The 129,075-nt window shown below is 28.3% G+C and overlaps 10 protein-coding genes and 3 long non-coding RNA genes across 13 annotated transcripts in view; 6 read left to right on the top strand and 7 right to left on the bottom strand.

The window, feature by feature from the left end:
- Window positions 1–5,748: 5,748 nt before the first annotated feature.
- Window positions 5,749–9,411, bottom strand: LOC101501392 (probable polygalacturonase At3g15720). Its single transcript, XM_004502305.1, has 7 exons — window positions 9,274–9,411; window positions 9,041–9,175; window positions 7,820–8,005; window positions 7,512–7,719; window positions 7,056–7,137; window positions 6,167–6,275; window positions 5,749–6,078 (listed from the first exon to the last, which is right to left on the bottom strand). The coding sequence occupies exons 1-7, from the start codon at window positions 9,409–9,411 to the stop codon at window positions 5,749–5,751; spliced, it is 1,188 nt and encodes a 395-aa protein (XP_004502362.1).
- Window positions 9,412–14,685: 5,274 nt separating this feature from the next.
- Window positions 14,686–15,357, top strand: LOC101492560 (protein RALF-like 24). The gene has a single exon (XM_004502188.4). The coding sequence runs from the start codon at window positions 14,743–14,745 to the stop codon at window positions 15,139–15,141; it is 399 nt and encodes a 132-aa protein (XP_004502245.1). The 5' UTR covers window positions 14,686–14,742; the 3' UTR covers window positions 15,142–15,357.
- An 8,568-nt stretch (window positions 15,358–23,925) lies between these two features.
- Window positions 23,926–26,452, bottom strand: LOC101492222 (adenosylhomocysteinase). The gene is made up of 2 exons (XM_004502187.4): window positions 25,623–26,452; window positions 23,926–24,969 (listed from the first exon to the last, which is right to left on the bottom strand). The coding sequence occupies exons 1-2, from the start codon at window positions 26,331–26,333 to the stop codon at window positions 24,223–24,225; spliced, it is 1,458 nt and encodes a 485-aa protein (XP_004502244.1). The 5' UTR covers window positions 26,334–26,452; the 3' UTR covers window positions 23,926–24,222.
- Window positions 26,453–31,116: 4,664 nt separating this feature from the next.
- Window positions 31,117–33,866, top strand: LOC101491885 (serine hydroxymethyltransferase 4). The gene is made up of 4 exons (XM_004502186.4): window positions 31,117–31,949; window positions 32,610–33,000; window positions 33,096–33,197; window positions 33,325–33,866. The coding sequence occupies exons 1-4, from the start codon at window positions 31,272–31,274 to the stop codon at window positions 33,567–33,569; spliced, it is 1,416 nt and encodes a 471-aa protein (XP_004502243.1). The 5' UTR covers window positions 31,117–31,271; the 3' UTR covers window positions 33,570–33,866.
- A 1,491-nt stretch (window positions 33,867–35,357) lies between these two features.
- Window positions 35,358–36,111, bottom strand: LOC113786591 (uncharacterized). The gene is made up of 3 exons (XR_003472852.2): window positions 36,053–36,111; window positions 35,824–35,952; window positions 35,358–35,691 (listed from the first exon to the last, which is right to left on the bottom strand). It is a non-coding gene; the product is annotated as an uncharacterized lncRNA (long non-coding RNA).
- A 788-nt stretch (window positions 36,112–36,899) lies between these two features.
- LOC101491365 (DNA repair protein RAD50) lies at window positions 36,900–57,261 on the bottom strand. The gene is given in 28 exon segments (XM_073368556.1): window positions 36,900–37,233; window positions 37,366–37,494; window positions 37,595–37,728; window positions 37,825–37,887; window positions 37,985–38,135; window positions 38,761–38,813; window positions 38,896–39,021; window positions 39,910–40,234; window positions 40,308–40,477; window positions 40,957–41,158; window positions 41,341–41,549; window positions 41,890–42,099; window positions 42,184–42,313; window positions 42,434–42,548; window positions 46,504–46,631; window positions 47,221–47,313; window positions 47,386–47,597; window positions 47,695–47,802; window positions 47,884–47,988; window positions 48,522–48,692; window positions 48,775–48,953; window positions 49,081–49,309; window positions 55,313–55,427; window positions 56,023–56,198; window positions 56,585–56,752; window positions 56,869–56,966; window positions 56,969–57,014; window positions 57,017–57,261. Coding segments are annotated over 28 exon segments (4,035 nt in total). The 5' UTR covers window positions 57,167–57,261; the 3' UTR covers window positions 36,900–37,193.
- Window positions 57,262–61,698: 4,437 nt separating this feature from the next.
- LOC101490726 (3'-5' exonuclease-like) lies at window positions 61,699–64,705 on the top strand. The gene is made up of 6 exons (XM_004502183.4): window positions 61,699–62,106; window positions 62,197–62,376; window positions 63,021–63,151; window positions 63,285–63,446; window positions 63,523–63,633; window positions 64,348–64,705. Exons 1-6 carry the CDS (start codon window positions 61,866–61,868, stop codon window positions 64,426–64,428), a joined length of 906 nt encoding a protein of 301 aa, XP_004502240.1. The 5' UTR covers window positions 61,699–61,865; the 3' UTR covers window positions 64,429–64,705.
- A 2,256-nt stretch (window positions 64,706–66,961) lies between these two features.
- On the bottom strand, window positions 66,962–68,365 carry LOC101490403 (ubiquitin-like protein 5). Its single transcript, XM_004502182.4, has 2 exons — window positions 68,057–68,365; window positions 66,962–67,237 (listed from the first exon to the last, which is right to left on the bottom strand). Exon 1 carries the CDS (start codon window positions 68,284–68,286, stop codon window positions 68,065–68,067), a length of 222 nt encoding a protein of 73 aa, XP_004502239.1. The 5' UTR covers window positions 68,287–68,365; the 3' UTR covers window positions 66,962–67,237; window positions 68,057–68,064.
- Window positions 68,366–72,914: 4,549 nt separating this feature from the next.
- LOC101490073 (inositol transporter 1-like) lies at window positions 72,915–78,120 on the top strand. Its single transcript, XM_004502181.4, has 6 exons — window positions 72,915–73,209; window positions 73,361–73,431; window positions 73,866–74,201; window positions 75,614–75,721; window positions 75,826–76,011; window positions 76,977–78,120. The coding sequence occupies exons 1-6, from the start codon at window positions 73,074–73,076 to the stop codon at window positions 77,625–77,627; spliced, it is 1,488 nt and encodes a 495-aa protein (XP_004502238.1). The 5' UTR covers window positions 72,915–73,073; the 3' UTR covers window positions 77,628–78,120.
- A 15,771-nt stretch (window positions 78,121–93,891) lies between these two features.
- LOC101489756 (UDP-glucuronate 4-epimerase 6) lies at window positions 93,892–96,145 on the top strand. The gene has a single exon (XM_004502180.4). The coding sequence runs from the start codon at window positions 94,252–94,254 to the stop codon at window positions 95,605–95,607; it is 1,356 nt and encodes a 451-aa protein (XP_004502237.1). The 5' UTR covers window positions 93,892–94,251; the 3' UTR covers window positions 95,608–96,145.
- Window positions 96,146–97,320: 1,175 nt separating this feature from the next.
- Window positions 97,321–98,622, bottom strand: LOC113786632 (uncharacterized). Its single transcript, XR_003472912.2, has 2 exons — window positions 98,474–98,622; window positions 97,321–98,311 (listed from the first exon to the last, which is right to left on the bottom strand). It is a non-coding gene; the product is annotated as an uncharacterized lncRNA (long non-coding RNA).
- A 20,766-nt stretch (window positions 98,623–119,388) lies between these two features.
- On the bottom strand, window positions 119,389–121,237 carry LOC101489434 (glycine-rich RNA-binding protein). The gene is made up of 5 exons (NM_001364840.1): window positions 121,174–121,237; window positions 120,458–120,616; window positions 120,294–120,362; window positions 119,845–119,951; window positions 119,389–119,763 (listed from the first exon to the last, which is right to left on the bottom strand). Exons 2-5 carry the CDS (start codon window positions 120,579–120,581, stop codon window positions 119,623–119,625), a joined length of 441 nt encoding a protein of 146 aa, NP_001351769.1. The 5' UTR covers window positions 120,582–120,616; window positions 121,174–121,237; the 3' UTR covers window positions 119,389–119,622.
- A 5,775-nt stretch (window positions 121,238–127,012) lies between these two features.
- Window positions 127,013–129,075, top strand: part of LOC113786759 (uncharacterized) — a 7,439-nt gene continuing 5,376 nt past the window's right edge. Inside the window, exon 1 of the long non-coding RNA XR_012162949.1 lies at window positions 127,013–127,172. This is a non-coding gene — a long non-coding RNA (uncharacterized lncRNA). The remainder of the gene's footprint in view (window positions 127,173–129,075) is intronic.

Genomic DNA, 129,075 nt, shown 5'->3' with positions numbered 1-129,075 from the left:
ATCACAAGAACTCTATAAATTGCAGCAAGTTGATCTTCATCAACACACAACACATTGCATTAAAAAAGATCATTGATCTTAAAGCTTTCAAGAAGCAACACATTATATCTTCATACTTTCTACAAATCCTACATTAGATCTTTGTTAATCTTTTGAGAAAGTATTTAGAATCAATCACTCTCTTATCACACTGTAATTTCCACGTGAGGTACACTTGGAAATATTTGAAATCTGATTGTAAGCTTGGTGAAGCTTGAGAATACACAAGTTGTAATCATCATCGGTCAGAGGTTGATCTGTTTGAACATTAGTGAAATCTCACAAGGGTGTGAGGACTGGAAGTATCCATCTTTGGGTGAACCAGTATAAAAACAGTGTGTGTTAATCTTATATTGCTTCTTCACTCTTTAACTCGTTTTAAAGTTGAAGGTTTTGAAAACCCATCCTCGGGCTTGCCATCCTCAGCAAGAGGATAGTTTTTGAAACACTTGAAAACTATTTTTAAAACAGCAAAATCCTTATTCAACCCCCCTTCTAGTGATATTTAACTACATCAAGTGAAAATATATTTTGTTGACAGAAAAAAAAAAATATAATATTTATTATACTGAATGTATATGATTAGAAAATAAAATAACCAATTTGGTCATAAATTTAAATGATAAAATGTACGTTTTTGGTTTATATTAAAATTAAATATATGATTTTATTTTTCTATATTTGAAAAATGTCAATAATGTGAAATCAACAACAAAGAAAATTATTGACACGATGGCATATGTAAGATTAAATTTATAAACTCTCATGTAATGTTTACATATATTTTTAAATGGTTTTTTTTTAAAACATGTTTAGAGTATTATAAAAAAATTCTCCACAAAATTTTAATTTTTTTTACATATGATGGATATGAATTTTTAAAAAACTATAAATTCAAGATAAAAATAATAAAAATATTTTTTTTACATTATAATATATAAAATATTTACAAAAATAATAAAACATTATAATTACTCAATAATTAAATCATAAAGAAAAAATATCAGCCTAACACAAATAATATAGCATTATCAAGAACCTATCTCTATTCAAAGAGAAAAACATAAATTTTCTATAATCAATACCAATGTCATCTTCTTATACTTTAAACTTCCATTGTCGGCATTTTATTTGAAAATGGGGAGTAATTCCAAACATTAATAACTTTCATGATTATAGTTGGTGCTTGTATATACCACAATCGATGAATTGCCATTAAGTTCTCCAACATTTCTATTAAATAATAACTTTCAAGATTTTGTTTGAAGAAAAATAAAAAATTAAAACTGCAATAGAAAAAAGGGCTATAAAATGATAAATATCAACAATAAAATAACAATATATAACAAAATGAAACATGAAAATGTTGTTTGGGAAACAAGACTTGTTTGGTTGTTGTTGTAGTACAAAGTTATTTTGATCAACCATTTAAATATTGCAGAATGAATTTGAAAAATTAGTGTTTAATGCAAAGTCATATTTTTAGTCATCATAAATCACTTAAATGCATATGTTTAATGTAGGAAGTATTTCCATTTAAAGAAACCAGATTGAAGACTATGTAATAGGTGTGTTGAATATTTTTAGCCAACACTTTCGTATATCAGGGGAACATAACGAAGGATTTTTTATATTAATATTCTACTTTTAAAATTTTTACATCAAATTACTCTATATTAAAAATAAAATATTAAATTATCCTATTTTTTAAACGTCAAGAAGTCGTTTATTGAGCTTGCGACCTTTTTTTTTTAATCAGATAACAATCTCGGCATGTACTTTAATCATTTCACTTAGGCAACTACTTTTTTGTATTTCTAAATGTGTACTATTTCAAATTTGAAACATCTATAAATGATATCTATATATGAATTCAAATAAACACATTTAATAGTTTAAATAAATGATATTTTATTAAAAATTAATACTAAATGATAAAATCATGCTATTGTAGAAAAATTTAGAGAAATTAATTGCTCGTAGAGTGACATATGGACACAAATGTTGAGTTTAGTATAAATGATAAAGTTTTACATACTATTCCAAAATAATGTAATTTATAGCGTTTACTTTAGTCTTTCATAATGCTTAGTCTTTCATAATGCTTATTTTGGTTTTTCATAGCGTTTTTATAGCACTTAAGTGTTATTATAGATGAATGTGTTTTATAACGCTTATTTTAACATAAGCGCTATAAAAAAAAGACTTATAAGCATTATTAGTGCCATAAAATGTGTCCACTTATGATAGCGTTAAATAAATATTATTACTTTTTTGTTTAACCAAATCAGCTTATGTAGCCTTTTATAGTCCTCCTATTATAATAGTATATGATATAATACAAGAAATTTAATCAAATTACATGGTGGAAACATCACAAACTAAAACCGTTGTTTTTTAAAGGTCAAATGCATTAATATTAACCTATTCAAAACGAAAAAAATAAAAATAAAAAGACAAAGACAAAGACAAAGTTGTGGAAGTATACAAATCTTTTCTCGACATCCAATCTTCTATTAATTTTAAAACAAATCAATTGATATATACCAATAGAATGACCCACAACCTAAGCACAATGTAAATCTCTCTTAAGGTCTTGTACCCAACTAAACATATATATGCACACTAAAATTACATTAATATTTTATCAATTTTTTTTTCTTCATCAACTTCGATCATGGTTCTCTTTACTTAATTTTTTTCATGTTTTTTTGCATAAAAGACAAAAAAAAAACTTAATAAATCATAAATAACTCAACAAAATTTAAATCAAAATATAAGAACTCAAACATTTAAGAAAAAGATAAAAATATCATCCAAAACGTTATAGACCATATAATTAAACCAATCCTCCTTCACTTTAGTTAACTTGTTTTTAGAGTTGGTAACACATTTGTAGTCATGAAAGTACTTCAAATAAAAATAAAAATAAAAAAACTTAAAATTGAGTTAGAATTTAAGTATATTGCATGTCTATGATTAGAAATAATTATTAAATTAATTTTATGTACATTAACTACAATCGTGTTTTATTTTCAATGATGATATTTTTCGTAAATCGCATGACATAATTATTTGAAGACTAAACATGCACATCAATAACATTTACACTACCTAATTATTTTAAGATAACATTAAAAATACATTTATATTATTCCATATCATGTTATTATATTTCGACTTGGTAATCGTAGCTCTTCTACAAGCGCGATAAATTTGTAAAGCTCTATCAAAATGAAATTAACTTCTAATGAGTATGAATTATAAATTATTGTATAAATAAACACTAATAAAATTTAAATAAAAACATAAATACTTAGGTGTTGAACATACAAACCATGTTTGGGTCATTTTGAGGTTCACCATTCAACGAATTCAAGTAGTATATTATCTCAGATATGGGATTAATGATGATAATCAATATCCAATGTTTTAACATCCACTCAATGTTTAAATTTTGAAGATTTATCTACATTTTATTTTCAATACATTGTGATTGTAAACTACATTTTTTAAAAGAAACTTCACCATATATTGTAAGGTGCAAGTACCATCTTATCATTCTCCTTAATTTTTATGAATATGAGATATTTCTTGTTCTATATCTTCTTCATAGCTTGCAGACGTTAAATATGGAGATGAAAAGTATAGCTTAATGATCATTCAACTCACTCGCACTAACATATTTTCTATAGCAACAACCTAAGTAGGGGCAAATGATTTTACTAGGGTCTTCTGCATGAGCAACAGCAAACTTAACAAACTATTTCACTACATCTTCATATTCTTTTCACAGTCAATTAGCAAACATTGATATTTGATCCATAGTTTTGTGATCTTATTATAGTTATATATTAAAAATAGTTCCTTGTAATATTATTATAATCAAAAGAATCCTAGCCGTGAAACATTCAAATAAAAAATATATTTGCATCCGATTCAAGTTGTGAAACTTCAACAACGACAAAATCAAAAGAATCATAGCCGTGAAATTTAAATAAAAAATCATAAAATTATATAAACTTAAAAAATAAAAATAAAAAGGCAAATCAAAATAATCTAGCCACAAAAAACAAATATAAATTTTTCATACAAAAATTATATATAGATTTTTCTTATATTTTTCTATTATAAAGTGTTCTTCATCCTAAAAATATTAGGACAACATATTATCTAACATAATTCTCTGTCAAAGTACCTTACAGATCTACAATCAGTCTCATTCGTCAATAACATATGACTGTTGTTTTTACCCTATACCATACATGAATGTGAAAGAAACTTGAGATTGTCTAGCAACATAAATAAACATAGGAGTAAACATATGAAAAGAAAAAAAAGAAACAAAACTTGGCATTTTCATAGTAGTGAGTTATATACCCTAAAACACGAACGATTGATTACAGTGGAGACGAATAGGTTGATGACAGTGGATGACGATTGATGACTTTGAATGTGAGAACGATGGAGTCAATCAATTTTGAATATGGTGGATGCGATTGAGTTTGAAAAGGTGGAGGCAATCAAGTTTGAAACGGTGGAGACAATCGAGTTTGGATTGAAACAAAAATTGAGTATGAGTTCGAGTTCATTGAATTTTTGATTGAGACTGTTGGTATCTTCATTTTGAGGGAAAAAAACAAGGGTTTAATTGATATAGTAGGGCTTCAGTTAGCACAAAGAGAGAAAGAAAAATTGAAGCACATTAATTTTAATAGTGTTTACATAAAAGAACAATATGAAAAATATAAGTTGTCACATTTAAATGCGTTTGTAATATAAGCGCTATAAATATTGAAAAATACCTTTAACTGCTAACACATGTTATAATATATTAAAAAATATGTGTCACCTTTAATAGCGTTTATATTATAAGCATTATGTTATTTTGTCCGTGTAATATTTAATAACGCTTATAATTAAAACGATGTGTTATGTGCGCTATGAGAAGTTAATTTTGGCGTAGTGACATCAGCTACAAACGTGATAAATGTTGCATATATAAGAGTGGTGACCCATATATCTATAGTATTAAGATTTTGGTTGAGATGTGATGACAAAGTCTCATATGAATCTTTGAGCATTTAGTTTGTCGTTGCTTATCGCGCTTTCCCAGATATCCCAACAAGTGGTATCAGAGTCATGGTTCAATTTGGTGGTGGAACGGGAGTAGATCATAGTATTGAATCCTTGTATTGAAAGTCTTTATGCCAGTGTAGTCAAGAGGCAAGATGCATTGGTAATAACGACAATGCAAGTAGGATGTGGGAGACTTACGTTTAATGGGAGATTGTTGGGTTCAAGTATGAGTTATAAAGTCTTAGATCAACTACGAATATAGTAAATGTTCGATATATAAAACCGATGACCCATATACCTATAGTCTTAAGATTTTTGGGGGAAATGTGGTGTTAAATTATCTTGTATATCCTAGAACATTTCGTTTGTTGTTGCTTCAAACGCTCTCATAAAATCTCCGATAAGAATTAGATTTGAATTCAGTTGTAAATAATCTTAGTATAGAGACAAACACGACTTCAAAAAGAAAATCTATCAAAATACTAAAAAAAAAATTAAAAGAAACTAAATTATGTGTAAAGAAAATATTATTATATAATATAAATAAAAACTAGAACAAAAGAAACACAGTCTAACGTTATAAAAAGGGGTCACTTTTTTGTTAGAAAAAGAAGCACAAAATTTGAAATTTCAATTAAGACACGAGACTGTTGGGTTACAGGAATTGCAAGTCCCTTGTACGTTGATACATGATGCAGATGATTCACCATTAACACTGTTTATGTTGATATCTTCAAGTACAATATTAGTGCAACCAACACTTGCACAATTCAGCGTAATTGATTCTTTATCATTTGTTGTTCCCCGAATGTTGCGTAAAGTAACATCACTAACTTTTAAGGATTCACGTTTTAAATCATCAATTGAACCCTCGTATGCCTGATCAATAATCACAGGGTTGTACCCTCCAACAATATTGATATCTTCATATGTTATCTTTTTTGCATACCCCGTTCCTCCCTAAATCATAATATGCAAATAAGACTATATTTATTGCATTTTATTTTTTTATCATTAAATCTTTCAATTAACTAGAATCGATTCTTACCGGACATGTTTTGATTCTAACTCCATTTGTTGTTCCTTGGAAAGTGCATCGTTTTACATATATTTCTTCTACCGAACCAAATTCTCCATGTTTTCCAAGGCTTCCGATACTGAATCATATATATTCACCAACACATCACGAGGTTAGAGTTTCACATATGTTCATAAAACAATAACTTAATGTGCAATTGCAAATGTTAGATTGTATAAATGTGGCTCATTAATTAATGTGATGTAATTAATATGTTGATTTTAAATTAGAGATTGTGATGGTTATTTGATATAATGGTAATTAAAATCAAGAAGAGTTTTATTTTAATTTCAAAATAAAACACTTTTAATTACTATTAGATCATACGACCATCATCTATATTAAATTATTTTTTATTTAAAGTCCATTCTTTAATTTTACGATCATATTAATGGGCTCGTCTGTTACGATTATTTTAAAACTACTTTTTATAGTATTATTTATTTTTGTTACAATTTTTTAAAAATAAAAATAAAATTTTAAATAAAAAATTAATTTAAATAGTTTATCTGAAAATATCATTTTATCTATTTGTTAAAAAAAATTGGATAATAAAATTTTTAAAATTAAATAAATAAAAAGTTATTTTGATAAACTCTTCATAAAAATCATTTTTTAGAAATACCTTATTTTTATCTAAGAATATTTAATAATGAATATCGAAGTTATGGAATATTAATTTTTTTTTTTTAATCAGTAACAAATGAATTCAAAATAACTTTTATTATTTTTAAGGAAATTTTTTATAAATATTATTTTTTTAAATATAAAGTTAAAACAATTTTTTTAAAAATCTAAAATAAGGCTCATATTATTAAAATAATCTAAGGAAATTCATAAAAGTATTTGAACAACTAACCTGATGCCATGACCAGGTCCACAAGAAATATCGCTTATGTTGATGAATTTAGAACCACTGTTGATGGCTATGCAATCATCGCCTATGATAAATATAAGAAATTAACACATGCAAATGAATCATTACATTAAGTGTTTGTTTGGTAAATATATTTTTTTCACAAACTTATAGCATTTCTTCTTAAGTTTATAGTATTTTTAGATAAGCTACTTGAAGTATATTTGAGTTTATAACGTTTTATTTTTTCTTTCATTTTTATATTATTTTATACTTTTCAGCTAATTCAACCATTACTTTTACCAAACACTTCAAATTAAATCAGTTAGTTATCCATTACTAATTAGTTTATTCGCTATAAGTTTATCTGCTATTTTTGTCAAAGAAAGTCTAATTCATCTTTTAATTTTACGATCAACATAATTACATTTATATAAAGAGAGTGATGTAGAATTGTACCAGTTGCAATCTTTAAACGATCAATGAAGACGTTGGATGATGATGCAATATCAATCCCATCAGTGTTGGGACTACTTTCTGGTGCAGTTATATAAAGATCGGATACAGCAACACCGTTGCATGAATCTATGCTTATATGATTTTTTGGACTATTTACGTGAGTCAACCCGGCAAGTTGTAAATTATCACAACCAGAAAATTGAAGAGCCTGAACATACGTACATGTCAGCAAATTAAATTGTAAATTATACACTTTAAAAAAAAAAATGTGATTTGGATGTCTACAACAGTTCAAGTGTGCAACTTACCCTTGGCCTGTCTTGGTCATTTTTGCCATACTTTATCCACCAGGGAGCACCTTGGCCATCAATTGTTCCTCCTCCATAAACAACAAGACCATTTATGTGTCTGAATTGGATCCATGCTTCAGTGTTACGACTAGTTGTCCAATCCCAATTCTCAACACTTCCTGGGGCTAAGAGAGTTCCTTCAAGCTGTATCAAGCCAAATATTATTATGATACTTTTTTTAAGAGACTACGAAAGCTAGGATTCTAACATTAAGAAAGACAAACTAGCTAATAAAATAAAATAAACATCATTTCTTCATTGATTTTATAATTTCAAATGTCTCAGTATGAGATTAATTATATATATAGTAATAAGTGGGTACTAAAATAAAAAACCTATAGGCTAAAAAGTTTAACTAAATAACAATTAAAATAAAAGTTCAACTAATATAAAATTTTCAATTAACTTAAATATTTCAATTTGCTTAAGTCTAATTACATGCTCTATTATATTAATATGAATTTAATTTATATAAATTGTTTGTAGTGTCAGTCAATCTCGATCATTGAATCATTAAAAAATTAATACATTATAATAAATGTATAGTAATTAAACTCTACTAATATTTATTAATGTACACTCACGCATAATAACTTTACTTACAAAAAGGAATAATGAATAAATTAAGTACATATAAATGAGAATAAATTAAGTACACGTAAATGAGAATTAATTATGAATAAATTAAGTACACATAAATGATAATTAATTGAATAATATTAGCACGCATACATGAGATAAAAAAGTTCAATGATCGACAAAAATACAAAATACATTTGGTAAAACAAACAAATATAAAGGACTAGTTTGTAATAGATTTAAAATAAAATGATATTCCATAATTTAGAGATTTAAAAAAAAATGAAACGTTGTTTTGTGTTTATTTATAGTAATAAAAATCTACTTTTTAAAAAAAAATTCTTTGAAAAATTACTAAAAATAGCTTCTTATTTTAAGTAATTTTTAGATTATTTTTTAAATTTTTTATTTTTTTAAAAAATAAACTATAACATACAGATGCAAAATAGTTTTGTTTTTACAAAATTACAAAATATAGTTAGGCATAAAGCTTTTTTTTTTGGAACGAAAAAAGCATAAAGGTTTATGTAAGTAAATATATAGAAAGTGAGAAATATTTCCCTGTAGTGATTTTGCATAATGAATTAAATTATAACTTACCACAACGTTAACGGTTGCAGATTTGCAAGGACCTGAAAACGACACAGGTTGCAACATGAATGTGCTGCCATCGGGTATGAATAGTGTTGGTGTATCCTCTGCAGCACAAACATCTTGCCATGCTTTCAGAAAAGCCTTTTTTTACCAAATTTAAAATTGTATTAGAATTCACAATTTTTTTATCTCATTAAAAATATATATTATATATAAAATTATAACCAAAATATATATACATTTGAATCATCGGCAACACCATCACCCTTGGCACCATACTGAAAAACATTGAAGCAAAGATCATTAGCTGCATTAATTTTTACCAAGCTAGGTGAAGCAATGAAAAACAATAGAAGAATAGCAAAAAGAACTTTCATATTTGAATTAAGAAAATTAACAAAATGATATAATCTAACTACTAGACTAGCCTAGGATGTGGTGAAAAATTGGGGAAATGACAATTACTTATATATTGTATAGGAGCACCACGGATGGACAAAAATAGTAATTAGCAACATTAATTATTTCTATGTATATGATTCTATAAAGAAACAAAGAACACGACATTATTGTCGCCTGACAGAATTTATAATTAGAAGTAATAAATGATATTTCAATCATCTTTGTGTCATATGTTTATATTTCATCTCTCTTTTAATTAATATAATAGTCTTTTAGAACTTTATTTATTTTTAATTTAAGTTCATATAAACACGTGAAATCGAATAGTGTTCTATGTAACAGTATATTAAAAAAAATTCAAATTTTATATTGAAAATAGATAAGATTCTAAAATACTTTATAAAAAAATATTCATCTTTTTTATTATAAATTAGTTTTTTTATAATGAATTAGATCCTCGTATGAAAATCTGAGACATATCTCTTATATTAAAAGTATTTATGTTTGGCCTTATAGAATCGTATACATAAGCTTTTGCATAGTAATTACACGATCATCTTCAGAGTATAGTTCAATCCTAAGTTTTTTTCTTTTCAAATTATTTTTTTCTTTATTTTATATAAATAAATGATTTTCACACAAATTTTATTTTTCTTTCATATTTTTGTTATGATTTAGTGGTTTGAATGTGATGTTTTTTTATTTTTACGTGTTGGTGCGATGCTTTCCATTTTAGTGCGATATTTATTTTATTTTATATTGACATAATAGTTTTCATTGATTACATTTTTTAATCAATGACTTTGATATCTTACAAAATCTAAAAGAATAATTATTTCATACACTTGAATTTTATTATATTTACACATGTTGTCGTGTTGTTATGCTATTAATTAACTTGGATGTTGAATTTGTTCGTAAAATCATATTTTTAATAAATTTATATTATATTATATCGATGTATTTTATAATTTAAATTAATAAATATTTTTTAAAAAATTAACAAAAGAAAAAAACTTTTCCATGGTTTTTGCCGAGCATTTTGACTGTGTCCCTCTTCAAATGTCGGTAGTTAAATTTTTCGTATTTCCTTCCCTATTTCTAAAGTCTATTAATGGGCTGGCTATTGATAAACAAAAAAGTCTATTATCTTATATCATTTACACTATGAAAAATATCAGAAAACTTTATATCTACCCCACATTCATACTACTATAATATATTTTATACAAAAATATCTGTTTTACTTTTTTTTTTGTCAAAAAAATAATTATTTTTATTCTTTTAAATTCGACTTGAATTCTGAAAAAATTTGATCTTTAAAAATTTTACGATATACAAAATGGTTTTCTGTATATCAAAAATAAAAATTAAATTTTTCAATACAGAGGTGTATTTCAGGCCGGTTTAGGGTTTAAATCCTGACTTTTATGTACCGAATTTTTTTTAAATTATCTAATACAAAGTTCAAATTATTTTTAAAAAAATATATTTTGAAAAAACTTTTTTAAAACTTTTTTCGAACTTAGTATGATATAAAAAAATTATTATTATTATTTAAAAATAAAATAAATAATTCCTAAAAAATATGGAATAAAAATATGAGTGTAAGAATACTGGACAAAACTTTCAAAATTTTATACCCGTAAAAAATGTGCTAATCCATATGCACCTGTTAGAAAAGTACAATAACAACATAAAATTTAGGTCTGAATTATATCATGCACCGCATGTCTAAACCTGTCACCCATCGATCACCGTTAAAATACAATTTTACCTTTTCTATAAAACCTTCAATTCTTTTTTACTATTCATTTTTGCACCTCCTCTTTCGAAACTTTTAAAAATTCACCAAAACTTTTGAATAATTCCAAAAAAAGTAAGTGTCGCTTGAATTTTTCATACCTTCAAAATAAAAAATTTCAAAAGTTTCAAACAATTTGAAAGTTTCAAAATAGAAAATTTTCAGATTTGTCTGAAACTTTCGAAATTGAGAAAATTGTGAAACTTTCTATATTTAAATTTTTTTTCTAGTTTTATAGAAGGGCAAAATTGTATTTTCACATGGATTGAGAGGGTGACAATTTAGGTTTGGGGTACAGAATAGAATACTCGAATTTTAATAAGGTTTTTTTAGTGTCACCCTAAAATACCCTTATTGATATTGGCAGGACTGCCCAGTACGTAACGAGACCTAAAGCGAAACGATTAGATGAAATCTTTTTAAAAGTTAATAAATAAATTATTAATATTTTATTTAATAACTATATAAAATTTCTTTAGTAGAATTAATAGCATTTTCAAATCTATTTTCTTTATATTTTTCAAAAAATAAAATAAGACATTTAAACTATTCTACAACAGCGTCAAGAACTTATGTAAAAAATTTCATCTTTTAATTGATGAAGAAAATAGTGTGTATATTATCACTCCAATAACTCATGTTTGCAATATATTCACGACTTGTCTCATAATTTCTCAATTTATAACTAATATTTTTCTCATATCTGCTCCCTTCATTAGCCATTTTATTTGTACTAAAAAGACTATTAAATAATTTATAATAAAAACAAAATATTTAATTTATATAAGATTTTATCAATTTTAATTTTAAGAATACTAGAATGTGAGAGCATTTTATTACATAAAAGAAAATTCAAGATTTTTTTATTAAGTAAAAAATCTTGTTTTCTATAACTTGTTTTAGTGGCCTTACCATTAGTTTTGTTTTCTAGAACTCTTTGCATTAGTTTGATTGAGCTTAGAGCTACCCGTACCCATATATCTTTGTAAAGTAAGCAAAATATTAATACAACAAAAATTAAAGCATTTAAAATATTAACAACTTTTGAATTATATTTAAAAAAATGTCAATAATATTTTAAAGAATATTATAATATATAAAAAAAATTACATAAAAAATTACAAAGCATAATATTAAAAAAAATATATAAAAATAACTACATAGTACGTTGCTTGGAAGCGTGTAATGCATATAAAAATCAGATTCAAGTAGTATTTTCAGTTCATTTTTAGAATGATCTTTTTAGCCTAATTCGATAAAATCAATGGTTATTTTGGGTATGATCTAAATATTCTCATTCTATTGTATATTATGTTTTGATCTTGCTTCATTTTTACTCAGTATAAATCATTACTCCCTCTATCTCATGTGATGGTCACATTTGAAAAAACACTACTTTAAAATTGTATTAGAATTGACAACTTTTTTATCTCATTATATATATATACCAAAATATATATACATTTGAATAATCGGTAACACCATCACCCTTGGCACCATAATTAACAACATTGAAGCAAAGACCATTAGCTGCATTACGTTTTACTAATCTACTACACAAAAATATTATTCACTTTAAAACAAATATTATTCACCATCAAATTTATTACTTCTCTTTATAACACTTTCAAAATAAAATAAAAATATTATTCACAAGTATTTCCACCTATTTCCTTTAAATTCTCTAGAAAATGATGAATTCATATACGTTTTTTAGTGTAAAATTTTTTTAAAACTATCAATCAATTACAATTGTTAAATCATTAAAGATATTTGACTTTTATTATAATTATCTCTAAAATCGTGTTGTTACGATATGTTGACAATGTAAAAATATTTGTACATTACATGACAATTAAACTAAAAATCAAGATATTTCTATGATTCTATTCCTCTCATACCTTCCAAAACTTTCCCCTCCCATTTTCTTTAACACTTAAACAAATCCTAACACTTTTAAATTAAATGTTGTACAAAATAAGATTTATACTTACACAAAAATAATCATTGGGTAGCAAAAATCAATTGAAGAAAGCTTTGATCGTAGTAAACTTCAATAGTTTAATTTAGTAGTAAAAATACATGTATTAGATTTAATAAGTTGCGAGTTCAATACGTGGAATTATCATTGGAGGAAGACAAATATAAATATGTTTTTATGTGTTTAAAGAACTCTAAAATCCTCCTTACTTTAAATTAGGGTACTATCTTCTCACCTTTATAAAAAAGATTAATCGATGTAGGAATCGATCGATAACAAATTGAGTGATAAGAAAACTTTGAAAAGTGGACAAGGGCTTGGATTAGCCACACTTTATTGAACTTCAAAAGCGCCTAAAGGGCCAAGAGTACTTAAAAGTTTGAAAATTTTTACTTCTTACTCTAAATTTATATCTCTATTCATATAATTTAATGGAAATCTCAACATATCCCTTTTATTTTTTTTAAGAAAAAAACAAAAACTGAAGTTTGTAACAAACTTAACCATAACATTTCGGAAAAGTAATTTTCATTTCTAAAGAAAAAGTTTTATAAGAAAAAAAATTAATCATCTATAATATTTTTAAAATTTCAAATTTTAAAAATTAAAATATATTAGTGTTATTGAAAATTTAAAATTATATTTTTTGAAGTTTACATGTGATTTAAGAAACGTGAAAATGATTTTTCTTTTTTAAATATAAATTTTTTTTGAAAATTTTAAACTTTAAATTTAAAATATTTCTCATTTTAATAAATTTTTTTTAATACAAATGTATTCTGAAAAATATGAATTTTAAATCTCTCGAAATACAAATTGAATATAGTGAAGTATGACAACTTTTGTTTTCTGTTTTTTTAAAATAAGTGTAAAATGGAATAATGGATATTTGAATAGAATGTAAGGTATGAAAGGAGTATAAGTATAATTTTCTAAAGTCCATACATATAATTTATTTTTAACTTTAGTTCAAACTTATTATCAAGACCATGTTCAAAGGATTATTCATCAACAATGTTTGACTAATCCATCAACTAAAATAAATAAATTAGTGATAAAAATCGTAAATGTCAATTAAATTAGTTTTTGAATTTGAATTTTACACGTTGATAAGTACATTTATGAAATTTTAAAGTGTTTATCAAAATAGTTTATCTATAAATTTTTTTTTGTTAGATATTATAATATGATCATTAATTGAATATGTGATTTAACCACTAAGACTTTCTTCAATATCATCTCACATATAATTAATTTGTTTATGAAATTTGATCATCTCAATTACACTACTGTAAGTAATAGAAATTGAGCATGAACTAATTATTCATAAATTAATATATAAAATACTTAAATACTATAGATAAATTAGTCCAAATTAACATTGATGTAAATAATTAGGAAGGAATTTCATATTCAATTAATATGTTATTTTCAACAATTTCATGAATATTTATAACCCTCCAACAACCAAAGCATCTCTTTCACTCAAACTGAAAGCAACAAACCACCAAACACACAACAATGTCCCAACTCAGAATCACTTCCACCCTCTTTCTCTTTCTCTCTCTCACATTCTTCCTATTTCATACCCATCTCCCAATTTGCACTTCCCTGTTATCAACAGTAGACCTCAATTTGTTGAAACACAGTGAAATTGATACAGTAATCACAAAGAGGGTTTGCACAAAGAGCATTGGTGAATGTTTAACAGAGCCTGAGATGGATTCAGAGACAAATAGAAGAGTTTTAGCAATGCAGAAAAAGTACATTAGTTATGATACATTGAAGAGAGACATGGTTCCTTGTGATAGAGCTGGTGCTTCTTATTACAATTGTCATCCAAGACAAGCAAATCCTTATAGTAGAGGTTGTGAGGTTATTACTGCATGTGCAAGAGGTGTTCAACAAATCAAGACTTGACATTTTCATGGATCAAGGAAAGTTTATTTTCATTTCTCTTTTTTCCTTTTTTTTCATTATCTAATTATTTTTTGTTGTTTCTTTTATGAGTTTTATTCTGTAGCTAATAAGATTATTATTTTAATTTTTAAATGCTTTCTATTATTGACTTTATTTTTTAACATTATGTTATGTTATATCATTAGTGTATCTATGAAAATATCTTATTTTGTTTTATATGACTGTGGAAGTGCCTTTTTTCTTGGCATTAGTAATTGATGCCTATTTGTTTAGGAAAATATGTTTGATTGAAATTTGGTGTTACAGTTTCATTTTGCCTACATTGTTTTATCAGAGGAAGAGCTAAGTTTAGAAATATTAAAAGGTGTGTCCCTTTTGGAAACAAAAATGTACAATCAAATAATAATTGGACTTGGTTGTAGTGTTGAACTTTTTCTTGAATTTGTGTTGATAACCTTCTGTTATTAGGATAAATTGTGATTGTGGTTGGAGTAGCAGTTATACTGCAATTGTTGATATTAGAGAAAAATGCAGATAGTTGCAGTTGATGTAGCCGCAATTGTGGTTGTAGAGGCTTAAAAAATCCTGTATTTTGCGGCTGTTCCAAATTGCAATATAAAATCATGGTAATGATGAATATTTTCCCGAAGCTAAATGCTTTCATGATATTGTGTTTTCATGGAAAAAATCAAGCTATAAGGGGCATTCGATCTGCACGAGACAATAGAAAATCTAGGTTATATTTGATTTACTACAAGAGGCTCTTCATAATGAAGCAAACAGTATTATGCAGAAAGAGAGTTCCTAATATCAGATTTAGTTGCAAGAGAAAATCAGTTGATTTATTCATATTAGTATAGTGAAGACAATATGTGAAAATGTGAACTGCATAACCACCTTATTTAGAAGTAGTTAGAAGAATCTCTTATTGGCTGTTTCCAAACATTAAATTTCATTGCTCTTTGCCGCTATCTAATTTGAGCTTATTTGAGTTCTGTGTGGAAATGTTGTCTTTATTTCCTTTATTTTTTCCATCACAAGATGAACGCCATTCACATATGTAGAAACTCAATCACTTACTTTCCTCTGCAGTTTCAACCAATTAGGTGACTACATTTTCTGAATCAAAAGTGAAGATCACAATTAATCAATGGTGAAAGTTTTAAGATATGTGATAAGAAAGTATAGTAACATGATTTTTTGTGACTCATCAACTTATCAGCATAAAATAAGTTCAAATGATATATTGAGGATTAAGAAATGTGTTGTAGCTTGCATCTAGCATCTGTTAGGCAGAGTGGCATTTTAGAATTTAGACTAACATCTGTAGTAAGATTTGACATAATCAAATCAATTAATTAAAAGTTAGGTGTCTTCCAATATCAAAAGGATACAATCTCATTTGAAGTCAATGTTTTTGAAAAGAGGTCATTTGTGTTGAAAAGTTAATTAGTTTACCTGTCTTTTTCCCAACTTAGTGATTTTAGAACTATATTGGATAGCCTGTTGAAAACTTAGCATCTATGACTGCTTTTTGGGCTTTCTGGTAAGATAAATATCCAATCAATAAAATTATTGTTGTAGGTTAAATGTTTAGAAAAGGAAGCATCATTTTAAATGGATATACATGGAAATGAATTCTCTGCTGTAACCGTGACAAAGTTGCAAATCTTGGCCATTTGATCTAAATCAACGGCCAATATCGTTTAAAAGTAATATACTAAGTGTGTAGTTTGAGCCGTCCTATCTAAAATCAATGATCGAGATTCATTACTATGTGTAATTACGTAAAACTTCTACTGCACGGAATCCGGGTCAGTATACACACACATTGGGCAATGAATATCCCTATTTTTTTAATTGATAAATGTTACAATCTTGGTTGGAAACTTTCACCATTTAAGATATGTTCAACAGCATATGTGATTCCATTACTCTTTTTAATGTTTTTCTATTTCTGTACTACTTGAAAAAAATCTTGTGGGACAACAGTACTTCTCTTTCATTCCCTTTTTTGGCTTATTTAACTGCATCACTGGCACCCCTTCCGAAATTTGAAGAGTCAATTATTTCATTCATCTTGAAGATGATAGCAATTCCATCACTTGGCTGATACAATATATTTTTCCATATGTCATAAGGGAGGATGAAACTGCTAATGAAGATAGACAGAAAAAGTCATTAGAACAGTGCTAAAACTGAGTTTGTTACCTATTAAGCTGATAGCCTGTGACTAAATGTGATCAAAGATGTATTGTTGTTAATAAATTTGACAAATATTCACATACTTGAAGGTTAGAACTGTTTAGAATATGTTATGCATTGTTGGTTCTTTTTAAAGGTAACATCTTAATTAGTAACAAAAGTGGACCATAGTTTCCACTTGATATGTGTATTATTGGTAATCTTTAAGGCAGAGAGTCTAAATTATCACATTTACATAACAATATCTTCTCCGTGTTATGGTTGGTCAACTTTGGGATCTTCATGGACCAGGACATCACAACAAATTTGAGGGTTCTTATCCACCACATGGTCATAGCAATAACTATTGGTAGAGATATAAGAATGCATTAGCTTCCAATGGCAATTGTCATGACCAGTTATTTTTGCTATGATGAGTAAGAATATAACTCGATTTTCCTGTATTTAAAATACTTACATGCATATCAATTATTTGTGTTAGGGGCCGATGCTAAACAGGGTTGACCCAAGGAACAAGCAACTCAAGTTACGATTTTATGTCTCAAGAAAAAAATTATTTTACCAAAGCAAAAAGGCCTCGCAAGAGTTCAATATAGTTCATGGCCTCATATTTACTACATAAAAAAATAAAAAATAATTAATCATCTCTATCTTTGTATTATATTTGAATAAATGTTAAATGAAATTGATTATAACAATTTAATAAATAGTTTCACATTTTGAAAAGTTCAAAAATAAATTTTAAATAATTTTGTTTTTAGAGTTTACTTTAGGTCCGATTTAATCTGGACCCTAATGCTAATAATCACATGATATATCAAAGCATATAACATTGTTTATTAATAATGGTAGGTGCCACTTATCCAAGCCAGCAATAATTGAGGACCATATATATATATATTATATATATTTTGTTTTAAATTATCGGATGTAATCCACTTGTACAATTGCTTTTAGTTTAATATAATAATTATTATCCAAAGTGTTTTTAATAGTTTTTAGTTTAATATAATGATTATGTATACTCTCTCATGATTCAATTAGAGTTGTTAAAATGAGTTAGTTCAATAGAGGTTGAGTCTAACAATTTCAGTCCGAATTTTTTCAAAGTCTTTTAATCCGATCCGAATAAATCCATAGTTCGTATGGGTATTGGGTAGTCTGCAACTCACATAATCAATTTTAAAAATAAAAGTAGTAAAATTGACATATATAAAAAAATGTCCAAAAGATATTCAATCCACTTATATGGTTATATATATATATATATATATATATATATATATATATATATATATATATATATTATTTTTTTATTTGGGTTGTATATTTTTAACAATTAATTTCTTTATTTTCTTAAGTGTACAATCATCCAACACATTGAAAAATATGAACATTGCTCAAGGAGTCTAAAAATACTTACTTTAGAGTCATATTAGAACTATTTAGCGCTCTATTTGATTTTAGGTTATGTTAGACAAATATAAATTCATTTGCATTATGCTAGATAATATTTTCATCTTTTGGACAATTTGAACTTATTTTAATTTGTGTGTTGTTTTGAAAAATTTGAATTGAGTCTGTGTTAATTGAAAAATTCAAACTTAGTTTATGAATAAAGAGTAAACCATATTTTTTTTTAAATAGACATGAAAGAAAATTGACATTCAAATTAATTCATATTTAAGGCATAAGTAGTACACCATTTAAAAGAGTCGCAAAGAAATTAAAAATATAATGAGACAAAAAAATATTATTAAAAATATGCGGATTACCCGCTCAGCCCGCAACCCGTCTACGATCAGATTCGAATAGTATTTGATTGGCTCATATTAAAATAGAGTTTTTTAGTCCGATTTTAGAGTCAACCCTGTATAGGTCACGTAACCCGTTTTAACAGCTCTAAACCCAATCCGATGACAGCTTTTTTTTATCATTCTAATGCAATTTTCTTTTAAAATTATTAAACTAGTTTAATTTATAAAGATTTATGTAGATTTTCATATGTGAAATACTAAAATAAAATCATGATCAAGATCTATATTAAATTTTTTAGATTTATTTTTGAAAGTTCGACGAAAGAAAGTTAAAACAAGTATGATTCAATTATACTTTTGACCCTCTCTTTTTGTACCATAACAAATTATATTTTTTAGCTCTTAATTTTATTTTATTATTTTACTAAAATAAAATGGTGATTGAGATCTATATTAATTTTTTTAGATTCATTCTGGAATGTTTGACAAAATGTAAATAAATAAATTACATTAAATTATCTTTAATCTCTTCAATTATTTTTATATTTTACTTTAGTCTCTTAAATTTAATATAACTAACAATCAGGATTTTATTTTAGTAAAAAACATTAAAAATAATTTTTTTTAAACTAAATTCAACTAACAAATGCCGATATTATTAGGTAAAAGATTTCACGTCTTGTGTGAATTTAAATTTAAAATTTTATAATTATATGATTAATTATGATAAAATTATATGTAAAAAACAAAAACAAAATAAAATTAAAAAATAATGCAATTTTCTTTTAAAATTATTAAACTAGTTTAATTTATAAAGATTTATGTAGATTTTCATATGTGAAATACTAAAATAAAATCATGATCAAGATCTATATTAAATTTTTTAGATTTATTTTTGAAAGTTCGACGAAATAAAGATAAAACAAGTATGATTCAATTATACTTTTGACCCTCTCTTTTTGTACCATAACAAATTATATTTTTTAGCTCTTAATTTTATTTTATTATTTTACTAAAATAAAATGGTGATTGAGATCTATATTAATTTTTTTAGATTCATTCTGGAATGTTTGACAAAATGTAAATAAATAAATTACATTAAATTATCTTTAATCTCTTCAATTATTTTTATATTTTACTTTAGTCTCTTAAATTTAATATAACTAACAATCAGGATTTTATTTTAGTAAAAAACATTAAAAATAATCTTTTTTAAATTAAATTCAACTAACAAATGCCAATATTATTAGGTAAAAGATTTCACGTCTTGTGTGAATTTAAATTTAAAATTTTATAATTATATGATTAATTATGATAAAATTATATGTAAAAAACAAAAACAAAATAAAATTAAAAAATAATCAAATGGAGAAAAAATATAATCTAGCCTTATCATAAATCTCAATCACTTTACTCTAATATTTGGCTCAGAATACTTTGTTTACATATTAATTCCGTCAAAAAAAAAGTCTCACAACAGTAATTATTTTTAATCCCAAAATAACTATTTATTTTAATTATTTTTTAAAATTAATTATAAAGAAAAAAAACACATATGAGCTGTCCACTTGTGCGCCTGCTGGATCCATTTACTTTTTTTCTATCAAATGCTGGATCCAATTTGAAACATCATCATGATCATATTTATATTCCAATATACCTTTATAGCATATTTTTCATTTATAAAATGGTTAATTTAGTTCCTCTAGAAGCATTTGTTATAAATAGAAAAATTTAAATCAAATTATATAAAAAATATTAAATTAGTTCTTATAACAACTCGTAAAATATCTATTAGATGTAATTTGATAATACGTAAACAAAAATAGACTAATAGTACACAATTATATATATACAAATAATATCTATAAATAAATAAAAGATATAAAATATAAATTTGTTGATGATTAATATTATTCTTATAATTTTATTTTTTAGAATAAAATTAGTTAATATTTTTAGTATAATATTTATTATTGATTAAAAAAATATAAATTAATTAGGTATGTTGTATATAAAAATTTTAAAAAATCTTATTAAAAAAGGACAACAAATTCTCAAAAATATTTTATATTTAGGAAGGATGAGGTATTAAATACTTACAAAAATTGTTGCAAATACTAAATACATGAATACTGTTATTTTTAACAAAATTAAATATTTATTGGTTTTACAGATAATATTCAGAATAGGGATGACAATTAGACTTGGACCTAATGGGTACCCGCAAAAAAACCACAATGAGTAGGGTAAAAATCCGCATAATAGGTATGGACATGGGGACGGATAATTACCCATAAAATTAAGCGGGTATGGGTGCAGGTACGAGTATTATAGTACCCACCCCACACTCGCACCCGCACTTATATAAATATATTATTTACTTATTTATTATATTTAGTGTTTAGTTTAATTAATTATTTTCTTTTATGTTTTAACATCTATTAATATCATTTGACCACTACAATATTTATAATTGAAAGATAAACTTTTTAAGAATTTAATTATGATGAATATGTAAATAATTGTGACCTTATAATTAAGAATTATGTCTTATTAGTCGTAACTTTATAATTATACTTGCAACTTACTAATAATTGTTTTTACAAATCTCGAATATTAGAATTATTATTATGAATATTAGAATGTGTATTGTAACGAGTGTTCATTCGAAATGATGAGTTAGAAAGTATTTTGATTTATAATACTTTATGATTGAAATTAAAATATTTGAATAATTTTTAAATTTAATCACAACAATATCATTTATTTATCGATATATTTTAGTTAAAGTGTGGGTAATGGGTATGGATACGGACACTTAGGTGGTAAGGGTACGATTATTAAAATTAATACCTAAGAAAATACGAACACGGGCATTGATATTTTTTTAAACTGCGGATACGAAGACAGGTACTATAGTACCCTACTAAAACCCTACCTATTGTCGTCTCAAATTCAGAAATTATTATTAAAGAAAAAATAGCTAAAAACCTAAAATAATAAGAAAACAAAACCGTTAATATTGAACTTTTTGGGTGGGTTTGGTGCACTTACCACGAAGTAGCTCAGGACCGTTCAACACCGTGTGATTGATTCTCTTTGTCTCGAAGTAAGGTTCAAAAGCCGTAAATTTTACGTAAATAATGATGTCATTATGGCAATCACTTCAAAAGAAACAACTACTTCATTATTTTCAAAATTTGTTCGTTATACCATTTTCGCATGTGATTATTACTAAAAACATACAATTATTTAAGATTTTAATTAAATATAATTAATTTGTTAAATTTTACATAAATATAGATCCAACTTTTAAACATTTTCCCTTACAATTATATTATTCACAATTTATTTGTATAATTCTTAATTTAATCAAACTATAATTTTATTAAATTCATAATTAAAAATTTATTATAACCACAAAATATATATTTTATATTAAAAATCATAAAAAAAATACTAAATAAATATACTAACTTTAACTTTATATATTTAATATTTTTGAATTATTAAAAATAACAGTATTAATAGTTTTTTTCTCTTTTTCTTCACCTATTAAAGAAAGACATGTGATTTGGAATATATATTTTTCTAAATCACCTCTTTCATTCATATTTTTTAATTTTATTTAAGTAAGTTATTTCATAATTTCTTTAACTACTATTATAAAAAAAATAGTCATGAATTTTAATTATTATTATAAATAAAATTTAATTATATTTTACTCTTTTAATGTTAATATTTCTAATATATTTTTACTTTAATAAAAAAGTTAATATTGATAATTGGATATTTGAAATTTTTTAAAATAACTAAATATACTTAATTATATTTTACATAAAATTAAGAAAATTAATTATATTTAACTAATTTTTTTAATAACTATAAAAATAGTTATTTTTATTTTAGTAGAGACCTGAGTGAGTATATATTTAATTTGACTTACTCACGCCGCGAGCTATTGATCAAATTATTGACGTAACATTATGCGAATGGAACTTTAGTTCTTCTGTTCGCCAAACGTTGTTTGAGGGCATCCGCATTCAAAGGACATATGTTTCGGGTGTCATTTTAGCCAACAGAGTAATCCTACATATTTGGATGTAAACATCATGCTTTGTGTCTAAATTGGACTGGTCCCTCACAAGAGTACTTTGTAGTAATTTATTAATGCAAGTGATGTGCATTTTGGTTTTAGAGTACTCCCTCCCATTATTAAAAGACCCTCTAATAAATTTCATTTCTATTAAAGTAAATAGTTATAGTAATAAATTTATCAAAAGTACGTATATTTTTATAATTTTTTTTTATAATTATTGATATTATAAGAAAGAGAAAATAAATTACGTTTTTTCAACTGAAAATTCACCAAGAGTCCCTATTTATTAACTTATTAATACGCGTTAAAAGAATATTAAATTAGGAGGGAGTATTATTACCGCTCAGTAGTTAATTTTTAGACATAAAATAAGACTATTTTTAACAAATTTTTATTCTACTGTGAAAAGTATTCCAGTCACTTTTCCTAATTAAGCCCTATTCTAAAACTATTTGCATTGCTTTATTTGAACTACCGAACATTAAATTCAACTGTACATCTCTGGAGGTTAATTCTACGCAAAACAACTATTTTTTTTTGTTGTTGTTAATTTTGGTCTTAATTTTTTTTTTGGAGGTAGTATAGAATGCGTTTTGCCAAGTGCTGTTCATAGTGGAAAAAAAAAAATTAGGAACTATAAATTAAATAAATCGAACGTCATACAGAAAGTACATCTTTTTCTAAACTTTTCCGTACTCGTTTGTTTGTCAAAGATGGATAGAAACAAACGCGTTATTATATGATACTAATCAAATCATAACCCACACAGCCGCAACCCAAAGCTTTATTCATACCCAATTGGTCTCATTTAACAGAGAGACCAACAGGGTTTTTTTGCTCATGCCCTTCAACCCAATGGAATTGAGATTCTAGGATAATCCAAAAGAATTCTCAATGTGCCATAAATCTATAAAAAAAATTGTAATGAAGAAAACAAAAATCCAAAATGGAAAGTGAAACAATACGGATAGAATCATTTTATTCTTTCCCTCTACCATGCTGTATCACATGATCATCTCAGTACCTGTAGTGAGCAGGCTTGTATGGACCCTCAACAGGCACACTGATGTAATCTGCTTGATCTTTGGAAAGCTTTGTGAGTCTAGCTCCAAGCTGACCAAGATGAAGTGCAGCCACCTTCTCATCAAGGTGCTTTGGCAAAACATATACCTTCTTCTCATATTTGCCAGAAGTCTTTTCTTTCCATAACTCAATCTGAGCAATGACTTGGTTGGTGAAGGAGCATGACATGACGAAACTAGGGTGTCCTGTTGCACATCCCAAGTTCATCAAACGACCTTCGGCCAAAACAATGATTCCAGAGTTGGTTTCTGGGAAAACCCATCTGTCAGTTTGAGGCTTAATAGTGATGCGCTTCACGCCAGGGTATGTCTCGAGACCATGCATGTCGATTTCGTTGTCAAAGTGACCAATGTTGCAGACAATGGCATTGTTCTTCATTTTCTTCATGTCGCTAACCATGATGATGTCTTTGTTACCTGTTGTGGTAACGAAGATGTCAGCCTCGGAGATAGCATCCTCCAGAGTCAGAACTTGAAGACCTTCCATGAGTGCTTGAAGTGCACAAATTGGATCGATCTCAGTGACGATCACACGAGCACCACCCTGTTTCAAGGCAGCAGCACAGCCCTTGCCAACATCTCCATAACCGCATACAACAGCAATCTTACCGGCAATCATCACATCAGTAGCTCTCATCAGTCCATCGGGGAGTGAGTGACGGCAACCGTACAAGTTATCAAACTGTTATCACACAAACAAACAAAAAGGTTTGAAATTTACAACAAGAGAGCAACCCAATATTAATAATATATAGATTTTAAATTGTTTTAAATAATTCCTCCTATACAATAAACAATTTAAAATACATTATACATTTGACTTTGAAGCAAAATAGTCTAATACCCAATATTAATAATATATAGATAATAACTTTAAACAAATCATGTTTGCAACCACAATCTAAACTTTGGATTGCGATTTAGATCGCATTAGCTATATTCAATTGCAAATCTCCACATTTTAAAACACTAGATCTAACCAACTTTTTTTCACTATTCCCAGATCCAATCGATCCAGTTAATTCAACATAAAATTATTATAATAGAAAGAATTTTCAAATATTTATGGACATGTTTTTAAAAAAAAAAGACAATTACATCACACTTAAAACATGTTAATTAAGTTTTGTCCATAAAAATATTTTTAATAAAAGAAAATGGCGCGAGAGAAAATGATTCTCTTGACAATTTCGAGAATCGAAACAACACACAGATCTGAAATTCAATTTAACAAAACACAACAAAGAAACAAGAATAATAACAGATCTGAATCAAATCAAACACATAAACATAAACATGTTATAAAAAAAACACAAAAATGGAAATAAAAATTACCTTGCTCTTGGTAACAGAGTCATTGACATTGATAGCAGGGAACAAAAGGGTACCATTAGCCTGCATCTGATAAAGTCTCTTAACACCAGTAGTAGTCTCTTCAGAAACACCAACAATCCTATCCTTCATCTTGTGGTAACGTTTAGGATCGGTTTTCAAACCATCTCTGATAATAGTAAGAATAATCTGAAACTCAGCATTATCAGTTGAAGATGGATCAGGTAACTGACCATTCTTCTCATAAAGCTCTTCAGCTTTAACACCTTCATGGATCAAAAGCGTTACGTCACCACCGTCATCAACGATCAGATCTGGTCCACCGGTTGGACCCCAATCGAGTGCGCGTTCGGAGCACCACCAGTATTCCTGGAGAGTCTCTCCTTTCCAAGCGAATACAGCAGCACTGTCGCGTGCAATGGCAGCGGCAGCGTGATCCTGTGTGGAGAAGATGTTGCAGGAACACCAACGGACTTCAGCACCGAGAGCAGTTAGGGTTTCGATGAGAACGGCGGTTTGGATTGTCATGTGGAGGGAACCGGTGATTCTGGCGCCTTTGAAGGGTTGAGAGGGACCGAATTCGGTACGGCAGGACATGAGGCCGGGCATTTCGACTTCGGCGAGTTCGATTTCGAGTCTGCCGAAATCTGCTTGGGACATGTCTTTGACTTTGTATTCACGGCCGCTTGTGGTGGTTTCAACCAGCAATGCCATGGTGAATGGATCTGAGAATGAAAAAACAGAGAGAGAGAGAAAGAGAAAGAGAATTGTGTTAAAGAGAAGAGAGTGTGTGTTGTGAGAGTGGGTATGTGTAACTATAAATAGCTTTGAATGGCTCAAATGAACGATGCGGATTTTTCTGGTAGTTATGTTATTGTTATGGTTGGAGATCAAATTAATACCTTTTCTTATCTAAGCTAAACCCTTTCTATTTCTATTTCTATTTCTTAGCCTAATCATATTCATTTTTCTTCATTCTAATAAATGCCACACTTTCACGTCAAAATAAATTGCTACGAAATTACTTTTCTAATCAGGATTAAATCCTACCAGATTTAGTTGTTTGTATTTTCGTGTATTGTTTTATTACGTTATGTGTCAACCTACAGAGCTTGTAAGTATGTTAATGCGGACCACGAATTTAATTGCAAATCATCTCAACCTTTGATTTTGTTTTTTTAAATAAATATTTTTAAAGTACTGTACCAAACAAAAACATTTAAAGTTCACATTACTTTAACTCAACTATTAAAGGAACAGATCTAGAAATCTATCGGCTGGCTAAGAAAAGTAATTGGGCAAAAAACTATGATGCATACTATACTTAAGAAAAAATAAGGTACATAAATTCTTTTTCTTTATATATATATATATATATATATATATATATATATATATATTAATAAAAAAACTTAAATAATTCAATTTACTGTAAAAAAAACATAATAGTATTTACTGTAATATTATATTAATATATAAAAAAATCATTAATTTTATTCGAAATATAATAATAAGGAACTACGTAGTATTTACGAGTATAGGTAATTCTCTTTATTTCTTTTCCGTTAGATTGAAAGTTTATATGATACATCATTCATGTAAAATTTTGTACAAGTGTAAATAATTTTGATATGTTATTGAGACTCTTGATGATTAACTATGTACAATAAAAATGCATAAGACGTTAATATTAATGTATCTTAATAATATATAAAATCATTTTATATTTATAAAAAAAAAAGTTACAAACATAATCTAGTTGATATAAACTTTCAATATAAACCGAAAAAAATAAAATAAAGATAAATACAGAGGATCAAGAGAGATTAAAAAAGAAAAAATACTGGACCAAGAATTGAGAGGATCCAAATCTGCTTCATTTGTCGTTGTTTTTGTCTCAAATTATTTTTTATTTTACAATATCAATATAACCTTAACTATTTTTCACCAATATTTTTATTTATTGTATCTCAACTTATTAAATTTTTCAATTAACTACATTAATTAAGATATTTTAATAAATGAAATTCATTTTTTCATTGAAATAAACACAACTAATTATTCTATTAAAAATTACATACAAATCAAATTAAACATTTAAAATGAGATGAAATAAGTAATAATTTATAAAAGTTAATGATTAAACTTTTATCTTTGATTATTATTTCGATCTTTTAACATTATGAGGTGGACAAACAAATCAACTATATATTTCTTCTTTTAACTATTACTTTATCAATTTATATTTATAAAACAAAAATTAATTAATAAATTTAATACATTTAATTTAAATTTTAAATTAAATACATCAAATTTTATTGACTCACATTTATTTATAACTAACAAAATTGAAGAATATGTCTTCAAAACAAATAAAAGTATAATATCCATTGAATCAAAACTATGCGGGATATTAACCAAATCAAGCGTGTTTAAAATTGCCGTGTGATTTGGAAGGTCATAAATTTTTACATTAATTTTTATACACATCTCGCTTTTTATAATATCCTTTTTCTTTTTCTTTCATCACTTTTAAATTTACTTATGTTTCTGAATATAGGTATAGATCTAGTGAAATAGAAGACAGCTTGAAACGCTTATTTTTGGTGAAGTATGAATATGTGAGTATGCGAGTTGCACTCGTGGATTGCAAATTTCAACCATGAAATGAAACAATAGGCGTAAACTATAGCATATCCACACATCTACTCGAGTTTCCTAAAATCATGGTCACCGACTAATAACACGCTTCCTTTCCTGTTTAATACAACCTATCAACTTTTTTAATTTACATAATTTAATCAACATAAACATATATTTTAAAGGCAGAGATAATAGATTTTTTAGTTCAAATACTAGTAGTAACAGTCTAGAAACTAAATTAAAGACTTTCTCTTATTTGTTTTAACTTTTTCTATAAACAAAAAATTATATTCACTTCGTCCCAAAATCTTAATCTTTTGATAAAAAAATATATCTCAAAATAATTAATTATTTTAATTTTTAAAGTAATATTAATTATATTTTTTCAATTGTACTTTAATCGATGGTGAGTTTTTTTGGTACACTATTTTTGTTGTGGAATAATTTGTGACTCAGACTGATCTTTATGAATAAAATTATGATTTAATTGATGTTAAAATCAATACGCGATACATTTTTTTATTTAATAAAACTAGTATCGTTAAAGTCACTATCTCAATTATGAAAATAAAAATTACTATCAGCATCCATTTCTAATAGACAACATATGTGATAGTTAAAATTTTGATTAGTTTTTAAAATTGATCCCTTATCCATTAGAAGTTGCCTCTAATCAATACTACATACACTATTCTCAATTCAATATGTTTCACTTAATATTTTTGATAATGATACATGAGAGGATCAACTTGTTAATTCAAAAGACTTATCGAAAGTGAAAACTCATTTTTAAAAGTAAAATAAATAATATCAACTATTGAATAATAAATCAAAGATAGATATTATAGATATATTATAATCAATCATAATTAATAACAATATTTGATTTTCTTACTTTACACTTTAGATAATTTAACTCCCTTAGTAATTAATTTACACCAACTCGTTTTTTAGTAGATGTAAAGACACACTTTATAGTGTATTTGAATTTTTTAAGTTATATAACTTACTAATTTAGATCAACTAAAAGTCGATTTGATTTGAATTAATAAGTCTCAATAAAATTTGTTAACTTGCACTTATTCATTTTCATTGTTTGAGTAAATTAACAATTTATACTAGAAATATATTTCACATATTTATCCTTATAATTTTGCTTATTACTACTAAAAAATGAGTTGGTATAAATTATACTAAAAGCATAAGACAATGTCCATTAAACCTTTATGTAGTTATATACATATTCACACACACGTTTAAAGTACGTGATTGTAATGTGTGTGACCTACTACTATTGTATGGAAGTGGTAGCCATTACTTAGTTAAGACTCAACGGTCAACAACTCCCGAACACGACTGCGTGGTTGGTGGGTCTTAGATTTACAAATATGATGCAAGCTGCGGTGTCACCACCTACACACCACATTCTATATTTTAATTGTAATGATGATAATCTTAATTAACCATCTAAAGTTACTAAATAGTAGTATGAAATAGAGGGAAGATTTAGGGTGTGGTGTGGCCCTTTTCAATAAATAAAAGAAAAGTAACATGTTTGTGAGATCTCATTCATTTCATGGAGCGATCTGTCCCATTTTGGGCCATTTAAAGTGTCGGCTCACATGATTATATGTTCTGTCGGTGATCTACTAAATGAATAAAGGCTAATTCATAAAACTACATACATAAAGCCTAAACTTGTACTACTACAGATCATTAACAAATATTATAGGCCTATAGTAAATCTTTAATTTCATAACAGGAATCCCCATAATGATTTAGTTAAACAGCGCCCAGTAGAAATATTTTAAATCAATATGTGAGTTATGTTGTCATACTAATGTATCCATATGTGAGTTATGTTGTCATACTAATGTATCCATATGTGAGTTATGTTGTCATGATGAGCATATCAATGTACATGTAGTTAACAACAAAATTTGTGATTTTATCGGTTGATTACAATTGTATTTATAAGAATTGTTCATATTGTGAAAATTTTAGATTTGATCTTAAAAGTTAAGGATTGTTGTACTAATTTTGCTTTTGCAAAGGCACGTGGTAGGTGGTATAATTTTTTTTAGTGACAGCTGCAATGCGTTGATTCAAATGTTAATTAAATTAGTTTTTGACAGTTAATTAAATAAGTTAAACTTTTGTGTCAATTGTTTCAATTATATATAGAAATATTTCATCTCACTAAATCACAAGTCTTAGCAAGAGTCCAACAATTTGAGTAAAGAAAACGTAAGAGTCACAATCACAAAATGATTATAGACTTTTTAAAAATATTAATTTTAAAAAATAATTTATATAAAAATTATTATTCAATTAAAAATTAAATATTTTTCCTGGTAATCTTCTAAACTCAAGTTAATCAAATTTTTACTATACACACTTCACCCCTCATCTAATTAGTCAAGAACAAGCTAAAATTAACTGTAATTTAATATATAAAGTTGAAAAAAAGAAAAATTTAGTTTTATTCTAGAAAAAGCCACTTAATTTTTTTAATATAAAGTACTATGATAGTAAAACCCAGTCATTAGCAAGTAAATGTGGGCGCAAGATGAGGGTATGACAACATTCATAGAAGTGGGGTTGGTGAACAAAGAATAACATCACCCTCACACCAACCCATGCCACCAACCTACAAGGAGAGAAGTAACTTAACTACACTTTCACTTACACTTAAGGCAAAGATACAAAAATACAGAATTCAAATGAAAGATTACTCCTTAAATATTTTTTAATTTCTTTTGTCTAAAAAATAGTTTTTTTAATTAAACATGAATATTTTCTTTTTTAAATATTCCAACCTACCTAATAATCTACCAAATCTAAGGAAAGGGTTAGAATTGTACATTCAAAATTTGGATCACCAGAAAAAATGTTTTAAAAGGCACACACAACACAGAAACTGAGATATACAACAAACACAACAAGAACAACACTACTTGTGTTTGTTTTTCCTTTGTTTTCACGTTATTGTAAAAATTCATACTCACTATGGATCCAGTGAGTGAGTGGGGAAACACGCCGTTGATAACGGTAGATCCAGAAATCCACGACCTAATCGAAAAAGAGAAACGCCGTCAATGCCGCGGTATCGAACTCATAGCCTCAGAAAATTTCACCTCCTTCGCAGTAATCGAGGCTCTAGGAAGCGCCCTCACTAACAAATACTCCGAAGGAATGCCCGGTAACCGTTACTACGGCGGTAACGAATTCATCGACCAGATCGAAAACCTCTGTCGCTCACGCGCTCTCGAAGCGTTTCACCTCGACGCAACAAATTGGGGAGTTAACGTTCAACCTTACTCCGGTTCACCGGCGAATTTCGCCGCTTACACGGCGGTGCTTCAGCCTCATGACCGTATCATGGGACTGGATCTACCTTCCGGTGGACATTTAACACATGGATACTATACTTCCGGTGGGAAGAAAATTTCTGCTACTTCGATTTACTTTGAGAGTTTGCCTTATAAGGTGAATTCGAGTACGGGATTTATTGATTATGATAGGTTGGAGGAAAAAGCTTTGGATTTTAGACCTAAATTGATAATTTGTGGTGGTAGTGCTTACCCTAGGGATTGGGATTATGGAAGGTTTAGACAAGTTGCTGATAAGTGTGGTGCACTTTTGTTATGTGATATGGCTCACATTAGTGGACTTGTTGCTGCTCAGGTATCAATTCTATTTTTACCATTTCTTATGGATCTATTTCATGGTGATTCGAATGGGAGGATAAACTAACAAATCTGCATTTTTTTTTGTTCATTCTACATAGAGTCTTCATTATTACATTTAGATCTGATTTTCTTATCTACTAACTTAAACACTTGAACACTTGTGAGACTTTGAGAAACCTTAGGGGAAACAATTTTTGACTTGTTCATAGGTTGGTATTAACTTATTTTTATAAGTTCTTTAGGATAGTTTATAAAAATAATTTATAGTTATATGAAAATAATTATTTTTATTTAGAAAATAATTATTATTTTAATTTATTTTTTATTATATAAATAGATTAGGCATTATTTAATAGGAGCTTGTGTTATAAGCTTTTTATTCAAACAGATCCAAATATTATGGGACTAAAACAACTTAATAAGAATTATAAGTAATTATTTTAATTTTTCAACAAGGACTAAAATTAGCCCTAATTGTTGTGTATGTATTAAAAGTAAAAACTGATATATTAGCGGGACAAAAAATAGTTAAAATCAATAACATAGATATTGAAAACTCAGTTCTTGAGTTTTTCTCGTTGACCATGAATTTGTTTCATGAATTTTAGTGTTTTATTTCATGGGCTTGAGTTATTATTACTTTTTGTGTATACAGGAAGCTAATAATCCCTTTGAGTACTGTGACATTGTCACAACAACAACCCACAAGAGCTTAAGGGGCCCCAGGGCTGGTATGATCTTCTACCGGAAGGGACCTAAGCCACCCAAGAAGGGTCAGCCCGAGAATGCAGTTTATGATTTTGAAGACAAAATCAACTTTGCTGTTTTCCCCTCCCTTCAGGGTGGTCCTCACAACCACCAGATTGGTGCCCTTGCTGTTGCTTTGAAACAGGCCACGACGCCCGGATTCAAGGCATATGCCAAGCAAGTTAAGGCCAATGCAGTTGCACTTGGAAATTACTTGATCAGCAAGGGATACAGCCTTGTCACTGGAGGAACTGAAAATCATCTTGTCTTGTGGGATCTTCGCCCTCTTGGCTTGACCGGTAAACTAATAACTAGGGAAAAGTAGCAAGCTCATTGGTTTAATTGTTTAAAGTTGTTGCACCAATTTGTTGATGCAATTTCCATACTTTTGCAGGCAATAAGGTGGAAAAACTTTGTGATCTATGTAACATCACTGTGAACAAGAATGCTGTTTTTGGTGATAGCAGTGCCTTGGCTCCTGGAGGAGTAAGGATTGGTAAGAACTCCTGTACATATGAACTTGTATTTTTTCATTATTGTGAATCTAATTATTACATACACAGATTGTTACCAAAAGTCGTCATTTTGCATGAGTACTTGACTGGAGCTTCTTCTGTTAACAGGTGCCCCAGCTATGACTTCTAGGGGTTTGGTTGAGAAGGACTTTGAGCAGATCGCAGAGTTCCTTCACCGCGCAGTGGTTCTCACTTTAGATATTCAAAAGGAATATGGAAAACTTTTGAAGGATTTCAACAAGGGATTGGTGAACAACAAAGCTATAGAAGACCTCAAAGCTGATGTTGAGAAGTTTTCGGCCTCATTCGACATGCCTGGATTCCTAGTATCTGAGCTGAAGTACAAGGATTAGGTTGAGCATACAACTGTCTTCCAAAATGACTCGAAGTCCTGAATCTTGGGCAAGATATGGAGGTGGAGATAAATGCTCCCATTTTGGGGGTCACATTAACTAGCTCAGTTGTTTTTCGGTTCAATTTTAAGTTCCCGTGTTTGTGTGTTGTTGTATGTGTCTGTATCCATGATATCATATTTTCTTTATAACAAAGTGGAAGAAGAAAGTTATTCTGGACGGTTTTATCCGTTTATCTTGTTGAACTGGGCCTAAATTGGACTAATAATCTATTAATTAATTCAATTTGTTATGATATTTTGCTAGGAGCTTCTTTTCCCTCTCCTTACATTCATAAAATGTATACATTTTTGGATTGGTTAATTTAAAAATATAAAATGTTAAAAATCTTTGAAGATATTTTATAGTTTTAGATCGATCAATTTAGATGAGTAAAATACTAATTTTCAATTTCTTTTAAACATATTTTACTTCTATGGATTTGCCAATCCAAAGGTATAAATTGTTAACTTAAATTTTTTCAGGATTTTTTCACTTCTAAATTGGTTAACCTGAAGACCTAAAATGCTAACTTCAAATTTTTTACACTCTTGCCATGTGCATTACCATTACAGGTATTACAGTCTATGTAAACACGTTATTGGAGTAGTAAAAGAAATAAAACATTTTGTCAAAGTTTTTTCTCAGTTAGATTAATTTCCCTGTAGTATGCTAGTGACAACAACAATGTAAAAATACTTCTAAATTTGGTCAATACAAAACTCTAAACTCTTGACAAATTTAAAGTTTACATTTTACACTCAAATTGGGATATCTGAAAGTATAAAAAATCTTTAAATTTTTCTAGTTTATATTTACATATCAAGATGGATCAATTCTAGGAATGGCAATTACACTCATATCTAATGGGTACCCGCAAAAAAACACTACAATGGATAGAAATAAAAACTCGCATAATGAGTATGAACATGAAAACCAGTAATTACCTGTAAAATTAAATGAGTATGGGTGCGGGTACGGGTACTATAATACCCACCCCGCCCCGCATTTATATAAATATATTATTTATTTATTATATTAATATCATTAGACTACTACAATATTTATAATCGAAAAATAAACGTTTATAAACTTTTTAAGAATTTGATTATGATGAATATGTAAATAATTGTGACTTTATAACTAAAAGTTATGTCTTATTTAGTGTGACTTTATAATTATACTTATAACTTGTTATCAATTATTTTTACAGATATCAAATAATATTGTTATAAAATTTACAACTTCATAAAATATTATTATAAATATTAAAATGTGTAATGTAAGAGTGTTTATTTAAAATGTTGAGTTAGAAAATATTTGATTTATAACACTTTATGATTGGATTTAAAATATTTGAATAATTTTTATATTTAATCACAACAATATCATTTATTTATCTATCTATTTTAGTTAAAGCGTGAATAATAAATATAGGTACAAGCACTTAGATACCTTGAAGATAAGAGTAGAGTATTAAAATTGATACCCAAGAGGATACAGAGACAAATATACATATTTTTTTAAACAGAGACGAGTACTACAGTACCCTATTCAAACCCTACCCAGTTACATCCCTAATCAATCCAAACAAATTCAATCTAAATTGGTTGATGGATTAGAGATTGGTTAATGGAGACTGTCAAAATCAATAAAAAAAATTGGAAGCTTCTAAAGATGTAAGATCGGGATTCTATTTTCACGTGTTTTGATTTAATTCATTAATTAATGGATTCATTTTCACAATGATTGCGGTAATCCAGGCAACAAACCCTATCATTATTCACAATGCCATCGGTGAAAAGGAACTGTTGTTTTTTACACCGGTCTGATTTTAAAACTTCAATTGGCCACAAAGGATGAAATGCCAAAATATATAAACATGCTTACAAAAACTAGTGTACAAATGATAGTCTACAACAATTGTCAATCTTTTAATTAATAGGAACATATCATTATCAGTATCCTATATCTCATCAACAACTTGATCTGTCAATCCTCCAACAAGCCACTTCAAAGTTGTAACTAAATAAAATCCACCCTTCAGTCAAATATCTCCTGGGATTCGATTATACTGTGCTGACTGAAAAGGTGAGACATACAGGTTAAAGAAACACTGTACAGAGAATCTTCTCATGCAATGATGATAAAGTGGTGAATACACGATTCAGGAACATGCTGAAAACAAATAAAACATTAATATCGCAGTCCTTACTGGTCATCTTTTGCGACTCGATAATATCTCTCCGCATGCTGGCGCTGACCAATCAGTTGAGCAAAACGCTCATCATGAGTAATAACAATTAGCTGAAAATTTTCCTGGCCTTTCCTATCCTCCATGATCCTGCATGTCAAGGAAGATAACAGTAAATAAACATAAAAATAAAATAAACCATTATAGCTATTTGTTTAGTCCGAACTAGACCATCCATATCCATTCACACCTTAGGATAGCAGCAGCCAGACTTTCAGAATTTGGTCCATCCAAATTTGTGGTTGGTTCGAGTATGGGTGCGGGTACGGGTACTATAATACCCACCCCGCCCCGCATTTATATAAATATATTATTTATTTATTATATTAATATCATTAGACTACTACAATATTTATAATCGAAAAATAAACGTTTATAAACTTTTTAAGAATTTGATTATGATGAATATGTAAATAATTGTGACTTTATAACTAAAAGTTATGTCTTATTTAGTGTGACTTTATAATTATACTTATAACTTGTTATCAATTATTTTTACAGATATCAAATAATATTGTTATAAAATTTACAACTTCATAAAATATTATTATAAATATTAAAATGTGTAATGTAAGAGTGTTTATTTAAAATGTTGAGTTAGAAAATATTTGATTTATAACACTTTATGATTGGATTTAAAATATTTGAATAATTTTTATATTTAATCACAACAATATCATTTATTTATCTATCTATTTTAGTTAAAGCGTGAATAATAAATATAGGTACAAGCACTTAGATACCTTGAAGATAAGAGTAGAGTATTAAAATTGATACCCAAGAGGATACAGAGACAAATATACATATTTTTTTAAACAGAGACGAGTACTACAGTACCCTATTCAAACCCTACCCAGTTACATCCCTAATCAATCCAAACAAATTCAATCTAAATTGGTTGATGGATTAGAGATTGGTTAATGGAGACTGTCAAAATCAATAAAAAAAATTGGAAGCTTCTAAAGATGTAAGATCGGGATTCTATTTTCACGTGTTTTGATTTAATTCATTAATTAATGGATTCATTTTCACAATGATTGCGGTAATCCAGGCAACAAACCCTATCATTATTCACAATGCCATCGGTGAAAAGGAACTGTTGTTTTTTACACCGGTCTGATTTTAAAACTTCAATTGGCCACAAAGGATGAAATGCCAAAATATATAAACATGCTTACAAAAACTAGTGTACAAATGATAGTCTACAACAATTGTCAATCTTTTAATTAATAGGAACATATCATTATCAGTATCCTATATCTCATCAACAACTTGATCTGTCAATCCTCCAACAAGCCACTTCAAAGTTGTAACTAAATAAAATCCACCCTTCAGTCAAATATCTCCTGGGATTCGATTATACTGTGCTGACTGAAAAGGTGAGACATACAGGTTAAAGAAACACTGTACAGAGAATCTTCTCATGCAATGATGATAAAGTGGTGAATACACGATTCAGGAACATGCTGAAAACAAATAAAACATTAATATCGCAGTCCTTACTGGTCATCTTTTGCGACTCGATAATATCTCTCCGCATGCTGGCGCTGACCAATCAGTTGAGCAAAACGCTCATCATGAGTAATAACAATTAGCTGAAAATTTTCCTGGCCTTTCCTATCCTCCATGATCCTGCATGTCAAGGAAGATAACAGTAAATAAACATAAAAATAAAATAAACCATTATAGCTATTTGTTTAGTCCGAACTAGACCATCCATATCCATTCACACCTTAGGATAGCAGCAGCCAGACTTTCAGAATTTGGTCCATCCAAATTTGTGGTTGGTTCATCCAATGCGAGAATTCCACAATTGAGGCAAAACGTTTCCGCTAAAGCCAACCGTATGATAAGAGATGCCAGTACCTGGAACCTCGCAAATAATTCAAGCTTAATTAAGTTGTAAAAATGATAATAAAATATAATACTAGGTATTGCAATTCCCACGATAACATAGCATACCTTCTGACCAGCACTACATCTTCCTCTCATTTCTAACTCTGCATCACCAGTCTGCATGAGAACCTGTATGGTATACAAAAGAAGAATATTTCAAAAACTGTAGGAGAGAAAATTAGAAACCTTTACAAGTAACCAGTGTTTCAATATAAAGATAACAAACCCTGTAACTGTAGGATCGGGTACCACCACCTTCGGAATCAGAATGAATACTAATGCAGTCAATATCTTGTCCTCTATAAGTCTGTTGCCACAACTCCCTTATAATTTTATTGATTTCTTCCATTTTCATTGTGTGGAAGCGCATCAGTGCTCTGAAAGATGAATGATATGGAAAATAAATAAATGTAGATTTTCACTTAAATTTATCCTTAAGCATCTAATTTTATTAATTAAATACTTGAACACAAAAATGGTCAGCCTAACATGCTTTCATAATTCTGAAATGTATGTCAGGAGTGATAATAAGCTCACAATAAGAACTAAATACAAAGTGAGCCAATTTTATTATACTTTTGATTCTCCTAGCTTTACCATAGTTTGATGTGACCCCTTGGCTTTGATTGCAAAAACTAACAGTAAAACATTATTATCACACTTAAAGTCAAATAACTAATGGGATCAAATCCAAAAACTAATGCTCAAGGGACCAAAAGTGTAATTCAGTATTCTTTTTCCAAGTCGAGAAGAATACAAATGGCAAACAAAAATATAATGATGCAATGTATAAATATAGTCAAAATCCAGCACCACCCAACAGCTTATACCAAAGCTTCCAAGTGACCCCAGCACCTCTCAATGCAAACCACCATGAGAGATTAGCCTTAGGAGCTCAAAAGAGGGAACCTTAATAAAATGATTATGCATAGCAAAACCATGACTAAAACACGACAAAGAATACAAACTTGACATGCAATGAAAAACATTACTGAAACTCACTTATCCAGTGCATTGTAGTATCTGTCCAGGTCCTTGTTTGCCATTTCAGTTGTCTGTAAAGAAAAGGTTAGTTGTTAACAATTTAAAATCGACATTGACCCATAAATATTAATGTACAAAACATACACATTACACCTTAAGCTGGATAAGCTGGTCAAAATATCGCTTATCTATGTCCTTGTATTGGGCCTGCTTAAGATCAATCTTATTTTTGGAAATATTGCTCTGGTAAACAGACATTGTTCCTTTGCACCTGTTTGACTGTCATGAAGATAGAGGTACACCAATAAAAACTGAAGCAACAAATTGCAATAATTCTGTAATAGAAGGAAAAGTAAATAACTGTTGATGAACATAGTATGATGCATGGATATGATTTGAGTATCGAAAACGATACGTAGCTGATACGACAATACGTTATTTATTGAAAATTTTAGGATCCGAAACATTCAGGATATGTTATAGTAGTAAATAAAAAATTGATAAGAACAAAATACTCATTAAACATTTAAGTGATATAATATAATTTTATTAAAATCTATATTTTGAGTAAATATTTCCCGCAACATGACACTGAGTCTCACACTAGTAACTATATTTGTGAATATAAATGCTTATAATAGTCTTAATTATTTATCAATAACTATATATAAATAATTATAATGACAAAACATGAATGCGAACGAATCTCATCAAGCATGTAAACAAAGAGCTGGAAAATATGATAGTGAACCGTACAAGTTAGGCCTAAAATCTTATTAAGTTTCAAAACAAGTAACTCTAATCATATTCAGTGCATATTATCGTTTACTGAGTGTCGCACCATCTCTGTCAGAATTCTCCCACTTGTTCTATTGTGTTATTTACTAGTGAACATGTTTGCTTCATTTCTTCCTTATGCGTTTGCATTTCTGCATGATCGCGTAACGACAGCGGGTCGTCCACGTATCAGACTTTCTTATTAGAAAATAGGTCTCGAATAATTCATTGGCGCATATTGATGACGTATTGAGTACAATACGCGACAAAATTAGGCGTATCCGTGCATCATAGAACATACAAATGGTAAAATGTCCACCAATCATGGTTGTTGGCCGGACTATTTACAGATTGCAAGCACAGAATTCTGAATTTGCAATATAAAAATACCTCTGAACAAAGCCTCTCTCTCTCCTCGGATAATTTCCGGAGTTCCGTTTCAATTGCAGAAAATACACCAACCTTCAACATATTTTCTTCAAGTATTTCAATTTCACGTAATAGCTCATCTACTTCAGCCTTTGTTTTTCTGTAATTTGAATTGTCCTCAATTTTTCTTCTATACTGATCTTGATTTCGCATCAAATCTTTCCTTTTTTCTAGTTCATCTATAATTTCCTGCTTCCTGGATTCACATCTTTGCAGTTGAGATTCTGATAGAGATTTCTTTTCCTGCAGCTCCTTCAACCTGTCTCCTCTCTTTAAATCAGAGTACCTATACAAACAAAACTTGTGTTAAGGATAATTGAACTCTTATAAATTAACAATTTTTTAGCTGATAAGCTTACTCTTTGATCTTGGAAGTCATTTTAAAAACTGCTTCGGCTTCCTGCTAATAAATTCTCTTTTTTTCAACCAGATGCTCAAACTCTTGGTCAAGTCTAATTTTCAGTTCATTATAGTCAGCAAATATTTTATCTTTGTGCTTGGATAAAGGTCCAATGGCTTCTGCCAGGCTCTGCAAATACCAAGATATTGGATGGAACTAAGCATTGTGATTTGGTAGACAGAGAAAAAAAACTTTAGCGTTTTAAAAAATGAAGCTACAAATGAATTTCGGTTGATGCAATCTTTTCGAAAAACAGGTGTCTGATTCTTTTCCTTTGAATAAATTCAGACAAAACATGCTGAGTTTGAGGATAAACTAAAAACAAGTGTATGCCTCAGTTACTGAGCTAGAGAATTTTGTAAAAGAGGTAATTTCTATAGAAAAAAAGCTATTTCTTAATTTTAAATAAACACAGACACAACATATTGAATTCAAATATGAACTAAATACAGTAAGCCAAAAAAGGGTTGGAAGAGATAAATAATAACAGGCATCTGTTTGTTGTGTTGAATATGTGGAAAAAGGAGGGGAAATGGCAACATTGCACATGCCTATTGCAGCATTACTTAAAATCAAGTACCCATCAATGTCTCAGATAAGTAGACAACCTTCTCATCAAGATCAACTTGGGTCATTTCTTCTGTCAAGCGCTCTAGTTCTTCTTCTAATCTTTGAACATCTTGTAATTTCTTAGCTGCATTTGTTTTCTCATCCCTTGCAATGTACAACCGTTTTTCAATTGTTGATATACGATTCTCCATATCTTTCTGCTCTTCCATCAAATTCTTCAACTCAGTATTCAAATTGTCCCTTGTAACCAACATATGCATGAGGGTAATATTCAGAACAAGCAACATCAAACCAAGTAAGATATAGACGCACTTAGGGAATGATAGATGAAGTTAAGTTGATGAAAATCAATTCTCTAATTAGATCTAGATTAAAAATTTGGTGGTGTTAGTAAATAGTTGAAATTAACTGAATCTATGTACTTTGTGCCTTGCAATGCAGTGAGCTCTGATTGAGTTTCTTCCAAACTTCTCACTCCTGGTCCTCGAAAATCAAGACTACATTCTAATTCCTCAATCTTCTTTTGCAAATCTTGAATATCTTGGAAAAGTTGATCAGCTTTTTCAACAGGTTTTATCACTGTGTCAACCAAATCCTTGTCAGTCTTCACTTGAGCTAAAACACCCAAAATCTGCAAAATCAGAGCAGTTGTATAAGCCAAAGCCAGTTAACACCAAGAAAGAATGACAAATACATCGGTGGGAACTGATCTGAATGTATACAATTACTGAATAATACTACTGATGTATTTATAAAATTGCTCCAGCAGAGAAGTTGCAAGGGAATTGCAATATACCAACGGAGAGATGGAGAGAGAGAGAGAGAGATGGTAACTACCAACAACCACCTAGAAGTTAGAGCGCTTAGTCTCTCCAAACCAACCAAGACATTAAAAGAAAGTGACATGCATGAAGGGATAGTCTATTTAAAAATTTTTTAAGGAAATGTTTGAAGGAAAGTATAATGATTACATCATCCAGTGCCTGGGATTTGTGATCCAGCTCTTCCTTGACTTGCTGGAGTTCCTTTTCAGCATTAGGGATTGTCTCCTTCTTAAGTTTAACATATTCTTCGTAAACCATACGAAGTTTGTCCAACTGCTGATAATAAGAGTCTGCACTTGAGGACTCCACAGCAAGAACTTTCATATGTTCAGCTGAACTAGCAGCCTTCACTCTTTGCTGTTATTAAAAGAAAAAAAGCCAGTTCAAAACCAAATAAAGTTCTTGGTCAGTATAGTAGGAAAGGATGTAAAATGTGACAACCTTCTGGACAAAACTGTCTTCTTCTTCTGCCGAGAAAGAACGCTCACAGCAAGGGCAAAAATGATGAGCTCTGGCAACCCTTTCAAATGGATCAAACATTTGCCGCATGCCATCGGCAATGTTATATTTGCTGCAGCCAATTGACAGAAGAAATATCAGTACATTTGAGACGAACATTCAGGACAACAGAAAAAGCAATCTGAAGTGGTCACACAGAAGACTTCATGGATGTGGTCTGGCATAAGTTGACCTTTTCTGTACATCTCTTTTCTCCTTTGCAGACTCTAAAACTTTGAGAAAAGAATCAATTCCAGAATATTGCTGATCCAAAGACTGAAACTTGGAGTCAATAAATCTTTTTCTTGCTGCAAAACAATTATGTGTACAAATGGTGTGATTCTATATGGCTGAAGAAAGAAAGTACAGTATACTACTGGACGAAGAAGTGGAATATATAAATGAAAGTACAATTTGGGCATTGTTAAGATATGTATATGATTTGAATTATTTTTTATGTAAATGTCTAAAAATTAGGTTTCTTGGTTCTTATCCCCTATAATCACGAGATTTTACCTGCTAGATTCCGATCTACTTGCCATGGAATATCATCAGCAACGGGGATACTTGGGGATTTAGTTAGGGCATTTAGGTTCTTGTATTTGGCACAGAACAAGGCCAAGAGTAAAGCAGATGCAGGGTACCCAGCAGGTATCGGGGTGAAAAACTATTTGTTTCTATTGGGTGTGGTTAACATTTTGGGATTCCTTTTTACCTTCTTGGTGCACGATTATTCTCTCTATGAAGGTTCCAGATTTGTCCTTACTTTCCATTTTGATCAACGAAAATATGCATCCTTGTTCAAACAGCCGTTATCTCTCCTGTTTCTGACGCATTTTCTCACTCTGTTGATCGATCACGACTTCGTTTCGTTAGAGTCGCGTTGCTTCTTCTTCAATGTTTGTCATGCAATTTAGTTCTTACTAATAGACTATAACAGTGGCTTTTATTCCCACCGACAAACACTCTGGTGGTATCCCTTTTTCCACATATGAATCATATTAGTGATGACTTTTTCTTCCGTTGATTGTTATTTTGACGGTGTCTTTTATTTTCAAACTCACTTTATCTTGGCAATTTTTTTCAGATGCACTGGCCCCATCGTTGTCCCAGATCTATTGGCATTGTATTTCTCTCCCTGAAGCACGTCTTTCTCTCAAGTTAAAAATATTTTTAGTATATTATTGGTTTGAAGCTTCTAAATGCAATTTTTTGCCATAAATTTCTCTCATACTAATGATTATTCTAGCTATTTGACTAGGTTATATTTGTAGTAATTCTCTCCGACTTCACATGCATCCCTGAGTTGCCTTTCCATCCTTTTTATTATTTTGTGGAGCAAAACATTGTTTTCTTGTAACAAGCTAAAGCTTAGTAAGTTTTAGAGTATCTTGAGTTATTTCCTATGATCATTTTATAATCACATAGATATCTTATAATATCTCTTGTTATTATTATGATTTGTTCCTGATTTAAAATTGAGTTTGTTTCTCTATAAATAGAGATTAGTATTGAGTCTTTTGTAATCAAGATGACATAAAGTTATTATCAATAATATTTAAACCTTTATTATTTTCTCTCCTCCTTTTCTCTAAAATCTCACAACTTCAACACATACACTTTTTACAGTGATAATGCTCATAAACATTTGTCCCATCAATTTGAAACATTTATTGCTTCCCATGTCATTCTTCACCAAACAACATGTGCTCATAGATCTCAACAAAATGGAGTTGTCGAACGCAAGAAACAACACCTTATTCAAATCACTCATACTCTTATTCGTGGTAACAATTCATTTCAGTTATGGGGAATGTTGTTTTCACATGTCTTTGTTTGTCTTTAATAACAAAATACCTTACTCAATTCCTTTTCCTCATATCCCTATCCCTTCACTTTCGTCTTATCTTTTGGTTTTACATGTTTATTACACAAACTCTTTGTTGGACTCGACAATCTCTCATGTGCACCTTTCTTTATTATAATCAACCTCATAAAATTTATTGTTGTTTTTCACCTATTGTTCAACAATACCTTACCTTATATCAGTTGTTGTTACCTTTTCAAGTGTCTACCTTACTTTAAGGAGAACCACTTGTCACATGAGCCTTTTTTTATTACAATCTCTAATCTTCCTATTATTGTTACTCGAGTCTATCCCACCAGAGACCCCATTTGCGGATACTCGACCCGAGCCATCTAGTTTGGTGCATGCCTATGTTCATAACCTTGTTTATGCTACTAATTCCAGCCATGCCACCTCCTTTACTGAATCTAGTAATGTCAATTAAATTTAGTCTTTCTATTACTCTTCTTCTTAAAGGTGCGTTCCACTTGTAGTATGTTTCCTTATTATATTGCTTTGTCATGCCACCTCCTTTACTGAATCTAGTAATGCCAGATAAATTTGGCCTTTTATTGCTCTTCTTAAAGGTGTGTTCCACTTGTAGTATGTCTCCTTATTATATTGCTTTGAGTTATTATCGTCAATCTCCTTCACATTATGTTTGTCTTTCCACTTTGTCGTCTATTTCTAAACCTAACTCTACTGATCTCACTCTAAGTGGTGAGTTTGGTGACAATTAGTGATTGATTAGATGTGTGCTCTTCAAAGTAATGGTACTTAGAAATTGAAACAACATTTCTCTCACCAATTTAAGACTAACACATTGGCAAGCTCCGACGTTGGTTTCGAGGTAGCTCATTCTAAGGATGGAATAATGATTTCATATAGAAAATATACTATGGATAATCTTCAAGAGACAAGATTATTGAATGCCAAATAGTTGACAATCATGTGAGTCCAAACATAAAACTTCTACTAAATAAGATGGAGTCATTATCAAGTTCAAAGAGATATAGGAGATTAATTGAAAAATTGGACTATCACAAAGTCACTCGTCAAGACATATCTTTTACAATCACTGAGGTAAGTCATTTCTTAGATTCTCGTAGCCATTGTCATTGGGATGTTGTAATACATAAAAGGTCTCATTAATGAAGACAAATGACATGTTCAGATAATTGGTTGTTTCGTGTCAACGAGAGAGCTCACTCATTGACATATGATCCACTTATGGGTATTGGTTGCTTAATGGATTAGAGACAACTTGATATCATGGAAAAGCAAAGGACAAAATATAGTTGCAAGATCCAGTATGGAGAGACTATGCAAATGATGCTAATATGTGATAATCAAACGCCATTGTATATTTCCTCTAATCTTGTTTTCCATGAGACGACCAAACATACCTATAGATTGTCATTTAATTGGGGAGAAGATTGTGCCAGGAGGCATCATTACGAGCTTTGTCCACTCTAATGAATAGTTGGCAAATGCCTTTCTCTAATACCTAACAGGTCCTCAAATAAGTTATATGTGTAACAAGCTCGAAAAATATGATTTATATGCTCAAGCTTGACGGGAGTGTTTAAAATATATTATAATTTTGTATTTATTATTTAACATTATTGTATAGCTGTGTCATGTTATAGCTATCATGAATATTCATATCTCTTATATTTATTTTGTATTTATTATCTTGGGGTTATATAAAATCAACCATGTTGTGTAGTTGAAATACATGATAATTAACACGTGTCTTTCTCTTTTCTCTCTCTCAACACTATGCAAGTTTATTTGTATTCTATTGTGCTTTATTTCTGTATTGTTGTTATGCAAATTCATGTGGCTATTGAAGGCCACACATTTTTTAATAAAAAAATAGCCTTCAATAGCACAGTAAAATCTATACAGAAATTCTAACAAAGAAACCCAAACTTCTACTCTCATTAGAGATGAGAATAGGTTAAGTCGTCCGTCAGGGGCATATGGCATAGCCTACTTATGGTCTGGTCTGGCCTATTTAATAAAAAGGTTAGGCTCAGGTTATTTTTAAAGTATATTTATTTAAATAGATCAACCTTATAAAAAAGCCTATTAAGTCTAATAGCCTTTAAAGGTTATTTTTTAAAATCATTTTGTTAGAAAAATCATTTTTTGTTTAATATATATAGATATGTAAAATATAACATTTAAATATTTTAATATTAATAAGGCTTTTAAATAGGCTTACAGACCGGAAAAAAAGCCTATGATAGGCCGTAGGCCAGACTCATGCCTAAAAAATTAATCGTAGGTCAGGCTCAGGCATTTCAAAGCCTGACCTATTCCCACCCCTGACTCTCATAGTGATTCGTCAAATAAAGTATGCAAGGAAGATGATTTATATAGAACTACTTTGAATGATAGATAAAACTAACATTCCATATCCTTGTGGTGTTTAGATAGATTATTGCCAACTTCTTGTATCTTCATCTGCAAAATATTTACTTCCTTGTCAGCTTCCCGGTACTTTGCATTCAGCTCATCATATTCAGCTTCAACAGTCCTGCACAATTAATAGCATTAATACAACAGAATTTGTGACGATCACACAAATAAATCTTTTTCCCTAAACTGATACATGATAGCCATAGGCATGAAAAATAAAAAATGTAACGGCAAAAGGACCTAAGGCATTGGGAATAATAATACTATTATCAAATGTCATGCGCAAGGCCTCTTAGATTATTGATTTAAAAAAGAAGTATCTGATTCATTTTGATACAGAAATCAATATATCTCAACATGAAATCATGAATTTTCAATTTACATGAATGTTAGAACCAGTCACGCAACAGACAAGAGAAAAAACATAGAATATAATGCCAATTATCATAGGGACTAAAAACATATTTAACTCAATTCAAAATAACTTGGAAAAGGAATAGCATAATCGAGAAAGCAGTGCATGCATTCAAATAAATGGATAGACCAAATCCAAAAGTTATACTGCCAGAAAGAAAAAGAAATTACAGCACATTTCTTGTGATTGAATGGTTAGTAGAAAAGACTAGGTACAGAAACACTAAGAATGAAATTTCTTAAAGAAAAAACAAGAAGTTAGACATACACAATCAAAGAGAAGGTTTTCCAACCTTAATGCTTGTGTGATTTCCTTCTTCACGTCTTTATCACAAGGAATTCTCCCTTTTAGCACCCTTCTTATTTTCTCTTTTTGGTCATCAATTCTGTAAAGCATTCAAAAGATATAACTCTAAAATAATAAGTTAATAAGAGAGGGAAAAAGAAAATTGATCTACATCTTTTTATGTTTCTTCTTCTGAATCTCCAAGTCTCCCTTCAAAATAGAAAATCTCTCTCTCTCCTTTGAATCAGTAGCCATGGTAACCAACTCTCGATTGACAACCTTAATCTTTTGCTCTACATTAAGGAGTTCACTTTCCATTTGATGTTTCTTTAGTTCAAATTCTCTTTCAGCAAGTTGCATATGCTTCCTATCCAGTTCAATTTTCTGCAAGCATTACTTGAAATTATGTTATCAGATTTGCCAGATGTCTAAAATTGAGGCAGTAAACTACCATACAACACCAAAGAGTAACCCGACTCACCAAATCTCTTTCTCTCTCGTCTATATGAGAAAAATTAATATTAGATAATTGAAGTTCATGTGAATCAAGCTCACTTTTCTTCTCTTCAATGCGCTTTATAATGTCAGTCTGCATGTACAAAAAACCATTAACACTGTACAAGTAACATATAGGCATTTGATAAGAAATGGACTGATGCAAACACTAAACCTTGATCTCTCTCTTAGTTTGTATTTTAGCCTCAGTATTTTGCCAACTTTTATTTGCTTTCAAGTAGCAATCCCATGCCATCTTGAGTTGAGTGTCATTTGCTTTCTGTAGAAAAGATGCAAAAAACAAAAAGTCAGTCCTCCCATGGTTCAGACTTCAGAGTCTCAAGGATATTTTAGATATCTAATAACAACACTGAACAAATTCAAGATTCATGTTGTTTTCTTCCTTCACACATGGTGAAAACAATGAGAACATACGGCCTATTTAGAGAACCGGAATATCCAAACAAGAAAAGAAATTCAGCTTGAGAATATAACAAAAGAAGGATAGGAGCATAGTGTATGATATCCTTCTAAAGTAAACACCTAGTAAAAGATCCACATCAATTGAGCAAAGAATAAAAATCTCTGCATATCCAGCAGTGGAACCTTATACTTGAGTACCATAAAGAAGATATGAAAGACGCTTTATCTCAAATTTCTGCCACTTTAGATACCGTAATAGGAAGAAATCATCCTTCAAATTCTGTCATTTCCCAACTTCTCTCCAATCAAAGGTACCTAAAAGTGAATATATATATATATATATATATATATATATATATATCTAATTAAAAAGGAAGAAAAGATGAGCACCTTTTTATCTTCTACGTCCTTCTCAAGATCTCCAAACCTTGATTTTAAACGATTAGTGAGGTTCAAAGCATCCTCAGCACTGAAGGGTGGCTTTGAGAGATACCCTAAGTTATACCTAGCAAAAAGACTTTGAATGGAAGTATCTCGTTCATTCTTCAAAGACATGTGAGCCTGCAGTTTGAACCAGAGAAAAATTTACGACAACATTCCACACAACAAGATGTCAGTATTGGCAATGTATAAATTCATTTACTTCTGCTTCAGTTTGTAGCTTGCTGATCTCCCAGATAGACTCATTGATGGTCTTCTTAAGGACAGGAATTTTTGTGTCATTGTCAGTCTTCTCTCTTTCCAACTTATTTATTTGTGTTTGTGAATTTGCAATCCTTTCATCAAACTGCGACTTCAATTCCATCAACTCTTCATCCGTTTCTAGTAAATATACAAAGCAGAAAAAAGAATGAGAAACTTACAAAATATTATGATGGCCATTTATGAGCAAATCTAATAAGTATAAAAAAATTAACAAGATAGAAAACCTAAGAATTTAATTACACACCTTCATACTCCTCAGCAAGAGCAGCATATTGCTTCTGTTGTTCCTTAAATAGAGTGCTTCGTTGTGTAGTTTTAGTTGATATTTCATCCTTTAGCTTTGTCAAATGTTTCAATGTTTTTTCAGCATGATCAATTTTAGTATCTAAATCTGTAATGCTTCCATCCAACTGCTGTATCTGACCTTTTACAGATTCTGTTTTCTCTTGATCCTGTGCAATGCTTTCCCGAAGCTATAAGAAAATAAAATTAGGTAATTAGATTCTCTTTTCCTTCTATTTTAGGACATTGTGGTGATTGGAAAGCATCTCCTATTTAGGGAGTGTATAATCTATTTAATACTTGAATATATTTTGTTTCAATTTTTTTTAGAAAAAGAAAACTCTATTAATGATGTAAGACAAGTCAACCCGGATGTGATTGGGATTGTTGAGGGCTAGTCATCTAGCAAACCCATGAGCAGCTCAATTTCCACTAAGATTAACAAAAACAACATAACAGTTTTCTAAATCTCTAAGGGCTATTTGATGAACAGGATAAGAGGATAAGAGGCATATAGGAATAAGTTATCATATTTTGTCTCAATCCAATGTTTATTGAATCAACATAATATGATAAATTAATCCAAAACACTATCTTATCATGTCTTTCTAGTTGAAATTTTTATCTTAAATATGAGTTAGGTTAGAAATTAACAAGAACTGATAAGAACAGTAATTTACTAGTTATCCTTATAAAATATAATTTAAAATATAAAAATTCAAATATAATCAAATATAAAAACAATAGAATTTGATATTAAACTTCAAATAAAATATTAGTAATTAATTTAAAAATATTCATGATTTTATCACGAGTATAATTTTGTCTTTTTATATAATTTAAAAAATTATTATTCATAATTATAAAAATATGAAAATTTAATAAAATTTTAAAATAAATACGATTAGTTTACAAGGATGGTTTTGTCATTTAGATTTACATATAATATATATAAAAATATGAAAATTTAATAAAATTTTAAAATAAATACAATTTGTTTACAAGGATAGTTTTGTCATTTAGATTTACATATAATATATATCATATTTTTACTTAGATTATCTAACAATTAAATAAAATTATTTGATTACTCATAATTTAAAAAAAAAATTGAAATTTTTTATTTAGGGTCAATGGATATTTTTAAATGTAAAATTTTATTTTATTACTTTTTTTACTTTTTAGTATTTTGTGTTAATTTATAATATTTGAAAGTCTTATAAGTTAATTTGAATAAAAACATTATGTAATTTTTTCACAATGGTAATTTTGTCATTTAAATATGATATTACCTCTGTCTCTATATGTAAGACTCTTTGATCAATGCACAAGAATTAAGAAAAATATTTTTTGCATTAAAATGGTCGATAATGTACATTCTCTTTCCAAAATTATCCTTCAATTATTGAGGGAGGGAATGAGTTGATTTTGTAATTATATCCAGTTAATTAGGCGTATTTTTGTGAAAAACTAATTAATGTTTCTAATAATTTGAAGAGGGTCTTATATAAAGGGACACAATTTTTTTACAAGATGGTCTTACATATAAAGACAAAGGTAGTATATATTATATCATGTCATGATTAGATATGTACCAAATACATGATAGGATAAAATAATGTTATCATGTGCGCATCAAACACAGAATATGATAATGATTATCTTGTCATTATCATATCCTATATTTATTTAGCTTTATATTTTATCATCTCTTTATAGTATCCTACGCATTAAACGGACCCTAATAGCATTCTAACACCATTCAGTGATGGTCCTACAATAAGACTTAAAGGAGCATTTTCTGGTTGAGAGCTTGAATCAGGGATAGGGCATCTGATTCGATCAACACACGATGGAGACCAAATTCACGAACAAGCTCAATTGTCTTGCGGATTTCCATAGCCTAAGAAGTGATGATGTCGTTGAAGCCCTCCACTCCATGAGCCAAGTCACTACAACAATGTTTCTACCAAAATAGCCATGGAGATGTTAAAAGAGATCCTCGAAAATGCTTTTGTTTCTAAAAAAACACATACCATAAGTGATGGTTGTCATTAATTCACAAGTTATTCAATACTTGTCACTAAGGACATGAAGAATCCAATCCTTGAACGTAATAACCCTCCCGTTGTTGAAATGAATAACCAAAGGGGACCCAAACCAGATTTGGGTTGCCCACATACATTCCTTAAACACGTGACCAAGGATTTCAATAAAGGTTTCACATCTAGGGTAGATTAGAGGGCATGAAACCCTTATCTTACTTACCGGGTCTCTCATAGGCACAAAGTCGTTAAGAATCCTCCATATGAGGTGAGCCTGTTTCTGATGAATAATAAGCTTCCAATGCTTATGCCAAGAGGAATTACCCACACAACGATTAGATAGGTTATGGGACTCCATCTGTTCCTACTTCTTGACAGCCAGACTTAATAAACAATCTCCCTCTTTGTTGCCACTCCATTTTAGAGAGTCTTGAACCAAAGGGTTAATGAGTGGTATTGGACAAATCTAATCTGCTACGAAAGGTCTTGCACCATACAAATATTGTCATCTCATAACTTAGGACTCCAAATTTTGAAACAATTGTTTTGTTATGGAAGCAAGTTAACCTCCTAGATTCTAATGTTGCCTCCATTTCCAACCCTTCAAAATCATCCTCTTTTGAGAACTCATGAGTGTTGACAAATACTCTTACAAGCATAGATGGGTAATGACCAATTACAGCTTTTAACAAATGTATAGAAGGGTAATATTTGGTCCTAAGGCATTGAGCAACCAAAGAATCAAGGTAGGCCATCAGTCTCCAAATTGGTTTAGCTAGTAACTAGTAAAGCCTCATTAAAGGCTATGAAAGTGGCTAATCCAATCCCTCCTTTAGATTTCCTTTTACGTAGGCCAGTTGTTCCAGTGGATTTTCCTCTCAGTAGATTTGTTGCCCACCAAAAGTTGCAGATCATTCTCTATAAGTCTTCAAGCATACCTTTAAGAATCAAGATAGGTTGATCATTGGGACACAACAATTCAAATTTTACAATATAGGTGAGTAAATTCATGCAATCAACATGTGTTGATCACTGGGAATTCAAATTTCACAATATATTAAGAATGCGCCAGGTCAAGGATTGTTGTATGAAGATAAAGGAAACACTCATGTTGTGAGATACTCATGCAAGTTGGGCAGGATCACCTATTGATAGGAAGTATTTTGTAATTGTTTAGGATAACCTTGTATCTTGAAAAAGTGAAAAGTAGAATGTGGTTGTTTGGTCTCTAGTGTTGAGAAAAATAGCATATTATGACAATGATGACTTGTGACCTTATATGAACTAGTAGTTACTTCACAAGTTGATCTGACGAAGGTGTACTATGATAATGAAGATGCTCTTCACATTGCATTAAACCTAGTCTTTCGTGAAAGAACCGAACATATAGAAATTGATTATCCCTTTATCAGGGGGAAATTCTCGATAAACATATTGTTGAGTTTGTCAACTCTAATGACTAGCTTAAAAATATTCACAAGTCCTTCCAAAGGTTCTCATATTCAGTTCATTTGTAACGAGCTAGGTGCATATGACTTGTAAGAGTTGGAAATAGATTAAGAATTAAGTTCAGTAAATAAAGGAAGCATTACTTATTATTCTTGTAAATTGTATCAGTACCAGAGTACGAGGTAGATGATTGGCACAAGCTTTGAATCACATGGAGTTTATTACCCTAGATCATTTTGTGCTATGGACAATTCTCTAAGTTGTCTCCATAATCATTGGGATTGTCAAAGTTTAAACAAACTAGAGAAAGTAATTCCTAGTCTTTTCCCATTTACGATCATATAGGCGTGAATCTAGCACTTCAATAAATGTTTTGGCTTCTCTACCTTCTCCAAATCAACTTTCATCCAAACATATTTTCGTTCTAGTTTATCTACCTTCTCAAGACTAACGTTCATCAAGTCCCGACTTTATAATTGATATTCGCAGAGGTATTTGCTCCAATCATAATCCCCAACCCCAAGTATAGTTTTGTAAGGTATCATCACCTTTCTCGTGTTCAATATAAGCTTGCACCTCCTCCTTATCGTCTATTTCTATTATTGAAATTGTCTAGAAAGCTTTTCCAGACAAGATGGAGGCAAGCAATGATTGAGGAAATGTAAGCCATAGAATCAAACCATACTTGTTCTTTGCTTCTTTTAACTCTAGATAAAAGACTTGTGGGATGTTGGTCGGTCTTCACTACAAAAATAGAGCTTAATGATGATGTCAATTAGAGGTGTGCAAAATATATGGTTAATTGAACCATATTGATAAAATTGATCGCACTGCACCAAAAAAAAAAACCAATTAAATGGTTCATGATTTGAATCACATATTTAAAACATTTCAGTTAACCAAACATAATTCAAAAACCCGTTTAACAATTTTAAAAAAAAATTTAACCTCAATTAAGATTTTTTCTCTTAGAAAATTTTTGAAATTTGTTTTTCTCAAAAACAACTATATAAAGTAATCGAAACTTTTTTTCGAAAACAATCAAAAATATTTTAAATCGTTTTATTCTTCGAAAAATTTTGAGAAAAAAATAAAAAATATTTTTTTCGTAAAATATTTTTGATTTTTTTTTTCGAGAAATTTCTATTTTTCTCAAAAAAAATTTGCCAAAAGAATTTTCAATATTTTTTTGAAAAATAATCGAAACTTTTTGTTTCAAAACATTTTTTACATCATTTTTCTAAAAAAAATGGATATTTTCTTCTTGAAATAATTTCAAAATTCTTTTTTCGTACAACTAGTTTGAAATCTGTTTTAACTAAAAACTTGTTCAAAATATTAAACTAATTTATATTTATAAATCAGTTTTAAACCGATTCAGAACTGCACTAGACTTGATTCGAATGTGGTTTTTAAAAACTGAACCAAACTATTAATGTGGTCCAATTCGGTTCAATTTTTCCACAATGAAGACCCCTAATGTCGATCATCATTAAGCTTACAACGACACTTATTCTCTTGTTGCGAAAATGGCTTCAGCTTAAATCTTTCTAGCATCTAACATCTACCTTTGGCAAGAATCAATGGTCCCTGCATACGTTAGATATAAAGATCTACTTAATGCATGGAGATTTGACTGGGCATATATATATAGAGCAACCTTCTAGATTTGTTGCTCAGGGGGACTGATTTTTTAAGTTCAAAAATCAAGAAATGTCACAAACAATTTCCCCGATGTTAGATTTGGGTGAGTCAACTTGATCCTTCAAAACATAGGAATGACTCAAGGTGAAGAGGATCACCCAGTATTATATAAATTGCCATCTTATGTGAGGTTGGGATGACGACTCATTTTTTTTATATCATCAAGCGATTGCCTCCATCATAGTCTTCCATGAGCCAACCGAACATGTAGAGAATAAAAGATTGATTGTCATTTGTTCATAAGAAGATAGTTTCCAGAGAAATCAACACCTCAATTGTCAATTCAAATAAACAATTGAAAGATTTCCTCTCCAAAGCTCTTCAAGGATCGAGGATTTCTTATAAATACAAAAAGTAGGATGCTTTCAATATTTGCTTCTTATAGATTTATGATTTAGAATTAAATTAATGTTTGCTAATGTTCCACTTAGTTAACATTCATTGTATAGTAGTATATATGCAATGCACCCTAAGAAATAAAGAAAACACTAATTGATCTAATCACTTGAGCATATTCAAAATCACAATATCATATCATACTTCTCTCAAACATTAGAAGTTTATGCACCAAACTTAAGGGAGGGTATTGGAACAAATTTCTAGCTATGTTCTTAATCCCAGATAGGGGATAGGGGAAGGAAGCACCGGATCCCAAAACCGATATAGCGGATAGCTGCTATTTTGAAGACTAAAAAACATTAAACAAACTAAACATAAACCCTAATAGCATATGCGAAACACAATCTGAGTGTGATTTCTTCGCAGTCTCAATACGATGGCTGCACCTCATTTATGTATCAAAAGTATATGTAATCAGGTGAATTACAGCCACCTGATTACATATACTTTTGATACATAAAAAAGGCAAGAGAATTAGAGGTACCCATCCAACATTTAGTAGAGTTTAAGTTCAAGGTTATTAGTTATTACAATATAGAATAGCAAGGAAATCAAATTTCATCAGTAGAGTTCATAATTTTGGAAAAAGAAAGTGACCGTGTAAGCCGCATCTTTCAGAGTTTGAAGATTTTCCAGTTTCAGCTTGTAAGTCTTTATCTCTTGAGCTTGATCTTTGTGAAGTTTCTTTATAACCTCCAGTGCCTTTGTGTATCTGCTCAGTACAAAACCGTACAATGACTATCAACTCTAACAAAAAATCAACAGCACGTCCAGTGTAATCCAGTATGTTAAACGGAAAAGAATTGAAAGGCGAAAGCAGCAACTGATGATAGTTATGTTCTGATTGCTACAAACACAGGAAGCATCTAATTAATTTCTTATAAATTACCTAGCCCCTTGAATTGCATCCGACACACCAATCCAAAGTAAATCCCCATTATTTTGTGCTGTATCAACCTTATATGATTCCTACTAGTTCTTTTGGAGTAAAGCACAGGATTTGGTACATGCCGTGGAGGATGACAACTAAGACTACTGAATTAACAGAGCTGTCTGGTGTTGACAGTTTGTTACAAAGCTTATCTGATGTACTGTCTGTGTGAGCTTGATGAGAAAATTTGGTGAACTAAGTGGAAAAATGTAAAAGCCAAATAATAATTTGTCACATAAATAAAAAAGACAAATGAAATAAATCAATAATACGATGCTATCACAGCAAAGTTGAAACTGTGACAAAACTAGATGTGTAAATTGAGATAGGTGACGCAGAGTTACAACATAAACGAGAATAATTAAAGAGGAATTACCGAGTTGCCGAAAAGATATCATCAAACTTCTTCTTTAACGTGGAAGGATCCTGAAGTGGCCAATTGGCTTCATCTTGATGAACGAAAATGACATTTTCCAAAATGGCCTTTGAAACACCCATGAGTGCAGGAATCTCTCGATCCATGTCAGCGCATCTATAGCTAAGGCAAACTTTCTAACAGATCAGAGAAACAAGTCAAGTTAAAAGATGAAGAAAAAAAATAGTTATATTTTCATTTAGTACATGTTTGGTTTCAGTTTTAAAAGAGTCAAAAGTGATTTACAAAGATTTAAAATTGATTTTGGTATGTTTGGAGGTTCTCAATCAAAATTGATTCTAACTTGAAAATATCACTATGGTTTGTAGTATTTGCCTCCAAATGTGAATTTTAAACAACTTTATTGTTCAACTCACTTTAACTTAATACAAACATAAAATATTTTTACTTAAACTTCCTTTTGACTAAAATCATTTATCATTTTACCATAAACTCAATTTGAAATAAAACCAATTCAATCAAAATCACAGACACACACTTATTTAAGTTCTGAGAGTAAAACCTCGCCGGAATGAGGATTAATAGTTTGAAGCACACTCTCAATTGCCTTGTATTCCATCTTGGAGGCCTTTTGCGTGAGCTGAAAGGATCTTATGCAAACCACGTCTCTACCGGCGGCGGTTTTAAACCTGAGCTTAATTTGTCCCTTGGTTTCCGTTTCTCCGGCAACCTTCCCAATCCAAAAACAAATGCCAAACGGTTAAAAGACAACACGGTTTCGTGTAAATTAAAAAGTTAATGATTGAAAAAAATCGGTGAATGAAGAAAATAGTAAGGGAGATAAACCTTGGGGTCGTGAATGAAGCTGTGACCAGACCTAGCATTTGGTGGCAACTCACCGGTGCATGAAAGCTTCAAGCATTCTATGATTGTCTGCATAAAATGCATGTGTTAGATTAATTGATTAATAGAGAATGATGGTGTTAGTGTTGAAGTTTGAAATGAAAGAAATGAAGCATACGGTTTTGCCGGCACCGTTGGGACCGACGATTAGGGTTAAGGGTTTGAAGAAGGTGATGACGTTCTTATTCTCTGGGTCGAAACTTCGGATGCCCTTGATCAGCATCTTATCAACCGTACTCATCGTTCCTTCCCTCCTTTGTTTCGCTCCCTCTCAAACACTACTCATTCGTATTTCACACTGCTTTCGCACTCGTACTCACTACTCGTGCTACACTACCCGCTTTTCTTCATAATTAATTAAATAATTTTACGTTGGGCCTTGTAAGATGGCCCAATACCAGTGTAAAATATATTATAAAATTTGAAATTGTACTCCTCGGTTAAACTTGTATTTTTAAATGAATAATTAATATTCAAATAAGTTCGGATAACTAAGCATATTTTTACATTTTAAAATTTTCGAAAAAGTATTTTTCTTTCAATCTCTTAAATAGAAAATTTTAAAAATGAAATTTTTAGTACACGGTATAACTACTAAAAATTTAAGAAAAATGAAATTTTTGAGTCAAATGTTTTTCATTTTATTTTATATTTTTTTTTATTTTTCATTCAATCTTTTTTAGTGAGGAGCGAAAAGTATTGTGGAATATTCCTGAGTTTGACCTCTTAGACAATCTAATAGAAGATCATTTGTTGATAAAAGAAGAAAGAGGAACAAAGAGATGCAACAAGAAGAGGATTATGTTCGGTATGAGTTTGAGTACGAGGAGCATCAAAAAAACAAAACAAATTCATTGATATCAAATATATATTATTTACTGAGATAGATCAATGGATTACTAGATCGGGGTTACGTCTTCTACGAAGATGTAGTTTGCATATGATCAATGGTAATCTTATATCTACTTTTTTGAGAGATGACACATAGAGGCTACTTCATTTCACTCGTTATTTGGTGAAATAACTATTACTTTGTATGTTGGGCATATTGTGTTATGGAAAATTATTCACACTCCCATTGACATGAATAAAAATTTGGCAATTGTTGTTGTTGAGTTATTGGGAGTTGATGAGGCAGAAGTTGCGAAAGAGATTGGAGTAAATAAAGGTGTTTCATATAGCTTTAAATGGTTGAAAGTTGTATTTCTAAGAAACTTCATGAAATGTCGATTTGATTGTGCAACAAGGGTATGCCTACTTCATTTGGTAGGGTGTACCACAGTAGTGACAAAAATTTTACCATTGTATATGCAAAATACATGTTTCTTTTTTAATACTTTCGTACTTATGGTAAATGGACACGAGACCCGTTGTTCTTGTTTTATATGACTATCGTATAGACGGTATCATGCCTGCAACGAAGCAAATTGGAGGATATTCATCTTTATTTCAGGTACTTTTATATTATTTTTATACTTATTAAATTGTTATTTGATAAAATGCTTATTTAATTATTTATACCTTTTCATTATTTTACAGACATGGATTTATGAACATTTTTCCAACATGTGTAAGCATGTGAAGTGCTAAACAAACATGGTTTTGTCGTTGTCGATATAACTGACTCTCTTGTATTCATCAATAATATGCGTTAAAGAATTATTTTATACAACCCAAGTCAAATCCTCATAGAATGAATTGTCGTGTATATGTTATTTGTTACCCTTACTTGTCTCAAATGATCAATTTATCTTAATAATTTGCAACTTCAACATCTCAAAAAATACAAACTAACGGTTGTGAAGTTCACGGAGTAAACTAATAATTCATCTCTCACTACTATTCTTCAATTGTTTTGATATAAGTTTAAATGGAACACCACACATTTTAGTTGAAGTATTTGTTTTACTTTATTTGACTTATAGTTTTCACCTTTATCACAATTGATAATTAATTATGATTTCCTTACTCTTTTTTTGGTCTTTATGTCAGAACGAGTAGTGATAAAAACTGTTCGATTTTGTTGCCAACCTCTTGTCCGTGATATGATAACTTTTTGTGACTAAAAAATTTAATCAGTTTACTGAAAAATTCAATCAAATCTATACAAAATTGTGTTTTTCCATCTCTAATTAAAAAAAATTAATACTAAAAATTTGATTTAAAATTTTGATAGAATAAAATTAACTATTAAAATCAACTAAATTTCTGGTACACAAATTAACACTACCAAAATTTTTAAAATCTTATGACAATGTACCAAAAAAAATTTACATATCAAATTTTTGAAAAATAAATTTTTTGATATAATTAATTCATATACTGGATTTTAGGGGAAAAAGTTTCAAATAAAAAATATTTTGGTATTGTCATTTAAAAGCATTTTCTATTACCAAATTTTCATTGTTCACTCTTGGATTGGAAATTGCGGTGAATTTCCGTATTTTTTTTGGACGAAGATCCTTCTACAAAAAATTGTTCAACTTGCAAACATCTCCAACGGTAATAAAATAAGTTTGTTCGCCAACGTATAATTACGTAAAATTCAGTTTTTGACGAGTTTACTGTGGAGTCGTGTCAAACTGCCATCACGATTATCTCAAGAAGGAACGATACTTTCATAATAATAAATATATGACCGTTAGTAGACGCTATACCATTGGAGTAAAAAATGAATGAGTTCATTCAAAATGATGTGACACGACCCTATCTAATGAACGACCGTTGGAGATGCTCAGAGCATCTCATCCAATGGGGAACTATCCTCCAACTGTGAATTAAACATGATTTCATTAAATAGGATCACTGTGTCACACCATCTTAAAGCAACTCATTTATTTTTTCCTCTAATAAACTCAATACGGAGTTCATTAAGTAAGGTGGTTATAAATTTATTATTATTAATAAATTAATAAAAAAAAGTAATAATTATAATTTTATTATTATTAGATTATGAAAATATCGTTCCTCATAAAACTGTTATAATAGAATGTCAGAACTCTAACAGTAAACTCGTTAAAAACATATTTAACTATAGACCGACGGAGGAACTTATTTAAAAATCCAAAATAATTCTATCGAATCGGTACTTCTTGATGCTATTTTTTCGAATTCACCAAATTTATAGTGTAAGAAACTATTAACTTTGAAATTTTTACTCTACCGAAAAGACACTACAAAAATAACCAATGCCCCACAATTCCTTGAATGTGTAAAATATTCAATTATGGAGTCTATTGAGCAATTTAAAGAGCTATGAATGTGATCAAATAACTCATGATGGTCCTATTGCAATTTGCAACTGAATTCCTACCTCCGTCTTCTGCTATGATTCTAAAGGTAGCCGTAACAAATGCCCCTTCCTATCAATGTCTGAAAGGTACCTTCCAATCCTGTTTCTTTTCTTTTTCTTTCTAAACATCCTACCCTTTTTTCAAGAAAAAAATATTCTAAAATGTTACACTTAAAAAAAAAATATATCAAAATATTAAATTTTCCAATATTCACACTCGTAAAATGGAACTATGTTAGAAAAATCAATTTTATTAGGTTGCATTTCAAATATGTGATTATGTATTCTTCTTACCATTTATTTTTATAGTTTTGGCGAAGGTCGCATTACTTCCAATAATTTTTTTTTATTTAACATAAAATGCTATTGTTTTAATTTATGTTTAGACACACAAAAAATAAAAATTTAATAAATAATAATAAATAATTTTAATTATTTAATAATAATACTTTTTAATAAATTAAAATTAATCATGAAATATATATAAAATTATAAATTATAAATTTAGTCCTTGAAATAATATAATATTTAAATTAGTAACTGACAATTATATAATATAAAGGAAACATATTAGTCTCTTAAATAAATTTGATATAAATTTAACAGTTTTTTGTTTTTGCTAGAGTATCAAGTTAAGATGTGTAAATCATCTACGTCATAGCATTTAAAATTATTGATATATAAATATTTGCATATATAATGCAAGTAATATTTAGTTCTAAAAAAATGAGTTTTAAAATGATCATTAGAGATAAAATTCTAAAAAAATGCAGACTATATATATAATACTCAATCATAATAAAAAAAATTATCTGATAACTATAAATAAAATTTTAAAAGTAAAACGAAAAATGAAAAGAAAAATATGTCATGAACTATTTGGTGTTATTTTTGCATACAACTCTATTATAATTTTTTATCTATAATTTCCTTTTTAATTTGTGTTTATAATTATTAATTATAACTAACTTTTTATTAAATAATTATAACTCATTAAGCATTAAAATTAATTAAACAAAAATAACCATTAAACATTAAATTTAATTAAGTGTTTTTTTTTGCTATAATATATACTTTTATGTGTAATTCTTTAATTGTAACTATTTTAAATTTTATAAAGATCAATTTCCTAAAACAATAGTTGTATTAAAATTAAAATAGAGGTTAAAGATAAAATTATAAAAAAAATATTAATCTCTCAATATGTGACCTATTAGTTGTTAAAAAATAAAATATATTCTTTCTTATTTACGCTAGCAAATATTGGAAGAATACTTGTTAAATTTTACTATTACATTTTGTTTAATTGCACAATTTTTTATTTTATTTAATAAATATCTTAAAAATATTTGTTAGTATTTTTCTAATTTTTTAAAAAAATAGTAGATTGATAAACGCCAAAAAGATAATGGACTATAATATATATATATATATATATATATATATATATATATATATAATGAAACCCGTTGATCAAATTCAGAAGTATATGTAAAAAGTTTTAAAAAGATAAAAAGGTGTAAACTGAATATATATATTATTTTTGTATGAAAATAAAATGGAACGAAATTGCAACACATTTGTACGAGACCTTAATTAACCGAAAAATGAAATGAAGAAGCCTTTTCCCTCCGAGAAGTAGTTTGAGATGAATTATTCGGGGGAAGGCAACAGGGAGGAAGAAGAGGTTGGTTTACCTCGACTCGCTTCCTTCGTATGCGAATGCGACCCTTTGTCCGAAGAAGATCTCGAAGCCATTGATGCCACTCTTCAATCTTCACTCCCCAAATCCAACAACATCACTTCTCACTCTCCCCCTCGCCGGTGCTTACCCTCATCGCTCGTCGCTCTTCAACTCCCGCCTTCTCTATCTTTCTCATGTTCTCAAGGTTGAAACCTTATATTTTCCTCTTAAATTTATGGCTCAGTATTTTCTCTTATTTTTCTGATTAAACTTGTGATTTTTTGTTTAATGCAAGGCTCTTCAAAGATGCGGTTGCCTGTAATTAAGTTTAGTGGACAAATAATGTATAGCAGGACTTTTGATGATGTTGAGAAATCTGTAACAAAGTTTCTAAAAAAACTTGAAGAAAAGAAAAGAAAGATGCTGCAAATTGCAATTGGATTTGACATCGAGTGGAGACCTACCTTCAAAAGAGGTTGGTTCAATTTCTTGTTTTTTTCTTAATTCATAGCTGATTATGGTATTTACCTAATTGTATTGAGTTGAGTCTATTACGATTTCTGCATTTAGTGAACAATATTGGCGATGTGTCTGATATTAAGATATTTTTGTTGACTTAATATGCAAACAAGAGTGAAGGAATTTGATCAACTAGTTTTGGTTTGGAATTTATCTGTCAGGGTCCACGGACCTACTAGGTGAATTGGAATTCCGGTTAAGAAAAATTCGATAATTTTATTGATAGAAGAACAAGCAAGAATCATATCACCCTTACAACATATTCATTGTTTTGCAGACTTTCAAAATCACTACCTATATCATATAGATTGTTTACTGTTTTAAGGAAGTCTAGGTTCATGCTCAACTCAAGTCTCTATTTCATGTAGTAATGTGTATGAAGTAAAGATTTATGGATCAAGTAAAAAACTTCCTCATTCTAGTCAATTGTTTGGCTCTTTACTTGGTCACATAGCTTATGGATTATCTATCCTGTAATAGCTTTGTTGCAATGCCACCTATGTTCTTACCTTTTCAGCTGAAGAAAAGTTTTTCCTGTAAAACCATAATCCTGACCATAACTTAAAATTACTGAATTAGTATTGTATGAAACTTCTATAGGTGTTCCACCTGGGAAAGTAGCAGTGATGCAGATATGTGCTGACCCTAGTCATTGTCTTGTTCTACATCTAATTCATTCTGGAATCCCTCAAAATCTACAGCTTTTACTAGAAGATTCCACAATTTTGAAGGTTTTTATTTACATTAAACTGTATTTTATTTTTCTTGTTGTTTTCGTCTATCTATTGGAACTAATCAGTTGTCATAATTTATAAGTAATAATATATAATATTTTAATACAATACAGTTTTTGACATTTACAAGGTTGGAGCTGGGATTGGTGGTGATGCTGCTAAGATTTCTAGAGATTGTAGCATATCTATTAAAGGTGTGGAAGATCTTTCTTTTCATGCTAATCAAAAGCTAGGGGGAGGTCTTCATAAGTGGGGTCTTGCATCTTTGACCGAAAAACTTTTATCAAAACAGGTATGCTTTGAGTTCAGTTTTCCTAAGGTGAAGAAATATGTTGATAGGGTGTTTACCAAGCTTTTTTTGTTTGTAGCTTAAAAAGCCCAGCGAAATAAGACTGGGGAATTGGGAGACTCCTTTTTTGTCGAAGGAGCAACTAGAGTATGCTGCCACAGATGCTTTCGTTTCTTGGTTTCTCTATCAGGTACTTAAACTAAGAACTTCTTTGAAGGTCAAGATAAGGGAGAGCTGTCATCATCATGTCATGATTTGATACATAGTTTGGTGATTTAGTAAAAGATAAAAGCTTATATTTTCATTCTAACTAAAAAGTAATCTAGTTATGGGGGATTGCCTAGAAACTTACAGTATGAGATAGGATTTTTTTCCCTCTTTCACCCTTGTCCGTGTCTCTTTCTTCTTCCCTTTTATCTCCGTTACTTCCACACATGTACTCGAAGCCCTCCACCATTGCAGTTGCCCATCATCTTCTCCCACTGCAACTGTTGCTAATGTACATCACTCTCCATCACTGCCGTCTCTTATCACCTTTCACCATTGCCACCCAACACTCTCTACCACCATAGCTGCTGCTCTACACCCCTTCATCACTGCCCTTGCTAACTGAGAAAAGCGTAATTTTATCATTTATATAAGTTGTTTCATAATATGTCATTATTTGAATCGATCAAACACATGATATGATGAGACAATACTATTTGGTGGACTCTATGGTTCATATCCAACTCTTATTCTATTTGTCATTAATTTATCATGAGCACTAAACGAGTCCTAAATAGTAAATTCAATCAACTCAAATGATTGTTTAACCTCATCTTGTTGTCAACCTATTTGAGTAATATTGTTGATATTGTCAGGTTATGGTCAATGATACAACAATTCTTTTATACTTTTGCAGACTATTAAAGATCTCCCGGATGCCCAGGACGTTACCGACAAAAGTAGTGAAGTTGATGGTGTACTGCTGCCGCAACAATGACCATATCTCATGTCTGTGTAAGGAAATTAATTTTCTGTTAATAAATTTTAAATAATTATATGTACTAAATTAAATGTATGTTGTAACATTGAGAATGTCCCAAGAAATCAATACTTCTCATATGTTAGTAAATAAGTGAAAAACGTATTATTTATCTGTTTACTAGCTCAGATGGTGATCTCAAAGCTTTTATGCTTATTGGTATGAAACGAAAGACATTCTTGATTTACTTAGTTCTATTTTTGTTAAAAAGGTAAAAAAAATAAAATTATTTGGGTCATTTATCTTTTATTTAATATTTGTTTCAGTTTTTTATTTATTTTTTAATATATCTTAATCATTTATCTTTTATAAGTAGTGTATTTTAATTTTTTTCATCATAACTCTCTCAAGCAATTTAAATGTGTAATCTTATTAAGGATGTGGTGAAAATGCATTAAATTTTGATAAAATATATTTCATTTTATACACTCATCTTTCTTTTATTATTGGATTAAATGAATGTTTTTTGAAAGAATATTATATCAGATATATATTGGTAATTATTGGAAGAGATTTTAATGACTGAATGTTATAATTTTTATTGTGATTATGATAAGAATTAAAATATATTACTTATAAAAGAAAATGAACCAAAATGAAGATAAATAATTAAAAAAAAATATTGAATAAAAGATAAATAACTAAAATTCTATATTTTTTTTTTAAGACTCGTGATTTTTAATGTTAATTTATCTTACATAAAAAACCTTAACTTTAATGTTTGTTTTAGATTTCAAAATGTTTTGAATTTCCACTATGGCCACGATTTTTAATTTGTTTTGTGGCAAAAAATTTGTGGTTCACTAAGGCAAAATAAATCAAACAAAATGATAATTTCTTTTAAGATATATTTAGATATTTTAAAACGAACATAGCTGAACGGATTGAAATAAAATAGAATGAAGTAGGATAAAATAGAATAATTTTATTCTATTGTTTGAATATTTTATGATGAACAAATTAAATTTTTTAAACACTTTAATATTTTTTTAAAATGTTATATATTGAACTCATTTAATAAGGACACTGACGTAATTCAAAATAGCATACTCCGGTCCACTTCTTTAAGCTCAATTTGCACTGGATAAAGTTTGAGTTGAAGTAATCATTACTTCTTTCAAGTTTCAACTATGGACTAATATTGCGTGTTTGTTTAAACTTAAATAAAAATAATTTTTGTTTTAAATAATTTAAAGATTATTTTTTAGAGATTTTTTTAAAAAAAAACTTAATTTTTATTGGTTTACTATTATAAAAATGATTTTTAACTTATTTGTATATAATTTTGTAAAAATAATTTTTTTTTTAAATTATAATGACCATTTCTTAACAAATTTTAAAATTTAATCAATGTAATTGAGTACTCTTAACAAACAATAAATAAACACACAACAAAAAAACAATGATGTAGAAAAATTAAAAGAAAAAAATAACATTTATTAGATGTAAAGTTAGATGAGAGTCCCATGAAATTAGAAAACTGCGTCATGTAAAGATAAAAAAATTGAAAAAAACACAACTAATGAATTGATGTAACCTTATATATAAAAACTTATTAAAAATTAACGGAAGAAAATTTAGAATTTTCAAAATTTTAAAAAACAAAACCAACAAACTACTATTTTTAGCTTTTCATTTTTAATCAAAAAATAATTTTTTTAATAAAATAATTTTTAAAATACAAAATGATTTTTGACTTGAAATGACCCATTACGTGTGCTTCTTAATAGAAAATTATTTCTAAATTAGTTTTTTTTCCTACTTCCAGTGCGTTTCGAATTCATCAATGTAGAAGTATATTTTATAGAATATAAAAAAAAAAACAAACCATATTATTTCTATCAGATAAGATTAATCGGGCCCATTGATACAATAATGGACTTTATGCATAGAATACTCTCTTTTGTCACCGTCATTCCACCTCCTTGATTCCATCCTTTGTTCCTCCTTAACTTTGGTGATTAATTGTGGGGTGAGATTTATAAAAAGATAAGAAAAGGAATAGAAGATAAGAATGAGTGAGGGAGCTCAACAAATATGAGAGAGACTTTTGTTTGTAACTTTTGTGATGGGATTTTAAATAGGAGATAAATAGTATGTCCAGTTAGTATAAAATAATTTTCGGTGGAAAATAATATTACACTCACATCCAATGATAATCCACTACTTTGCCACATAATTCCACCTTTCATTGGATGTCATTCTACATTGATAATGTATAACCATTTTACTCTTTTAAATACCATTAAATACTGTTATTTATCATTTTGTTACAGTAAAACTACAAATAACAAGTGCAGATACATATATACCCAAAGGGTATAAGTAGAGTATTGAAGTTGGTACGCTTACAAGTATGAGTCAAAGGACAAGTGTTGAACCTCATTAAAATATCAAATGACCCCTGTCTGGTACTATATATATTTTAAACATTTAACTTGTGCACTTATGTAAACTTTGCAATGAAATCCTAAGATCCAATGTCAGTCAATTAAAGAAAACCTAAATTATACCATTGACATTAATTCAAATGAAACTGAGTCATCAAAGGCTTCACGCACTAGATTGAATAGAGCAGATAAATGCTACGTACATATGAAGCAAGGAACAACTCAGATAAGTCTGTATATTACATATATATATATAGGTCACAACTGGTTGTTCCAATAGTAAATTAAACCCAATATCATTATAGGAGGTACATTATTACAATCCAGTGGATCTTTTGGCCATTCCAAATGACATATTCATCCCAAATAAAACATGCCTGTGAAACAAACAAGAAAATGCAAAGATTATTTTCAAAAATTCAAATCTGAAAGAAAAAAAGCATATTGATTACAGAATGCATAAGGCTTACAGAATATGAAACATCAAAAGAAAAAGATACACCAGTAGATTTCTTATTTAAATAATTGGATTATAAAGATTAACCTTGCTAACTTTTATCATAATCTATCAGTTATCTATTACTATAAAGAAAACACAGGTGAGGTGATTTCTTTTTTTTTCTTTTTTCACTAAGATCAATCAAGTTAGATTCAACCCATTCATCTTGATTCAGTTCATCAGTATAATCTATGCTAATGAACAAGGCAGAAAAGGGGATATGCACCAGTAGTGTAAATCTAACATCCAATAAGACATTATTTTCTCTCCCTTCTACACAATCCCAACAAGAAGAAGCAACTACCACGCCACTTAAGAAACTCCATAATTTCATATCATGTAACTAACACCAATGGCTAATAATGCTTCAAACTACATCAAAACTACAATCCCTCACCCCAGCCGTGCACATCAATGGGTCAACCATGAATTCAAATTACATAAACCCTAAATTATAGTCTCGCAAAGTCACTAAGTTTCAACTCCAATAAAATGTCTCTTCGTAACACTAAAACAAATTATTATTATTTTCAATAAACCTTCAGAAACATGGACATAACAACAAAGAAGAAATTCCCAAAAACACCATTTACAGGTGCTAAAAACATAATTCAAACTATTGACACAAGAAATAACATGATCACTGATTATTAAAAAAAAAAATAACTATGTCGAAAAATTAAAAGGAAAAAGGAACCTTGAAGTTTAATTGTAGTAGAGTTCGAGACCCATGCCATCGTGAATCTCGTAATCCTTGAGAGTGATGTGATCTTTGTAAATGGTGTACCACTTTTGGATTCGGATTTTGTCGGCTCTCGTGCCCGTCTGTGCCGCAACCAGCTTCTTCAAATCTCCAATTGTGTCATCGTCGTTGCACTTCACACGAACCTTCTTCCCCAATCGATCGTTCAACACCACCTCTATCATCTTCGTACAAAACCCTAAAATCCCAATTCTATACCTGACAAATATTTCGTATTCTGAGTTTAGAAATAAAGGTTTCGTTTATATAGTACCGTTTGGCGTATAAAATAAGCTTTTAAATTCTTTTTGGTGTTTTGTCAAAATAAATAAATTCTTATTGTAAAAAAAATCAATTATATCATTAGCATATTATCGGAGTCTTCTTTTTATATTCGATTATTAAATCGTGATGGTGGATATTTAATTGATAGATGTATAAAAACTAAAATATTTTATTAATTTTTAGTTATTGAAATTATATTTTTTAATTAAAGATCGAATTTTGAGATTATACCAGAATTTCTAAAAAAATTAAAACGACCCAGAATGTTACAATAATTGGTTCCACAAAACCAATTAAATATGCTATGTTTGACTTCAAATTTCTATTTCATCCATAATTTGTCTTTTATATTATCAATATACTGGCAAAATATTCGTCCGAGCATGTAAATTAAATATTCTTATTTAGAAACAAATATTAATTAATTTTTTGAAATAATTTTAATGGTGAAATTAATATAATAAAAAAAGTTTTAGATTAAAATAAATATTAAAAGTTTAAAGTTGTAAATATGTTAATAAAGATTAATTTCTTGATCTATTAAATTTTAGTATGATATAATTATTGTCGACATCAACATTAATCTAAATTTCTTGTTGTAGGTCGAAAGAGTTGTTTATAGAATTTGAATATAGATCTAAAAAATTTATTAACTAATTGTGCATATTTATTTCTTGTTGTAGACAAATATTTTTCTTGTGCATATTTATTTCTTAATTAATCGATTCACAAATGACCACCTTTTAATTAATTGATTAGTGACATTAAGTAACATTTGTCCTATAATTGATTCGTACAATAAATTATAATTAGTTGTCATAATTTTTTACACACTTTTCTTAATTTCCAAATAATTTTTTTTACTTTATATGCATCAGTGACAAATATGTTTTGCGTTTAGTTTGTATAGTAAATGTTAAATAATTGACTATAATAAATATTTATCTTGTGTGATTTGTATAGTAAATTATAATTAGTGTATCATATATTTAATGAAATTATGTTTTATTATAAAAATATGTTCCTCAAATAGGGGATGAATGTAAAAATTATTTATAGTTTATCTATTAAATATTCTTTTTATAATTATCTTTTATAGAGTATATAAATATTCAAGGAAACCTTTACCTTTATGTCTGCAATTATACTTTTATCCGCATATTTTACATAAATTATCTATTTTTATTTTCATTTATAAAAAAAAATAATAATTAAAGTTTAAGTTTTTCAAATGTGTTCTAAATTTTTTGAAGTTTTAAACATATATCTTGTGTATGGTTTGTATTATAAATTATCGATAATATATTACAGTTTTATTTAGTTTTATCAAAAATATATTCAAGAGACACACTTATAATTAAATACATATTTTTCTCTTAACTACTTGATATATGAATTACCACCACTTAAATAATTTATTAGTATAAGATAAAAAAAATTTAATTAGTGACTAAAATTTGTCCAGTGTATGATTTGTGCATTTAGTTATAATTGTATTGCACAAATAATATAGTTTATCTATATCCATATATTTCTCCAACATATAATTTATATATAATATTATAATTAGTGTATTATAATATTCTTTAATTTTTAAGTAGAAAACATTCAATAGACACGTTAATAATGAAACTTTTGACCGATGAAAAACAATTATCTCGTGTTATTTTAACAAATTTATTTTATACCATTTGATCTATAAGTTTCATCAAATCTTATGATTTAATTGTGGAACTTACTAATCTAATGGTAGAAATAAACTTTTGTGTGGTGCAAAATTTACTTGCATCAAATAATTGACCGGTAAATTATAGTTGATTCATGTAAAAACATATTTTAATTAACATACTATTGGTGAAAGACACGTTTATCCTTTAATTAATCCATTTGTGAAATACACGGTTCTCTTTTAATTAATAAATTTGTGAAAGAAAATTTGTTTAACTATTTCATCATTGATACACATTTGTCCGGTGTATGATTTATACACAAATATTATCCAAAAGATTGGTTTCGGTCATATTTCGTGAAAAAATACCACAAAACCATTGGTTGCATCATTGTGTATGAAAACAAATTTGTCTTTTATAAAAAAGTTTTGACTTAGTCCAATTTTGGTTCTCTTTTTTTCGTCAATTATATCATAATTGGTTCTTTTATTTTAAAATTCAAGTTTTTGTTACTCTTACATGTTTTTTAACTAAAAAAAAATTGTGATTTACTATATTTTATACGATGAGTCATACGATATGGTGACGTATAGTCATTTAGATGTCTTAATTATTATATATTATTAATTAAATTACAAAAATGAATAACTTTAAAAGTAAAAACTAAAGTTTTAATAGGATTTCATTGCAATTTCATAAGTATGGATCATTTCACATTCTTATATCATATGTCATGTCGTTTAAAATATGTCATATCTTAATTTTTTAGTTAAAAAATTGAAGAAAACAAAATGACAAAAACTGTTGGATTTCTAAATAAGATGACTAATTTATCAAATTGATGAAAATAAAATACTCAAAATTGTCATTAAACCAAAATATTTTAAATTTAAAACATGACAATCATATTAAACTAAACAAAACTAACTTGAAATTTATCAATTTCATTTGAATTCGTATTTTTTTTATAAAATATTGCAAAATTCCAATGAAATCAAACCAAGTATTTTTAATTGGTTTTGATTTTTTTTTTATCTCTCTCTAAAATCGAACCAAGGTATCAATTAAAATTGTTGAATAATATTTTAAAATTTTAATCAATTAAGTTTAGTTAATTAATTAAATATATTATAGATTCAACTCAAATGATTTGAATTCACATTAATCGTGTACCATAATATATGTTAATATTAAAATAATAGCAAAATGCACTTTTTTATTAATATATATATATATATATATATATATATATATATAAACATATAAGAAAAATAAGCGAGGGAAGAAAAATAAAAATAAAAGTAATAAAATATAAATAAAAATAAAAGAAAAAATAATATAAATTGAAAATTTTATCATTTAGTAATAAAAAAACTATTTAATCCTTAAACTTATAATACATTAAAATATTGAGGTAAATTGATAATAGTGTTAGACATTAATTTTTTTAGATATATAATAAATAGACTGTTGTATTGTTAGCTTTAGGTTATGTAAAATTAAGCTATAAGCTACTTGATAGTTGATAACTGATACTTTATAGTTGAAAAATTAATTAATTGAAATTAAAATATTTGGTAAATTTAACTTTTAATAATATAAAATGATATAATTAATTAATTTAAAATAACAAAAAATATGATATTTTTATCCAATTTTCTTCCTATTGTTTTAACCAATTTTTTTTTGTACTCAATTAAATTTTCTACTTCACTTTATTTCTTATATTTTATTCTTCTTCACGTCGTTAGTTAGATGATATTATCTTAAAGTTTTCACCTCTCTTCGTGATTTATGTTGCTCTCAATATAATTGCTCCTTTCACTGTGATCACCCAATTTATATGATACATCTCTCATGTTTACTCACTTATTTATTTTACTATATTTGATAATTGTAAAAAAAACAATTCATTTACAGCTTACAATTTGACATAAAAAATAAATTTAACTTTATGAATTTCTTATTAGATGAATAAGATAAAAAAATTTATGAGTTATTTTGACAAAAAATTAAAGAAATTGAGTCCAACTCTGTTCATACATACCTTTGTAAATTTTGTGGTATTTTGATTGAGATTTTTGTCATAGATAAAGTTAAACATTTTTATGTGAATTTTTTTTAGTAATAATTGAAAGAATGAATATATTATATAAAAATAATAGTTTTACTTGAACAAAAAAGCAGAAGTAATAACACCAAAAAAAATATTAAAAATAATAAATAAATAGTATTTTAACGAGTCGTTACATTTTATATATAAATAATAATAAAAATAAATTTATAAAATTATAAATAAAAAAATATAAAAAATTATAAAGTATAAATTCAAACGCTATTTAAAATAAAGTTCATAAATTATCGGTGCTATGCAGCAAAACTTTTTAATTTCTCTTCTCAATTTTGTATTTCTCCGTTTGTTCCACGTCTTCCACTTCCTAATTTGTGGAGTCTCTTTGTATGTTTTTACTTTATTTATATGTTGTTTTGCTTTTCTGTTTCTCTCATTTATGAATTGAAACTGAAGTCACCTACTGCCCAGAGTTCATACAAATAAACGTGAACTAAAGTTCATTTATAACTAAAAAATGTGAAATAAAAAATTTATTGAATCCATGCAAATACAAAATGAATAAAATAACAAGAAATTCACTTATGTTGCAAGTTTATATACAAAAAAGTTTAATATGTTTTCTGATCTAAAAGAACTAGATTTACATGCACACTTAGGTGAATTGGCTTTATATATAATTTATAAATTTATAAATAAAGAATGTGAACAAAATTTAAAAAAATTAAAAGTAAAATACAATGTTTATCGGGATTAAAAATTTATAAATATATATAATCCCTTTTCTCGTTTTCAATATCCGTTTTCTTGTGCCATCCAACTGACGCAAGTTTCGTTCGTCCTCTGTATCGTGGACTGATCACGTGAAGAAATAGATCAGAGAAAGAAAAACCGTTGATCTCGATTCCATAGATATCGCAAGTGAAGAACGCATACGAATTCGAATATGAAGGCGACGCCGGGAAGCTCCGGGTACTTGGAATTGTATCCGGAGAGAAAAATATCGTATTTCAAGAATCCCTACATTCTCGGTGTCACCGCTGCTGCTGGCATTGGTGGACTCCTCTTCGGCTACGACACCGGTAACTACGCCATTTTCTTCTTCTCAAATTCAATCAATCAATTGAGGTTTACTCATTTTAGATTGGACCAATATTTTGTTTACTAGTTCTGTGCAGCTAGTGTCTGAGTTCTAAATTCAACTTCAATTTTGCAATTCTTTTCTGTATGCAGGTGTTATATCAGGGGCTCTTCTATATATTAAAGATGATTTTGTCGATGTCCGGAACAGTAGCTTCCTTCAGGTGCAAGCTTTTCTGCCTTATTCAATTTTGTAGCCTTCACAATGCATCAATTCTAGTGTATAGGGGGATACACTTATTGTGCATCTCTTTTAAAGTGTTCAACCAATACACCATTATTTTAACCTTTGGATTTGGGATTTATCTATGCTGTCCAATGAATCCAATTGTTAAAACTACGAGTGCATCGGTGGATCACTTCAACTTTTTAAAAGTGGTATTCCATGTTTGTCACTGTTATTCATATGTTTATTACCTTTTCAATTTTTTTTTGTATGTTGTGTGGTGTAGGAGTTGGATGTTATCTCCATCTAGAGCGAGAAACATAACTATGTAATAGGATAAATGAAACTTGCTGCTTGATTATCTCATTTGCATACACGTTTGCATATTATCTTATTTGGAATCCAGATCATTTTACTTTTTTAAGTTACCAGGAAACAATTGTAAGCATGGCATTGGTTGGTGCAATTATTGGAGCAGCAACAGGCGGCTGGATTAATGATGTTTTCGGACGTAAGAAGGCCACACTTACTGCTGATGTTGTCTTTACTCTTGGATCAACTGTTATGGCTGCCGCACCAGATGCATATGTTCTCATATTTGGCCGTCTTCTTATTGGCATTGGTGTGGGCATAGCTTCTGTCACTGCTCCTGTATATATTGCAGAATCATCACCATCAGAAATAAGGGGTTCATTAGTTAGCACAAATGTGCTTATGATAACTGGTGGACAGTTTCTTTCTTACCTCATAAATCTTGCCTTTACCGAGGTTAGGCCTGTCTTTCTTTGCTCTCTATCTATCCTAGTCGCGGTGACACTACGTGACAGTCAACTTGAGTAAATAAAGGTTTTTTTGAAACTTATTTTAAAAGTATATAGGAATTTGTCTAGGTTATGTTTCCTTTGATTATCGTTTTGAAGCCTAAAGAGGTAAATCATCTCTATTTAGACTTTCCAAAAGTTCAGAAGACATTGGCAGAAAAGGAATAAGAGATATCAAAATGCCAACAGAAGGCTGGTGTTCTGGTTTTTAAAAATCGGGGTAGATAGATGGAAACTTCTGTTCTCCAGCTCACTAACTTCTGCCATACTATTATAAAGTTGAACTTCTGCCTATTTTTTGATAATTTAGATGCAAATTTGGATTTTTTTAATCCAATTTAAAACACTGAAGAGTTACAGTTTTTCTTGAGAAATTTCTCTTACTTTTGTAGTCTTGATTACAGTTGATAATCTAAATACCCAGCTATCAGTCAAAAAGCAGATGTAATAGAGCCCAAATCACTAATTTTGAGGTTATCTTTATGATTATTGTTCTGTGAGGTTGAAAGTGATAGCATGTATTGTCAGGAAGTTTCTAAATGTCATAAATGAGAAAGTTCTGGATTACATTTCCTCTTGAAACAAAACCCGATGCTAGATTTTTTTCCTTCATATTAATGTTTATTTCATATCCTTTCTCGAAAATTGCTTATTTCATATTCGTTGGCACATAAGAATTCCATTTTTGCAGCTTGAAGGGGTAGCATCACCATCAAAATATATATTGGGGCAGCATCACTGAAGGAATTATTATGTTCTTTCCGGCCTAATTTCATGCTTTTATGTTATTTGTTTTTTTAATTGCATGCTTGTCTCTCTTTTCCCTACCAGTGCAGTTTTGCCCTCTCTAGGCTAAAACTTCTATGGGCATGCTAGAATAGATCAATAATGTGATATTGGATCCATTGCTACTTACGTGTCTACTCGGGAATCAAGAAATGGATAATTAGACATTGCAAGGATGTCACACATTACTGGAAACACTGGCCTCTACTTTTAGAGATTAATTTCATATAGAAAATTTTGTTCTATTTTTCAGTGATGTGCTGCCACATAGTTTTACTAGTTTGAAAACTCATAAGATGTCAAGTTCATTAAAGGACATGACAGCATATCATTGGATCGTAGTGTAAGACATTTTTACTTCACCATGTATTCATATTGAACTAATTTTTTACATTTCTAAAAATACGAGAGGGTTTTAATGTTGATCAAGCAACTGTTAGTGTAGTGAAAGGCTAAATAGTTTTATATCTTGAAATTTTGTTTGGCTCAAGCCTCAATGGTATTGCTATTAGCTGTTAGGATTTTTTCTTCTAATTATTTGAGAAATTGCCTAATGAAATTTTAATAAAGCAGGTTCCTGGGACATGGCGGTGGATGCTGGGAGTTGCTGGGTTGCCAGCTGTTATTCAATTCTGTGTCATGCTTTTCTTGCCTGAGTCTCCAAGGTGGCTTTTCCTGAAGGTGAAAAGCTTCCATTTCTTTTTGCAGATTATTTTAGGGTATTCATTCCTTGAATGCTTTCCTTATAATAAAAGCTATCTTACACCAGTATCTTTTATGTACAGAATAGGAAAGATGAAGCTATTTCTGTGCTTTCTAATATCTATAATTATGAACGCCTAGAAGATGAAGTCAATTACCTCACAGCTGTTGCTGAGCAAGAACTGCAAGAACGGAAGAACATTAGATACATGGACGTTTTCCAATCAAAGGAAATCAGAAATGCATTTTTTGTTGGGGCCGGACTTCAGGTTATTGAGACAAGACTAAAATTTTCTGTTTCTAAATTCCACTTTCTCAAGTTTTGTAGTGCCAATCTGAAAAACCCCTTTATTTTAGAAGATTAATATGTCTACTTTAACAAACATTTCAGGCTTAAATATAATTTTGGTCCTTTATCTTTTATTTGGTCTTTTATTTTATTTTTGATTAATTTTCATCATTTATCTTTTATAAGTGATGTATTTTAGTCCTTATCACAACCATAAGAAAAACTATAATAACATCTGGTCATTGAAATCCCTTATAACAATTGCCAATATGTATCCACTAAAATATTCTTTCAAAATACATCAATTTCACCTAATAATAGACTTGCACTTGAAAAAACTCTTCTTGCATGCTTTGAAACATATATAATCTCTTTGAAATGAAGCGGATTTATCAGAGTTTTTTGTACTTTCATCTTGTCCTTGTTAAAGTTGCATACTTAACTTTACAAGTGATCCAAGATTAAGCCTCAATAGTTCATGACAATAATCATACAATTGTTTGACAGAGGTATGATGAAAATGACTAACATTCATCATTTATAAAAGATAAAGGACGAAAATGAATTAAAGAAGAGATAAAAGACCAAACTGAATATTTGATAAAAGATAAAGAATCAAAATTATATTTAAGCCAACATTTTATTTGTAATTTTGGGATTATATGTTTTGGTTCGACTAAAAAAATAATCACCTGTAGTTTATAACAACAAACTGGCAGGGAAATCATAATGGACTTCCATGTCTATTTTGAATTTCAATGGACATAATTATGATTGTAAATAATTTTTAAAGCAGTTAATTTTAAAATAACAAAGTTTCATTAAGCTGCAAACAGCTTTCTATTATCTCAACACTCAAATGATATATCTGCATAGATATTGAATGCATGTGACTGCTTGCATCTTAAGCGGTGTAACTTCTCTCATATTTTCAAAATTATGCAGGCTTTTCAGCAGTTCACAGGTATCAGCATAGTCATGTATTACAGCCCCACAATCATTCAAATGGCTGGGTTTAATTCCAATCAGTTAGCTCTTCTTCTATCTCTCATTGTTGCTGGCATGAATGCTGCTGGAACAATTCTCGGCATTTATCTAATTGACCATACAGGACGAAGGAAATTGGCCCTCACAAGCTTGTCGGGTGCAACCGCAGCTCTGGCAATCCTTTCTGCAGGATCTTACCTTCAATCATCTGACCCCGCAAATAAAACCTTTGGGTGGATAGCAATTGTTGGGTTAGCCTTGTATATTCTTTTTTTCGCTCCAGGAATGGGACCGGTGCCTTGGACTGTGAACTCAGAAATCTACCCGGAAGAGTTCCGTGGTGTGTGTGGGGGAATGTCAGCCACTGTAAACTGGATTTGCAGTGTGATAATGTCTGAGAGCTTTCTTTCAGTTTCTGATTCAATGGGCCTTGGTAGTAGTTTCGTGATCCTTGGTGTTATATGCGTGGTTGCTTTTTTCTTTGTGCTCTTGTTCGTGCCAGAGACAAAAGGATTGACATTTGAAGAAGTGGCTCTCATATGGAAAAGGCGAGCCCGGGGTAAATATTATGACACACAAAGCCTTCTTGAGACAGGAAGCCAGTTCTAAGCGCCTCATTTGTGAGCTGCAGTATTATTTGGCGCGAGCTAGGAGACTAGTCATAGTTATTTGAGTTGTTAGCTGCCACATTATGGGATTCTTGGTGGTAGCTTTGCTGTGATTCAATGCCGTGGATTTGTACATTACCAAGACATTGTTGGTGTGGTTGATGTGTGTGATTTTCCAAAGCTTTTTTAAGGAGAATTTTAGTTCAGGAAATTTTGCAAACTAATCTTCAATATAGGAATTAGCCAAAATAAAGTTTCGTGGTTAAATACAAACTCGATTAACCATGTATCCCAACTTTGGTTGATAACATTTTCAATTGAAGAGAGATGTTTGCTACTTCCTGAATTAGGAATCTGCCAAGAGTAATTAATTTAGTAAGAGATGGGATGTGTTCTTGGCAAATAGGCAAATCAAGTAAACTTGTGATTCTTAGTTATGAGTACTACGTGTGATTACTACTGTCGTGATGTATGTATGGTATTTGATGTTTGAATGTTGCATGGGGTGATTGAAAACTAGGGTAATGATATATTTTTTGGATAAAATGAAACTAGTACACTCTAGTACACTCTAGTACATTATCCCTTCTCACGGATTGCACTCAATTTTCCGCATGTTTTAAAAGGACTAACTACTATTTTTAGTCAAAATTGATGCATGTAATCCCAAATCAGTGTTTTTCTTTTTAATATTTATTAATGCATGGTAAACATAACAATGTCAATATCATGCGTAAATATATGGAGATACTTGGTGTCATTTTTTAGAAGTATGTCAGGAATTCTATAATTGTTATCATCAAAATTGCAATGAAAGAAAGAGAGTAAAACTGAGGAAAATCTGAGAGTGAATATGATATTTGCATTACTAACATATCACAATTAATTAATCACAATTAGAGAAATTAATGAGGTAATGAAGAGGACCTCTGCAGTGGTTTGGCAAGGCTGTCTGTCGTATTTTGCCCAAGTGGTGGATCTAACACTATTTGTTTCTTGGTCCACCATGAAATTAAGTTGGGACCCAATAACCTAATACTTAGGCTTTGCATTATCTACATTAAGAAGATTGTAATTAGTAGAAGGGTTGTTTTTAATGAACTAATCTCGTGGAAGTGATGTCTTACAAAATGAAGAAAGTGTTTCATTTTATATGTTTGAATAATCCAATCATGAAAAGCATGAAGATATTGATGTTTCTCCCTTCTAATCTAATATTGTGAGAGATATACGAATGTTATTTTCACGTTCTCTTGATAATCTAAAATAATAAAAAGTACTCTAAGTGATCTTTGTAAGTTGGTGAAAATGATAAAGTTAGTACAATTAAATGCAATTTTAGAATCTTTGACAACTTTGTTCAAGTTTAAAATAACATAGTTTTATTAACATTACGAAACTCATCGCCAAATTAAATATGTATTAAGTTTTCTTTAATAATTTTGAGTTATTACACCTTACAAATTATTGGTTACAATTTTTGCAAAAGAAAACAATATATAATTAATAAAAATAACTTTAGAATAACGAATGTTAAAAATTAGAGCAACTGTGCTAGTGGGTTAGTTAACTAAACTTGATTCGTTCCTTCAAAAGTAAATAATTACTTGTATATATTTCTAAATTTAAAACTTCATTGAATTGAAATAAGTTTATTTATTCTAACAAAAAAAAAAAAAAAAGTTTATTCAGCGTGTTACATTCAAAGAGTTGTCTTACATAGTTTTGAAATGTATTCCCCAAACACCACAATTATAAAATTAAGAGAAAAACAAATAAATTTTACATTATTATCGATTAGTAAAAAATCATTTATTTAACTAATTTCACTGTATGATTGTAATTTCCACCGATCAATAATTATATAATATTTAATTTATATTAAATATTTAAACAGACGATGTTTCTTAAACTCTAAAAATTATATCAAGATTTTCGAGATTTCTTTAACTACATCATAACCGTAATTGCAGCTGGATTAGTAGCAATTTGGTACCAAGATTGCAATGTAATAACTAACTACACCCAAAATTTAAAAATGTGTCTATAAATAGTGATGTAGAGATGTAGCAGTAATATTTGCAGATTTTGTGTTCTCTGTTCTATGTAAGTGCATACTTTTATTCTTCTCTTATATAACCTGGAGGCTGCAATAGGAAAGTGCAGGATTAATTGCTATTGTATAGTATGTGATCTATAATATCCAATGTGATAGTTAAAAGGTATGAATAATTGAATGTGATGGATGAGTCCTTACTAAAATAACATAGTTTTATTAACATTACGAAACTCATCGCCAAATTAAATATGTATTAAGTTTTCTTTAATAATTTTGAGTTATTACACCTTACAAATTATTGGTTACAATTTTTGCAAAAGAAAACAATATATAATTAATAAAAATAACTTTAGAATAACGAATGTTAAAAATTAGAGCAACTGTGCTAGTGGGTTAGTTAACTAAACTTGATTCGTTCCTTCAAAAGTAAATAATTACTTGTATATATTTCTAAATTTAAAACTTCATTGAATTGAAATAAGTTTATTTATTCTAACAAAAAAAAAAAAAAAAGTTTATTCAGCGTGTTACATTCAAAGAGTTGTCTTACATAGTTTTGAAATGTATTCCCCAAACACCACAATTATAAAATTAAGAGAAAAACAAATAAATTTTACATTATTATCGATTAGTAAAAAATCATTTATTTAACTAATTTCACTGTATGATTGTAATTTCCACCGATCAATAATTATATAATATTTAATTTATATTAAATATTTAAACAGACGATGTTTCTTAAACTCTAAAAATTATATCAAGATTTTCGAGATTTCTTTAACTACATCATAACCGTAATTGCAGCTGGATTAGTAGCAATTTGGTACCAAGATTGCAATGTAATAACTAACTACACCCAAAATTTAAAAATGTGTCTATAAATAGTGATGTAGAGATGTAGCAGTAATATTTGCAGATTTTGTGTTCTCTGTTCTATGTAAGTGCATACTTTTATTCTTCTCTTATATAACCTGGAGGCTGCAATAGGAAAGTGCAGGATTAATTGCTATTGTATAGTATGTGATCTATAATATCCAATGTGATAGTTAAAAGGTATGAATAATTGAATGTGATGGATGAGTCCTTACTGTCCCCACCACCCACAATCCCCATTGGTGAATGGACCTAACTCACTCAATTCAGACTTCCAATCACTGTTACTTGTCATGTTAAGTTATATCTCTCGTTTTCCAATTGAATGACTCTTGTTAATAATTAACAAATTAATTAAACTGCTTTACAATTAGACAAAAATTAACAACTAATTAACTCAAATAAATTACTTTTTTTTTCTCTATAAAACAAAGAAAAATAGATCCATTTAAAAAATTGCTATGGTCAATTGACGTTAAATAATAAATTAATTGTTGAGTGTTGAGTTTTTATTTGTAAATGAACTTTTCTATTTTTTAATGAAGGATTATTACGTAAATTGTTTAACTATTTAATCATTGTCTCATAAAATCTCATTAATGATTAGATGATTGATTAATCTAATATTAAATATCAAGACAACAAATAAGATAATTCATCACTCATCTTTATTCTTACAATTGACTTCTATAAATATTAACAAGTATTTCGCTATAATTTGTATAATTCAATATGTTATAACTTATCTGTCACTAATAAAATTTCATGGTATATTCGAGCATGGAGTGAGCATATTATACAAACTCACAAAAAGACATCCTATAAGACATTAAAATTTAATTTGAAGTCAAGTTACTTGTAAAAGCAATACAAGGTATTTGTTTTTATTATATCTTGTGCATGATGAATAACTTGTAAATATAAAATTGGTTGATGATATGGAAGATCATTTAAATTGTAAGTTAGTGAATCTTAGAATGAAAATTCTATAAGGTTAGCTCAATATATAATTAATTTTAACATAAAACTTCACTAATTGAATGAAGGAAGGTTCTTTTTGCTACCGACAGTGGAAAGATAGAGGCAAAGTTGCTATCAAGAGTGATGTAGGAAACATTTTAACTGCATGGAAAAAGACAAGTCATATCTCAAGTCGGTGGCAAATGAAAAAAATGCACAATTCACAAATTTCATGCTAGCTAGTTACGTGTTTTTCAATGTTATTGGCTTAAATTAAAGAACCAATTGTCAAAGAAGATTCTCCTCAATCATTCAAAGCGGCAAAAGAGAAAAAAGTAATTATAATCATTATCAACCATCTAAAGTTACTATAGAACCAACAACACTAAAATATAGAATATAAAACATATCTAAATTAAAGGTGGCTAAGTTTACTATATTTAATCAAACACTTTTGAACAGTTTTATTTATATATAGTTTATAAAACTTAGATAATTTTGATTAATTTCCTCACATTACAGTTTTATGGGTTCATGACTTAGTTTACTTTAAAATTCAGAGAAATAATGACGGATTATAAACGAAAATATTAGGTGGTCAAAATTTCAAAATTTTAATAATAAATAAATAGTATAATATTATTGGATATAAAAATTTTAATTTATAAATTTATAAAAATATATTGGAGAGATGTAGTAGATTAAATTTTAGTTTATATTTTTAATAATTAAAATTTAATTGGAATTTATGTTAAAAAATTATTTTATTTTATAATTATAATAGTTTTTTTGTAATTTTTTTATAAATTATTTCCTCCATTTACTATAATAGACATCTTGATTATAATTTGGTCTATAAAAATTTGTGTATTTGGTCCATCTTAATGATTTTGGAGACCATATTATAATCTTAAAAATTGAGTCTAATAAAAAAATATACAATTTTAATAATTAAAAACATTAGTAAAATAAATTTTATTCCATATGATACAATCTATGTGATGTATGCCATTTGATTATGTTAATTCGTGTAACAAGAAAAGATATACATATAGTATGTCATCTTCACATATTAGACTTAAATATACCTATCGACAACGATAATCCAACAAACACAATTCAACTCATAAAATACGCCGATGATATATTCCAAAATTACAACAACATACACCACGTTATTTATATTAGTTAGCATATTTATTAACATATATCATGTCATGCTAGTCGAAATTCATCACATATTAGTCTGTATTAAACCACAATTATCCTATAAACTTTTATAATTTAATTTTCACAAATTTGTCACAATTAATAACTATTCATTTTTTAAATTTTTAACATAAATATTTTTTTTAATATAAAATTTAACTACTCTGATACATTCAATCAAATTCATTTGTAAATTCTGATCATAATTTTTTATTTTAAGATCATCCTACTATACTTGTCTTCACAATATATTAGAAGAGTAATTTTAGAATTTGGGTACAAAAAGTACAGATATAAAACTTTAGATCACACTAGTTTTCACATTAGTAAAGTTCGGCCCTCGTCCTAATCTGGTACATACAATATATATCAAATAACTGGTTTTCACATTATTAAAGTTAGGTCATCGCCCTGGTTCATACAATATATCAAAAATATTATTTGTTGTTGACAAAATTATAATTGTCTTTTATAAATAAAGTAAGTGTAGTAATATTTTAAAAAAAAATTATTGTGAAAATAAAATATTTCATTAAATAAAAAAAAATTATTAAATTTTTTGGAGTTGTCGTGGCTATACTATGTCTTAAAGAAGTTCCGCGATTCCAGACAAAAGGAAGAAACTACACAAATAATAAAGCTTAGTTTTCAGAAAATCATAGGAAGGAAAGGAAAAAACTATGTGGAATTCACAAATCCTTTCAAATTGGAAAGAAATAGTGAGAGTTGGAGGAAAGCTTACAAAAATATATATTATTTTATTAGTTATATTGATATTTTACCTTTTTAAATGTTATTTACGTCATTTTATTTTAATTTTTTTCTTTCCTTTCTCATTTTAAACAACCAAACAAGATAGAAAAACGTCTCTACCTTTCCTTGCTTCTTTTAAAATTCTTTTAAAAATTGAGGAGAAGATAAAATTTTATTAGTCAATATGACACTAATTAATAACTATTTTACAACTGGACTTTAATAGAATTTAAGATTCAGTATAAAGAGATAATTTTAAATAATTTAACTTTAACAAAATGTCTAATAAAAAATTTTCATTTTAAAAATTGTACAAATTTATTTTCAAAACAAAATAGTTTATATTGATTCAAAAAATAAAAGATTTATATTGAAAATTTTGAGTTATCTAACATGACTTTCCTTTGTAAAATTATTTCATTCAAACACAATTTAATACTTGTAAAGTTATTACCATGATTTGAAATTACAATCACTAGTATAAATGCAGTTATCTTGTAAACTTTAATATTACACTGAAATACATCCGAACACAATTAATATGACTACAATTACATTTGTAATTCAGTTGTAAAAATCTCAAATTTACTTTTATATTGTGATTGTAATTAGCGGTGCATGTTACAATTCAAAACTACAAAATATACCAATTTCATTATTGAATTGTTTACCAAAAAAAATCCATTGGTTAATCAAAAATTTATTGTCGAATAAAACATAACGTATGGAACATCGTTTATTTGAAGATCACATATTGATCAATAAGAAATGCAAATTATATGTAATTATTCTGTTATATATATATATAAGTCACATAATTAGATTTCTTTGTCTATAGAGATGATCTAATTATTACTAGAAATTAACGTACAATTATAATGTTTTGAATTTAAACTTAAATAATAATATTCAACTATTCAATTTAATAATCAATAATTTAAAATTTAAAAACGCAGTAAAAAATCAATAAGGAGATAGAGTCTTGTCTCGTATGAAATCGTTAATAGAGTCAAATAATGGGGTCCACCGAGCAATGAACGTCTTCTTCAATTATGGCTTTTCACAAAAGCATTGCCAATTGCATTTAATTTGTATAGTAAGCCTGTAATAATCAACAAAGTAAATAGCTCAACTCCTATTTGTATTCATTACCTCAAGTGTACTTATAAATACTTGCAATTAACGTATACTCTTCATCCATATATATATATATATATATGAAGTACTTGTATATCACGAAAATAATTAATTTTATATTCACATTAACTAACAATGAATATGATTTTGCTTACTTTCTCTTCCAAAGAGATATTTTGTTTTTTTCTTCATAATTAATTTCCTGTTACCAAATTTCTTGCAAAGTAATTTTGCTTTATTTATGAACTTTTTAGATTGGATGTTTGGTTTGTGACACATCATACAATTAGATCTAAATAAATGATTTGAATTATTTAAGTTCGATGTATAATTTATATTAGTTGAACTTTTACTTTATTTTTTTTTAGTTAGATTTTTTAATCTTTAGGCTTTTTATTTTTTTTACCCACTATAGTATTAGCATTATATATAGTTTCATTGAAGCATTTAAAATAACTTGTTTTTAATTTTATTAGTTAGTTTGGTCTATTGTTTTTATCTTCCTTTACTTAGAATTTAGCTTCCTTAATCTCTTCCTGAAAGAGTTTATCATTACATAGAAAATATTGAAGTTAATAAATATATGTATAATTAAAATGGGCGGAGATACTTGTTTCAAAATAAATTGTCAAATTTTGTCACATTTTATTACTAAAAGACTTTTATTAGAATCTACTCCATAAGATAAGATAAAAATGCTTTCTAAACCTCTTGAAAATTTTTGGCGTCTGTTTTTTTTACTCATTTTTGGCACTACATAATTTATGAGAAATAGGTGGAGATAAAAATGTTTTTTTACTAGGGTTTGTTTGATTGTGTTTTATTTTTTAGTTTTTAAAATTATTTTATAAATAAATTTTAGAAAACTGTTTTTAGAAAGAAAATAAATAAAAAATCTGTTTGACAACTCTAATTTTTAAAACAGTTTTTGATGAATTAAGAAAACTGAAAAATAAAAGTAAAACACAATTTATTTGTTTTGCTTTTTTAATTTTAAAAAGTATAATATTAAAAATAGTTTTATATATATAGTTTTATATAGTTTTATAAAAAGTATAAAAATATTTATATATATATATATATATATATTTTAATAACACCAGCGTGAATCAAACAAAATTTATAAATTCCATATTTATTTTTTAATCACTGACACAAACTATTAAAATTAATTTATGGGAATGACTATATGAGTCAACAAAAATGTCCGGTACGTATTCATCACATTTCTGGACACGTCATGTAATTATTCCCTAGCATGCTGTAAAGGATAAGCATTGGCTTATATCATGCCTCGAATATAACCAAAATTATGTGTTAGCTGCTATCATCTATCTTATTTATGTGAATAATGTTGTTAAATATTAGATCATGCGAGATTTATCTCGTATCCAAAAAAAGTTTGAAATTATGATATAATAAAAAATCTTTAGAATATTTTATATTAAGTAGTTATTATAGATTAAACTTAAGTTATCCTTGAAAATTATGAATAAATTATTCACAACTAATTAAATCAGTTATGTGTATTGCATTAACTATTTCAAACATAACATTATAAAAAAAAAGTTGGTCGAATATATGTAGTTGATTATAATTAGTTGGGTGTATCTTATCAAAATTTTCTAAAAGCAAATTAGAATTTACCTTATAAAAGATTAAAAGAATACATAAATTGCTCTATATGTAAAATTGGTAAAGATCTAACAAATTAACCACTTCTAACTATGGAGTTAATACTTAATAAACTAACTATCTCAAACTTCCTCTTGCTAACTTATATATATATATATATATATATATCTTTAATACAAAAATATTTAATCTTAACGGTTCTCCTTAACTTGAGTTTGAATTATATTTCTTTTACCTTTGACAACAAAAATGAAAAGAATAAATTAGTAAATGGACTAACAAAATATCTAATTAGGGCTAACAATTTCTTTCCAAATCAAATACAAAGGACAATAAAAAGAAAACATGAAAATTTAGTGTCGATTCAATGATTGCAAATGAACACGCTGCAAAAAAGAAGAAAATCGAACTATTCTGGAGAGAAATAGAGACAACAAAAATATATTTTTTTCAATAAGATCGAACACCAAATTTGAGTATGGTGGAAATGTTACAAATATTACATTGGTCTAATAACCAAAATATCGCATTTGATTCCATTACAGTAGTTGCCAAAATCAACTTCTCAAACTCAAATCATGGACGAATAAGATCTAATGCGAAGAAATGAAAATTCATGGAGCTAGTTCTTGACTGATAGGATAAAGGAGCAAAAAATGATGCACAATCAGCATCACAAGATTTGCATGTAGAGTTGTTGACACACTCTGCGTGAGCGTTTTTTTGAATTGGTGATCGGTAATTCTTCCTGTAGAGATTATAAAAAACAATTTATTTTATCTTCTTTGTTGAAATTTTCTTTATCGCTTTCAGAAATAAATTCTCCATCTTCAAAGTTATTGTGATGTGCGGAGCAACGATATCGCTCTAATACCATGTTATAAATTACTTGATCATAGGATTGAAGGTACATCTCATATTAAAAATAAGATTGAGATTTTGATACAATTAAAAATTCCTAAAAATAAATAAAAGTTCCTAAAAATATTTCATATTGAATGGTCGTAAAATATAAAAATAATACATAAAATGCTATATATATACATATTATAGAGTTAGTTGAGATTTAACAAATTAACTACTAGTAACTACCTCTAACTATAGAATTAGTAGAAATTTAGTAAACTAACTATCTATAATTAACTCTATTGTCTCTAATACAAAAATATCTAATCTCAACAAATATTTTTGTTTTTTATAAACAAAATGTATTACAGGGAGAATGAGAATTACTACTACTCTTACCTATTAATCCTCGAATGCAATTTGAAAACATCCTAAAGGATCATTCCACCAATTAAAAAACAATACAAAATTAGACTTTTGCCATCTTCTCCCAATAAACCATACATATATTATGTTATTTACCATTACCGATTACCCAATATCAGCTACCTCACCTCAAAAGGTATACCTTATACATTATGTTGGAAATGACGATGCCTTTAATGAAGAATTCATTGGAAATAATGAAGGCATTTATGAGAGTTAGTGGTGTTGTGAATTGAAAAAATTGAGAAGTCCCACATTGGAGGGATACCACACACTAGTAGGATATATAAGGTGAAGGTAATGAACTTGGGATGGGCCCCAAGGGGCACCCCAATTTTGTGAAGGAGGGAGAACGCAAGCAAATTGACCACCAAACACGCGCGCCGCCGCCGTCCGGCCGGCCTGGCCCGGTAGCGCACGTTTTGGTGATCCATGGATCTCTCAAATCTATAAATAGAGGGTTCTCCCCAGTTGGAAAAGCACACCAAAAACACTCTACAGTGCAGTGTTTGAAAACTGAACCGAATTGATTTTTAGTTCAAAAAAATTGAACCGAACTGACTTTTAGTTCGAAAACACTCTACACTCTAAATTGGTGAACTAGTTTATTACTCTGAACCAAATTGGTTTTAACTTAGTTTTATTCGTTCAAATTGAACTAAATAATTATAATATCGATAATACCAAATCGAACAGCTTTTATATCAAATTGAACCAAACTGTTTTTGTTCATATTGTCTCTTTTTTGTTCATATAAGTCAAATTTTACATAATTACTATAACTATTTTTGAAAAACAGGTTCGATTCTAATTTTTTTCAACTGAAAACCAGTTCGGATCAATGCTTTCGAACTAAAAATCGATTCGATTCTAGTTTTTAAAAAATCAGTTCGGTTAATAAACAGTTTTTGAAAAAACAATTTAATTTTCAATTTTTATAAATCAACCGTTCAAAAATAATTCAGTTCAATTCCACCGTTTAATTTAGTTTTTAGTTTTTTTTAACACTGCTATTATACACCAAATACCCCAAAAAGAAAGTAGCTAAATAAATTAAGTGTCTCAATTTCTTTCTATTTCTTGATTTAAGCAAACACCAAGAAATGAGTCCTCCCACCCCTGCATATCAAACTCAACACCAAACCAACTAAAAATACTTGACCATACCTTCTGCACCACCTGACATAAGAAAAATAAATGGTCGATACTTTCACCTTCACATAAGCATATATAATATGTGTTATAATGTCTTTTCAATGGAGCTATTCTCTTATTGGCAGCTCATTCAGCCACACATGTTGTTGAGCATCTATAGTATCAAAATTTAATGAAATTTGCATCCTAAAAGCTTTTAGGAAATTATAACAAGAATTAACTGAAATATATGTATCGCCTCTAGGTTCACAATTCGGCTCAATTTCCAATAACAATTCTTCCAACTCTAACGTTAAATTTTCCTCCTCACTAGTTATTGAACCACACACTCCACTGACCCACTTCCATCAAAGTCATAGAGTCACCAACTACACTTTATCTTTACTATATAATTATGGAAAGTCTTTCATCAATGGTACTCCCCCTAACCACCTTTTCTTCTAAAAATTAATTTCACTTTCACACCCCAAAAACACTACTTACTAACATTTGATAAGAATTTTCGAGTTTAAGTGTGAATGATTAAGTCCTACATCGATAATGAATGAACTAAATATTAGATATATAAGAAGGTAATTCATATATCTAATGATTTAAGATTTTGAGTGGAGATGTATTATCAAAGTCTCTTGTAGTTCTAAAATATTTATTATGTTGTTGCTACTGTACCTGAAAACTTTTCCAACAAATGGTATTAAAACCCTAATTTGGCGTGATGGAGGAGCGATAGTAGATCTTAGTATTTGATACTTATATCAAAAGTCGTCCTAAGAAGGTAGTCACATGGCAGTCTCGCTGTTAACAACAGAAATGCAAATATAATATGTGAGAGACTCATACTTGATAAGGAGATTATTAGATTCAAGTGTGAGTATTCAGTTCTGCATCGATTGCTAATGAAAGAAATGTTGAATATAAAAGAAATGTCGTCTATATACCCATTACCTTAAGGTTTTGGGTGAAGATTCAAGTGTGAGTATTCAGTTCTGCATCGATTGCTAATGAAAGAAATGTTGAATATAAAAGAAATGTCGTCTATATACCCATTACCTTAAGGTTTTGGGTGAAGATGTGATGTTAAAACCTCTGGTGATCCTAGAGCATTTAATCCTTTGTGCCCAAAGACTCTTCAATAAGAACAATCCTACTTTCTCCTCTTTTTTTCACCCGATCAACAACATTACATTTCGTCACCATAGTGAATCATTTTTTCCCATCCCACTTCATCCTTATGCAAATATTTCCATGGTAACGACTCATATCTATATGCAAGAAGATCAATCCAAATTGATTTCATATCATTTAGATATCTTAATTTCTATTTACTCAAGAGAGCATAATCAAACAACTCTATTTTTTTTATTCTCAATTCTTATTTATCTCTCAATTGACATATTGCATCTCATTTTATCCAACAAATTTTTTTATCATTCAAACCTCTACTTACAAAAAATTCCTCTGAATTTTGACCAGCGCTATATAGAAAGAGAAAAAAATAAAGTGGTAAACTTGAAAATATAAAATTGATAAACGTAACTCCTCCTCCAATAGATAAATGACGACGATTCCAACCTAATAGTTTTGACTGCATTACATCCATAATAGAATATATATTACAAGAAAGAAATGAAGAAGTTGCCTCAAAGAACATGTCCTCCATATTGATCTCATATATCTTGCTCTTAAAGAAGTTTACTTTCAAGCCGAATACTAATAAAAAACTTCTCAATATCATTTTTAAGCTCCATAAATTATCCCAACTTCCATTTCCAACGAAGATAGTATTGTTTGCAAATTGCAATATCTTAAAGTGGACATCTTTATTCACCTTATAACCATATAAGATGCTAATTTCAGTCGCATTGTTTACCAATCTTGTTAATCCTTCTACAACTATAAGAAATACGAAATGTGATAATGGATCTCTATTGTAATCATTTATTCACTTAAAAATCCATTATGAGACTCTCATTCACCAACACAAACATCAAACTATTAATTACACACATTCTCACCCATTTGATCTATTTACACAAAAATCCCAATATGTCTAACATATACTCCAAATACTCCTAATTAATTGTTATAATATGTCTTCTCAAAGTCAACCTTCAAAAAGCATGGATTTGTCTTTCCTTCTCTTGGTTAGATCAATTATCTCATTGATTACCACTACCCCATCTAAAATTTCCTTTTTGGTAAAAAGGCAAATTGACATTTTATTTGAGATAAGCTTGTTGATAATAGCTTTGCTACAATTTTGTACAAACAACCAATCAATCATATTAGACCATACTCCAACTCTTATGGATTATCCTTTTAGGAATTAGAGCAAGGAAGAATGCAATTATGGTCTTTGTGGATGATCCTTTTTAGAGTTGTAATAAATGTTTTTGTACACAATTAGATGCATTTGGTAAATGCCAACTTAAAAGTTGAAGTGTTGTTTCATCCAAAATATGGGGTCAAGTACTATAATAAAGTAATGCATGTAAGGATAAAAAAGCTGAAAAAAATAAATAAAGTTTGTAACTTAGTTAGTACTAGCATCATATAAATTACAAACTATCTTGAGGATTATGGTTAAACTTAAAAAAAAATTAAAAATATATATATTAAAATTGATAGTATGATACAATTAGTGTAGCAACTATATTTTGACAATACTAAAAGATTACTACTCTAGAACTAAAATATAGAAAGTTACATTAAATAAAGGAATACCACAAATAAATTTTTATTTATGATGAAATACTAGTATACGTTGAATCTATGAATCTATTTAATACAAGTGGGGCTAATATATGTAATAAATAATTTATTAAAGATGGTTTATAACGACCTCATGCATAGAATCAGAATCCAATGCAATTCTCATGCTATTGGAAGTAGTAAATTTTGGGTAGGATGATGAAAGAGATGTGTGGGTGGGATACAAGTTCTTACACTAGATCGTATATAAGGTGTTGTAATTAAAAAGTACAAGATATTTAAAAACTTTCGTATAGCATTGAATAAACAAGTTGCACAATTTTATTTTTCTTTCAAAGTATTGAGTCAGTCCAAAAACGATGATTTAGACAGCCGACATAAGGCCAATACCATCCATATATATTACATCAATTTCCGAGTTTGAAGAATAGTACTAGTACTATTTATTAAAAGAAAAAATAATTGTACTTTTTCAAAAGAGAAAAAAGAAAAGTATTAATATTACTATTAGAGCATAAATTAACCAAGGCTCTTAATTAAGCCCCCAATTTTCTTTTACTATCAAATTTAATTATCTTTGATTATTGCATAATGCATGATTTAACGTGATGACTGCCAAATGTTATAACAACATAAAATATGCTAATTAACAATTATATAATAATGCATACATTAGATAAATGATAAATGTGAAAGGGATCGAATTCTTTTAACATTGTCGGTGGGCATTTGGCACACTCGCATAATTTGTAAAAATCTAAACAATTATCTTTGGTCGATAATGAGATTGAAGATTCGTGGCACATTCAGAATTTGAACTCATTGACTTTAAGTAAATTTTATTTCATCCTCTTCCATATACTTCAAATGGGTTTGTATATTGAATTTAGATCCACGGCATCTCTTTTATATTATTTGGGTTTGGTTATTGGCCAAACCTTCCATTTTATAATGTTCTGGTAACAAACAATTTTTTTTTTCTGGTAACAAACAGTTTAACAGTATTGATATAATGCTAAGATATTAATTAAAAAAAAAATAGTCAAAAGAAAAAGAAAGAGCAAAAGGAATTGAAGTAAGTTACTTAATTGTTGGGTGTTTGTTATGCTGCCCACAAGGCTACGAGTTAATGAATGCCAATGGTATCTTATTGGATATGTGAATTTAAGTTTAGATCAAGGGTTGACATATTGGCACGTGAAAACCACATGGTGCAAGTATTTCTCAATTCAATAGCTGGCATTGGCAATGCCCACACAGTAGTACTTAATACAACAATACAAGAAGGGGTTTTGTTCCTGATGAAAATCTGAGGGCTTGCTATGGTTTACTATATTTAAGTAATTGAGGTGTTTGTAGAACATATGAGATCATAAATTGTGTTTGCTTCCTCTACTTTGATGAAATGTTGTTTTGAATTATGTGGTTAATTATATTAGGTATATAGTTAAGAAATATAATAAAATTCACTAAAAATAATTAACCACACAAATTAGAAATTGAATTTAATTGTGTTCAAATGTGTGTTTGGTCGTATTTGATTGTAGTTTAATGACTTTCAATATTTGTTATATCTATTAATAAATATCTATTAACATAATTAATCATATATTTAAGTTTTTTAATTTTTTTAATTAATTACTATTATGTGATTAATTATATGAACATGTTAGGTACGTCTTTCATCATGGACAGATTTGTTTCCACCATTTAATTAATAAGTCTCATTATTTGATCAAATGAGATTGAATAAAAATTATTGATCTAATAGTTAAAAATATATTTATACATAATATTGTCCTGACTTCAAGTCTACAACACCACGTCTTCGATATATTGTCCACGTTGGGTTTGTCGTGAACTCTCACAATTTTGTTCTTTGTAAAAAAGCGTCTCACTAGTTTTAAGAGTGTGAGAGTAGTTGATAAACTATTTTTAACCTTGATTACTAAACGATGTTGGACTTTTGATCTATCAGTTGTTTGATAGAGATCCACATCGGTTCGTTTGCACAAGCGACACCAATGATTCGAGCTGGACCAAGTAGGAGGGCCGACTTTTAATGCTTCGAACAATGCTTTGTATCTGATGTGGAGGTGGTATATGTAAACACTCTGACGTTTATTTGGTAGTCCCAATACAGAGAAAAACAAAAGTATTGAATAACCTTCAATGTTGCAAATTCAACGAAATTGTCTTTCTTAACCATTAGGTTAAGTCACGTCATTAACTTATAAAATCTCAAAACTTCTAAAGTGGATTGATGCGGTAGTTCGAATCACAAGATGAATCCAAAGTAGATTTGACTACTCCAACACAAATTCAAAACTATTTTAGTTGGACACATTAGACAAAGTCCAATTTTGTTATCCATATTTTGTAGGTAGGATTTGTGTGTAAAATTGTGATTTATGGTTTGTAAATCCATGAGATAATTACAATAATTAATATTTAACATAGTGCATATATCTACTAGCGCTTTCCATGAGTGTGTGTGATGGTGAGAATAGTTAATAAGAAAAGAAAGTGGTCTCCAACCAACACCAACCCATCTCTGTCTCTCTTTCCTCCTTTTTCTTTTCCTCTCACTCTCTCTCCCCCCTTCTCTTTATATTAATAATCTTCTCACACTCTTCAAATTCAGGGCTCAACCTCAACTCAGCTCTCAAACACACAGAAAACTCACACACACATAAGAGACACATTTAGAGGTAGCCCCTTTTTGGTTCTTATTGTGGCAAACAACTTCAATTTGTGATTCCTCTCCAACCCAACAAAACACTGACATCAATACACAATACCAATTTCTTAATCCCAACATCAAATTAATCAATTTGCAGCTTTTGCCTGCATCAGAATAATGGCTTCTCCACCAGACACAAGCAAAACCATAAAGCTAGAACGTTACAATAGCTACATCAGAAAAGTTAACAGCACAAAGCTTCTAAACGCATCTTCAAAGCTTCTTTTCCGTGCCACACTCTTAATAGCACTCATCCTTGTTTTCCTCTTCACCTTCAATTACCCTCCTCTCTCTGAAACCGCCAACCACCATCTCCACACTCATTCCAATTTCCTCGCATCCGCATTCGGCGGTGGCGGCGCTTGGGAACGACAAGTCCGTCACTCCGCAACACCGCGTCGTCCTAACGGTTTCTCCGTACTGGTAACCGGTGCAGCCGGTTTCGTCGGTAGTCACTGTTCACTCGCTCTTAAAAAACGAGGCGATGGCGTTGTAGGTCTTGATAATTTTAACACCTATTACGACCCGTCGTTGAAACGCGCGAGACAAGCTTTATTAACACAACATCAAATATTCATAGCCGAAGGTGACTTAAACGACACGCCGTTGTTAACTAAACTCTTCGACTTAGTGCCGTTTACTCACATCCTTCACCTCGCTGCACAAGCCGGTGTTCGTTACGCCATGCAGAATCCACAATCTTATATCAAATCAAACATTGCTGGTTTCGTGAATCTTCTTGAAGTTTCCAAAACCGCTAATCCTCAACCGTCCATCGTTTGGGCTTCATCAAGCTCTGTTTACGGTCTCAACACTGAGAATCCGTTTTCAGAACTTCACCGGACTGATCAACCTGCGAGTCTCTACGCCGCTACTAAAAAAGCCGGCGAGGAAATCGCGCATACATATAATCATATCTACGGTTTATCTCTCACCGGACTCCGATTCTTCACGGTGTACGGTCCATGGGGAAGACCGGACATGGCGTACTTCTTCTTCACGAAGGATATCCTTCACGGGAAAACGGTCGATGTTTACCAGACGCAGGACGGGAAGGAAGTGGCGCGTGATTTCACGTACATCGATGATATCGTGAAAGGATGTGTAGGAGCGTTGGATACGGCGGAGAAGAGTACAGGAAGCGGGGGAAAGAAGCGTGGACCGGCGCAGTTGAGAATTTATAATCTCGGAAACACGTCGCCGGTGCCGGTGGGGAAACTCGTATCGATTTTGGAAAACTTGTTGAGCACGAAGGCGAAGAAACACATCATTAAGATGCCGCGAAACGGTGACGTTCCATACACGCATGCGAATGTAACATTGGCTTACAAAGATTTCGGGTACAAACCTACAACGGATCTTGCAACGGGTCTCAGAAAATTCGTTAAGTGGTATGTTCGTTATTACGGGATTCAGTCGAGGCTAAAAAAGGAAAATCACAATGATAATGAATTACCCGAGGATTCCGCTTGATTGCTGGCTTGGCTGGTTATTATTCTCCTTGCATCACATGCCTCTCATTTTCAAAAGAAAAACAAACTTTTTCATTTTTCTTGTTTTGCTTTGTTAAATTATTATTGTTATTATTATAATTATTTTTTCTTTTTGTTAAAATGTTGTTAATTATTATTGTGTCGGTCCGTGTGGATGAGACTGACGGTGAATTAAGTTGTTGATGTGGCAAATATAGATTTATATATATAAATTTGGTATAGAAGAAACAAGGACATAAATGTGAAAGAAACAGAAAGCAAAAGTAAGGAAATTGAAGGAGGAAGTGTAGATCTGTGAGTTGGGGGAAGGAAAGAAGGGAGGTGTAATAATGGTGAGTGGGGTCTATTAACAAAGGTTGTAGATCTCTCTTTTATTCATAATATATTTTCAAGAAAAAGAAATTGAAAGAAATAATGTTGTTATTATTGATCAAATATTATTGTGACATAAAAACAGGCTAGCCTGTTTTTCTATGGCGTTATTCGTTTATTATATACAGTACAATTTTAATTTTTTCCTTTGCTACTTTTCTAGCTAAGATGATTACTCATTGCTTTGGCTTTTTGGTTTTGGAGATGCTTTCTTAGTCATCACTCTCTCTATCAAAAAAACAAAATACTACAAACGGAGTCATGTGAAACTCAACAAAATTAATTGGGTTATATTAAATGGCATGGCTATCTATATCTGTACACTCTGATATGAACGGTTGGTTTATGCAAAAACGACATTGGAAACTAGTTGGGGCAAATATTAGTTACTTTGCTATCAACAAGTAAACGACAGAAAGTGGTGGTTACTAAAATGATGACATGCATAGTGTGAAAATGCATGCTTGATTGATTGCTATCAACATTAATCATCCATTATCGATGTGATTGCTTATATTGATAAGTTTCACCAACACTACTCTACACCACATACAATCGGTTAGAGTTTTTTAACGGACCTATTAAGATGAGATGATTTAAATTGAAAATATATTTATTACTTTAAAATTTAATTTTCTTTTGAATTTTGTTTAAGTAAACTTATTAGTGATTAAAAAACGCTAACTATACAACTACGTGCAGTTTTTATCCTATCTAGTCTTGTTCTTTACACAACACGTTGTGAGTATGAATGCAACCTCTCCATTTTATAAATATATTTTTAGATTATGTAAATATAAGCATGTTAGTTTTAACTTCTTTAAAAAATAATTTTTAATTTATCTTTCTGCAAATTCTAAGTAAATTTAAAAAAGTCACTTAGATATTTTTTAATAAAAATATTAAAACGGTTAATTTTAAATGACATCATACAGTGACTTTGCAAAAATAGCTGACTGGACAATACATAACATTTAAAATTAAAAAACATTTAATTAAAAACCTAAAATCAATTAATAAAAAAATTCCAATCTCCAATTTTCCACCTCAAATTTCTTCATCTTCACCCCCACCAATTTTCAGATCTTGATCCAAACCAAACCAGAAAAAAGGAACACCTAACAATTCTTTAACCGTTGTATGGTTAATCTTCCAATGGTTTTCTTTATAGAGTTTCTGAATTCACCTTCTCTGATATCTCTTTCATTAGTCATCAAAAAAGAAAGCTTCAATTCTTTAACCGCTATTTTTAGTTACTACAAATTTTGTTCAACTACCGAGTATTCTGAGTAAAATTTTGCTACGAGTAAAACACTTTCACTATAAAAACATATCAGATCTACATAAACAAACTGAATCACGAAGCCTAATGAAACACCGAATAATAAAATTGTAAGAAAAAAAATGGTTAGAAAGAAAGAGAAGTAAATCTACGAGAATATCCCTATTTGATGAAAATCCAGTTTATTAGAAACTCCCCCAACATCATCCCCACCACAAAATCCATCAATCTCTACCATAAAAACAACATCCTATTAACAAAAAAAACATGGTTTCAAAAGAGATATTTAACAATAGTTGATTTGGTGTGGACGAACCTTAAACCTAGAAGAAGACCACGACTCTAGAAAATTACTATTTCGGAGATTGGGGTACAGATTTTGGAGAAATCAACATTGATTTCGAGTATGGTTTGGATCCAAATTTGGAAAATTGGTGGATTGCAGATGAAGAACTTTGAGTTTTTTATTAATTAATTATTTATTTAAATTAATTAACTAATTAGTTTTAAGTTTTTAATTAAATATTTTATAATTTAAAAATTAAAATTTATTTATTAACTAATATTTACATAATTACTATATGTTATACATCATTTAAAATTAATCATTTCAGTATTTTTAATTAAAAAATGGATAAAAATCTTTTATAATTTACAAGAATATAAATAAAATATATATTTTATTAAAAATAAACCAAAACAGATGATATTTACAAGAATGTTTAATTATACACTAAAGTTAAAAATATCTTCTCATATTAATTTTCCTCTTTAAAGGCGGATATCATCTCTTTCCCAACAAACATTTTTTTTTTATCTTTGCTTACGACGAAAGAGGGTGTTATTTTCTATAATTTTTCTATAAATCATTCTAAGTTACATGATGGTAATTATATAATAGTCATAATCACATGTGACATTTACTATTCTCTTATTACAAGGACACATGCCCTACATCAAAGAGTGATTTAAAAATATCATATCATCCTTTTGTTGATCATAACGAAAGAATTCTAAAAAGAATTACTCCCTACATCAAAGAGTGATTCAAAAATATCATATCATCCTTTTGTTGATCATAACGAAAGAATTCTAAAAAGAATTACTATATAAGAAATACATTTTAGATTATAAAGATACACATAAATTCTAATACTTTAAAAAAAAATCTCATTATTTGAAAATTTCTTACCTGATTGTCGTTGAACATGCAAATATATCATCTCTTTTAATGGATCGATCGCTCACGAAAAGGATATGGACATCCTCTAACTACCATTCACCACCATTTTTTAAATTAAGTTTTGGTATTTGGTATTCCTTGTGATTGTGATGCATACATATATTATTTTTTAAAAAAAATATCCTACGATTGCTTATAAAATTTATTAGTGATATATTTTTTATAATTTTCTTTTGGTCTTAAGTAAAAAAGTTATTTATTTCCTTCTATTTCCAACATAAACCATACAAATTATTAATTAATTGGATGATAGAAATATTTAAATTCAGAAAAGAAAATAGGAATCTTTTATTGAAATAGCTATGCATCTCAAAATAATATTTAAATACTTGTCATAGTCATTTGCCTTTATAATTAATTTTTAAACTATTATTCCCTTTGGTCCCAATCCAAGAGGCGTGGTGGTTCAAATTAGCAACAAGGACATTTGTTTTCTTTCTATTCTATTTTACACATAATAAATGCAAAATAAAAAACATAAAGAGAAGAGAAGATAAGATAAGATAAATATTGGAGTTTACATATGTTTGCAATTGCAAGGCAATAATGATTTAAAGGGGTAAATTGGGTCTTTAATTAATTGAAGATATATTAATCAACAGCGCAAAAGGTGTCTTTTTTAGTGTAAAGTTATGATGCCAATGATACTAGTACTTATCACTCAAAGAATTGATGCGTAAGGCTGAGCCAGTTAATTAAATACTTAACTTTATAAAACAGAATCCCTTGGAAGTTTCTGGTAGTTGAGACTGACCATGTTGAAGTTGCAGACTTACGCGTACAAAAAAGAGCATTATTTATACGAGGTCTCAAAACCTCTTTATTCAGTAATTACACTAAACTCAGTATTTGGGGACCCCGTTAATTTATTTTCCTTTTTCTTTTATGTCTAATATATACTCTTTTTACTCGAATAAAAAACACATGATTAACTCAGTATATCAACTATGATAAAAAAAACTCTATATCAAATTAAACACATATACATTTTACGAGACAAAATTAAATGTTACCGTGGCTTAGTTGTACGTGAAAATATTTAATCTAATTTAGCGAAACATTTGATAAATAATATTATTTGGAGGCCTAATGTTAAGTGTATAAGAAATATCTAAATTTGAGGCCTAAGGTAATAAATAGCCTAACATACCTTCAGTTAGGGTCGGTCGGTCTTGACTTCGTTTCTTAATACATGTTTTTAGAATTTTTCGGTTATAGATAAATTAATTTGACAAAAATATTTCTATTATACTCTTATTTTTAATTTCCTCCATTTTATTTATTTAGTCTCTTTTATTATTATTTTTAATTAATTTTTAAAATATAAATATTTTTAACATAAATATTTATAAATTTTATTTTTAAACACTATCAGTGTAATATATTGTTCATTAATCACAATTAATTATATTTATAATTTTAAATATAATTAAAATTAAAATATTTTTATATTATCAATACATATAAAATTAATTAATATTTATAATAGTGTTCAAGAAAATTTTGCCAAGAAACCAATCCTACCGTAACTAGTGGTGGTATATATCCCCATGATTATAATGGGTTTCAACAATTTTTTCTTGGGAGTGCACATATACCTATATAAGATATTTTCAACTATTTATTGCTTATTTGAGGAATAATTACTTTATGAAAAAATGAAATATAATTAATAGCAAACAGGAATAAAATGGATAAAACGTAACCTTAAATTATCAAAACGGCATATAAAAAGAAGAAAAAATCTAAAAAATTGACATGTATTAAGTAACTGAGGGAGAGTATATGCTAGTATTTATTACTCCATCTTGAACCGAATTGAAGTATAATATCAATATCATGTCTTAACTTTGGCGTGTGTTTGTGGATTTAGTAATTAATCTCATTTGTCAAGGACTGAAACACTCACCTTCAGATTTCGTATATTGTTAGAAAGTTATAATTAAATTAATCAAAGCTCATTAAACACCTGCAAAGAGTAGTTACTTTTATGCAAGTAAAATTAAATTAATGCTCCCAAAAGTGCACAAGGAATTAGCTAAGGTTACACTTAGTTCTCCAAATTAATAATTCAAATTGACAGCTCAAATGCAAGACTTTGAGGTCATTAAAATATGCAAGACTTCAACATATATTGACAAACATATACTAGTGTATACTATAAAAAGTTGAATTCGTGACACATAATTCGTAAATTAAAAACATAAAATTTGTCTCTAACTAAATTATTTAGTATTAATTAAAGAGGTCAAATTTGGATACTAATTTTATTTTTTCTCTAATTATTTTTTAATTTCTCACATGTTTTCTCCGCATGAAATAATACCGTTTAAAGACAATAAGTTGGGTTGATCAAATATTCGCATTGAAAATATATTAAAAAATATTCAAGTTTGAATATTCCACATAGCTTCTCAATTTTACAATACTAAAATACAAGTCATAAGGTGAGAATATCTAATTTATTGGCATGCAAGTGCCCAAACAAGTAGGTATATCTTGAAGTGAAGCCCATGTGAGTTGATCTCTAACCTGAAAAGGTAAAAAGTAATTATTCCCACAAAACTTGCAACAATTAGGTAGTTACAACACAGTAAAGACTTGTCCCAGGTTATGCATGCTGCAACTCATCACAAGCTTCTTGTCAAGCAAAAACACTTTTATTTGCATGTACAAATCACGTGATCATTATCTCTTGTTAAATCAAATTTACAATTGCCAATACTATTTTGTACAAATCAGTAATAATTATTTTTAAGGCAAAACCACTAATATTAATAATCTATATATATATATATATATAAAGAATACCATGTTTTGGTGTAATTTTGCTTTCAATTTTAACTTTTATTTAAATAACTTTATTTACAATTTTATCTTTTTTTATTCAATTAAATAATTCAATTTTTTAAGATATTTAAACTATATATAAAAAGATTGGCTAGTCTAATATTAATCTCTAAAAAATGTTCAAGAGTAGACCCTTGCTATTTAAAAATAAATAAATAAACTTATGATAATAAAAAAATGGAAAAATAAATGTAATACATTATTAAAAACAGTAAGGTCCACTTTTGGGTAAGTTTTATATTAGATGTCTTTTAATAAGATATCAAGTTTTTTTCCTATTAATTTTACCTGTATTTATAATTATATGGTTTCTTACCAATCGAATAATTTTTTTAAATGATTATATAAAATTGTAAAACTTTAATGATTTTTTTTTTATCGAAAAAGTCAGATAGTACTCGTATGCAAAGTATAATAATAATAATTTATTTATAAATGAAACAAGGTAGCAGTAGGTAATTTTCAATTGATAGGAATAAACATGAGAATAATTAAGTATAAGTAGGTCAATGTCGATAATGAATCCTTGTAGCTAGTAGGTACGATGTGTGTGTGAATTGTGATGAATGAAGACTAAAGAGAGCACCAATGTCAACTAAAGTATGCATAATGCCGTATATACACCAAGAGAATTAAGTTCACTCCAATTCAAATTTGACTAAAATGAAATGGAATAGATCTGAAATAATTTGCTCAGCCATAGAGAGAGAGAGAGAAACGCGTGGACAGCAATATTGTAGTGTCAACTTGCCTTTAACTTGTGGGATCCTCACCACTGACGTTTGTAAGCAGAGTACTACTATATAGTATTTAAATGGATGGAATTTAAACCGATCAAATGTTTAATTTTTTTTTTCATATATCCTCTTTTATATATAAAAAATCCTAATTATTTTATATTAAAATTAAAAAAGTTTTACTTTTTTTTTTTACCTCTAAGAGGTTAGAATTATGTGAAAGATTATTTTTTTAGGAAGTTGCATCATCATAATGCAACCATCTAAACATTCTTTTTTTTTTTTTTACAAATAAAAAATATATAAAATTAATATATAAAATATAATAAAAGTAATTAAATAATTTATTTATATGTTATTAAAATCGATCAAAATACATTAAATGAAAAAAAAAGTATGTCAAATTTTAATTAACTACGTCCACATAAATGTTTTCAATTTTACATCTAGGTTGTCACTGAACTCGTTTAAGGATGCATTTTCATGAACACTATCAAATATTTCCTTAAGTCATTTTAATTTAAAAAACTACTCTTTGTTGCCCTCTTGGGTGGTATAACTCTTAAGTAAGTTTGATAAATATTTCTAATGTTGACAAAATTCAAACCACTAACAAGTAAATTTGAAATATTTAATCATAAAAGGTAGTACATGTCTTCTAAAAGTTATTGCTCATTCACCTATTGGGAGATGAAACACGAGTTTTAGATCTTCATCTCTCAACCATAACAGTAATCAAACAAAAATATATTTTATAGTTTTCAAGTTTCATCATTGTACCAAATTTGGCTACTTGTAAATATGGTAATATTGCTTCATTTGGTTTTTTTTTACTAATATGATGACATTTCAATTTATCATTTTGAAGAAATCTGAAATAAGTTATATATGAAAAAAGTAAAACATTGACATAAAATATTTTACAAATGGAAAATTGGGACATTTATGTGGACATGGTTAGTTAAAATTTGATATATATATTTTTTCTTTCTATTTAACGCTTTTTGTTGGATTTTATTGATATAAATTATATTTTATATATTAATTTAATATATTTTTCATTTGTAAAAAAAAGGAATGTTTAGATGATCGCACCCATTTGACTTCTTGAAGGTCTAAAAAAAATAAAATATTTTTATATATTAGTTTTAAGGTGGATATTTTGGATTTTATTCTTAAAAAAAAAGATAAATGAGAAAAAATCCTCAAATGTGTAAATTTAATAAGTTAAAGGTGATACTAACAAATGTCTTATAAGTATTTTGAGAACAGTTGTTAAAGAATAAAAAAAATTACATAAAAAAAATATCAAATTTAAAATTTCATATGTTATTTGCATAATTTTTAATTATTATAATTATATTTTTAATTTTAATATTTTAACAATTGTATTTCAACAGCGTTTTTATAATTAGTGGCGATGAAATTGGGTTAGTTTTTTGAATCGGTTATTATTCCATTTATGGATGATGGTGATGATATAGTAGTCCTAGTAATAATCTCCACAAAATATATATCCGGTAAAAAGATACTTCTTTTTATTTTTTTATTTTTCTTTTTTATGAATAAATTGTGTACTGCAAGCAACATTTATGTATATGATTTCATAAAATTTAATTTACTCACTGTTTTGTGGTTTGGAATGTGATACTATTGTATGTTTATTAGGGAATAATGACAATGTAATTAATAACACACTACCTTCATTCTAGTTGTGGAAATTAAGAAAATAATTATTACTATTTCGATACTAAAATAATTGAGTGATATGATTCAAAATGAAAAGAAAAAGCTATCACAATTTACCATATTTATTAATTGATTGAAAAAAAATAAAAATGTGTTTTACAATGGAGACGGACTTCCTTATATAGAAAGATAAGCTAACTAAAAAGGATCCTAATAAGAAGCCACAACTAATTAACAAACCGGAAGAAACTAATTCAACTACATCCTAACTACACAATTCTTTTATTGTGGAGATATCTTAGAGTGGGCATGATGTTGTTGAATAGGATGATGTAGGGTTCATACATAATCAGATAAGTAAGGGGGTAGTCTGTGATCTCTTGTTCAAGGTCTGATATAATGAAGCTGATGATGTGCAAGAGCGTAACATATTGAAGGACCATCTCAAGGATGAAATGGGTGAACATCAAGATCTTGTGTGTAAAAAAAAAAAACGAACTCAAACGCAGATTAGTAAACATATCTTGTCGGTGATTTTAACCACAATATGAAGATGAAACTTATAGCGTGTAAGTTATGAGTGAGTGATATGAGTTTTAAATGAATATTAGTTATGAATATGTACGAGTTATGAAGTTAATGTTGGTGATGAAGAGCCAAATGAGGTTACAAAATGAGACAAATAAACAAGTGTATTTTGTTTTTATGGAAAAATTGAGCGGTGTAGACAGTAAAAAGGAGTTTGGGTAGAAAAATTATTAAAACAAAACCTAAATAGCCGTGTAAACTTGTGTCATTAAATATTTTGATGTGACGCTGCAATTGAATACTAGTGTAGTGTGTCTTTCGTGCGTTGCACGGATACAAATTATTATTTTGATAAATATATTGTTATATTAATTTATATAATATAACAATTTGAATTAGCATTGATATTCAAGACATAATTTTATTGACATTGACATTAAAAGCATAATTTGAATTTTATCATCAATTCAATTCTATATAAAAAAAATAACTTACAATAAACAAATCTAAATCGTAAAAAGAATGTCGTCTACATATTTACAAATTATTGAAAATATCTTTGTACACAACATTTTTTGTGTCGGCACATGGTTCTCCTTCTTCGTCTAAAATAACAATCTTCAATCATTCCATACACTTTACTCGTGAAATAGCCACATAGAACTAACCATGAGTAAATACATAGAACGCTTTAAATAAAAAACAATTTGAGAAAGAGATTGAATTTGACTCTTATTTATGGTCATTGCAAAACACAACGACAATGAAAATTGTCTTCTCTGTGATTTAAATGGGAAAGTTGGATCAGATGGAATCAAATTCATCCTTGATATATAAATCTTATCACAATTGCTCCAATAATATTTGTACACAATTCATTTATGAGCATTCTTGTTCAATTACGTAGTTCATTAAGCTTGATCAATGTTTTTCAAAAGCATGACTGGAACACCAATCTTTAACCTTAATCGGTGATATGGAATTCCTAAACATTGCATGACATTCAAAAGTGTGAACCAATCTCCCTGCACAATAAAAATCAGAAAGGACAGTTGAATCTGAACTAATATATTCATTTTCCTCACTTCGAATTAATGATAAAACATAATCATTAACGATATCTACACTATCATAAGTCAGAGAAAGTATTGCCCTATCTTCATAGTATTTCAGATTGTTCATGTTTTGTAAAAGCAGTGGATATGTCAATTCATAATATAAATTTAGTATAATTCAATAAATAAAATAAATTGAATAAGTTAGTTAATAGTACTTCTATTTTACTTTTAACTTTACTTGAATTTGAAAGAAAGAATTTTAGAGTTGAATAAAAACTTAGTACAATTCATTGCATTTTGTAGTTGGCTTTTATCATTAAACATCACTTTTAGAAATTGAGCAAGTACAATAACATTTTGATTATAACCGAATTGCAAATTCATCAACATAGGATCCAAACAATGCACATTTAATCCTTATATAAAGAAAATAAAATTAGTTAATAATTAATAAAGAAAGTTATTAAATACTAAAAAAAAATTATATAATATAAAAAACTTCACCCATCTCACTCTAGCTCAATAACTTTAAATTTTGTACTGACACCATTTCTAAAATAATAATGATTAAATTGTCAATAACTAAAATTAAATAACAACGACAAATTGAAACAAATTTACCAATAAAGTAATTCATGTCAATATTTCGAATTTCTGGTAATGAAATGAATGAGTACGGATAGATTGTGACCAAACTGGTTTTTAATTCTCGGACCATTGTACCATTTGCAAATTCAATTTGAATTAGTGTCGGTTGTTCTATATGCTCCAGAGTTAGACGCAACACCAAGAGAACCAAAATTGTACACATTTCCCTCATGAATATTAGTTTCAAATAGAAAAATAAGAGATTTTTGCAATGTTGCTTGAATTTTATCACCCTAAAAATATGAAACATAAATTTGTTAAATTAATAACATAACAAATAAGTTTGTGTATAATTTAAAACTTTGAATTTATAAAAGAAATAATTAAACTTTGTCATCCATCAATACCATTTCCATGACATAAAATTTATATTTGACATTCAGATCAGACAAAAAGGCACAACTCTAACAACCAACGCACAACTCTAACAACCAAATTTCATGACTCATTTTTTTGGAGAAATTGAAGCAACAAAATCTTTTTTCTTTTCTTTTCTTTTCAGACATCGGATAAACATCAAGAATTGTGTATAAATGAGATAATATGAATGACATTTATAAGGGATGAGCCGAAAATGGGATAGTATTGAGGAGAGACGGTTAGCAAAGGAACTAAAAGAATTAATCAGAAAAGTGACTAAAAAAATTTGTAAAATAAAATAAATTTTATAATTAAATTAATTTGAAGCGGTGGTTGCTAAAATAGTATTTAAAAAACAATTACTTAAAAAAAACTGTGTAATTGATTGTATTTTATTTTTAATTCATTATTCTTATTTTTTAATTGGCCACTAAATTCTCAAGCACGCATCAAATCGTGATGTAATTGAAGTTTTATTTATTTTTCTTTAAAAAAAATCTGCACAATGATGTAGTTATTTATATTAACCATTACTTTCAAAAAAACTGTTTTATTTTTAATTAATTCTTCTTATTTTTTTAATTGGCCATTAAATTATCAACCGACATATCATGTCAAGTTGTGATGTATCTTGATGTAATGGAAGTTTTATTTTTTTTTCTTTAAAAAAAATCTGCACAGTGAGGTGGTTATTTCTATTAATAGAAATTTCATATTTGTCTTCATATTTGCCTAACGCTCTATTTAACTGACACATGTCAAACTTGCTAAAATATCATGTTTGCTTTATTATATTGTATAGATGTTGTTTATTTATATTGATTTCACATCAATATCATATTTTCAGAGACAATTTCACGATGAAATTTTGTCTTCTCATAGACGAGGTTGTTAGTAATTGTAATTGTGTACTGATTAATTATGAATAAATTAATCTATGAAAATTTTAAATTTCATAGTAAAATTAGTCTACGTTATAATGACATAGATATAAATTAAATGTAAAGGAGCCAAATTTTCAATCAACATATCACATTATTGTGTCTAATGATAAAAATTTAAATATGAACTATTTTGATTACAATTAAAAAAATGTATTTATGAATACTAAAATACAAGTCATAAGGTGAGAATATCTAATTTATTGGCATGCAAGTGCCCAAACAAGTAGGTATATCTTGAAGTGAAGCCCATGTGAGTTGATCTCTAACCTGAAAAGGTAAAAGTAATTATTCCCACAAAACTTGCAACAATTAGGTAGTTACAACACAGTAAAGACTTGTCCCAGGTTATGCATGCTGCAACTCATCACAAGCTTCTTGTCAAGCAAAAACACTTTCATTTGCATGTACAAATCACGTGATCATTATCTCTTGTTAAATCAAATTTACAATTGCCAATACTATTTTGTACAAATCAGTAATAATTATTTGTAAGGCAAAACCACTAATATTAATAATCTATATATATATATATATATATATATATATATATATATATAAAGAATACCATGTTTTGGTGTAATTTTTCTTTCAATTTTACCTTTTATTTAAATAACTTTATTTACAATTTTATTTTTTTTATTCAATTAAATAATTGAATTTTTTAAGATATTTAAACTATATATAAAAAGATTGGCTAGTCTAATATTAATCTCTAAAAAATGTTCAAGAGTAGACCCTTGCTATTTAAAAATAAATAAATAAACTTATGATAATAAAAAAATGGACAAATAAATGTAATACATTATTAAAAACAGTAAGGTCCACTTTTGGGCAAGTTTTATATTAGGTGTCTTTTAATAAGATATCAAGTTCTTTTCCTGTTAATTTTACCTGTATTTATAATTATATGGTTTCTTACCAATTGAATAAAATAGTATTTAAAAAACAATTACTTAAAAAAACTGTGTAATTGATTGTATTTTATTTTTAATTCATTCTTCTTATTTTTTAATTAGCTAATAAATTCTCAAGCACGCATCAAATCGTGATGTAATTGAAGTTTTATTTATTTTTCTTTAAAAAAAATCTGCACAATGATGTAGTTATTTATTTATATTAACCATTACTTTCAAAAAAACTGTCAAGTTATGATTGTATTTTATTTTTAATTAATTCTTCTTATTTTTTAATTGACCATTAAATTATCAACTGACATATCATGTCAAGTTGTGATCTATTTAATGGAAGTTTTATTTTTTTTCTTTAAAAAAAATCTGCACAGTGAGGTAGTTATTTCTATTAATAGAAATTTCATATTTGTCTTCATATTTGTCTAACGCTCTATTTAACTGACACATGTCAAACTTGCTAAAATATCATGTTTGCTTTATTATATTGTATAGATGTTGTTTATTTATATTGATTTCACATCAATATCATATTTTCAGAGACAATTTATCGATGAAATTTTGTCTTCTCATAGACAAGGTTGTTAGTAATTGTAATTGTGTACTGATTAATTATGAATAAATTAATCTATGAAAATTTTAAATTTCATAGTAAAATTAGTCTACGTTATAATGACATGGATATAAATTAAATGTAAAGGAGTCAAATTTTCAATCAACATATCACATTATTGTGTCTAATGATAAAAATTTAAATATGAACTATTTTGATTACAATTAAAAAAATGTATTTATGATTACGTAAAATTCATGAATTGATTTAAATGACACTAACAATTTGAAAGATCCTTTGCCTATTTACTGACTAATAAATTTAGTAGCCACTAGAAATTATAAGTTTGTAAAAAATACAGTAATAATAGGTAGTAAAAGAATATTTCATTGATATTAATCTCCATATAAAATTAATTAAAATTTAATTAAATAACTTTGTCTTTATTACTATTTTAAGAAATTAATCTTGATTAACATTTCCTTTTAAATGATAAATGTCAAACTTGTAAAAAAAAATTAACCATACTTTTTTCTATAAAAATAACTTTACTTTACTATATGGTATACATAGATTTTATGCTCCGTAAAAATATCAACCAAAGTTGTATTCAAAGATATCTAAAAAGAAATGGAGATTTTTTTTAAGGATAAATCCTATATTTAACGAGATGAAGATTGTAACTAACTGTAGATTTTTTTCTACTTAGCATATGGAAAAGTTTTAATAGAAAGCAAGTGTAAAACAAATTTACATTATTGTTTAATCATAAATATTTGATCATTTAAAATGTTTAATTTTAAAAATAAGTATTTTAAAATCATGCATATAATAAGATAATTTATTGAGGATGTAAAAGAAATTACACTAATAATGTATATGAAAATTAATTTCATTAAAAAAATAGTAATATTTCAATTTCAAAATAATTGAGTTATGGGCTCTTTTTACACATATTTATAAAAATATAAAAATAAAATAGAGAATATCATTTTTACTAAATTATTTTTGTTAAATATGTATTATTTATGTCATAAATATATATTTTTTTAAATAGTAATGTCTTTATTATCATATAAAAAATATTAATAAAATGATATAATTATAAAAAAAAAATGTTAAAAATTGAATTCATCATTTATTTTAAAACAAAATTATAAACGAGACAATTAATTTGGAATCGAAAAAACAATAATTTAATAAATCATTTGTTGTTCCACATAATCACATGCATGGTACTACAGGTAGTACAAAGAAACACTTGACATGTCAATTAATAGTGTGTACTTAAAAGGTAATTAAGGATCATTTTGGGATTCAAGATTAACCATAAAGATTGATAACTAACTTGTCGGGATGAGTTGTCCTCCGTTGACGTGCATTTAAAGTATCAATAACTATTTATGTCCCAAATTAAATTATTTTCTGACGGATCCCAAATTAATATGTTTAGTTTAAGAGGAAAATTTAGCTTATTTTATTAGCAGTGATAGTATAAATATAAAATGGTGTATCAATAAATAAATAGATGAATAATAGTTAAAGATGTGACCTTTCTTTATTAAAGTATGACCTATACTTGTTATTTAAACGGCTAAAATAAATAATTAGTTGTTATGTTAATATTTTTTTCTTGTAATAAATTTACATTATTCTTTAATTCTTTATCTATTAATCCTAATAAGTTGAACTGATTTCATTTACATATAAATTCAACACTAACTAGAGCTATTATTGAAAATAATAACGAAAAAAGATGTCTAACACCTTCACAAACTATAGCACCAAATTTGAGGCATCTTCCATAGAAGCTTGAAATCTATCAGTCACTTGCTTAGAATCAAATTCAAAATCTACTTCATCCAACAGAAGATCATGCATGCACCCAACGAATAATATATGAAAGATCGCATTCAAAAAAATTTTAAGAATCCAAAAGAAAATATTTAATAAATAAATAAATATCATAACAAAATAGAAAATAATAAAAACAAAATATTCAAAAACACAAAATTAATATCTATAATAATCCCTATTTTTATTTCCCTTATTCTTGTTTTAGTGGTCGGCAAAAGTAAAGTTTCTTTGCATCAAATTATTAATGTAATATCATCATCAAGACGTAGAAGAATCAATATCACTAAAAAAACATATATTTTTTAATGGTCAAATAATTAAAAAAAATATTTTTTCACGAATGAAATTATTAAAAAATATATATATTTGATTAATAATGTACCTTTTTAATGTATTCTACGTACAAATTTTTCAAAATTAATACATTAATTTTATATTGTCTACCTTAATCATATAACAACAAACTTCGTGTGACTAGTGCATATACACATGGATATTGTAAAAAAAAAAAAATCAGTAATCATCTAAACCTATTTGTCGATAAATACCAGAAGTGTAAGAATCACTTTAGTGACAAAATGATTCACCTTTAATATAATACATACTAAATAACTTGAATAATGAAAATTAGTTGCAATCATGCTAAGCAATGTATTGGGGAGACTCGAGAACAAACGAGCAATCGAGAGTTTCACTCTACATGATCCAAATTATGTTGCTTGACTCTAGTTGTGAGAGGGATGAAATTCTTTTTGTATATAACCAAATTAACACTTTGTTGCACAATAGTGAGCATATTGAAAATAAAGCATTCATATATGTATATATTTCTTGATCCTTTCACAATTCATCCTCTTCGTCGTGTCCCTGAAATGGGGTAGCCGGGTTAACTCAAGATGAAATTGGCAGGTGAGCATGTTAAGTGGGGTTGGTGTAGAACTAGAAATACAATAAATGAGAGTTTGAATTGTGATTTATTTATTAAAAAAACATTTTAACAAGATTAAAACAAAGTTATGAAAAAGGAGCAGATAAAATAAAAACATAGAACAATACAGTTAGTTTATTCTGGTTCACCACAAACATGGTAGCAACGTTCAGTCTCTTTAAACTGAAGAATTTAATTCACTGATTCACCAATTGAATCACACGTCTACTGAATATTTTCTAGTCAAACTGAATATGTTTAAGTTTTTTCAACCTTTTATCTTAGTATAATCAATTTGTTGAGGAATACAGTTACTATTGCGCTAAATTACAAAAGAATATGTTTAAGGGTTTTCTAAATACTCTCCCAAGATGTTGTTTACAATGTTGTATTCTCATAAGCTATTTCTCAACATTTAGATAAAACAAATGATAGAGGGCAAGAGTGTTGGAACGACTGTATTGTGCTTATTACAATGCGTTGTTATTGTTATTTCGTCAATGAGGATTATATGTCTCTTTATAGAGAATTTTAAGGTTTTGGGTCATCGTCTTGATTGCAAGAAATTAATATGTATCATGATAGTCCTTGATATGAAGATGTCATGAAGATAAAAATTGTGAAGATTTGATTTTTACATGTTCGAGGGCAAAAGGTGTTTAGCAGGATGTTATGGATTGGTTAGGTCTGGATGTCGTTTTGAATGATCGGTGTTGATTATTTTATATTTCTATGAAAGGCATTCAAGGGGCATCAAGGACCAACGCCTAGTATGGTTTTGTCCACAATTTGGTTTCTTTGGACCTTTAGAAATCAAATTTTGTATAATAATGTTGTGGTTGCTCACGTTAAGGTTTTGGACAACATCAAATCGATTTCTTGGACATGGTTTATTAGTAAATGTAATGTATCCCCAAGCATTGTATTTTCAAGTGGTTTAAGAACCATTTGATTTGCATTTAAGTGGTTGATTATATTATATTGTATTAATTCTTGAGTAACTTTGTATTCTCAAAAATATTATTTGCTTATAAAAAAAATCTACATAATTCATTTTAATATCACATATTACTCATATTTGAATTATATTTCGTAATTACACTTTTGATTATTAAGGTGTTTAGCTCTATAAGGTTTTGTTGAAGGGTGCCAAAATAGGTTGAGTGCACCAATTAATCTATTTTATACGCTATTTTTTTATCAATAAAATTAGTATGTCTCGTATAACCCGTAAAAACTAATATTATCCATTGATCCTTTGTTATATGTAATTGCTCTACGCGGATTGGGTTGAGTCGACTTTGACAAAATTTGATACCCGACCCAATCAATTATTTTTGGGTTGTGTTAAGTTCTAAACCTGTATTTTTTTTTTTTTCATTTAACCTTAACCAAACTGACCCGATCAAAAACGTATTGGGTTGGGTTGGCGGGTTATACATAAATAATAACTTATTTTTATTTTACGAAAAAATTTATTAAATGAAAATATATTTAATACGTGAAGTCAGCAACCTCTCACACAAAAAAATCCAACAATTTTCAAATACATAAATAAATTCAACATCAGTAAATCAATCAAATATGAAAATTCATCAATTTTAAGCAATACCAACTTCAAGTCCAAACACTTAACAAGTTTCTCAAATTATGAAATTGAACAATTGGTAATCTGCAAAAATAAATATTAATAATAAAAATTAGAAGATAAAGAAGGAGAAATAATAAATAAGTAAAATATGCATGAAACAACTAGCACTACTGAGAGAAATAATATGATACCTGACCCAATGGATTATTTTTGTATTGGGTTAAGTTTTCTTTTGGTTACCTCGTTTCTTTGAGTTGCGGCAATGACCAGATACCTAAATCTTGTGATTGTTGTAATGAAGCTTGTTGTACTTGTAGAGCAAATTGATTAAGAACTTCTTGTACTTGTTTCGTTTGTTTCAAATATATGCAACAATATAGTTAAAAAAAATTTAAAGGTAAAAGGAAAAGTAAGAGAAACCATCTAGCATTGTTATTTGTTCACCACATTACTTTAATCATTACACATAACTCACCAACCATTTTAGTGACTAAACTACCATAATTTTTTTAATAGTAATGCTTCATTTGTTTATTTTTAGAGTACTTATCATTTTCAAATACAATACTAAAAAAAAAGTGTTTAATCGATTTAAATGTAAAAAATTTAAACTAAATTCATCGTAAGTATAAGCTTTTTGCATAAGCATCATTTTTTCTCATAAATAGTATTTAACTCAAAAAATTTGTATTTAACACATGTAAAAAATTTAAAAAATATTTATCATAAGCGTAAGCTTTCAGTTTATACTTTCATTATGGAAAACTATAACAAAATATACTATTTAAATAAATATCAATTATGAGAACATGCGGAACAAAAGAAGAACGTGGCGGCAGCGCGACTAGTAGAACAAAAGATGGTGTAAGCACGCATATATGAATCAAAAGAAGAAGGTGGATGATGACGACTGAAAATCTAAAGAAGAGTATTGAAATAAATATAAATGGATTTGAATGGGTTGGGTCGAAGTTGGGTTGAGTTGAGTTGTCAAATTGACGGGTCGACATGGTCTATGTACAGCGCTCCTATATGATACTTCTAAATTTATGTTATAGTATTTTTATAATATGTGAAAGAAAAAATATTTTGACCAACCACCCATCTATCCATTGAGGGGAGGATAAAACAGAAGTAGTAAGTTTTCAACTCCACATGATCTGAATTGACTATTCCACCACATTTTTAGACGCGTTGATTAAGCTAGTTTTGATGTGGATATACATGGGCAAATTGGGAAATTTAGAGGGACAAAGACCCCTCGCCCTAACCACCACGTTAAGCAAGTGCAATATAAGTGAAACTCTTGACAAGGTGATGTGCCATATATATTTTTTGACCTTATTTTCCCAAATGCTCACCGACAATCAGTAGCCCTTCAATTCCACATCACAAGGACCACTAAATACTACTTACATTAAAAACAAACTTCAAGAATGAAAATCAACGAGGTTTTTTTTTACAGAAAAAGGAAGGGATGCTAAACATTTTTTATTATTATTTATTTACTATTATTAGAGGAACAAAAAATTTAAACCGAGTTGGATTTTGAAATATCTCAGTTTGTTCTTCAAAGTCTAAGTATGGTATCTGACATATCGTAATTTAGTATGATCTTTTAGTTTATTTAAAAATTTATTTTAATTTAATATATATAAAGTAATTAAATATATTTTTAAATAAATTAATGAGTTAATATTTCAGTCAAATTAAGTTCTATTTTAATATTTAATATGATATTTTAAAAAATCTAATTTTATATAATATTTAATTTTAATTCTATTTTATAAGGCTTAAATATGGTTTTGGTCCCTATAAATATAATTTTTTATTTTATTTTATTTCTCGTAATTTTTTTTTGTTTACATCCCTGTAATATCAAAAACAAATTATTTTTAGTCCTTAACTTTAAGTGGACGTTACAAAAACATTAATTGACAAAGAGAAACAGTTTTTGATCTATGTAAATATAACAGTTTTTGTAATGTTCACTTAACGTTAAAGACCAAAAATTATTTTTTTTATATTACCAAGACTAAAATAAATAAATAAAAATTATATTTATAGCAACTAAAAATATATTTAAACCATTTTATAATAATACATTTAAATATATTAAAAATTAAATAATATGCTTAAATTACTAAAAAAAATTCAATATCTATCAAAATCATTAAAATTTAAACAAGTCAATCTCATAGGACTTTTTATATAGTCTGTAATATAATATTTTTAATTAAATATATTTTTTAAATATTTTAAGCTTTTATGTTTTAAAAAATCAATTTACTCTTAATTTGACAAATAGAAAATTATAGTACACTTTGTCGGTCGAATTGGCCTATTCTAATCACTATTTAGTAGTTGTAGAAAAGATCAAAACAAGAGAACCTGCCTTTTTCTAAGCAATCGATATTTTCGTCACTTAGCGGACAATACAAACCTTCGTTTGGGATTCTCCATATATTTACTGCGAATTCGATTTCTAGACGAACATTTGGAAAATGGACATGACATGTTTGACATTAAATTTGAGTAAAAAAAAAGTTTGACATCAAATAATAAGAATTTAATTTATATACTTTGAAAATTTTAACATTAAATTATAACTGTTTGATATTTAAGAATTTTAATTTATATGCTAACAACATTTAAAGTAATATATATAAATAATTATAATATATTGACATATTAAAATTTAACTCTAATAATAAATCATCATGTATATACAATCTTTTATGTATTTTTTTTAGTAAATAAATAGTCTTACGATGTAAAATAATTTTGCATTATCATTGTATTAATAAATCTACCACTTCATATTAAATAGTTTTATATTAATATGCATTATTATTAGTTGTTAAACTAAACATAGAAAACATTTTTTTCTTTAAAAATAAATTAAAAGAGTACAGATTAATATAAACAAAATTATACAAATATATTTAGTTATATCCGACTATAATGTGGGTCTTAATATTTATATTAGATCCGTTTATTTCAGATTTTAAAAAATATGATATTAACTTTATATTTTTAAAAATAATTTTTATGAAAATGAGTAGATCTCTTTTAGAATCATTTGTTATCAATTAAGAAAAATAATTTTGACATTCAATAACTTAAATATTTATTATTATAGATTTTAACATGATAACTTAATAACAATTTTGGCAGGACAATTATTTACCTTAGTTGAAAGTGTTTTTAACGTACACGAATTTTTTTACATTTTAGACCTCTCTCTTGAGCATGATAAAATTAAGTAGGAAAACTCCTCATCTTGCCATTTTCTTAAATATCTAATCTTTCACCCAAAATCATTTCTCGAAGCATATTCTTCATAAAATAATTTGACTTCATCTAAGCAAGAAAAACGCATCCCCGTTGCAAGCTCCCAACAACATGTGTTGTCATCATCATCAAGGTTGTCAACTTCGATAAATTCATCTTCACTAGTATCGCAATCTATGAAGTTTCAATTAATAGTGTAAATGTCACACAAAAACTACAAAAAAAAAATAACTCAATTCGGTCATTAATCATTGTATGCACTTTAGTAACCAACAATTAGTACACCATTAAACTCATAATATGAAATGTGTTAGACCTACCACATTTGGACATAAATAATTCATTAACCACATATTGTACATCATTACCAATAATATTTACATTATTAACCAAAAATAAACACTCAGAAAAGACCCGGAATTAACACATTATTAATCACATTATATGAAATGTGTTAGATATACCAACAATTTAGACATTGATGAAACTTAACAATTTAAATCTGATTAACATCATCGATTAACAGTGATGAAAGTTATTATTTAGACATAAATAAATAACATGATTGATTAATAGTTCAAAGTCTTAATTTTTAGACATAAATAATCCATTAACCACTTATTGTATTTCATTAACCAATAATATTTATATTATTAATCAGAAGCAGAAAAACCTAGAAAAATCGTGTATGAACCCAAAAAAACAAAAATTCATATCTAAGAAAAACAATAATCAAATCAAAATACACCAAAAACAATTGTAATTTTTCTCAATACTAGTGTCTAAAAAAATACCTTCTTAAAGTAAACAAGTTAAAGTAAAGAAGTTAAAGTAAACAAATTAAAGTAAACAACACAAGCAAATAACTCCATCAATAAATGAAAGACAAAATTTGAAACTCAACATTTTGGGAAAAGAATGAAATGAGAAGTTGTCTTGCAAAGGAGGAGATAAGGTTGCTCAAGTTACTTTATTAAAATTTTTATTTTTATTTATTTTTCTTCATCTTCCTTGAGTCATGATGTTTCTCTCTAATCTAATGTTTATCATAAATCAAATAAGTAAATAAAAAAAGGAAGAATGAGGAATTATGGAAGAAAGAGAAGATGAATGTGTGGAGTTTGTTTTTGTAGAGGAAGACAAAAAAAAGTGAAAAAAGAGAGATAAAAAGATTGAAAGTAAAAAAAAAATGAAGGAAGTAAAAAAAAAGAGAAATTGTTTGGTGGTCACATATGTATAGTATTTGTGTACGAAAATGTGTTTAAATAACATTTGTTTTAAAATGATACATTTCTGAACAAAAATTGAAGGCTACATGTGGGATCAACAAGAAAGTCCATTGTAATTAACTAAAACAAAATTTAGGAAATTTCTCATCACACCTCAAAATTCTCAAAAGCCTCCAAAAAAAATTTATGCATTAAAATGCATTAATCTTTCTATTTTTATCTAATTTGCAATTTTAATCTTTCTATTTTTGTTTCTATAATTTTGATCCCCTTTTTCATATTTTGTAACATTTTGTCACCTTCTTAAACGTCAATAACATAAGGAGACCAAAATTAAGGAGAGAAAAAATAGAGAGAATAAAATTTTGAATTTAATAAAATAAGGGATCAACATTGTATTTTAGTTTTTATTTATTTATTTGTCTTCCTCTACAAAAGCAAATCTATAAGAAATTTTGTCCGAATTAACTAATTTGGACAGATAAGCAAATACTATAATTTTCAAAAAAAATATATCTCTAATTATCTTATTTGGTGGTTTAAAATTTAATTTTACGATTTCTTTTCACCTTTGAGCTAATCCAAAGGTATAAAAAATTCTTTAAAAATTAAATTAGTATTCGCATTTCTAGATTGATAAATTTAAACATATCTTATTCGAATTAATTAATCTAGAGAGTATTAAAATTGGCAAAATAAAAATAGATTTTAGAGGGATTTTGGAAATATCAATTGTAAAATAAGAAAATTCTCAAAATTTAAGTGGGTTTTAAAATTGGATGAATTTGATCATAAATCATATTCAACTGACAAATGTCAATATTGTTACGATTCTCGCAGGTATGTAAATTAATTATAATTAAATTTATTATCTTTTTTAAAATAAAAATAAAATACAATAAATTGGATGAAATCTCAAATCATAATGCCAAATTTAGGTTTCAAGTTAGAATCACAACCCAAAAAAAAAAACTTCGGCCGTGAGTACATTTGAATTGGGTCCCGAAATTGGATTCTCAAGGATAATTAAGATTAGGTTCGAAAATATTTAAAATTTTATCTAAATTAACTAATCCTAAGACAGAAAAAGAAACATCTAAATATTTAGATGTCCACGCAAACTTTAGTTTGGGTTTATAAATAATTGGACCCTAAGAAATCTTCTTACCGAACCCAAACGTTCATTTGCACTTTAAAAATTTAATAAACTAACCGAAAAGAATCGAAAACAAAATTTTGAAATTAATGTTGGAAAGTCTTGTTCGTAGAGCAGTGCTACGGAATGCGAATAACAACAAATACTCAAAAATCCAAGAGGAATTTTTTGAAAGGTTTAATTTATTGTTCAAGATGGGTTACTCGTAATCAGACAACGAGATTTAATTCAATGAACAGATAAAGATCCTTTATCTTAATACGTTTCTTTCCCTCCATTTTAAATATTACACTAAACTAGAAGGTTGACCAACGTCCCATTTCTTTTTTACCAACAAAGTTACGTTCTTAATGTTGTCTTTATATTTTAGTCTTTATATTGTCTTAACAAGTACTTGCGTGAAAAATACCATCCTGTTTGGCAAAAAAACGTCACAGAAAGCTCCAGGCATAGCTTCTGCCAAAAACAAAGTATCTCACTATGGTTCTGCCATTCTCAATTCAAACATACACTAACTAGCTGCTGTTCCAAGCATTTCCTCAGCCACGTCATTCTACAATTTTATTTGATTTAAAACACACCTAACCTTGAAAACTATTGCATGACATAACACAACCAAAATATCCCAACAAAAAAGTCATAACATTTCACTAATTAGAGTGATTTACCACATGGGCAGTAACCTTGATTGAATTTTGACATAAACACAAGAACTCAAAACAAAACACAAAACATTGGCAGCAAAGCATTTAAAATTGAAAGATCGCATCACCAGCCACCGCTGCCACCACCACCACCACTGCGAGAGTTAAAACCATCACCATAGCCACCACCATAGCCACCGCCACCACGAGGAGCAGAAGGTCTATCATTTGCATAGGACACACGAATGTTTCTCCCATTCAAATCCTGAGGAACTAGAGCATGTCAGTCAACTAACTAACAATGGCAATAAAAAATGACTATTATTTAATAGGAAGATATAACAACCTGCCCATCCATAGCAGATAGTGCTGAAGTTGCTTGTTCATCACTGGAGAAATTGACAAATCCAAATCCCCTTGATCTTCCAGTGTCTCTATCAGTGATAACTCTTGCTAAAAAAATAGGAAAATTATGATTTTAGCAACATAAGCAGATCATTTAAGTTATAAAATCATAAAACAAATATTTTTTTTCATTTTAATGCATGTTACTGTTCACATCAGAATCACAATAAGATATATTAGCCATGCCTAAAAACTCTGAAATTCCAAGAATAAATTCCGGAATATTTTTTCACCAAATACAAATTCCTAAAGCTAACAAAGTTCTTATAGTGCATCTACATGTAAAAGCAACATTATAATGATATCAAAGGGGAGAGGAAAACATATTAAATGAAGCCAGCAGGATATTGTAATCAAACCACTAACAAAATAAAATTCAGATGAACTAACCCTCAACCACTTCTCCAAAACTTGCAAATGCATCCCTAAGAGACTGGTCATCAACTCCATATGAAAGTCCTATAACAGCAAAAATCAAAATTATGCGACTTATGTGTGCCAACATATATACATAATAAAAGTTAAAAAGTTAACATTTAAAACCAAAGTTATACCTCCAATGAAAAGCTTGCTTTGAGACATGAAGCGAACGTAGTTAAGCATGGACGAAACAGGAGCTGGGCTGCTCTGGGCAGCACCCTGCCTCAAGATATTTCCGATCTTATTACAGAAAGCCATTTTGGTTGTAGTCTAAGCTTAGGCTTTCAAAGTTCCTAATACACAAAAACAACCAACACAAGTATTAACACAACCACAAGTAAAAATAGGACCATAAATCACTTTGTAAAGGCACACGAAAAATCAAAACAAGTTTTACTCATCGCTTTTTTGCCACTGTCATCAAAATTCAGCAGACGTAAGCGAAAAAACAGAAAAAATAAAAAATTGTTAACCAACAAAATAAATAAATAAACACAGGTACAGTAACCTCGAGAAATGAACGCATAATTATAATTATCATCACACAACAAGCTATTCCTCTGAAAATTTGCCTAATAGCTCATACAAACAACAACATGAAATTCAGATAAATAAAATTGGATTAGAGTTGTGAAATCAGAGGAAACAAGAAGGAAATGGAAAACCAGTAAACCCTAAAAATTATAAAGCGAACACGAAACATGAACACTTAAATCAAACAAATAACATCTTGCAACAAGATTGAAAGAACTCATTCACTAAAACGGACAGGTAAATGAAACAAAATCGTATGTAATTTTTGTTGTGAAGAAAAAAAAAGAGAGAATTAGGGTTTTGGAAAGAAAATTACCAGAGAATACTGAAGAGAAATGTGAAGCGGCTAGGGTTTAAGCTCAAAATCTCAGTCACACTTTAAGTCATTCGCTATTAAAATATATCCGCATTTATAGGGTGAGTGGTATTTGGGCCCGGATCCTCTGAGGGTAAGTGTACAATTAAAACGTTGCACTGGTGTTGGCTTGTTGCCGTATGGTGTCTATTCGTTGATGATTTCAACGCTTCCAAATTGCAACACGTCACGTTGTACATGATCCATTAATCTCACAGGGCCTTGCATATCGGACCCAGAATAACGGGCCTTACATATAGGGCCCACAACTATTCAATATTTATTTATTTTGATTTGTTTAAGTTTATTTTGATTTTAAAAAAGAAATATTAAATAATAAATGTTAGCCGAATAATATTTAGGTGAATGTTAGCCGAATATTATCGATATACTGAAAAATCTAGAGAGACCATGCAAAAAATATATAATAAATTTAACTTATGAAATTTTTGTTGTCAGAGTTCTAGAAAAAAAAATGTGTAGAAATTCAAAGTTTTTTCTCCAAAAATATGTCAGGAAATTTATTTTGTAAGACAAATTATAGGGATTGATTCAACCACAAACCTTTTAGAGTTTTTGCAGTTATGTGTTTATTGACTCATGATAGAGGTATTCATAATGTAATTTTTTAAACTGACCCATTTCTCTATTATTGATACAGTCGGTCCAAGGGTAAGGCTCTTTAGGCATCTCTGAAAAAACAAAAAAATTTACTTAAAAAAAGGCCTCAAGTATGTTTTTATCTATGAAAAAGGTCTCAGATTTTAATATTTTTAAACATAATTTTGATAAAATTTTATATAAATTAAATTAAATATTTTGCTTTTATTACAAATTATTTAATATTTATCTCAGTACAACTAAATTGGTTAATTAAAACAGTAGAGACGAGAGAAATATTAAATTTATAATAATCATGAGATAAAAGGTGAGTACACCGTTAATATGAGAAATATTAGTTATAAATGGAGAGATCGTCAGATAAATAGTGAACATATTGTTAACATGAGTTACTTGAGTGCTACAATATATACACATTCTTTTTTTATTCAACTAAAATATGGAAAATTTTACATGAGTGTCTGATGTTGCCGTATAACCGTTGAAATGTCTTATTTCATTATTTGAAAAATAAAGAGAAAATAGATTTGAAAATGTCATTAATTTTGTTAAACAAAATTTATATAATTAATAAATAAAATATTAATAATTTATTTATTAAATTTTGAAAAGGTCTTATCTAATTTATGCCTCATAACATGTTGGGCCGGCCCTGTATTGATAAATGATATACTTACATTACTCTCTTGTTTGTACTCCTTATGTAGACTATCTTTATATCCGCACCAAAAAAATCGACCTACCCTCTTCAAGTATTTTCCGATATAAATAAATATATGTGCCTGTTTCTTAACTCACCTTAGTCACAATGCTCATATTTTTGTTAGAACAGTGACTTTGTCCTTTGTTTGATTATTTTTTATGTACGGTGTTGAAAGTTATCAATTCGATTTCTCTTTTTAGTGAATATATATATATATATATAGATGAATAAGAAATTATTTAGCAAATTTTATATTTGTATGATAAAATTTATTTATCCTTGTCTAATCAAGTTGAGATACTCGAGTAATTTATGTTAGTATTTATAATAGTGAAATTTTACAGAGATTAAAAATTTATTTAATGATATACTTTATAAGAGAAAATTATAGAAAAAACATTAAATAGATAAACTATTTAAGATTTATTTGATGGTGACGTTTCTATAATAGACAAAATAATGAGATTTTATAGGGTCGTGTGATGTTCTTTTTATTTGATAGAACAACAAACTAAATTTTTAGTGTTTTTTATAATTTGTTTAATTTTTTGGGCTTAAATAGTTTTATAGGATATATATATATATATATATATATATATATATATGTGTGATATAAATTTTATAAAATTATAATTCTATTTGATACTTAGTTTAATTCAACGTAAAATATATTTTTTTAAATATAAATAAAATATCGACTATAAAATTTTATAGCTACACACATTTATTTTTATAATTTTTTGGTATGGATGATCATTAAGGTAACATAAATCATTGAACAAATTAATTCATAAAATTTAATGTGTATAAAGAGTCAGCAGCAGAAAAATTCAAACAAAAGTTCCTTCTAAAGTCAATATTTTTTCACTCAATTTATAAATATAATATATTTTTAAGTTATTAAATTTAATATATTTATGTCAATACTAAAATAAAATATAAAATAAAAATACATATTTTTTATTTCGATCAACTACATATACATTTTTTAAAATTATTAATTTAATATTAAATTAATAATTATTTTTATATTTATAGTATAACTTTTTCAACATTTATTTTTTATTATAGCTCAATTATTTAATTTTTAATGAAGGATTACCAATATATTGACCTCGATTCTAAAATAAATACCTCAATCACACTAATTTATGTGCATATCATAATAATATTTACACCTCTAAATAAAATTTATTTCAATTAGTATATGAATAAAATTTATATATATTTATAAATAAATATTGTAAAACGATAATTTATGTAGTGTGTAATACGGACTACATACTAATAGATAATTAAATAGTTTAAAACTAAACAAATGAACATCAATCTTTCATTTCATATACAGTGTAGTCTACGTGTGAAAATACGTTACATACAAATTTAATTACATTTTTTTTTTCTCTTGTCACATTATTATATTAATTAAATAAATATATTTTGACGATATATATTAGTTAAACTCATATTTTATAATGAGATTACTTTCACATGAAGAAAAAAAATCCATGAACTTAAGCAATTTAAAAAAATATATATACATTCAATTAATAATAGATTTTGGACACAATAGGTTTAAACTCCATAACCCAGTTTTTATTTATTTATTTTCTCCTCGTGAAATGGAAATATTCATGAGTAATTAGAACGTTGTTTACTTTTAAATTTAAGTAAAATTATATTTTTGTCCACTTAAGTTATTTTTAAATTACTCTTTGAATTTTTAAGTTTTGTTTGTTTCATTTTGATCTCTTAAGTTACAAACACTCGATATTTTGATCCTTCAAATTATTTTCGTTATATTTTAGTCTCTTATACAAAAAAAAATATTTTGGACCCTTAAGTTACAAACGTTATACACTTTTGTCATTTCTAAAAGTGTATATAACATTGCAATTTAAGGGACCAAAATATTTAATTTTTATAAATTAAGGTGCAAAAACCTTTAATGCTTATAACTTATGGAATTAAAATGGAATAAAAACTACTTGAGGGACCAAATTTTCTAACTTAAAGAACACAAATGAAACAAATAAAACTCAAGGGACCAAAATAAAAACTAAAAATAACTTAAGAGACCATACATATAGTTTAACCTTTAACTTTTGATGAGGAGTGGAGATTTAGGGGGGCAATTATACCAGTCCAGACAAGTTTAGGCCTTTTAGCTATAGATTTATCAATAGTTTTATACAACAAATTATCAATAGAGTTATATTCGCTACAAAAAAAAAAAGTTATTTAGCCACGTTGTTAAATAGTCAATTGATCGTGACAAATAAAATTAATCACGCTAACTCTGTCTGTGGCGTAGTTGAACACTGTATTTGTTAGTCACGATTAAAATTGAGATTAACCAATCATAAAAGTAGTCGTGGTAACATATTTGTAGCCATAATTATTTTACAGTTAGTCTCAATTAAAATCGTATTAAATGATAAAATAGAACAAATTTTCTGTTTTCACTTTTCGAATGGGCCAACCGTGGTTAATTTTTTATTTATTTATTTATTTATCATTGACGAGTCTTTCCTTGTTTTGTTCATATATTTCTAATATTGTCAATATGCAAATAATATAATTCTATAGAGTTAAACTAAATATTTTTTAATAAATTAACCAAAGTAAAAACCCATAGAAATGTGTCAAAAGAATAATTAATTATTATTGTGTAATCCGTGTATTGCATGGAGACAAATCATGACATAAACCAAATTTAACCTTGAGGTTTTATAATTCTCATGTTTGGTTTTATTGTTGAAAGAGTTTAAATCAATTTTAGAAGTGTAAAATTGTTTTTGAAATGTTTGAGTATTATAAAATTAAATTGATTTTATCTGCAAAATAAAGTTAAAATTTATAATTTTAAATTTAAACTTAATTTTGAAACTAAAATTTATTATTGAAGTCAATTCATATAAATTTTTTAATACACTCGTTAATTTGAATTTTACAATGCATTGGCGTGCGTTTACACAATGCACAACTACTAATTTTCAAGATTTTGTTTTTTCATTGATTTGCCGGAATTTATTAATCAATATAGGAGTATATTGTATCAAAAATATTAATATAATTAATAAAAAATATTAATATAATAATATTTAATCAAATTAGATTATTTATCTAATTATATTATCCTTTTAAAATTATACTAAATGGTTGTTTAGATACACGATCATAGATCTTTAAATGCACATTATCAATTTCAATTGTGAATTTCACTTTTTGTAAAGTTGTTTGAAAGGCACAAAACAACATAATGATATTGTTCAAATTTGATTCTAGGTGAAGCTTGAAATTAGAGCTTCCATGTCTGTCTATAATTGATTAAAAGTTTATTAAACTTAAATAAGTGTTCGATTTATGTTTGTCAAGTGGAAAGAGGAATATCAGTGCAAATTCAAATCTATTTTTATTATATTTGATCAATAATAGTATGATTTTAGATTATCTGTGTTTTAATTTTCTAGATTTTGATAAAAGTTATTGAGTTATCTGTATTTTTTGGGTTTTGATTTGAAGAAGATTAAATTTTTGATTTATTTTCTCTTTGTTTTTGTATTTTGATAATTGATTAAAAGTATTTAGTTTGAGATTTGTAACGAGCAACGACGAGTTCAATCAAAAATTTGTCTACTCATGTTTGTCATATCATCAAGTTGTGTCTATGCAAAAAAAAATTTAATATAAAAATTAAATTAAAAATAGTTCAAATTATACAATCAAGTAGAAAAAAATAGTGTTGTGAGATCAAAAATCAAAATAACCACAAATTATATATTTAACCATATTTATTATTATTGTTTGACAAAATCTCTTTCGATTAAAATCTTCATTCACTATCTACGTTTTTGCTAAACTAGTCGTCTATTTTTCGATTAAGGAATACAATTGGTGCAATGAAAATTTTGTTGAACAATGTTACTGTAAATTGTATTGCACTATAGTACACTTTTATTTTCTATTTAGATACTTGTATTAATGATAATTTAATATCATTGATATGTACTTTTGTTGAATACTTTTTTTAATACAATTTTATTAAATTTAATAATAAAAAATATTTAAACACTATTTATAATAAAAATGAAACGTGTAACTTTAAATTCAATTAAAACTCATTTTAATAATTATATATTTAAAAGTAATTTTGATACATATTAAAAAAAACATTTGTATACATATAAAAAATTAGCTTCGTATCTCAGTTTGTAAGTAAATTATTTAATAAATATGAAAAAATCGTAAGTAAATTTACTATTAAATAAAATTAATTAAATTTTAATAAAATTTTATGATTAGTCTGTTAGTAAAATTAAAAATATTTAAGATGCCAATTTTTTTTTTTTTTTTTTTACGTTCTTTCGCAGATAAATAAAACGAATAATATGAAATTGTCTATGAATTATACGTGGATAAAGTAAAAGCAATTTTTTTTATTTTTTTAAAAATTTATTAAATAAATGAGAACCAACAAAACGAAATGAGAACTATCAAAAGTGATGAGAACAAAACTCTTTCCTTTTCAGCAAAACCTTTTCCTTCCTATTGCCGCCTGAGTGCTCATACAACCTACCAGATTACCGTCGCCGGTCAGAGCTCTATAGCCGCCACTTTAAAGTCTCATTCACAGGTTGTCTCGTTCTCTCTCTAGTTTTGTCGTTTATTCGTTCTCTCTCGTTCGCTCTCTGTTTCACTCTTGTTCGTTGTCGTTATCTCGTTTGCTCTCTCTAATTTGTGCTATTTTTATGATTATTTGTTGTGTAAATGAATGTTTATTAATTGACAAACCCTAACTTGTTCTCTCATTTTGTTTTTGTTAGTTTATTTCTTCTTGTGTTTGATTTGCAACTCTTCTGATCCCTAATTCTGTTATCATAATAGTAAGATTCTCAGCTAGTATTATTCGTATTTAGTACTAATTTTGTCTTTTAGATGGTAATTTGCTAGTAATTTTGATCGATTTTCTGTGTTCGAAATATAGGTGTAGTTATTGTGTTAGATTTAGTAATTTCAGTTTTCAAGGGTTTAATGTGTGCTTAAGATTTAAGATATGTAAATTGGAGAACTGAAACTAGAGAATGCATCAGGAACAGAAATATGGTTAATGTTTACTTTTACAAGAACTCCATTAGACTTTATATATTGATTTCGATTTATGGGGAATGAGATATAAACTGCTGACTTGAGCCTATCATATGAAATTCTAAAAGGACATGATCTATTAGTGTTAAAGGTACCTGAATCAATTATCCATGGACTTTGATTACCCAATTGAGTGATACATGCGATGGGCTTCCGAGCACTAGAGATGATGGAGGATTGAGATTGCTTGGCTGCTTTTAGCTTAAGATACTCTTGATAATCTGCTTCTGAAAATATTATCTCTGATTTTTCAATCTTAGAGATATTAACAGATTTGGTTGGAACTCATTAAGGGAACAACAAGTATTTTGAGTATCACCAATTCTTTTGCAATAGGAGCTTTGAGGTCGTCTGTTTCCTCAACTATGTTGATTGTAAATCATTTTACCGCGTTAGGACAATGACCAAATGACCTATAAACAATTATAATAAATGTACCAACATGCACTGAAGGAGGCCGAGCATTATACGGATGACGGCGCCATACAGAAGGAGACCGAGAACTGCGAATGACAAAAAACTGCTGCTAGATTGTCAGAGACAACAAAGACTTATCGTGACAATAGTGCGCATTCAGAAAAGTTGGAGTGGGATTGAACCCGTTTTGATACCAAGTTGAGGAGAACAGTTTAGGAGATTTTGATTGAGGAAAATGAGAAATGCTCGAGCTATTTGCATCCATCATTTTCTCTATCTATATACTCTTTATGATAAATAAAATTTGCATTTACAAGAAAATTAATGATATTACTACTACTTAAGTGCATGAATGTTATAATACTTAGGTACATGGCTAACTATGTACATGAATCTAATTGAACTCAATACTAACATTAATTCCAACAGTTGATCAATTAAAATTTTGTAAATATGCAAGAATATCATCAGTAGCAATATACACATAATTGAACTTGTAGTATGTGGTTCTTACTTCTTACCTAATAGATCATCTGGGGTTAGTTGCAAATGGATGTGCTCTGATACAACCACTGGAATTAACAAAGAAAGGGAATTGAACAATGAATCAGTCAACCTAATTAGAATCAGAGTGATTCTGCTAGGAAGAACAAAAAGAATTTTATTGAATTGAATAGAAGAAGAATGGTTACAATAGGTCCCACGACCTTGCTGGTTCCACAACTAGAAATTCTGTTAACACCCAAAACTGCCTCAACTTCTAACAGCTATTCCTTCTTATAGTTCATTTATTCCCTAACTGCCTAACTAACTTTTAGACACGTGTTACATTAGGAAGTTTTCAACCACTAACTGCCTAACTAACTTTTAGACATGTGTTACATTAGGAAGTTTTCAACCAAACTCTCCTATTTCCCCTCTGATATACATTTCTAATAGTAGGCTTAGGGCTATTAGTCTTATCACTACCCCCC

Source organism: Cicer arietinum, chromosome 5 (assembly GCF_000331145.2).
Source record: "Cicer arietinum cultivar CDC Frontier isolate Library 1 chromosome 5, Cicar.CDCFrontier_v2.0, whole genome shotgun sequence".
Lineage (NCBI taxonomy): Eukaryota > Viridiplantae > Streptophyta > Magnoliopsida > Fabales > Fabaceae > Cicer > Cicer arietinum.
This window is presented reverse-complemented; position numbering and strand designations above follow the sequence as displayed.

Coding starts and splice junctions, on each gene's coding strand:
- LOC101501392 (XM_004502305.1), bottom strand. CDS start 9,411: ATGAAAGTTCTTTTTGCTATTCTTCTATTGTTTTTCATTGCTTCACCT. Junction 8,006..9,040: donor CTGCAACCGTTAACGTTGTG/GTAAGTTATAAT, acceptor GGCTTGATACAG/CTTGAAGGAACTCTCTTAGC. Junction 6,276..7,055: donor GGACCTGGTCATGGCATCAG/GTTAGTTGTTCA, acceptor TATATGATTCAG/TATCGGAAGCCTTGGAAAAC.
- LOC101492560 (XM_004502188.4), top strand. CDS start 14,743: ATGTCCCAACTCAGAATCACTTCCACCCTCTTTCTCTTTCTCTCTCTC.
- LOC101492222 (XM_004502187.4), bottom strand. CDS start 26,333: ATGGCATTGCTGGTTGAAACCACCACAAGCGGCCGTGAATACAAAGTC. Junction 24,970..25,622: donor ACTCTGTTACCAAGAGCAAG/GTAATTTTTATT, acceptor GTGTGATAACAG/TTTGATAACTTGTACGGTTG.
- LOC101491885 (XM_004502186.4), top strand. CDS start 31,272: ATGGATCCAGTGAGTGAGTGGGGAAACACGCCGTTGATAACGGTAGAT. Junction 33,001..33,095: donor TCGCCCTCTTGGCTTGACCG/GTAAACTAATAA, acceptor ATACTTTTGCAG/GCAATAAGGTGGAAAAACTT. Junction 33,198..33,324: donor TCCTGGAGGAGTAAGGATTG/GTAAGAACTCCT, acceptor TTCTGTTAACAG/GTGCCCCAGCTATGACTTCT.
- LOC101490726 (XM_004502183.4), top strand. CDS start 61,866: ATGAATTATTCGGGGGAAGGCAACAGGGAGGAAGAAGAGGTTGGTTTA. Junction 62,107..62,196: donor ATCTTTCTCATGTTCTCAAG/GTTGAAACCTTA, acceptor GTTTAATGCAAG/GCTCTTCAAAGATGCGGTTG. Junction 62,377..63,020: donor GAGACCTACCTTCAAAAGAG/GTTGGTTCAATT, acceptor AAACTTCTATAG/GTGTTCCACCTGGGAAAGTA.
- LOC101490403 (XM_004502182.4), bottom strand. CDS start 68,286: ATGATAGAGGTGGTGTTGAACGATCGATTGGGGAAGAAGGTTCGTGTG.
- LOC101490073 (XM_004502181.4), top strand. CDS start 73,074: ATGAAGGCGACGCCGGGAAGCTCCGGGTACTTGGAATTGTATCCGGAG. Junction 74,202..75,613: donor TAAATCTTGCCTTTACCGAG/GTTAGGCCTGTC, acceptor TTAATAAAGCAG/GTTCCTGGGACATGGCGGTG. Junction 76,012..76,976: donor TTGTTGGGGCCGGACTTCAG/GTTATTGAGACA, acceptor AAAATTATGCAG/GCTTTTCAGCAGTTCACAGG.
- LOC101489756 (XM_004502180.4), top strand. CDS start 94,252: ATGGCTTCTCCACCAGACACAAGCAAAACCATAAAGCTAGAACGTTAC.
- LOC101489434 (NM_001364840.1), bottom strand. CDS start 120,581: ATGGCTTTCTGTAATAAGATCGGAAATATCTTGAGGCAGGGTGCTGCC. Junction 120,363..120,457: donor AAGCAAGCTTTTCATTGGAG/GTATAACTTTGG, acceptor TTGCTGTTATAG/GACTTTCATATGGAGTTGAT. Junction 119,764..119,844: donor TATCTGCTATGGATGGGCAG/GTTGTTATATCT, acceptor CTAGTTCCTCAG/GATTTGAATGGGAGAAACAT.